The 144,179-nt window shown below is 37.1% G+C and overlaps 8 protein-coding genes and 1 long non-coding RNA gene across 10 annotated transcripts in view; 2 read left to right on the forward strand and 7 right to left on the reverse strand.

The window, feature by feature from the left end:
* Positions 1 to 12,684: 12,684 nt before the first annotated feature.
* Positions 12,685 to 15,114, reverse strand: LOC114535152. The gene is made up of 5 exons (XM_028556535.1): positions 15,044 to 15,114; positions 14,853 to 14,913; positions 14,569 to 14,695; positions 14,424 to 14,499; positions 12,685 to 12,811 (listed from the first exon to the last, which is right to left on the reverse strand). The coding sequence occupies exons 2-5, from the start codon at positions 14,895 to 14,897 to the stop codon at positions 12,685 to 12,687; spliced, it is 375 nt and encodes a 124-aa protein (XP_028412336.1). The 5' UTR covers positions 14,898 to 14,913; positions 15,044 to 15,114.
* Positions 15,115 to 16,135: 1,021 nt separating this feature from the next.
* LOC114535153 (NADH dehydrogenase [ubiquinone] 1 alpha subcomplex assembly factor 4-like) lies at positions 16,136 to 27,265 on the reverse strand. Its single transcript, XM_028556536.1, has 6 exons — positions 27,224 to 27,265; positions 18,105 to 18,173; positions 17,986 to 18,029; positions 17,309 to 17,457; positions 16,495 to 16,592; positions 16,136 to 16,413 (listed from the first exon to the last, which is right to left on the reverse strand). Exons 1-6 carry the CDS (start codon positions 27,263 to 27,265, stop codon positions 16,168 to 16,170), a joined length of 648 nt encoding a protein of 215 aa, XP_028412337.1. The 3' UTR covers positions 16,136 to 16,167.
* A 1,235-nt stretch (positions 27,266 to 28,500) lies between these two features.
* On the reverse strand, positions 28,501 to 29,239 carry LOC114535169. The gene is made up of 4 exons (XR_003688205.1): positions 29,133 to 29,239; positions 28,942 to 29,002; positions 28,658 to 28,784; positions 28,501 to 28,588 (listed from the first exon to the last, which is right to left on the reverse strand). It is a non-coding gene; the product is annotated as an uncharacterized LOC114535169 (long non-coding RNA).
* Positions 29,240 to 32,290: 3,051 nt separating this feature from the next.
* On the forward strand, positions 32,291 to 37,107 carry LOC114535150 (protein pitchfork-like). The gene is made up of 9 exons (XM_028556533.1): positions 32,291 to 32,414; positions 32,834 to 32,970; positions 33,343 to 33,441; positions 35,007 to 35,123; positions 35,723 to 35,745; positions 36,117 to 36,243; positions 36,457 to 36,569; positions 36,693 to 36,768; positions 36,983 to 37,107. The coding sequence occupies exons 1-9, from the start codon at positions 32,396 to 32,398 to the stop codon at positions 37,046 to 37,048; spliced, it is 777 nt and encodes a 258-aa protein (XP_028412334.1). The 5' UTR covers positions 32,291 to 32,395; the 3' UTR covers positions 37,049 to 37,107.
* A 260-nt stretch (positions 37,108 to 37,367) lies between these two features.
* On the reverse strand, positions 37,368 to 48,366 carry LOC114535149 (solute carrier family 13 member 5-like). Of its 2 annotated transcripts, XM_028556529.1 has the most exons (12): positions 48,143 to 48,365; positions 44,738 to 45,003; positions 44,074 to 44,329; positions 43,525 to 43,655; positions 43,230 to 43,349; positions 42,588 to 42,707; positions 41,980 to 42,084; positions 40,159 to 40,274; positions 39,872 to 39,978; positions 39,209 to 39,370; positions 38,555 to 38,692; positions 37,368 to 37,552 (listed from the first exon to the last, which is right to left on the reverse strand). In XM_028556529.1, exons 1-12 carry the CDS (start codon positions 48,245 to 48,247, stop codon positions 37,406 to 37,408), a joined length of 1,773 nt encoding a protein of 590 aa, XP_028412330.1. In that variant the 5' UTR covers positions 48,248 to 48,365; the 3' UTR covers positions 37,368 to 37,405. The 2 variants fall into 2 exon arrangements, with proteins under 2 accessions (XP_028412330.1, XP_028412333.1); XM_028556532.1 differs by lacking the exon at positions 39,209 to 39,370 and having other exon boundaries at positions 48,143 to 48,366.
* Positions 48,367 to 51,632: 3,266 nt separating this feature from the next.
* Positions 51,633 to 80,895, reverse strand: LOC114535139 (ADP-ribosylation factor-like protein 13B). Its single transcript, XM_028556517.1, has 13 exons — positions 80,701 to 80,895; positions 80,232 to 80,302; positions 79,518 to 79,651; positions 79,075 to 79,190; positions 69,248 to 69,353; positions 68,205 to 68,262; positions 67,654 to 67,733; positions 67,092 to 67,156; positions 53,616 to 53,697; positions 53,381 to 53,500; positions 53,021 to 53,294; positions 52,362 to 52,423; positions 51,633 to 52,233 (listed from the first exon to the last, which is right to left on the reverse strand). The coding sequence occupies exons 1-13, from the start codon at positions 80,751 to 80,753 to the stop codon at positions 52,165 to 52,167; spliced, it is 1,290 nt and encodes a 429-aa protein (XP_028412318.1). The 5' UTR covers positions 80,754 to 80,895; the 3' UTR covers positions 51,633 to 52,164.
* LOC114535136 lies at positions 54,060 to 56,433 on the reverse strand. The gene has a single exon (XM_028556515.1). The coding sequence runs from the start codon at positions 55,989 to 55,991 to the stop codon at positions 54,486 to 54,488; it is 1,506 nt and encodes a 501-aa protein (XP_028412316.1). The 5' UTR covers positions 55,992 to 56,433; the 3' UTR covers positions 54,060 to 54,485.
* Positions 56,532 to 59,506, reverse strand: LOC114535138 (muscarinic acetylcholine receptor M3-like). Its single transcript, XM_028556516.1, has one exon. It carries the CDS (start codon positions 59,175 to 59,177, stop codon positions 57,723 to 57,725), a length of 1,455 nt encoding a protein of 484 aa, XP_028412317.1. The 5' UTR covers positions 59,178 to 59,506; the 3' UTR covers positions 56,532 to 57,722.
* A 59,524-nt stretch (positions 80,896 to 140,419) lies between the features above and the next one.
* Positions 140,420 to 144,179, forward strand: part of LOC114535154 (fibulin-1-like) — a 14,740-nt gene continuing 10,980 nt past the window's right edge. Inside the window, exon 1 of the mRNA XM_028556537.1 lies at positions 140,420 to 140,450. The gene's annotated coding sequence lies outside the window, so the exon portion shown is untranslated. The remainder of the gene's footprint in view (positions 140,451 to 144,179) is intronic.

Here is a 144,179-nt window from a genome sequence, read left to right on the forward strand (position 1 = left end):
CTAAACTGTTCTTCCTAGAGGTCCAGTAAGGATCATCTCTTATTGATCCAGTGTTACTACAGGAGGAAACCTAAACTAAACTAACTTTATTTATACTGGATAGATCTACCAGTTCTAAACTGTTCTTCCTAGAGGTCCAGTAATCATCATCACCTATTGATCCAGTGTTACTACAGGAGGAAACCTAGAGTAAACTAACTTTATTTATACTGGATAGCTCTATCAGTTCTAAACTGTTCTTCCTAGAGGTCAGTAAGGTCATCTCTTATTGATCCAGTGTTACTACAGGAGAAACCTAAACTAAACTAACTTTATTTATACTGGATAGCTCTATCAGTTCTAAACTGTTCTTCCTAGAGGTCCAGTAATCATCATCTCTTATTGATCCAGTGTTACTACAGGAGGAAACCTAGAGTAAACTAACTTTATTTATACTGGATAGCTCTATCAGTTCTAAACTTTTCTTCCTAGAGGTCCAGTAAGGTCATCTCTTATTGATCCAGTGTTACTACAGCAGGAAACCTAAACTAAACAACTTTATTTATACTGGATAGCTCTATCAGTTCTAAACTGTTCTTCCTAGAGGTCCAGTAAGGATCTCTTATTGATCCAGTGTTACTACAGGAGGAAACCTAAACTAAACTAACTTTATTTATACTGGATAGCTCTATCAGTTCTAAACGTTCTTCCTAGAGGTCCAGTAAGATCATCTCTATTGATCCAGTGTTACTACAGGAGGAAACCTAAACAAAACAAACTTTATTTATACTGGATAGCTCTATCAGTTCTAAACTGTTCTTCCTAGAGGTTCAGTAAGGGTCATCTCTTATTGATCCAGTGTTACTACAGGAGAAACCTAAACTAAACTTTATTTATACTGGAACTCTATCAGTTCTAAACTGTTCTTCCTAGAGGTCCAGTAATCATCATCTCTTATTGATCCAGTGTTACTACAGGAGAAACCTAAATAAACTAACTTTATTTATACTGGATAGCTCTATCAGTTCTAAACTGTTCTTCCTAGAGGTCCAGTAGGGATCATCTCTTATTGATCCAGTGTTACTACAGGAGGAAACCTAAACTAAACTAATTTATTTATACATAGCTCTATCAGTTCTAAACTGTTCTTCCTAGAGGTCCAGTAATCATCATCTTTTTGATCCAGTGTTACTACAGGAGGAAACCTAAACTAAACTAACTTTATTTATACTGGATAGCTCTATCAGTTCTAAACGTTCTTCCTAGAGGTCCAGTAAGATAATCTCTTATTGATCCAGTGTTACTACAGGAGGAAACCTAAACAAACTAACTTTATTTATACAGATAGCTCTATCAGTTCTAAACTGTTCTTCTAGAGGTCCAGTAAGGATCATCTCTTATTGATCCAGTGTTACTACAGGAGGAAACCTAAACTAAACTAACTTTTTATACTGGACTGTAGATAGCTCTATCAGTTCTAAACTGTTCTTCCTAGAGGTCAGTAGGGTCATCTCTTATTGATCCAGTTTACTACAGGAGGAAACCTAAACTAAACTAACTTTATTTATACTGGTAACTCTCTCAGTTCTAAACTGTTCTTCCTAGAGGTCAGTAAGGTCATCTCTTATTGATCCAGTGTTACTACAGGAGAAATCTAAACTAAACTAATTTTATTTATACTGGTAACTCTATCAGTTCTAAACTGTTCTTCCTAGAGGTCAGTAAGTCATCTCTTATTGATCCAGTGTTACTACAGGAGAAATCTAAACTAAACTAATTTTATTTATACTGGATAGCTCTATCAGTTCTAAACTGTTCTTCCTAGAGGTTCAGTAAGGATCATCTCTTATTGATCCAGTGTTACTACTGGAGGAAACCTAAACTAAACTAATTTATTACTGGATAGCTCTATCAGTTCTAAACTGTTCTTCCTAGATCAGTAAGGATCATCTCTTATTGATCCAGTTTACACAGGAGGAAACCTAAACTAAACTAACTTTATTTATACTGGATAGTCTATCAGTTCTAAACTGCTCTTCCTAGAGGTTCAGTAAGGTCATCTTTATTGATCCAGTTTACTACAGGAGGAAACCTAAACTAAACTAACTTTATTTACTGATAGATCTATCAGTTCTAAACTGTTCTTCCTAGAGGTTCAGTAAGAGTCATCTCCTATTGATCCAGTGTTACTACAGGAGGAACCTAAACTAAACTAACTTTATTTATACTGGACAGCTCTATCGGTTCTAAACTGTTCTTCCTAGAGGTCCAGTAAGGATCATCTCTTATTGATCCAGTGTTACTACAGGAGGAAACCTAAACTAAACAACTTTATTTATACTGGATAGATCTATCAGTTCTTAACTGTTCTTCCTAGAGGTTCAGTAGGGTCATCTCTTATTGATCCAGTGTTACTACAGGAGGAAACCTAAACTAAACTAACTTTATTTATACTGGACAGCTCTATCAGTTCTAAACTGTTCTTCCTAGAGGTCCAGTAAGGACCATTTCTTATTGATCCAGTGTTACTACAGGAGGAAACCTAAACTAAACTAACTTTATTTATACTGGATACATCTATCAGTTCTAAACTGTTCTTCCTAGAGGTTCAGTAAGGTCATCTCTTATTGATCGAGTGTTACTACAGGAGGAAACCTAAACTAAACTAACTTTATTTATACTGGATAGCTCTATCAGTTCTAAACTGTTCTTCCTAGAGGTCCAGTAAGGATCATCTCTTATTGATCCAGTGTTACTACAGAGGAAACCTAAACTAAACTAACTTTATTTATACTGGATAGATCTATCAGTTCTAAACTGTTCTTCCTAGAGGTTCAGTAAGGTCATCTCTTATTGATCCAGTGTTACTACAGGAGGAAACCTAAACTAAACTAACTTTATTTATACTGGATAGCTCTATCAGTTCTAAACTGTTCTTCCTAGAGGTCCAGTAAGGATCATCTCTTATTGATCCAGTGTTTACAAGGGGAAACCTAAACTAAACCAACTTTATTTATACTGGATAGATCTATCAGTTCTAAACTGTTCTTCCTAGAGGTTAAGTAAGGGTCATCTCTTATTGATCCAGTGTTACTACAGGAGGAAACCTAAACTAAACTAACTTTGTTTATACTGGATAGCTCTATCAGTTCTAAACTGTTCTTCCTAGAGGTCCAGTAAGGATCATCTCTTATTGATCCAGTGTTACTACAGGAGGAAACCTAAACTAAACTAACTTTATTTATACTGGATTGCTCTATCAGTTCTAAACTGTTCTTCCTAGAGGTTCAGTAAGGTCATCTCTTATTGATCCAGTGTTACTACAGGAGGAAACCTAAACTAAACTAACTTTTTTATACTGGATAGCTCTATCAGTTTAAACTGTTCTTCCTAGAGGTCCAGTAAGGATCATCTCTTATTGATCCAGTGTTACTACAGGAGGAAACCTAAACTAAACTAACTTTATTATTACTGGATAGATCTATCAGTTCTAAACTTTCTTCCTAGAGGTCCAGTAAGGCATCTCTTATTGATCCAGTGTTACTACAGGAGGAAACCTAAACTAAACTAACTTTATTTATACTGGATAGCTCTATCAGTTCTAAACTGTTTTCCTAGAGGTTCAGTAAGAATCATCTCTTATTGATCCAGTGTTACTACAGGAGAAACCTAAACTAAACTAACTTTATTTTACTGGTAAGCTCTATCAGTTCTAAACTGTTCTTCCTAGAGGTCCAGTATCATCATCTCTTATTGATCCAGTGTTACTACAGGAGAAACCTAAAGTAAACTAACTTTATTTATACTGGATAGCTCTATCAGTTCAAACTGTTCTTCCTAGAGGTTCAGTAAGGGTCATCTCTTAATGATCCTGTGTTACTACAGGAGGAAACCTAAACTAAACTAATTTTATTTATACTGGAACTCTATCACTTCTAAACTGTTCTTCCTAGAGGTCCAGTATCATCATATCTTATTGATCCAGTGTTACTACAGGAGGAAACCAAGTAAACTAACTTTATTTATACTGGATAGCTCTATCAGTTCTAAACTTTCTTCCTAGAGGTCCAGTAAGGATCATCTTATTGATCCAGTGTTACTACAGCAGGAAACCTAAACGAAACCAACTTTATTTATACTGGATACATCTATCAGTTCTAAACTTTTCTTCCTAGAGGTTCAGTAGGGTCATCTCTTATTGATCCAGTGTTACTACAGGAGGAAACCTAAACTAAACTAACTTTATTTATACTGGACAGCTCTATCAGTTCTAAACTGTTCTTCCTAGAGGTCCAGTAAGGATCATCTCTTATTGATCCAGTGTTACTACAGGAGGAAACCTAAACTAAACTAACTTTATTTATACTGGATAGCTCTATCAGTTCTAAACTGTTCTTCCTAGAGGTTCAGTAAGGTCATCTCTTATTGATCCAGTGTTACTACAGGAGGAAACCTAAACTAAACTAACTTTTTTATACTGGATAGCTCTATCAGTTCTAAACTGTTCTTCCTAGAGGTCCAGTAAGGATCATCTCTTATTGATCCAGTGTTCTACAGGGGAAACCTAAACTAAACTAACTTTATTTATTCTGGATAGATCTATCAGTTCTAAACTTTTCTTCCTAGAGGTTAAGTAAGGGTCATCTCTTTATGATCCAGCGTTACTACAGGAGGAAACCTAAACTAAACTAACTTTATTTATACTGGATAGCTCTATCAGTTTTAAACTGTTCTTCCTAGAGGTTCAGTAAGGGTCATCTCTTATTGATCCAGTGTTACTACAGGAGAAAATCTAAACTAAACTAATTTTATTTATACTGGTAACTCTATAAGATCTAAACTGTTCTTCCTATAGGTCCTGTAATCATCATCTCTTATTGATCCAGTGTTACTGCAGGAGGAAACCTAAAGTAAACTAACTTTATTTATACTGGATAGCTCTATCAGTTCCAAACTGTTCTTCCTAGAGGTCCAGTAGGGATCATCTCTTATTGATCCAGTGTCACTGCAGGAGGAAACCTAAACTAAACTATTTTTATTTATACAGCATAGCTCTATCAGTTCTAAACTGTTCTTCATAGAGGTCCAGTAATCATCAACTTTTTTTGATCCAGTGTTACTACAGGAGGAAACCTAAACTAAACTAACTTTATTTATACTGGATAGATCTATCAGTTCTAAACCGTTCTTGCTAGAGGTCCAGTAAACATAATCTCTTATTGATCCAGTTTTACTACAGGAGGAAACCTAAACCAAACTAACTTTATTTATACAGCATAGCTCTATCAGTTCTAAACTGTTCTTCATAGAGGTCCAATAAGGATCCGCTCTTATTGATCCAGTGTTACTACAGGAGGAAACCTAAACTAAACTAACTTTCTTTATACTGGATACTGTAGATAGCTCTATCAGTTCTGAACTGTGTTTCCTAGAGGTTCAGTATGGGTCATCTTTTATTAATCCAATGTTACTACAGGAGAAAATCTAAACTAAACTAATTTTATTTATACTTGGTAACTCTCTCAGTTCTAAACTGTTCTTCCTAGAGGTTCAGTAAGGGTCATCTCTTATTGATCCAGTGTTACTACAGGAGAAAATCTAAACTAAACTAATTTTATTTATACTTGGTAACTCTATCAGTTCTAAACTGTTCTTCCTAGAGGTCCAATAATCGCCATCTCTTATTGATCCAGTGTTACTACAGGAGAAAATCTAAACTAAACTAATTTTATTTATACTGGATAGCTCGATCAGTTCTAAACTTTTGTTCCTAGAGGTTCAGTAAGGATCATCTTTTATTGATCCAGTGTTACTACTGGAGGAAACCTAAACTAGACTAAGTTTATTCATACTGGATAGCTCTATCAGTTCTAAACAGTTCCTCCTAAAGATCCAGTAAGGATCATCTCTTATTGATCCAGTCTTACCACAGGAGGAACCTAAACTAAACTAACTTTATTTATACTGGATAGGTCTATCAGTTCTAAACTGCTCTTCCTAGAGGTTCAGTAAGGGTCATCTGTTATTGATCCAGTATTACTACAGGAGGAAACCTAAACTAAACTAACTTTATTTGCACTGCATAGATCTATCAGTTCTAAACTGTTCTTCCTAGAGGTTCAGTAAGGGTCATCTCTTATTGATCCAGTGTTACTACAGGAGGAAACCTAAACTAAACTAACTTTATTTATACTGGACAGCTCTATCAGTTCTAAACTTTTCTTCCTAGAGGTGCAGTAAGGATCATCTCTTATTGATCCAGTGTTACTACAGGAGGAAACCTAAACTAAACCAACTTTATTTATACTGGATAGCTCTATCAGTTGTAAACTGTTCTTCCTAGAGGTTCAGTAAGGGTCATCTCTTATTGATCCAGGGTTACTACAGGAGGAAACCTAAAGTAAACTAATTTTATTTATACTGGATAGATCTATCAGTTCTAAACTGTTCTTCCTAGAGGTTTAGTAAGAGTCATCTCCTATTGATCCAGTGTTACTACAGGAGGAACCTAAACTAAACTAACTTTATTTATACTGGACAGCTCTATCGGTTCTAAACTGTTCTTCCTAGAGGTCCAGTAAGGATCATCTCTTATTGATCCAGTGTTACTACAGCAGGAAACATAAACGAAACCAACTTTATTTATACTGGATAGATCTATCAGTTCTTAACTGTTCTTCCTAAACCTAAACTAAACTAACTTTATTTATACTGGATAGCTCTATCAGTTGTAAACTCTTCTTCCTAGAGGTTCAGTAAGGGTCATCTCTTATTGATCCAGTGTTACTACAGGAGGAAACCTAAACTAAACTAACTTTTTTTATACTGGATAACTCTATCAGTTTTAAACTGTTCTTCTTAGAGGTCCAGTAAGGATCATCTCTTATTTATCCAGTGTTCTTACAAGGGGAAACCTAAACTAAACTAACTTTATTTATACTGGATAGATCTATCAGTTCTAAACTGTTCTTCCTAGAGGTTCAGTAAGGGTCATCTCTTTATGATCCAGTGTTACTACAGGAGAAAATCTAAACTAAACTAATTTTATTTATACTTGGTAACTCTATCAGTTCTAAACTGTTCTTCCTAGAGGTCCAATAATCATCTTATTGATCCAGTGTTACTACAGGAGGAAATCTAAACTAAACTAATTTTATTTATACTGGATAGCTCGATCAGTTCTAAACTTTTGTTCCTACAGGTTCAGTAAGGATCATCTTTTATTGATCCAGTGTTACTACTGGAGGAAACCTAAACTAGACTAAGTTTATTCATACTGGATAGCTCTATCAGTTCTAAACGTTCTCCTAGATCCAGTAAGGATCATCTCTTATTGATCCAGTGTCTACACAGGAGGAAACCTAAACTAAACTAACTTTATTTATACTGGATAGTCTATCAGTTCTAAACTCTTCCTAGAGGTTCAGTAAGGTCATCTGTTATTGATCCAGTTTACTACAGGAGGAAACCTAAACTAAACTAACTTTATTTACTGATAGATCTATCAGTTCTAAACTGTTCTTCCTAGAGGTTCAGTAAGGGTCATCTCTTATTGATCCAGTGTTACTACAGGAGGAAACCTAAACTAAACTAACTTTTATTACTATACTGTAGATAGCTCTATCAGTTCTGAACTGTTCTTCCTAGAGGTTCAGTAAGGGTCATCTTTATTGATCCATATTACTACAGGAGAAAATCTAAACTAAACTAATTTTATTTATACTTGGTAACTCTATCAGTTCTAAACTGTTCTTCCTAGATGGTCAGTAAGGGTCATCTCTTATTGATCCAGTGTTACTACAGGAGAAAATCTAAACTAAACTAATTTTATTTATACTTGGTAACTCTATCAGTTCTAAACTGTTCTTCCTAGAGGTCCAATAATCGCCATCTCTTATTGATCCAGTGTTACTACAGGAGAAAATCTAAACTAAACTAATTTTATTTATACTGGATAGCTCGATCAGTTCTAAACTTGTTCCTAGAGGTCAGTAAGGATCATCTTTATTGATCCAGTGTTACTACTGGAGAAACCTAAACTAACTAAGTTTTTATACTGGATAGCTCTATCAGTTCTAAACAGTTCCTCCTAGATCCAGTAAGGATCATCTCTTATTGATCCAGTCTTACACAGGAGGAAACCTAAACTAAACTAACTTTATTTATACTGATAGTCTATCAGTTCTAAACTGTTCTTCCTAGAGGTTCAGTAAGGGTCATCTGTTATTGATCCAGTGTTACTACAGGAGGAAACCTAAACTAAACTAACTTTATTTACTGCATAGATCTATCAGTTCTAAACTGTTCTTCCTAGAGGTTCAGTAAGGTCATCTCTTATTGATCCAGTGTTACTACAGGAGGAAACCTAAACTAAACTAACTTTATTTATACTGGATAGCTCTATCAGTTCTAAACTTTCTTCCTAGAGGTCAGTAAGGATCATCTCTTATTGATCCAGTGTTACTACAGGAGGAAACCTAAACTAAACAACTTTATTTATACTGGATAGATCAATCAGTTCTAAACTGTTCTTCCTAGAGGTTCAGTAAGGTCATCTCTTATTGATCCAGTGTTACTACAGGAGGAAACCTAAACTAAACTAATTTTATTTATACTGGATAGATCTATCAGTTCTAAACTGTTCTTCCTAGAGGTTAGTAAGAGTCATCTCTATTGATCCAGTGTTACTACAGAGGAAACCTAAACTAAACTAACTTTATTTATACTGGAAGCTCTATCAGTTCTAAACTGTTCTTCCTAGAGGTTCAGTAAGGATCATCTCTTATTGATCCAGTGTTACTACAGCAGGAAAATCTAAACTAAACTAATTTTATTTATACTGGTAGATCTATCAGTTCTAAACTGTTCTTCCTAGAGGTCCAGTAATCGCCATCTCTTATGATCCAGTGTTACTACAGGAGAAAATCTAACTAAACTAATTTTATTTTACTGGTAACTCTATCAGTTCTAAACTGTTTCTTCCTAGAGGTTCAGTAATCGCCATCTCTTATTGATCCAGTGTTACTACAGGAGAAAATCTAAACTAAACTAATTTTATTTATACTGGATAGCTCGATCAGTTCTAAACTTTTGTTCCTAGAGGTTCAGTAAGGATCATCTTCTTATTGATCCAGTGTTACACTGGAGGAAACCTAAACTAACTAAGTTTATTCATACTGGATAGCTCTATCAGTTCTAAACAGTTCCTCCTAAAGATCCAGTAAGGATCATCTCTTATTGATCCAGTCTTACCACAGGAGGAAACCTAAACTAAACTAACTTTATTTATACTGGATAGGTCTATCAGTTCTAAACTGCTCTTCCTAGAGGTTCAGTAAGGGTCATCTGTTATTGATCCAGTATTACTACACGAGGAAATCTAAACTAAACTAACTTTTTTTGCACTGCATAGATCTACCAGTTTAAACTGTTCTCCTAGAGGTCAGTAAGGGTCATCTCTTATTGATCCAGTTTTACTACAGGAGGAAACCTAAACTAAACTAACTTTATTTATACTGGACAGCTCTATCAGTTCTAAACTGTTCTTCCTAGAGGTGCAGTAAGGATCATCTCTTATTGATCCAGTGTTACTACAGGAGGAAACCTAAACTAAACCAACTTTATTTATACTGGACAGCTCAATCAGTTGTAAACTGTTCTTCCTAGAGGTTCAGTAAGGGTCATCTCTTATTGATCCAGGGTTACTACAGGAGGAAACCTAAAGTAAACTAATTTTATTTATACTGGATAGATCTATCAGTTCTAAACTGTTCCTCCTAGAGGTTTAGTAAGAGTCATCTCCTATTGATCCAGTGTTACTACAGGAGGAACCTAAACTAAACTAACTTTATTTATACTGGACAGCTCTATCGGTTCTAAACTGTTCTTCCTAGAGGTCCAGTAAGGATCATCTCTTATTGATCCAGTGTTACTACAGCAGGAAACATAAACGAAACCAACTTTATTTATACTGGATAGATCTATCAGTTCTTAACTGTTCTTCCTAGAGGTTCAGTAGGGTCATCTCTTATTGATCCAGTGTTACTACAGGAGGAAACCTAAACTAAACTAACTTTATTTATACTGGACAGCTCTATCAGTTCTAAACTGTTCTTCCTAGAGGTCCAGTAAGGATCATCTCTTATTGATCCAGTGTTACTACAGGAGGAAACCTAAACTAAACTAACTTTATTTATACTGGATAGATCTATCAGTTCTAAACTGTTCTTCCTAGAGGTTCAGTAAGGGTCATCTCTTATTGATCGAGTGTTACTACAGGAGGAAACCTAAACTAAATTAACTTTATTTATACTGGATAGCTCTATTAGTTCTAAACTGTTCTTCCTAGAGGTCCAGTAAGGATCATCTCTTATTGATCCAGTGTTACTACAGCAGGAAACCTAAACTAAACCAACTTTATTTATACTGGATAGATCTATCAGTTCTAAACTGTTCTTCCTAGAGGTTAAGTAAGGGTCATCTCTTTATGATCCAGTGTTACTACAGGAGGAAACCTAAACTAAACTAACTTTATTTATACTGGACAGCTCTATCAGTTCTAAACTGTTCTTCCTAGAGGTCCAGTAAGGATCATCTCTTATTGATCCAGTGTTACTACAGGAGGAAACCTAAACTAAACTAACTTTATTTATACTGGATAGCTCTATCAGTTGTAAACTCTTCTTCCTAGAGGTTCAGTAAGGGTCATCTCTTATTGATCCAGTGTTACTACAGGAGGAAACCTAAACTAAACTAACTTTGTTTATACTGGATAGCTCTATCAGTTTTAAACTGTTCTTCCTAGAGGTCCAGTAAAGATCATCTCTTATTTATCCAGTGTTCTTACAAGGGGAAACCTAAACTAAACTAACTTTATTTATTCTGGATAGATCTATCAGTTCTAAACTGTTCTTCCTAGAGGTTAAGTAAGGGTCATCTCTTTATGATCCAGTGTTACTACAGGAGGAAACCTAAACTAAACTAACTTTATTTATACTGGACAGCTCTATCAGTTCTAAACTGTTCTTCCTAGAGGTCCAGTAAGGATCATCTCTTATTGATCCAGTGTTACTACAGGAGGAAACCTAAACTAAACTAACTTTATTTAAACTGGATAGCTCTATCAGTTGTAAACTGTTCTTCCTAGAGGTTTAGTAAGGGTCATCTCTTATTGATCCAGTGTTACTACAGGAGGAAACCTAAACTAAACTAACTTTGTTTATACTGGATAGCTCTATCAGTTTTAAACTGTTCATCCTAGAGGTCCAGTAAGGATCATCTCTTATTTATCCAGTGTTCTTACAAGGGGAAACCTAAACTAAACTAACTTTATTTATTCTGGATAGATCTATCAGTTCTAAACCGTTCTTCCTAGAGGTCCAGTAAAGAGCATGTCTTATTGATCCAGTGTTACTACAGGAGGAAACCTAGAGTAAACTAACTTTATTTATACTGGATAGCTCTAAAAGTTCCAAACTGTTCTTCCTAGAGGTTCAGTAAGGGTCATCTCTTATTGATCCAGTGTTACTACAGGAGAAAATCTAAACGAAACTAATTTTATTTTTACTTGGTAACTCTATCAGTTCTAAACTGTTCTTCCTAGAGGTCCAGTAATCATCATCTCTTATTGATCCAGTGTTACTACAGGAGTAAACCTAAAGTAAACTAACTTTATTTATACTGGATAGCTCTATCAGTTCCAAACTGTTCTTCCTAGAGGTCCAGTAGGGATCACCTCTTATTGATCCAGTATCACTGCAGGAGGAAACCTAAACTAAACTATTTTTATTTATACAGCATAGCTCTATCAGTTTTAAAATGTTCTTCATAGAGGTCCAGTAATCATCATCTCTTATTGACCCAGTGTTACTACAGGAGGAAACCTAAACTAAACTAACTTTATTTATACTGGATATCCCTATCAATCATAGTCTGCTCATGTACACACCTGTACAAAATTCATTATCACAAAGCAAACTGCAAGAGAAAATAAAAACATTGCAGAGGAAATGAGTGTGAGCATGCTCAATTCTTAGCCACACTACAAAACCAGTTCTCACTACTCAACGATATACCATTATCTTTGAATAACCCTTCTCCTATTGAGAACTTAGTTTTCAATAATTATAGAATTCTACACATAACTAAATCGAATAACTATCATATTCTCGCCTTTCTTGAAGCACTCTTAATCAAACACAACAAACCTTTCTTTAACACTGGACTTAAAGCCAGCAAAGAACTACAACTGTTCACTTAATCTCTCTATTTTATTTGTCGGGTCTTTCTTTCCTTAAATTAATCTAACATATTGTTGTAAATATAGCATACATATTTAGTTTTATTCACAACCTTATCATGTTTCGCTCTGTTTGGTTTACCGGCCTTCCGCCTACATGCTGGATTGACACGTGCGCTCTCTCTCTGTGTATCTTCTGTCAAATCCCTTTTTTCTGATTCGTCTAAGTTTAAGAAATTAGATACTGACCCGACACTAACTAGGCTTCATTCTTTACAAAGCTACCTACTTAAACTTAATAAGCGTGGTGAAATCACTGATGAACAACTCGATACTCTCAAACCCATCACAGCACATTTTGGCAAAGCGCATGCTTTGACACTACCAACACTCTTCACTATAACGTTGGCAAATTCTTACCGTCTCTACTAAATCCTCTCACTTTAAACTCTTATTCTCTCTCTGATTCATTTGATGCGGTGAATGCTATTAACAACATCCCTAAACATTTGTTTCAAGATGGCTATCAACTTGTTTCTTTTGATGTTGTCTTTGTTTACTAATGTTCCTCTTTCCCGCACAGTCAACATCATTCTAGATCGAATTTACAAAGATAAATTGTTAGTAACCACTATGCAAAAACGCACTTTAAAAAAACTCATTTTGGATTGTTGCAACAAAACAGCCTTCTCCTTTGATGACCAAATTTATGTTCAAAAAGACGGCGTTTCTATGGGCTCATCACTAGGACCTGTCTTAGCTAATATCATACTTACGGAGTTTGAGAGATTAATAGTTTCTGAATTAATTGCTGATAACACTATAAAATTTTACAAACGTTATGTTGATGATACGCTTGTCTTAATTAAGCCTTCCGATATTTCCGGTGTTTTAACAAAGTTTAATAGTTTCGATCCTAACCTCAATTTCACAGTTGACACTTTTCCCGATGTTATCGCACATTTTTTAGAAATAAAAATCACGGTCGATGGTACTGACGTTTATCGTAAAGACACTCACACTGGTCAGTACTCGCATTTTTCTAGTTTCGAGCCATTCTACCGCAAAACAGCTTGGGTGAAATCCCTTTACCACCGTGCTTTTAAAATTTGTAGTTCGGAAAAGCTTTTCAATAGTCAAATTAAAATAATCAAATCTTTCATATCTTGGAATGGTTATCCTAATAATGTTATATACTCTACGCTAAATAAACTCAAAACTAAGTATTTTCCAAATTCCACTCCAGTTGTCAATACGGTTATTCATGAAGCGGATGATAATCTATTGCCCAAAATCTGGATCCGTATACCTTATCTCGGAAATCGGGGCGATTTTCTGCTTAAATCCTGTCTCAATAAAATACAAAGATTTCTTTCCAAACCGGTGAAATTCGTCACTATTTACGACACTAAAAGGTTGTCTTATTTTGTTTCTAACAAAGACAAACTTCCTTCTTTATCTCGTAGCAATTTAGTATACGAAGTCGCTTGCCCTGGCTGCTGGAAAACCTATATCGGCACGTTTAAAAGAGCATTCTACTAGGCTCTCCTCTAGTGCAGTAGGCCAACATTTCTCTGAGTGTGAGCATGCTCAATTCTTAGCCACACTACAAAACCAGTTCTCACTACTCAACGATATACCATTATCTTTGAATAACCCTTTTCCTATTGAGAACTTAGTTTTCAATAACTATAGAATTCTATAACTAAATCGAATAACTATCATATTCTCGCTTTTCTTGAAGCACTCTTAATCAAACACAACAAACCTTTCCTTAACACTGGACTTAAAGCCAGCAAAGAACTACAACTGTTCACTTAATCTCTCTATTTTATTTGTCGGGTCTTTCGTTCCTTATATATAAATTAATCTATCAAACATATTGTTGTAAATATAGCATACATATTTAGTTTTATTCACAACCTTATCATGTTTCGCTCTGCTTGGTTTACCGGCCTTCCGCCTACATGCTGGATTGACACGTGCGCTCTCTCTCTGTGTTGTATATATATGCGTTGTAAAGTATTGTATTTCATTCTGTCTGAAGATGACTTTGTAATAAAGTCGAAAATTTACAGTCTCAATCTGTGTCTTGTTTGAATTATATTTTGATTCTCAAGATGTCTTGTTTGTTCGGAATTTGCTTTTTACTTTACTTTTTAAAATTGTCGGCTGGTCATGGTTTTTTAAGACAAAAATTACTCACCGAAATTCTTCTGTAATGCATATTTGAAAGGTTAGTGACCACCAAGACACTGATGTAGGCCCATTTTTTTTGTCCCCTGGGAAAAAAATTGTTGAAGTTCTGACCGTTGGTAACACAAAAAATAAGAAACAAGCTGACCCTATACCTTTCTCGTCCATAACTGGTTCATATTTTTTGTCCACTTTCACATTGAGCCCAGCATAACACATGGCCACGCAACTTATTATTGCCACAATGACGCAAAGTATTTGAAAATCGACAAAATTATTTTGCTATATAAAGGTTTGAAAACCAGTCAGTGTTGAATTTTGTGAACAACGTAAAAATCAAGGTTAACTGATTAGCTTGCAATGCACCCAGATATGACCTACTTCAGTATTTTACTCTGTCTAATGTCAGATGATTTTACTGAGGTAAAAAGCTACTCACACTATCTGACACATAATCGGCAACAAATACGGCAGAAGATCCCATGATTGAAGCTATCTGACTATAACATAAAAAGGAAAAGAAACAGGCTTAAAAAACACTTAAAAATATTTTTAAAACTATTTGAATCCAAAAAAAGTGTGTGACTTGAAAGTAAGGGACAAAATCCAGGCAAATTTCGATGAAATTACCTGTATTTCAGCAGTTGGGCTCTGTCATTTGCTGATGTAGAAATTTCAGTAAATAGCGCGCAATGGGCCAGCAAAACTAGAGAATAAATTATACAAAAGAAAAATTAGGATGTAGTTTAATGGTCAACTATAAAACCTTAGCTCAGGCCCTGAGGCGTAGCCAGCCTGATGCATATTAATGCATATTAGGGCATCTGTGTAACAAAGTTATGAATACTAATTAAGATTGGTTGTATCAAAGTTAATATATTAATTAGCAATTCATGAGACCTTTACGGAGAATTACAGATGTATACATGTGACCAAAATACTGCGCAATGATTGCAAGTTAGACTTATTAATTATTCATGAATTTCACCAATATATCTATATATATATATATATATATATATATATATATATATATATATATATATATATATATATATATATATATATATATATATATATATATATATCTATATCTATATCTATATATATATATATATATATATATATATATATATATATATATATATATATATATATATATATATATATATATTTATTTAATCTTAAAACAGTATTAGCTGCTACTTAAAGTTTCATGCTTCTTGCAATCATCAGGCAACTGTTCATAGTTCAGTTCAGTTTTGGTGACGCACTCACTAACGGTTTTTTAACTGAGTAGCGTCATCAAACTTAACTGTGAACAGTTGCCTGATGATTGCAAGAAGCATGAAACTTTAAGTAGCAGCTAATACTGTTTTAAGATTAAATAAATAAATATCGCTCTACAAAAATTGTGTTGAGCACTCTTCAATCTACAACAGATAAAAAGCATTTGTTATATATATATATATATATATATATATATATATATTCAGTTTAGGTTTCCACCTGTAGTAAATAACACTGGATCAATAAGAGATTATCCTTACTGGACCTCTAGGAAGAAAAGTTACAGAACTATCCAGTAGAAATAGAGTTAATTTAGTTTAATTTAGTTTAGGTTTCCACCTAGCTGCAGTAACACAGGATCAATAAGAGATGATCCTGACTCAACCTCTAGGAGGAACAGTTTAGAACTGATAGGATATATACTACTTTACACCAGTATACAAGCATTCTTAAAAAGCTAATATTCAATGTGTAATCTCTTCCAAAGGCTCAGGAATTTTTGGGGCAACATGAATATTAAAATCATTGTAGTGTTTCAACAAGTTTTCAACTGAATTCGTGGACAGTTTAAAATGTGATGCAATTTTCTCTGCTGTCCATTCATCTGGGGTTTTCATTCGCTCTTGAAGCAACAATGTCAATTCCTCAGTGCTAAGCCTTGTTGTAGCTGCTGTTGGTGACAAGGATTCCTCTGCAGGCTGAGGGTTGTTCTTCGAAAATTATGATGGGAAAAGTGAGTACATTTTTACAATCATAGCCAAAGCAGAAATAAACAAGTTAAACATGCTAACCTTGTCGGGAACGTCAACAGAGTCCACTCGGATTTGTTTCAAGAGCTGTAGATATTCTTCACTTCTCTTGTTATGTAAATCAAATTTGGCTTGGTTTTCTAAATTTTATAGATAGATAGTTTTCACACATTAACTGACAGTTCTCTTCTACTGATGAGTAAAATCATCTGGCATTAGACATAGTAAAATACAAAAGTAGGTCACATCTGTGTGTATAGAAAGCTAATGGGTTAACATATAAGAGACACTGACAGATCTCATTAATTGACAGAACTCTTCTACTGATGAGTAAAATCATCTGACATTAGACAGAGTAAAATACTAAAGTAGGTCACATCTAGGTGCATTGCAAGCTAATTAATGGGTTAAAAAGAGACACTGACAGATAGTTTTGTTAACTCATTAACTGACAATACTCTTCCACTGATGAGTAAAATCATTTGACATTAGACAGAATAAAAAACTAAAGTAGGCCACATCTGAGTGCATTGGAAGCTAATGGGTTGACAAGAGACACTGACAGATAGTTTTGTTAACTCATTAACTGAACAATAATCTTCCACTGATGAATAAAATCATCTGGCATTAGACAGAATAAAAAACTAAAGTAGGCCACATCTGGGTGCATTGCAAGCTAATGGGTTAACAAGAGACACTGACAGATAGTTTTTTTAACTCATTAACTGACAGTACCTACTCTTCCACTAATGCACATGTAAAATCATTGAACATGATAAAAGGTTTATTCATTATACAATGACAAAATGGGGCATCAGGGCATATTTAACTTTTAATGAAGTCTAACAATCCTTACCTTGTTTTGCACTATCAAGCAGGTCTTTTGTTGTTTCATGTCTTGGTGCCAGCGAAGGTTGGCCATCCAAAACTTTATCAATCTGCCTTGCATCTCCACAGGGCCACGCAGACTTTGTCTCAGTGCTGACCTCGCTCCACCCATCAATGCTGGATAGTGAAATGAAAATCAAATATTAGTTAAAAACTAAATAGATTAAATTCACATAGTCCACTGTCTTATTTATTTATATAAGAACATATTTTGTCAGGATAGCTGCTTCAGTTATTCAATTGCTATCAATGCAAGTCCTGATATCAATTCACTAAGGCAAAAGAGCTGAAATAAAACGTTAAACATAGTGACTTAGTACAGCAATATGTAACAAAGTATTGTCCAGACTTCATGTGTGTTATAAGCCTAATATTTGAACAAATTGAATAAAGATTTAGTCTCATTTAGACAAGTTATAAATTAGACCATCAGCTACTACAATTAAATCCTTACGCTTCGTTAAAATTGAAGGCGACCAGTCGAAAATATGCTGGTAACTTTTTAGATTCGTGTAAGCCTTGCATTTAGGAATTGTTTAGCACGATTCATGCATCAATCTTGCATATTTATTTTATTCTCGATCACAAAGTCCGCTTAAAATGAATATTTAGGATATATTCCAGATAGTTGAGTGTAATACTTACCTTAATCTTTGTAAAGAGATGATCTCTACTTGCAAAGGTCCTTTCTGCAATGTTTGAAAATCGAAAAACTTCACCGACTTTGCTTTTAAATCTCTGGAAGATTCGCTCATATTGCTTACACGCGAAATCCACGAAACCCGTGGGAATATCTTCGGGCGTTCGCAAATCGACTTCGTAACTCGCCGTACCTTCGTTGTTATAGCAACAAAACGTCAACAAAAACAATCACGGTTGTCACAATTTATACATAAAGAAGAAAGTTATAATGTAAAATTATTAAAAATGAACTGTTGGTTTTTGCCGTGAAGTATGATTTTGTCGTGAGTTACTGTGAAACCTAAACTAAACTAACTTTATTTATACTGGACAGCTCTATCAGTTCTAAACTGTTCTTCCTAGAGGTCCAGTAAAGATCATCTCTTATTGATCCAGTGTTACTACAGGAGGAAACCTAAACTAAACTAACTTTATTTATACTGGATAGCTCTATCAGTTGTAAACCGTTCTTCCTAGAGGTCCAGTAAAGATCGTCTCGTATTGATCCAGTGTTACTACAGGAGGAAACCTAAACAAAACAAACTTTATTTATACTGGATAGCTCTATCAGTTCTAAACTGTTCTTCCTAGAGGTTCAGTAAGGGTCATCTCTTATTGATCCAGTGTTACTACAGGAGAAAATCTAAACTAAACTAATTTTATTTATACTTGGTAACTCTATCAGATCTAAACTGTTCTTCCTATAGGTCCTGTAATCATCATCTCTTATTGATCCAGTGTTACTGCAGGAGGAAACCTAAAGTAAACTAACTTTATTTATACTGGATAGCTCTATCAGTTCCAAACTGTTCTTCCTAGAGGTCCAGTAGGGATCATCTCTTATTGATCCAGTGTCACTGCAGGAGGAAACCTAAACTAAACTATTTTTATTTATACAGCATAGCTCTATCAGTTCTAAACTGTTCTTCATAGAGGTCCAGTAATCATCAACTCTTTTTGATCCAGTGTTACTACAGGAGGAAACCTAAACTAAACTAACTTTATTTATACTGGATAGATCTATCAGTTCTAAACCGTTCTTGCTAGAGGTCCGGTAAAGATAATCTCTTATTGATCCAGTTTTACTACAGGAGGAAACCTAAACCAAACTAACTTTATTTATACAGCATAGCTCTATCAGTTCTAAACTGTTCTTCATAGAGGTCTAATAAGGATCCGCTCTTATTGATCCAGTGTTACTACAGGAGGAAACCTAAACTAAACTAACTTTCTTTATACTGGATACTGTAGATAGCTCTATCAGTTCTAAACCGTTCTTGCTAGAGGTCCGGTAAAGATAATCTTTTATTGATCCAGTGTTACTACAGGAGAAAATCTAAACTAAACTAATTTTATTTACACTGGATAGCTCGATCAGTTCTAAACTTTTGTTCCTAGAGGTTCAGTAAGGATCATCTTTTATTGATCCAGTGTTACTACTGGAGGAAACCTAAACTAAAAGCTAAGTTTATTCATACTGGATAGCTCTATCAGTTCTAAACAGTTCCTCCTAAAGATCCAGTAAGGATCATCTCTTATTGATCCACTCTTACCACAGGAGGAACCTAAACTAAACTAACTTTATTTATACTGGATAGGTCTATCAGTTCTAAACTGCTCTTCCTAGAGGTTCAGTAAGGGTCATCTGTTATTGATTCAGTATTACTACAGGAGGAAACCTAAACTAAACTAACTTTATTTGCACTGCATAGATCTATCAGTTCTAAACTGTTCTTCCTAGAGGTTCAGTAAGGGTCATCTCTTATTGATCCAGTGTTACTACAGGAGAAAACCTAAACTAAACTAACTTTATTTATACTGGACAGCTCTATCAGTTCTAAACTGTTCTTCCTAGAGGTGCAGTAAGGATCATCTCTTATTGATCCAGTGTTACTACAGCAGGAAACCTAAACTAAACCAACTTTATTTATACTGGATAGCTCTATCAGTTGTAAACTGTTCTTCCTAGAGGTTCAGTAAGGGTCATCTCTTATTGATCCAGGGTTACTACAGGAGGAAACCTAAAGTAAACTAATTTTATTTATACTGGATAGATCTATCAGTTCTAAACTGTTCTTCCTAGAGGTTTAGTAAGAGTCATCTCCTATTGATCCAGTGTTACTACAGGAGGAACCTAAACTAAACTAACTTTATTTATACTGGACAGCTCTATCAGTTCTAAACTGTTCTTCCTAGAGGTCCAGTAAGGATCATCTCTTATTGATCCAGTGTTACTACAGGAGGAAACCTAAACTAAACTAACTTTATTTACTGGATAGCTCTATCAGTTGTAAACTGTTCTTCCTAGAGGTTCAGTAAGGGTCATCTCTTATTGATCCTGTGTTACTACAGAAGAAAATCTAAACTAAACTAATTTTATTTATACTTGGTAACTCTATCAGTTCTAAACTGTTCTTCCTAGAGGTCCAGTAATCATCATCTCTTATTGATCCAGTGTTACTATACAGGAGGAAACCTAAGAAACTAATTTTATTTATACTGGATAGCTCTATCAGTTCTAAACTTTTCTTCCTAGAGGTCCAGTAAGGATCATCTCTTATTGATCCAGTGTTAATAAAGCAGGAAACCTAAACGAAACCAACTTTATTTATACTGGATAGATCTTTCAGTTCTAAACTGTTCTCCTAGAGGTTCAGTAAGGATCATCTCTTATTGATCCAGTGTTACTACAGGAGGAAACCTAAACTAAACTAACTTTATTTATACTGGACAGCTCTATCAGTTCTAAACTGTTCTTCCTAGAGGTCCAGTAAGGATCATCTCTTATTGATCCAGTGTTACTACAGGAGGAAACCTAAACTAAACTAACTTTATTTATACTGGATAGCTCTATCAGTTGTAAACTGTTCTTCCTAGAGGTTCAGTAAGGGTCATCTCTTATTGATCCAGTGTTACTACAGGAGGAAACCTAAACTAAACTAACTTTGTTTATACTGGATAGCTCTATCAGTTTTAAACTGTTCTTCCTAGAGGTCCAGTAAAGATCATCTCTTATTGTTCCAGTGTTACTACAGGAGGAAACCTAAACTAGACTAAGTTTATTCATACTGGATAGCTCTATCAGTTCTAAACAGTTCCTCCTAAAGATCCAGTAAGGATCATCTCTTATTGATCCACTCTTACCACAGGAGGAACCTAAACTAAACTAACTTTATTTATACTGGATAGGTCTATCAGTTCTAAACTGTTCTTCCTAGAGGTGCAGTAAGGATCATCTCTTATTGATCCAGTGTTACTACAGCAGGAAACCTAAACTAAACCAACTTTATTTATACTGGATAGCTCTATAAGTTGTAAACTGTTCTTCCTAGAGGTTCAGTAAGGGTCATCTCTTATTGATCCAGGGTTACTACAGGAGGAAACCTAAAGTAAACTAATTTTATTTATACTGGAGATCTATCAGTTCTAAACTGTTCTTCCTAGAGGTTAGTAAGAGTCATCTCCTATTGATCCAGTGTTACTACAGGAGGAACCTAAACTAAACTAACTTTATTTATACTGGACAGCTCTATCAGTTCTAAACTGTTCTGCCTAGAGGTCCAGTAAGGATCATCTCTTATTGATCCAGTGTTACTACAGGAGGAAACCTAAACTAAACTAACTTTATTTATACTGGATAGATCTACCAGTTCTAAACTCTTCTTCCTAGAGGTCCAGTAATCATCATCTCCTATTGATCCAGTGTTACTACAGGAAGAAACCTAGTATAAACTAACTTTATTTATACTGGTAGCTCTAAAAGTTCCAAACTGTTCTTCCTAGAGGTTCAGTAAGGGTCATCTCTTACTGATCCTGTGTTACTACACGAGAAAATCTAAACTAAACTAATTTTATTTATACTTGGTAACTCTATCAGTTCTAAACTGTTCTTCCTAGAGGTCCAGTAATCATCATCTCTTATTGATCCAGTGTTACTACAGAGGAAACCTAGAGTAAACTAACTTTATTTATACTGGATAGCTCTATCAGTTCTAAACTTTTCTTCCTAGAGGTCCAGTAAGGATCATCTCGTATTGATCCAGTGTTACTACAGCAGGAAACCTAAACGAAACCAACTTTATTTATACTGGATAGATCTATCAGTTCTAAACTGTTCTTCCTAGAGGTTCAATAGGGTCATCTCTTATTGATCCAGTGTTACTACAGGAGGAAACCTAAACTAAACTAACTTTATTTATACTGGATAGCTCTATCAGTTGTAAACCGTTCTTCCTAGAGGTCCAGTAAAGATCGTCTCGTATTGATCCAGTGTTACTACAGGAGGAAACCTAAACAAAACAAACTTTATTTATACTGGATAGCTCTATCAGTTCTAAACTGTTCTTCCTAGAGGTTCAGTAAGGGTCATCTCTTATTGATCCAGTGTTACTACAGGAGAAAATCTAAACTAAACTAATTTTATTTATACTTAGTAACTCTATCAGATCTAAACTGTTCTTCCTATAGGTCCTGTAATCATCATCTCTTATTGATCCAGTGTTACTGCAGGAGGAAACGTAAAGTAACTACTTTATTTATACTGGATAGTTCTATCAGTTCCAAACTGTTCTTCTAGAGGTCCAGTAGGGATCATCTCTTTTTGATCCAGTGTTACTACAGGAGGAAACCTAAACTTAAACTAACTTTATTTATACAGATATCTATCAGTTCTAAACTGTTCTTCATAGAGGTCCAGTAAAATAATCTTTTTGATCCAGTTTACTACAGGAGGAAACCTAAACTAACTAAACTTTATTTATACTGGCATATCTATCAGTTCTAAACTGTTCTTCATAGAGGTCCAGTAAAGATAATCTCTTATTGATCCAGTTTTACTACAGGAGGAAACCTAAACCAAACTAACTTTATTTATACAGCATAGCTCTATCAGTTCTAAACTGTTCTTCATAGAGGTCCAATAAGGATCCGCTCTTATTGATCCAGTCTTACTACAGGAGGAAACCTAAACTAAACTAACTTTCTTTATACTGGACACTGTAGATAGCTCTATCAGTTCTGAACTGTGTTTCCTAGAGGTTCAGTATGGGTCATCTTTTATTAATCCAATGTTACTACAGGAGAAAATCTAAACTAAACTAATTTTATTTATACTTGGTAACTCTCTCAGTTCTAAACTGTTCTTCCTAGAGGTTCAGTAAGGGTCATCTCTTATTGATCCAGTGTTACTACAGGAGAAAATCTAAACTAAACTAAATTTATTTATACTTTGTAACTCTATCAGTTCTAAACTGTTCTTCCTAGATGTCCAATAATCGCCATCTCTTATTGATCCAGTGTTACTACAGGAGAAAATCTAAACTAAGCTAATTTTATTTACACTGGATAGCTCGATCAGTTCTAAACTTTTGTTCCTAGAGGTTCAGTAAGGATCATCTTTTATTGATCCAGTGTTACTACTGGAGGAAACCTAAACTAGACTAAGTTTATTCATACTGGATAGCTCTATCAGTTCTAAACAGTTCCTCCTAAAGATCCAGTAAGGATCATCTCTTTTTGATCCAGTCTTACCACAGGAGGAACCTAAACTAAACTAACTTTATTTATACTGGATAGGTCTATCAGTTCTAAACTGCTCTTCCTAGAGGTTCAGTAAGGGTCATCTGTTATTGATCCAGTATTACTACAGGAGGAAACCTAAACTAAACTAACTTTATTTGCACTGCATAGATCTATCAGTTCTAAACTGTTCTTCCTAGAGGTTCAGTAAGGGTCATCTCTTATTGATCCAGTGTTACTACAGGAGGAAACCTAAACTAAACTAACTTTATTTATACTGGACAGCTCTATCAGTTCTAAACTGTTCTTCCTAGAGGTGCAGTAAGGATCATCTCTTATTGATCCAGTGTTACTACAGCAGGAAACCTAAACTAAACCAACTTTATTTATACTGGATAGCTCTATCAGTTGTAAACTGTTCTTCCTAGAGGTTCAGTAAAGGTCATCTCTTATTGATCCAGGGTTACTACAGCAGGAAACCTAAAGTAAACTAATTTTATTTATACTGGATAGATCTATCAGTTCTAAACTGTTCTTCCTAGAGGTTTAGTAAGAGTCATCTCCTATTGATCCAGTGTTACTACAGGAAGAACCTAAACTAAACTAACTTTATTTATACTGGACAGCTCTATCGGTTCTAAACTGTTCTTCCTAGAGGTCCAGTAAGGATCATCTCTTATTGATCCAGTGTTACTACAGCAGGAAACATAAACGAAACCAACTTTATTTATACTGGATAGATCTATCAGTTCTTAACTGTTCTTCCTAGAGGTTCAGTAGGGTCATCTCTTATTGATCCAGTGTTACTACAGGAGGAAACCTAAACTAAACTAACTTTATTTATACTGGACAGCTCTATCAGTTCTAAACTGTTCTTCCTAGAGGTTAAGTAAGGATCATCTCTTATTGATCCAGTGTTACTACAGGAGGAAACCTAAACTAAACTAACTTTATTTATACTGGATAGATCTATCAGTTCTAAACTGTTCTTCCTAGAGGTTCAGTAAGGGTCATCTCTTATTGATCGAGTGTTACTACAGGAGGAAACCTAAACTAAACTAACTTTATTTATACTGGATAGCTCTATCAGTTCTAAACTGTTCTTCCTAGAGGTCCAGTAAGGATCATCTCTTATTGATCCAGTGTTACTACAGCAGGAAACCTAAACTAAACCAACTTTATTTATACTGGATAGATCTATCAGTTCTAAACTGTTCTTCCTAGAGGTTAGTAAGGGTCATCTCTTATGATCCAGTGTTACTACAGGAGGAAACCTAAACTAAACTAACTTTATTTATACTGGCTCTATCAGTTCTAAACTGTTTTCCTAGAGGTCCAGTAAGGATCATCTCTTATTGATCCAGTGTTACTACAGGAGGAAACCTAAACTAAACTAACTTTATTTATTCTGGATAGATCTATCAGTTCTAAACTGTTCTTCCTAGAGGTTAAGTAAGGGTCATCTCTTTATGATCCAGTGTTACTACAGGAGGAAACCTAAACTAAACTAACTTTATTTATACTGGACAGCTCTATCAGTTCTAAACTGTTCTTCCTAGAGGTCCAGTAAGGATCATCTCTTATTGATCCAGTGTTACTACAGGAGGAAACCTAAACTAAACTAACTTTATTTATACTGGATAGCTCTATCAGTTGTAAACTGTTCTTCCTAGAGGTTCAGTAAGGGTCATCTCTTATTGATCCAGTGTTACTACAGGAGGAAACCTAAACTAAACTAACTTTGTTTATACTGGATAGCTCTATCAGTTTTAAACTGTTCTTCCTAGAGGTCCAGTAAGGATCATCTCTTATTTATCCAGTGTTCTTACAAGGGGAAACCTAAACTAAACTAACTTTATTTATTCTGGATAGATCTATCAGTTCTAAACCGTTCTTCCTAGAGGTCCAGTAAGAGCATGTCTTATTGATCCAGTGTTACTACAGGAGGAAACCTAGAGTAAACTAACTTTATTTATACTGGATAGCTCTAAAAGTTCCAAACTGTTCTTCCTAGAGGTTACAGTAAGGGTCATCTCTTATTGATCCAGTGTTACTACAGGAGAAAATCTACACTAAACTAATTTATTTTACTTGGTAACTCTATCAGTTCTAAACTGTTCTTCCTAGAGGTCCAGTAATCATCATCTCTTATTGATCCAGTGTTACTACAGGAGTAAACCTAAAGTAAACTAACTTTATTTATACTGGATAGCTCTATCAGTTCCAAACTGTTCTTCCTAGAGGTCCAGTAGGATCACCTCTTATTGATCCAGTATCACTGCAGGAGGAAACCTAAACTAAACTATTTTTATTTATACAGCATAGCTCTATCAGTTTTAAAATGTTCTTCATAGAGGTCCAGTAATCATCATCTCTTATTGACCCAGTGTTACTACAGGAGGAAACCTAAACTAAACTAACTTTATTTATACTGGATATCCCTATCAATCATAGTCTGCTCATGTACACACCTGTACAAAATTCATTATCACAAAGCAAACTGCAAGAGAAAATAAAAACATTGCAGAGGAAATGAGTGTGAGCATGCTCAATTCTTAGCCACACTACAAAACCAGTTCTCACGACTCAACGATATACCATTATCTTTGAATAACCCTTCTCCTATTGAGAACTTAGTTTTCAATAACTATAGAATTCTACACATAACTAAATCGAATAACTATCATATTCTCGCCTTTCTTGAAGCACTCTTAATCAAACACAACAAACCTTTCTTTAACACTGGACTTAAAGCCAGCAAAGAACTACAACTGTTCACTTAATCTCTCTATTTTATTTGTCGGGTCTTTCTTTCCTTAAATTAATCTAACATATTGTTGTAAATATAGCATACATATTTAGTTTTATTCACAACCTTATCATGTTTCGCTCTGCTTGGTTTACCGGCCTTCCGCCTACATGCTGGATTGACACGTGCGCTCTCTCTCTCTGTGTATCTTCTGTCAAATCCCTTTTTTCTGATTCGTCTAAGTTTAAGAAATTAGATACTGACCCGACACTAACTAGGCTTCATTCTTTACAAAGCTACCTACTTAAACTTAATAAGCGTGGTGAAATCACTGATGAACAACTCGATACTCTCAAACCCATCACAACACATTTTGGCAAAGCGCATGCTTTGACACTACCAACACTCTTCACTATAACGTTGGCAAATTCTTACCGTCTCTACTAAATCCTCTCACTTTAAACTCTTATTCTCTCTCTGATTCATTTGATGCGGTGAATGCTATTAACAACATCCCTAAACATTTGTTTCAAGATGGCTATCAACTTGTTTCTTTTCATGTTGTCTTTGTTTACTAATGTTCCTCTTTCCCGCACAGTCAACATCATTCTAGATCGAATTTACAAAGATAAATTGTTAGTAACCACTATGCAAAAACGCACTTTAAAAAAACTCATTTTGGATTGTTGCAACAAAACAGCCTTCTCCTTTGATGACCAAATTTATGTTCAAAAAGACGGCGTTTCTATGGGCTCATCACTAGGACCTGTCTTAGCTAATATCATACTTACGGAGTTTGAGAGATTAATAGTTTCTGAATTAATTGCTGATAACACTATAAAATTTTACAAACGTTATGTTGATGATACGCTTGTCTTAATTAAGCCTTCCGATATTTCCGGTGTTTTAACAAAGTTTAATAGTTTCGATCCTAACCTCAATTTCACAGTTGACACTTTTCCCGATGGTATCGCACATTTTTTAGATATAAAAATCACGGTCGATGGTACTGACGTTTATCGTAAAGACACTCACACTGGTCAGTACTCGCATTTTTCTAGTTTCGAGCCATTCTACCGCAAAACAGCTTGGGTGAAATCCCTTTACCACCGTGCTTTTAAAATTTGTAGTTCGGAAAAGCTTTTCAATAGTCAAATTAAAATAATCAAATCTTTCATGTCTTGGAATGGTTATCCTAATAATGTTATATACTCTACGCTAAATAAACTCAAAACTAAGTATTTTCTAAATTCCACTCCAGTTGTCAATACGGTTATTCATGAAGCGGATGATAATCTATTGCCCAAAATCTGGATCCGTATACCTTATCTCGGAAATCGGGGCGATTTTCTGCTTAAATCCTGTCTCAATAAAATACAAAGATTTCTTTCCAAACCGGTGAAATTCGTCACTATTTACGACACTAAAAGGTTGTCTTATTTTGTTTCTAACAAAGACAAACTTCCTTCTTTATCTCGTAGCAATTTAGTATACGAAGTCGCTTGCCCTGGCTGCTGGAAAACCTATATCGGCACGTTTAAAAGAGCATTCTACTAGGCTCTCCTCTAGTGCAGTAGGCCAACATTTCTCTGAGTGTGAGCATGCTCAATTCTTAGCCACACTACAAAACCAGTTCTCACTACTCAACGATATACCATTATCTTTGAATAACCCTTTTCCTATTGAGAACTTAGTTTTCAATAACTATAGAATTCTACACATAACTAAATCGAATAACTATCATATTCTCGCTTTTCTTGAAGCACTCTTAATCAAACACAACAAACCTTTCCTTAACACTGGACTTAAAGCCAGCAAAGAACTACAACTGTTCACTTAATCTCTCTATTTTATTTGTCGGGTCTTTCGTTCCTTATATATAAATTAATCTATCAAACATATTGTTGTAAATATAGCATACATATTTAGTTTTATTCACAACCTTATCATGTTTCGCTCTGCTTGGTTTACCGGCCTTCCGCCTACATGCTGGATTGACACGTGCGCTCTCTCTCTGTGTTGTATATATATGCGTTGTAAAGTATTGTATTTCATTCTGTCTGAAGATGACTTTATAATAAAGTCGAAAATTTACAGTCTCAATCTGTGTCTTGTTTGAATTATATTTTGATTCTCAAGATGTCTTGTTTGTTCGGAATTTGCTTTTTACTTTACTTTTTAAAATTGTCGGCTGGTCATGGTTTTTTAAGACAAAAATTACTCACCGAAATTCTTCTGTAATGCATATTTGAAAGGTTAGTGACCACCAAGACACTGATGTAGGCCCATTTTTTTTGTCCCCTGGGAAAAAAATTGTTGAAGTTCTGACCGTTGGTAACACAAAAAATAAGAAACAAGCTGACCCTATACCTTTCTCGTCCATAACTGGTTCATATTTTTTGTCCACTTTCACATTGAGCCCAGCATAACACATGGCCACGCAACTTATTATTGCCACAATGACGCAAAGTATTTGAAAATCGACAAAATTATTTTGCTATATAAAGGTTTGAAAACCAGTCAGTGTTGAATTTTGTGAACAACGTAAAAATCAAGGTTAACTGATTAGCTTGCAATGCACCCAGATATGACCTACTTCAGTATTTTACTCTGTCTAATGTCAGATGATTTTACTGAGGTAAAAAGCTACTCACACTATCTGACACATAATCGGCAACAAATACGGCAGAAGATCCCATGATTGAAGCTATCTGACTATAACATAAAAAGGAAAAGAAACAGGCTTAAAAAACACTTAAAAATATTTTTAAAACTATTTGAATCCAAAAAAAGTGTGTGACTTGAAAGTAAGGGACAAAATCCAGGCAAATTTCGATGAAATTACCTGTATTTCAGCAGTTGGGCTCTGTCATTTGCTGATGTAGAAATTTCAGTAAATAGCGCGCAATGGGCCAGCAAAACTAGAGAATAAATTATACAAAAGAAAAATTAGGATATAGTTTAATGGTCAACTATAAAACCTTAGCTCAGGCCCTGAGGCGTAGCCAGCCTGATGCATATTAATGCATATTAGGGCATCTGTGTAACAAAGTTATGAATACTAATTAAGATTGGTTGTATCAAAGTTAATATATTAATTAGCAATTCATGAGACCTTTACGGAGAATTACAGATGTATACATGTGACCAAAATACTGCGCAATGATTGCAAGTTAGACTTATTAATTATTCATGAATTTCACCAATATATCTATATATATATATATTATATATAATATATATATATATATATATATATAATATAATATAATATATATATATATATATATATATCTATATCTATATCTATATATATATATAATATATATATATATATAATATATATATATATATAATATATATTTATTTAATCTTAAAACAGTATTAGCTGCTACTTAAAGTTTCATGCTTCTTGCAATCATCAGGCAACTGTTCATAGTTCAGTTCAGTTTGGTGACGCTACTCACTAACGGTTTTTTAACTGAGTAGCGTCATCAAACTGAACTGTGAACAGTTGCCTGATGATTGCAAGAAGCATGAAACTTTAAGTAGCAGCTAATACTGTTTTAAGATTAAATAAATAAATATCGCTCTACAAAAATTGTGTTGAGCACTCTTCAATCTACAACAGATAAAAAGCATTTGTTATATATATATATATATATATATATATATATATATATATATATATATATATATATATATATATATATTCAGTTTAGGTTTCCACCTGTAGTAAATAACACTGGATCAATAAGAGATTATCCTTACTGGACCTCTAGGAAGAAAAGTTACAGAACTATCCAGTAGAAATAGAGTTAATTTAGTTTAATTTAGTTTAGGTTTCCACCTAGCTGCAGTAACACAGGATCAATAAGAGATGATCCTGACTCAACCTCTAGGAGGAACAGTTTAGAACTGATAGGATACATACTACTTTACACCAGTATACAAGCATTCTTAAAAAGCTAATATTCAATGTGTAATCTCTTCCAAAGGCTCAGGAATTTTTGGGGCAACATGAATATTAAAATCATTGTAGTGTTTCAACAAGTTTTCAACTGAATTCGTGGACAGTTTAAAATGTGATGCAATTTTCTCTGCTGTCCATTCATCTGGGGTTTCATTCGCTCTTGAAGCAACAATGTCAATTCCTCAGTGCTAAGCCTTGTTGTAGCTGCTGTTGGTGACAAGGATTCCTCTGCAGGCTGAGGGTTGTTCTTCGAAAATTATGATGGGAAAAGTGAGTACATTTTTACAATCATAGCCAAAGCAGAAATAAACAAGTTAAACATGCTAACCTTGTCGGGAACGTCAACAGAGTCCACTCGGATTTGTTTCAAGAGCTGTAGATATTCTTTCACTTCTCTTGTTATGTAAATCAAATTTGGCTTGGTTTTCTAAATTTTATAGATAGATAGTTTTCACACATTAACTGACAGTTCTCTTCTACTGATGAGTAAAATCATCTGGCATTAGACATAGTAAAATACAAAAGTAGGTCACATCTGTGTGTATAGAAAGCTAATGGGTTAACATATAAGAGACACTGACAGATCTCATTAATTGACAGAACTCTTCCACTGATGAGTAAAATCATCTGACATTAGACAGAGTAAAATACTAAAGTAGGTCACATCTAGGTGCATTGCAAGCTAATTAATGGGTTAAAAAGAGACACTGACAGATAGTTTTGTTAACTCATTAACTGACAATACTCTTCCACTGATGAGTAAAATCATTTGACATTAGACAGAATAAAAAACTAAAGTAGGCCACATCTGAGTGCATTGGAAGCTAATGGGTTGACAAGAGACACTGACAGATAGTTTTGTTAACTCATTAACTGACAATAATCTTCCACTGATGAATAAAATCATCTGGCATTAGACAGAATAAAAAACTAAAGTAGGCCACATCTGGGTGCATTGCAAGCTAATGGGTTAACAAGAGACACTGACAGATAGTTTTTTTAACTCATTAACTGACAGTACCTACTCTTCCACTAATGCACATGTAAAATCATTGAACATGATAAAAGGTTTATTCATTATACAATGACAAAATGGGGCATCAGGGCATATTTAACTTTTAATGAAGTCTAACAATCCTTACCTTGTTTTGCACTATCAAGCAGGTCTTTTGTTGTTTCATGTCTTGGTGCCAGCGAAGGTTGGCCATCCAAAACTTTATCAATCTGCCTTGCATCTGCACAGGGCCACGCAGACTTTGTCTCAGTGCTGACCTCGCTCCACCCATCAATGCTGGATAGTGAAATGAAAATCAAATATTAGTTAAAAACTAAATAGATTAAATTCACATAGTCCACTGTCTTATTTATTTATATAAGAACATATTTTGTCAGGATAGCTGCTTCAGTTATTCAATTGCTATCAATGCAGGTCCTGATATCAATTCACTAAGGCAAAAGAGCTGAAATAAAACGTTAAACATAGTGACTTAGTACAGCAATATGTAACAAAGTATTGTCCAGACTTCATGTGTGTTATAAGCCTAATATTTGAACAAATTGAATAAAGATTTAGTCTCATTTTAATAGACAAGTTATAAATTAGACCATCAGCTACTACAATTAAGGCGACCAGTCGAAAATATGCTGGTAACTTTTTAGATTCGTGTAAGCCTTGCATTTAGGAATTGTTTAGCACGATTCATGCATCAATCTTGCATATTTATTTTATTCTCGATCACAAAGTCCGCTTAAAATGAATATTTAGGATATATTCCAGATAGTTGAGTGTAATATTTACCTTAATCTTTGTAAAGAGATGATCTCTACTTGCAAAGGTCCTTTCTGCAATGTTTGAAAATCGAAAAAGTTCACCGACTTTGCTTTTAAATCTCTGGAAGATTCGCTCATATTGCTTACACGCGAAATCCACGAAACCCGCGGGAATATCTTCGGGCGTTCGCAAATCGACTTCGTAACTCGCCGTACCTTCGTTGTTATAGCAACAAAACGTCAACAAAAACAATCGCGGTTGTCACAATTTATACATAAAGAAGAAAGTTATAATGTAAAATTATTAAAAATGAACTGTTGGTTTTTGCCGTGAAGTATGATTTTGTCGTGAGTTACTGTGAGCAATGACCCGTGCTGTGGAAGGTAGGAACAATCTCTAATAAGACTAATATAAAGTAATGCTATGGTTGAAACAATATATCGGTCTTGAACTTTCTACGAAACCAGAACATTTTGGAACTGAATCAACTGATAGAGCTATCGAGTATAAATAAAGTTAGTTTAGTTTAGATTTCCTCCTGTAGTAACACTGGATCAATAAGAGATGATCCTTACTGGACCTCTAGGAAGAACAGTTTAGAATTGATGGAGCTATCCAGTATAAATAAAGTTAGTTTAATTTAGGTTTCCTCCTGTAGTAACACTGGATCAATAAGAGATGATCCTTACTTGATCTCTAGGAAGAACAGTTTAGAACTGATAGAGCTATCCAGTAGAATCCTGACATTCTAATAGTTGTTGTATAATGTTGACTTTTATCAATACTCTTAATTTCTTTAAAGGAAAATCCTCAATAGCATTTGGCACAACGCTAGATCGTGAGCTTCTACCACTAAAAGTCCCACCAACAAGATTTGGTAATCAGCTGCGAATACCCAGGACACCGAACCTTGGACCAGGTCGTTACAACAATGATGAGGTAAGTATTATAAATCAGACTTTGCATAAAGCTCGTTAGGACTTCATTAATAAAACAGTTTGGTACCACCATAGATATCCCTATTTTCATATGCATCCAAGTCTTCAGTGAATGAAAGACAATTCACATATATGCTCATGAGAAACTAATGTCCACACATTTGTGAATTTTGCAGAATATATTATATATATATATTTGTAGGATTTATAATTAATCCAGTACTCTGAGTAATTGTGGATGGGGCAATTATGCCTCACTTCCTATACCCCAGGGCCCACACCCCATAGGTGTGACCATGAACTGATCATCAACTATACAGGTCTATAGTACATCTCACATATTACCATTTCTTTTTGCAATGTTGCTTCATAGGTTAGCACCTTAACATATGAATTAGAACACCGTCCGGGATGTAAGAAAGGCTATTCACTTGGTGCAAGGACAGCCGAAAGATTTCAGAAACCATTACATGTAAGTAAATAGATTTCATATGCCCCAAAACCAATATTTTAACGACTGGCATTGACTGAAGGCAATTATTTTTGAAATTTCACATGACAAAGGCTGAAATTTCATCTATAATAATCGATAAATGCTTGTAAATAGAAGCAATTATGGTTCTTTAAACATTTTTAATGCAGAATATGCAATTTTGAGAGCACAAATTTAACAGAAGTGCGATCTAACTGCCCAGATTAAAATTTGTACACTGAAAAGTCAAGTTAACCTCGATTATCTAATGCCTTCCCGCATCAGAACCATTACTTTGACACCAGAGTTCATAGAAACTCTACTATTTTTGTTTTAAAGGCCAGCTTACACAAATAACTTAACCATGCAATAACCACCGGCCGGTAACCATGCTTTAGGGGCAAGCAATAATCTCAAAAATCTTTATTAATACATGCTTGTTTGAACTAGAAAAAATTCAATCAGAGCGAACGAAACTTGCAGTATATAAATAAATGACTCGTGGTAATAATAATTATAAATACATCGTGCTAAAAATTTCGCGTTTGCCCAAAAAATACAAGTTCTAAAACACTGAAAATACGCGCATAGCTTTGACGGAACTTTGACCGGCAAAACTGAACAAAAATTAAGGAGATTTAAGGGGGAAAAGCGGGCAAAACCAATCCTCATTTAAGGCAGCGATCAGCAATAGTTATTTTGAAGACTGTTTATATGACTATGGACTAGCATTGTCAAATTCAATATCGGCAAATATAGAGGCATTTATAGAAATATCTTTACTTGAAATTACCTGTAATTGCATTCTACAGCCTCCTATGATATTCTTCTATAGTTTCGTCAAAATCTTGTTCCGGTAGATTCGAATTTTAAGACAACTATTTCGACAAGTTATATTCCAAATTTCCAACCATCACTTCTTGTGATTCTCGAATTCGCCTCGAGGCTCCATCACCACATCAGCATAACCTCGCTCTCTTATTGGTTGCTTTGGGAACAAAATCCATCCTGATTTGCTCAAATTTGTAGTCGATTTCCCGCAAAAGAAAGCTTCGTTGTTTTAATGTTTTTGACCAACACGCACAATGAAAGCATTTCGCCGAATGCTAAGCTTTGAAAGATTTTCAAAAAAAAACAGTTCAGAAAGTATTGATATAATTTTGAACCGTTTGAATATACAAACGCTACCATTTCACATTTGTATTCATTGAAATAATACACAATTATATGGCAAAATCTTGCATGATTTTAATAAGATCTTGACGGCAAGATCTTATGACAAGATCTTGCAGGGATCTTATGACAAATCATTCTATTTTCATAGCCGTAGATAAAGGCTTTATTGTGGCTTGCATATATTTCAATTGTCGTATCCTCGAGTGATTTCTTTTGAAAGCGATTGTTTTCACAGCATGTAAACACGAATGTATGAAAGTTAAAGCATTTATATAACAATGATGATATTTTGGAAACTTTTCTCCCGAATTTTAAAGCGAAAAGAAATGTTTCTTTGTTATTACAATGTCCATTTTCCGTTGTGTAATATTGGCATATTTTATTTGTAGCTTGATACACCAGGACCTCAAACCCATCAAGAAATCAACGGCAAACCACGAGAATTTAAACACGCCTTTCGGCCATTCCAAACAGGCGCTTCACGGCTTCCACCAGTTAGCGCAAATGTAAGTATGAAAAGGATATTATACGAGGCCAGTTAGCCGAGATTAAAACAACTTAATATCTCGTGAAATATACATTATTTCTGTTTCAAATTTATGTCAAAGCTACAGCTCTTACAAATAAACATAATCACAAAATTTCGACTAGTTTCAAAAAGAACAAAAGTGATACATTCGATTAAATACTGCGAGAAGTATATTGTTAATTATGACTTCTAAGCGCTGATTGGCTAATGTATGAAACCACGAGATCACGTGGTATATTCAACAGGGAAACCTCTTTACTATACTGGGGCCGATTGTTCAAAAGGCGTTTAGCTTAACGGTGGATAGGTTGAAAATCGGAAACAAATTCAATTCAACTCATGTATTTATTGAACAAATACATATTTAATACTTAATAAATTATGTGGGTTCAGTCATTTAAAAGAACTACGAGAGTATTTTTAAACGTCGGCTTATCCACCGTTTAAGCTAAACGCCTTTCGAACAAACTACGTAAGGGACTTTCCTACATTCCCCAAAGGACCAAAACAAGCCCTTGAGGCATTTTAATTTTTTTCAATTATTGAGTTATACTTTTTCTTTTTTTCTCAATTTAGTCACGGGAACCTGTTTTGCCAGGGTAAGTTTTTTGGTTGAAAAATGTCTCAGCGATAAACCAAATTAAACTGTTAATTGATGGTTGGTTAAATATATTTAATTAATTAATAAAAGGAATAATACACACTTTAAATTCAAGCCAGGAACAGTTGATGGAAAAATGAGTCAAACTTTCCCATCACTCGTTTTTCCATTAACTTTTCCTGGCTTGAATTTGAAGTGTGTATAATTCCACTCGAAATTAAGATTTAAGACCCTTTAAACTCTAGAATTTACCTACATCGGGTGAAGTGCCAAAAATCATAATTAATTAACAAATGCCCTATAGTGTGTCGATATGACAAGGAAATTTACGATTCCTTAAAAGGGAAAAAATTTGTAAATTCCATTCAGACCTGGCACGTACGAACACAAAGTGCCTCGAAACAGAAAAGTGAAATATCTTGGGTCGTTCGGAGGACCTCAGACCTTGGTGACGTCAATACGAATGAAATGTACTGGAAATGGGGAGAAAGATAAGGTAGAGGCATGGGAAATATAGTTTTTGAATTGTATATCCAGTTTAGTATTTGGTTTCCTCATGTAGTAACACTAGATCAATACGAGATGATCCTTACTGGATCTCTAGGAAGAACAGTTTAGAACTGAAAGATAGTCATAGAATAAACAGAGGAATATAGTTGATAATTAAAGATCAAACCCAAAAATTACAGAATCTTATTTTTCTATCTAGTGTTGTTCTTGCAACGAAGAACCGAAAGGCGATTACTACGAATACAAAAATAAAGCTTTATGTCGACCTTGCTACGATAAAAACGCGATCACAGAATCTAAATTTAGCAAAAGGTATTGCCTAAGATATATTGTTGAAGAGTCCTATACTGAGCAATGAGATTTATCATTTGCGCGATTACAATAGCTTTATCGTATAGAAATTGATTATATTCCAACTTTATTTATGATTTTCAGTGTCCTAAGTCATTTCACCAAAGTTCGTGATTGCAGTAGTATTCATAACCACGAAGGAACAAATGCGAAACTTCGAGTAAGTCTATCTTAACGTAAGTCACATTTGGGTGCATTGCAAGTTAATGGGTTAACAAGAGACACTGACAGATAGCCTTGTTAACTTATTAACTGACAGTGCTCTTCCACTGATAAGTAAAATTCGCTGGCATTAGACAGAGTAAAACATTAAAGATTGTTTGCGCATATCGGCGCAAATTCACATCTAAAGTCTCAATTCTTCTATTTTCTAGTTAATGACGGAAAAAGACCTCAAAAAACTTCGCAATAAAGAAGCATATTTCAGCTTGTATTTTTGAGATAATATTTGAGATAATATTATCAACAACCATGTGTACAATACACGATAATATTTATGACAACATGAAGTTTATCTTAAGGCTAATGATCTATATGAACAGACAATGACAATAGCATGCAATAGTAATACTGCCATTTTGTATACAAATATTAGCGATACATTCGCAATGAATAGGGAAACGATGATTAATTTCAGATGGTGGACGGTTTTCTAGTTGCAAAAAGTATGCATTTCTACATTGCGATTGGAATAAAACAATGGACAAATTTGATACGACTAAAGACCTACGTGACAATAAATTAAAAATAATCCACCTTCTCCACGCTCTTACCGTACTCTGTGTGTGATTTTCCATTTAAACCCAACATTTTGTTGAATTGTTGTCAACAGCTTCGGCCCATGCTGGAAACTCTGAGAGGTCAAACCAAGCGGCTCCAACGCTGTGTGTCCAAGCCAGCATTACTGTTATGGCAATGATATTCATTGCAAGACCAGTTTTGGCCTTTGGGAAACACAAAATATTATTGTAAACTGGTGTTGTGTGCTATTAATCTTATAGCAAACTAATCGCCATATCTGTTTACATTCTTTAGCAAACCCAATCAGAATGCTTACATTTTTAATACTTCATGTAAAATGGTAAAAAATATACCTTTTTACCGGAAGTAGTCTAAATTTATGCATTCTGATCGGGTTACTCAAAATTTAAACAAACTTGCTGGTTGGTCTAAAACGAAATTACCCCCTTCCAGGGCCGTAACTAGAACGATAATTGGGGGGGTGTTTATTCACATATTCAGTTCTGCCCGACAGATTTCCACTGTGAGCTATTGCACTTACAACAGAAATCCGTCGGGCAGAACTGATTATATGAATAAACACCCCCCCTGCAATTATCGTTCTAGTTACGGCCCTGCCCCCTTCTTCCTTAGAAAGATATCAAAACGCGTAGTAGCCAATAATCTACCGCGGTTTGTGTCTGAACTACCTCAAAAAGATATCTCAAACGTGGTGGTCCAGTGTAGGTAGTATTCTACAATAAGCTGTCGTGGTTTGTGTCTTAACTACCTGAGAAAGATGTCTGAAACGTGGTGGTTCACTGTAGGTTGTATTCTACAATAAGCTGTCGTGGTTTGTGTCTGAATTACATGAGAAAGATATATCAAACGTGGTGGTCCAGTGTAGGTAGTATTCTACAATAAGCTGTCGTGCATGGTTTGTGTCTTAACTACCTGAGACAGATGTCTGAAACGCGGTGGTTCAGTGTAGGTAGTATTCTACAATAAGCTGTCGTGGTTTGTGTCTGAACTGCATGGAAAAGATATCTCAAACGTAGCGATCCAATGTAGGTAGTATTCTACAATAACCTGTTGTAATTTGTGCCGGAAGTACCTGAAAAAGATATCTCAAACGTGGTTTCCCACTGTCGTGGTTTGTGTCCTAACTACCTGAGACAGATGTCTGAAACGCGGTTGTTCAGTGAACAATAGTTAACGGCTCTTACCATGTCAAAAACTTTAAGATAGCCAGACGAAAATATGATTGCGTTGGGTGGTGTTGCCACTGGCAACATGTAAGCGAACGAACACGAGAGGGTAGCAGGGACCATCAGGTACCAAGGATGGATCTTGATATTCACTGCCTGATAAAGATAACAAGAACAGACTTTGAAAAAAGGTCGAAGTTACAGCACGAGTTAAGGTCTGTTAACACGATCCAATTTTGTTGGATCCAATTCAGTTCTGACCTATGGAATGGCAAGTGCCCCCCCCCCTCCCTGCCCATGTTCAGTACGCCAATATGGTTAACCAGCGTCGTTATCCATATCAAAGTTTTTGACATCATAACCAAAGCATGGTTATATTGTTTAATGTTTGCATATGAGAACCAAACATGCTTGCAACTTTACATAGGAATAGAATTAGACCATTTAACCAGCGGGTTATCCATGTCAAAATATTTGACATCATAACCAAAGCATAGTTATATTGTCTAATGTTTGTATATGACCACGAAACATACTTGCACGTTTACATAGGACCAGAATTAGGCCATTGAACTTATAAAACGAGACAACAGACTATAAAACGTCCATCAGAAGTCAATTGGATCCAACAAAATTGGATGATGTTAACAGACATTTAGACAGGAAACGTACCACAGAGCCGACAATAGGAAGAAAGATCGAAGCAGTGGCAACGTTAGAGGTGACTTCAGTAAATGCACACAGCACTAGCGATATGATCAAGACGATGTAGAATTGTGGGATTGATTCCAATGACGCCATCTGTTCACCAAGCCACTCCGATAGACAAGATACCTTAGATGAAGTAAAGTGTTAGTGCAGGAGGGAGGAAAGTTATTGCTGTTTCAGAAATCGTCTCTGATTGATACCACAGGCGGAGATCTAAACTAAACCGACTTTATGGATACTGGATAGCTCTATCAGTTCTAAACTGTTCTTCCTAGAGGTCCAGTAAGGATCATGTCTTATTGATCAATTGTTACTACAGGAGGAAACCTACAGTAAACTAAAGTAACTTTATTTATACTGGATAACTTTATCAGTTCTAAACTGTCCTTCCTAGAGGTCCAGTAAGGATCATCTCTTATTGATCCAGTGTTACTACAGGAGGAAACCTAAACTAAACTAACTTTATTTACACTGGATAGCTCTATCAGTTCTAAACTGTTATTCCTAGTGGTTCAATATAAAGGATCATCTCTAATTTGTCCAGTGTTACTACATGAAGAAACGTTAACATTATTTATACTGGATAGCTTCATCGGTTCTAAACTAATAATAAAATCAAAATAGCACCTTTGCTGCTTTGGCCATGGCAAAGCCTGCACCCAGAAGCAATACAATGTTCCATGGAAACTTTTTAGTGACCACTTTCCATTCGAGTAACGTGGGAAATGGTTTATCTGAAGCGATCAATAGAACACTTTTTAAATTTCCAATGAAGGATAAATAATTGATTTCATTAGGGAACATTTTCAGAAATGGAACTGCATGTTCTTTTAATATATTCTCTGACGTTAGGTTTCTCTAAAATTCCAGCAATTCAGGAAACGATATTTCTTACTATACAGGGGAATACAAACCTTTGGTGGAAGCAGTTTCGTCGTCTTCTTCATCATCAAAAAGCTTTGGTCTTTTGGCGGGAAAGTTGAACAGGGAAAAAGCTACCGCCATACTGGCTGTGGCGTCACGCACGTATCTACAAAACATAGAAAGATTTTACATGATAGAATTTACATCAGAGGTTTATCGACTTTCTTTGCTTGAATAAACGAGAGCAAGAGTTGCATGAGAGTTGACAAGCGAGAGTTTACATGAGAGTTTCATCAACTATCATTGCTTGATCAAACGAGAACAAGAGTTGCATGAGAGTTGACAAGCGGGAGTTTACATGAGAGTTTCATCAACTATCATTGCTTGATCAAACGAGAACAAGAGTTGCGTGAGAGTTGACAAGCGAGAGTTTACATGAGAGTTTCATCAACTATCATGACTTGATCAAATGAGAACAAGAGTTGCACGAGAGCTGACAAGCGAGAGTTTACATGAGAGTTTCATCAACTATCATTGCTTCATCACACAAGAACAAGAGTTGCACGAGAGCTGACAAGCGAGAGTTTTATGAAGTATTATTGCTTGACCAAACGAGAACAAGACAGTCAACAAATAGCTCGATATTTTAGGGACTTTTTATTAATCCGTTCAGTATTTTTCCCAATGAGGAACATACGCAACAATTCACCTAATTCAGCTGTTGTTTGGACTGATCAAAATTGTTCGTTATCGTAACCAAGTTAGGTACAGCTTTGAGGTTTGCCCACCTGCCATGAGGCTATTTTGTTGTTGAAAGAGTGATTTATCATTGTGCTATGTAAGTTACACGCACGGACGAAGGTCGGGTTCTCTTTTGCTCTAGCAAACGAATCGATATATTTGTGGAGAAAGAGGCAAATGGCATGAATGAAAGAGGCATATAGATGGAGAAAGAGGCAAAAGCTGACCAAAATATCAATTAAGGATATTTTCAGGCGAGATTTATAGTAATCATGTTGGAATCACAGGTAGGCCTAACAGGTTGGTATGTCAAATTAAAAGTTCAGTAACCTTGCTTCATCAATCGGGGTTCACCACTGATGAGTAAAATCATCTGGCATTAGACAGTAAAATACTAAAGTAGGCCACATCTGGGTGCATTGCAAGCTAATGGGTAAACAAGAGACACTGACTGATAGTTTTGTTAACTGATTAACTGACAGTACTCTTCTGACTGATGAGTAAAATCATCTGACATTAGACATAGCAAAATAATCAAGTAAGCCACATCTGGGTGCATTACAAGTTAATGGGTTAACAAGAGACAATGACAGATAGTTTGGTAACTCATTAAATGACAGTACTCTTCCACTGATGAGTAAAATCATCTGGCATTAGACAGAGTAAAATACTGGCTAGAGTAGGTCACATCTGAGTGCATTGCAAGCTAATGGGTTAACAAGAGACACTAGCAGACAGTTTGGTAACTCATTAACTGACAGTACTCTTCAACTGATGAGTAAAATCATCAGCATGGCATTAGACAAAGTAAAATACTAAAGTAGGCCACATTTGTGTGCATTCCTGGCTAATGGGTTAACAAGAGACACTGAGAGATAGTTTAAAGTTAACTTATTAACTGACAGTACTCTTCCACTGATGAGTAAAATCATCTGGCATTAGACAGAGTAAAATACTAAAATATAGGCCACATCTGGGTGCATTGCGGGCTAATGGTTTAACAAGAGACAGTGACAGATAGTTTTGTTAACTCATTAACTGATAATACTCTTCCACTAATGAGTAAAATCATCTGGCATTAGACAGAGTCGACTTAATAGAAAAAATTTACCAAAAAGCATTTTTCTTACCCATCTTTAAACAATATACTCCATCCAGAAACAAACTTCGGATCTCGTATTGCCCAGAGTAACGCAAGAATGACGAAATGAGCCAAAACACCTTTCTCTGCAAATCTATAGAATATTGAACATTTTTCACACACCACCGTAGAAATTGGTATTAAATGAAGTTTCAAGGCGAAAATCTAATCACTGGTTCGCAGTTGTACATTAATTTCTGTATCGCTATCAAAGAGAAAACCATTGAATAACCATACGAATTCTGCAATCTTTTGACAGCTCATCATATAAATCTGACTGCTGTGAAATGGCCTTTTTGTTTGAGGCTTAAAGTATACACAAGGTTATTAATTCAGACGATTCGTTTTTGCCGTGTGCAAGCTTCAAATCTTTTGTGCAAGACATATTTTGTTGAGTATTTATAAAGCTTTTTTCTCACCAAGTTTGAAGCCTACGTATTGAGAATTGCAGCTGTCTTTAAACTCTATTATAATCATCGATAAACAAATTACAAGATGCTCAAATATTATTTTAACTGGTGAGTTATTCCTAGGGTCGTTTCAGAAGGTAAAGTTTCTTATATCCAGTTTATTCATAGATCAGTGATTAAAACTTACGTCATTGGTCCCAGGGCATCGTACTCGCGCTGAATGACTCTTTTAACGGAAGATTGTTCTTCATTTGAATGATATGACGAACTAGTTCTTGATCGAAACGAGTTAACAATAGTTCTGAAACTTTAAATTTAAAACTTGATCAAAACATAACTTTATCTATGAAGATTTCACTCTTAACTAAAGATTTATACGTTTCAACTCGACAAAACTTGTCCAGCTCAACTATTTTATCGAAAATTTATTGAAATGTCTAGAAAAATTTATTCAAACAGGAAAATATGAGGCGAGGTATGGATTTGCATTCCGAATTATATTGGTAGAATTGGGTTAATCTAGTTATTCTTTGACTTATATAGACCTTTTTATAATGACGTCAAGCGCGGAAAGTCTGATGTTACACGAAGTTTGATTAGCTCGTTATAGTTTTGCGAAGCCAATCAAACTTCGTGTTACATCATGCTTTTCACATTAGTTGGTATAATAAGAAAAGTTTATGAAATTCATTATAGCCGAGGCTTCAGGCTGATTTTCTTCTTTTAATAGATGCGAGCGAGCGAACGGTAATGACATAGAAAATGTCATTAATGACATACCTAATATGTGTATTCATAACTTAAATTCATAACTTTCAGAAAGTCTTACTTAAATCCAAGGAACATCCATTGCAACCAAAGCCAACTGATTAACAGCAAGATAACTGCTTCGGGGAAAGCAAATATGAACCAATCTCCAAAACCAATTCCTCCACTTTCATCAAATAACCTAAAGAAAAAAAATTAAAACGACGTAAGCCCAGTGAACTGAAATAAGACGGGAACGCTAGACCTGCGAAAAATTTGAAGCCAAGATGGCGGAATATGAAGCCGTTTTGGTGAAATATATTTCACCAAATTCTTTAACGTTTGTTAGAGTGAATGGAACAGCTACATTTACATACTCTTCTGTCTGTCCAACAAAGACAAGATTAGTACCAGTCCCCGTAAGCGTTGCTGTTCCACCGACGTTAGCGGCATATGCTATCGACAGCATTGTTGCCTTGCAAAGATCTCTGAAGGCCTGGTCCTCCGGCTAAAACATAATGAAAACAAGATACCTAGCTTATTGATCCAGGGTTACTACAAGAAGAAGCCGAAACTAAACTAACTTTATTTACACTGGATAGCTCTATCAGTTCTAAACTGTTCTTCCTAGACGTCCAGTAAGGAACATCTTTTATTGATCCAGTGTTACTACAGGAGGAAACTTAAACTAAACTAACTTCATTTATGCTGGATAGCTCTACCAGTTCTTAACTGTTCTTCCTTGAGGTCCAGTAAGGATCATCTCTTATTGATCCAGTCTTACTAAAGGAGGAAACCTAAACTAAACTAACTTTATTTATACTGGATGGCTCTATCAGTTCTAAACTGCAGTAAAATACATCTCTTATACAAACTGTAATCGTTTGTCAAAACTGTAAACAAATAAATTTCAAGTTTCAACTTACCGCGCTGGACAATTTAACAGTGCTAATGCTCCTCGTGGTAGAAGGTTTTTCATCCATCACAGCCATCTCAACATGCTCAGAGTTTGCAATAACTTCTCCTTTTCCATCCGTCTCAGACTTAGCAACGTCAATTTTCTTGATTTCCCTGATTTCTCCTAACACAGCCTGGGCAATGGGCACCATCATTGCAGTTGTGGCGGTATTACTGACCCACATCGAAAGGAAAGCAGTCGGACACATAAAACCCAGTAGCAACCTGCAGGGAAGAATCTAGTTCAGTTCAGCTTAGTTTAGGCTTCTTCTTGTAGTAACACTAGATCAATCAGAGATGATCCTTACTGGACCTCTAGGAAGAACAGCTCAGAACTGATAGAGCTATCCAGTATAAATAAAGTTAGTTTAGTTTAGGTTTCCTCCTGTAGTAACACTGGATCAATAAGAAATGATCCTTACTGGACCTTTAGGAAGAAAAGTTTAGAACTGATACAGCTTTCCCGGGTAAATAAAGTTAGTTTAGCTTAGGTTTCCTCCTGTTGTACCACTGGATCAGTAGGAGATTATCATTAATGGACTTCTAAGAAGAACAGTTCAAAACGAATGGGGGTATCCGATATTAACAGGTCAGTTAGTTTAGGTGTCCTTTTGTAGTAACAGTGGATCAAACCTTCTTGGTTGAGTTCCAATTAACAGAAGTATTTTCAAAGCGATTCTCTTGTGCAAGTTCCATTGTTCTACGGCAACGGCTAGCATCATACCCCCCACGAACAGGACGTTGGTGTCGCTGAAATAAGGCGTGCTGATCTCCTTCGCTTTGACTACACCAAGTATGGGGAATAGTAGCAATGGCAACAATGACGTGACAGCCAAGGAACATGATTCAGTTGTCCAGTAGATTGCCATGATCATGATTGCGTAGGCGCAACTTGCCCGCTGAAATGGAAAATGAAAATTTAGAATCGAGTCATACTGGTTCTCTGGGGGGAAGAATTTAGAACTGATAGAGCTATCCAGTATACATAAAGTTAGTTTAGTTGAGGTTTCCTCCTATAGCAACATTGGATCAATAAGAGATCATCCTTACTGGGCGTGTAAGAAGAACAGTTTAGAGCTATTAGAGCTAACTACTATAAACTAGAGCAAGTTCACTTTAGATCGCTTAAAACTATAATTAGCCGGTGTTTGGTATAGTTGTCGTTTGTAATTGTTTTAGGCCTAGTAATAATGCGAACTTTTTAATTATAACTAAGTGTTATACAAGCAATGTAATTTGGAAATTTTAAGTCAAGTCCGTTTGTAAATAGGTCTTTGCTTACATTTTAAAACTGCATGTACTCTTAAAATTTGAAAATTTCTGAAAAATCAGGGTATCAAATGAGCTCATATTGTTATGCGCAAAAGCAATGCGCAGAACAAACTCAAGTATCGTAAACGTTGTTTAATTAACTAAAATAATCTTCGGTTAACAATTTTAATCAAGTGTTTTAGTTTCTTATGTGCTTCTGAACCACTGTTCGTTTTAAAACTTTAGAAAATATGATTTCTATCGCTCCAGAAAATATTTATGAAAAAGATCTTGCCCACAAACGATTAGAAAATATGAATGTAAAGATTTTCTTTAACCCAGGCTTAAGGTAACCGGCTTTGAACAACCGACCACTGGTTTAATGTTTCGCATCAGTTAAAGTCCAATTTGCAGGAATATTATCAAATAATAAACCAGGAAATATAAATAAGGAATGGCTCGCTGGGTTTTAGCCCCATCAATAATTTTTCCGTAATTAGTCTTTAATTTTGAATATTTTTTAGTTCGCCCAAACCCACAAGCAATATTTTTAGCAATTTGTATTTTTTGCTTACAAGCATATGCAGCGTGTCTTATCTTGAATACTGTCGTATCTTTACTTCTTCAACGTATATTTTAATAACCAAACAAATGAGTATTCTAATTTCCAACGATATCTGTCCTAATAAATCCGCCATGTGGTTGTTTCAACCCATGTACAAATGGGTTGAAACAGTACATATTTGGCCAAAATAAAAAAAAGCATAGAAGCAAAAAAGTCTCTACTATTTCCCAATAATTCTTAAATTGGGGAGCATTTGCGGCCTTTTCAGAGGTCTGTATTTAAAAATTTTCCCGGGGGGGGGGCGTACCTCGTTCTCCACCCCCTGGTTAGCTCGCGGGTTTTCGCTCGTCCGAGCCCCAGCAATACAAAAATGCTTCGAGGGTTACGTTAACATTAGACAAACAGTTATATTTTGTTGGCCGACAGGAATGCATTGAGAAACAATACTTCAAAATATAATAGGGGCTTAAGCATATGGGACGGCAACATGACGATGACGTGGTTGGAATACTCCTTTAAACGTTGTTGTATATTATCAACTGTAACAATTTAATGAGATATAAGACACATCATATAAACATTGTGTTTACGTTTAGGGACAATTCTATAGAGCCTAATTCGAGGTAGCGCTCGCTGGGTCCTTAAATGCAGACGTTCTACACAGGACGTAATAAACGACGTTTTGCCGTTGTAAGCAGAACGTAAATCACGTTTAAAACTCTCATAGGTGTCTAATAATTCATTTCTTTTCAATGAAGCAGTCCCTAATATCAGTATGTTGTCACGGTTAAATATACCGTGGATAGATTTTCAGCAATTTCCCACTCAAAGCGTCATTCAAAGATTAATATCTCCGCAACCTATCTCATTACTCACCAAGCGGTAAATCTGGACTATTCAGTTTCTGGAACTCTGACCGACAAATCTCTACAGCTATTGTTCTGCCTCGCTAAACATATAGGCATATGTCAGAAGGTCAACTCAGGCCTGCTCTGCTCTGCTGTGATGCAAAACGTTTTTCGACCCAATATTTGCGATTTACGATAAAAAATACTTGCTTTATACCGCTGACGGTGATATTGCAAGCAGAATACTGCAAACCACATCTAAGCGAAAAAAATATATTCCTCATACAAGGCTGTTTAGCTGTTCGTTTGCCCAAAAAATATTTATATAGATCATATTACATAGGAACGCGTCTCAGTCTTCGAAATGCCACACAATTAACACACCATTTCGACTTTAATGTAATTTAAATGCTCGGAACATGTTTTGATGACGATAACGAAACATTAGCTAAATTTTTCTTGTTTTTAAAATGCTTCGTCTAAGAGATATTTGGCGAGCTCAAATATTGCTATTTAAACAACGACATTCTCCCGTTGTGTCGATCGCTACTAGATCAGTTTATATACACACAACGATTACACATAACATAATTTGGGACTTCCAACCATGCTTTCGAAAATTAATATATTAGTGTTCCATTGGCCGTTTTCACACTAGAGACGCATAATGCGTTTTCAATATTTTTTGACTTGTTATTCTTCTTCAGTATAAAGACGGACAACAGACACATTATCCGTCCAGAAGAACTATCGTTAGTTATGCGTCTCAAAGACGAAAAACTGAACATTAATCGTCTCGACGTACTACGCCTCTGGGGCCGGTTGTATCAAGCTCGTTTAGCTTATAAACGGTGGATAAGTCAAAATTACATAACACTGAATATGTAGTTGTAAACAGTGTCTTTGTATTATGGTTAAAACCATTCAGTTTTGCTTGTTGAATAAAACGATAGATTTGCTTGCTATTTTGAGCTTATCACCGTTTAAGCTAACCCTGTTGTCTGTCTTTGTACTGAAGACGAATAACCGCCAGTCAAAAAATATTGAAGACGCTTAGCCTTAAGCCTGGTTTCACGACCGGGAGCGCTATTTCTCGGCGAAATGCGAAATATTTCGCTTGCTCCCTTTGAATTGTGAGCAATCAAGCAGAATTAATTGATACAAGTGGTCACAATTCAACAGAAACAGGCGAAAGTTTTCGCATTTTACCGAGCAATAGCGCCCGTTGATAAGGCCGTGGTGTCCATAACGCATTATGCGTCTCTAGCGTGAAAACGGCCAATCTAGCAATTAAACCGCGGGTTTCAGGTGTGTTGCGTGTCTGATTGCTGCTAATCTTCTTTGGTTAAAAAAACCTCGTTAATTTCACAATACCTTGTCTTGCAAAGCCAACGGTATAGGGGACAATAGGATGGGCGTTAGCAACAATATGATATATTTCCGCCATTTTTTTAAGGCTTTTAACCATCTCGAAGCCATGTCTCAAAACCTTTCCGTTGCAAAGCGAAGGAACTATGTTGACTGTTGTGATTCTATGATAATCTGCAGCAACGATTGTGCAAACGTAAAGTAATAATATGACACTATATGCAATTTAATACCGCTATTTGTAATCAAACGCGCTGGGAGTCAAATCTTTATCATTGTTTATTATCAATCAATGTTACTTTGACCTCTAGTTAAGGTTACTTTTACCCACACTTAACGTTAGGTTGAGCTATTGTCATGCAACGCAACCATTCACGGGTTATTAGCGAGTTTACCATTCACGACGCACGCAGTTCAACGACGCGCTTGCAAAACAAAGTAACTCCACACGGAGACAATAGGTATGCATATATAATTTGTGGTCCCACGACAGCGTTGTCATTCTTACGACGCGTTCAAATGAGATATTTTCACGGCTTCTCGATGACATCAAAGCAGCGACAACCAGCGAAACTGTTTTAAAGCTGATATGAAATTGCAATATCAGCTAGATATCGAAGGTTCTTAGCACAATTGAAACGTTTGTATGATTATTTCAATGTCCTAAGAAAAATATTCGACTAGCGACGTCGAGCTGACCGCTCGTAGATCGTAAACTTCCTAATCAACGTAAGATGCTGTATATTCTTACATTTATAAGATTCACTGCACACTTTCGCCACGGTAGGCTTTTTATTAGCCAAAAATAAAATGCGCTAAATGATTAGCCAGTTCTAATGAGTTGACAGTTGAAATATTTTAAAAACTGTCACTCAAATCATCGCTGCATATTCAATCAAAACGTAAAGTTGAGTTGGGCAGAACGTAACCTTGAGTAGGGGTGAACAACGATAAAAATTCGGCGCGCGGCGCGTTTAATTGCAAATATAGCAGTATGTCATCTTGAACTGGTTTTGTTGATTTAGTTTAGTTTTGACCTTCATAGTGTCGAGATTCTTTTATTTAATAAAAGGTGGTTTACGTATACAGTCGCTTCTGTGCATCGATTTTTCTTATAACAACGAGTAGTTTATAGTTGTTTCAAAATTGCTCAAATTTTGCACGTTTTGTAAATCTCTGAGCATAAACCCTCTCTCATATTCATTTAAAAGTAGAGCGAACTAAAAGCATGTCAAATATTCTGAAGGTTCTTTCAGCAACTTTCATGGAATTGATTTGAATTTTTAAAGGGGATCGACGTACGGTCATTCAGTGTAAACAAACGTTTTGGTTACATTTTAAACCGCAGTGTTTCCAAAAATATCCCCTTTGTTATGACTGTTATTTTAAGGTCTGTTTACACAAAGTTGAATTTATTGGTACGGTACGGCTAAAATTGGTACCCGTGCACATTGTTATTCTTTCCCAGGCTACCAACACAAAAGCCGAGCATCAGACTAGTCCCTAATCCTCTTTACCGCGCCTTGCATTCCTGTGACGGCCAAGCCTTCATCCGTCTAAATGCGAATTTAAGACGAGTCTAGTCCTGACGGGATTCCCGTCCAACTTACCCTAGACGCGAAGCTAGACTGGTGAATGCGGTCACATACGGGGTCACGTCCGAATTTACCAGTCTAACTTCGCGTCTAAACAGAGACGTTATTAGACGAGTTTCCCGTCTCTAGTATGAATTCGGCTATTTATTAACGAATAATTTATGGTCCTGAGCCTGCATGACAGAGCTGTCAGTGAGGATCGTTTGCAGAGGAATTTCTCGGAATAAAGCATTAGGTATATAATCGTTTTATAAAATAACAACAAGGTAGTCAGGTAGTGTTTCAAGTTTGATTTCAATAACGAAATTATAAAAGCTAAATTCTCATAAGTTGCAACCCTAAATTCTCCAGAGTTTTGTCGTGAGAGAAGCGAACGAAGCTATACATGTTGTAAACAGTCGGGTCAAAACAACTATGAAACACTACAACGCAGGGGCCGCGGTTGTTCGAAAGGTGGATAACTCGCTATCCAACCGATAAGTTTTATCCAGCGTGTGATTTGCGTTGCACGAAGCTCAGTTAACTTTATCCAGTGGATAAAAATCGCTATCTCCTGGATAAATTTATCCAAGGTCTGGATGTAGTTTAAATCCACTATCCAGTGGATAAATTCAAAGATACAAGATAACAATGTGAACAATTACGATAAAAAAGGACAAAAACTGTGTTTCAACAAACTAATTTACATGATTGTACTCACTATTAAAAATGTTTTCGAAGTGTAATCCAGCCAATCTTTATATATTTGTCGCAGCAGCGTTTCACGTTCCCTACATATTCCGTTCCGAGCGGCGGTCACAGGTTTGTCAGTAGCTATGCTAACTGTTATGTGTTACCCTGTTTAAATAAAGTCCATCAATCAATCAATCAGTCAATATACAAAGAAGGATTCAACCTATTCCAAGGAAACTTGCTAATATCTAAGTAATTTCATTCATGCAATAGACAAGTATAGACAACAAGGCTACGAATTTTGTTCTATGCTTAGATTAGCCAGGAATTAGCCAATCAAAACATTAAAATAGTGTTCCTAAATTTGCTATGGAACCGAAAGGCAAAGCGTCGCAAGGTCATGAAATAAAATTGCAATGTGTTTTATAAAATCTCTACTGATTATGTGAAGTGCAAAGTTCGAGCAAATCATTTGTTCAAGTCTTTTCCATTCAGTAACTACTCGAGAATTGGTGATGATTATGAATTCAATGTTATAAATGCTTAGCAATAGCTGACGTTGTAGTACGAAATTTCAGGATAATCCTGTTTTCTCCTGGTAAGTTTTAACTTATCTATTGGATAGCAATCCACTCCACCATCCAAGCTTCGTGCAAAACGTTTTTACCCAATGGATGACTATCAACTGGATAGAAGATTCATCCGTTGAGTATGTTATCCATTTTTCGAATAACTGGCCCCAGATTTGCAAGGTCGTGATCGTCTTCAAATTACGAATGTTGACTCAAGTTCGCATACACTGCTTATTAAACAATTTTTACAGTCGTGCCAATTGAAGTGTTCCGAAAAATGTTGACCAGTTCAAAAGTTAAGTTTGAAAAGTTCCTTAAAAAGTTCCTTAACTTCCTGTTTTCATTGACCAATCAAATTTTATATTTTATTCTTGAGCAATTTGATTGGTCAATTAAACAGGAAGTTAGGAACTTTTTAAGGAACTTTTCAAATTGTTGAGGAATTGTTCAGATGTGTTCCTTCTATACATCTTAGCATTCGTAACTAACTACTCGTTCACATCCATAAAAAGAAGAAAATCGCATATAAAATCGCAGCAAAAATTGCAAATGTGAAGATATGTGTTTTAAAACAAGACACAACATTCAAGGTGATACTTTGACTCTATTTCAAAGTTATAATAAAGCCTGAAGTTCCCAATGTTCACAGCATTTATCAGAATATTTCTTTTCTAAAATTGTCGCTTGGTTCTGCAATGTCATTTTATTTACTAAAAGTGCATGCTTTTAAATTGAATAAATAAAATACCATTTGACTGTCATGTGAATATAAATCACATCAAAATATTATTTATTTATTGCGTATTTCATAAAACAGAGTTAAGGCTGCCTACATGACGCAATTTAAATACAATATATTCACATATTGTATATAACCCAATTACATGCAAATATATATTATATACACTTTCATATCTACAAATAATTAGATAAAGAATTGCCCTAATAAATATCATTGATTCTAACTATAAAATTCCTATGTGAAATTGCTCTGATTTTCCACAGCTCTAAAATTTCACTAAATTCGACGAAAAAGCTCGCGTTGCTATGGAAACTTGCCATAATGACGTCACCAAAGCCGTCTCAAAAGACAAACTGATTTTGCCATCGCGGGGACATTAAGTGTTGAGAAAGGATTATTTTGATAATTTAGGATGACGACGTCATCGTGATATTGACAACGATGACGTCATGTCATGACGTCGCAATCTTCTTCATTCGGTCGTGGTCGAAACGAGCGACTATGACCATTAAAGAACTATAAGCAAGAGAAGGTATATTATAAATGGTGGAGCAAACCACAATATCCTAAAATTCCTGTTTTGGCAAGGCCTTCACTATACACCACTTCACATTCATAAAACAGTTTAATATTATATCAATTACCTGTTCCAATTGATTATTTTCATAAAAAACTGGACTTGTCGTAGGCGATGGCGAACAAAGATCTATAACAAAATTAACTCAATCTTTAGACAAACATGGAAGATTATCCATCATTGATTTGGTGTTACTACAGAAGGAAACCTAAACTAAACTAACTATATTGATAATGGATAGCTCTATCAGTTCTAAACTGTTGTTCCAAGAGGTCCAGAAAGGATAATCTCTTATTGATTCAGTATTACTACAGGAGGACACCTACACTAAACTAACTTTATTTATACTGGATAGCTCTATCAGTTGTAAACTGTTCTTCCTAGAGGTGCAGTAAGGATAATCTCTTGTTGATCCAGTGTTACTACAGGAGGAAACCTAAACTAAACTAACTTTATTTATACTGGATAGCTCTACGAGTTCCAGACTGTTCTTCCTAGAGGTCCAGTAAGGATATCTCTTATAGATCCAGTGTTTCTACAGGAGGAAACCTAAACTAAACTAACTTTTTATATTGGATATCTCCATCAGTTCTAAACTGTTCTTCCTAGAGGTCCAGTAAGGATCATCTCTTATTGATCCAATGTTACTACATGAGGATGATCCCAAAGGATCTACACTTTTTGATTCAGTTTTAAAGCCTACAATCAAAGAATTTTCAAACTCACTGTTGTGTAGCGGAGCCCTGATTGGCTCTAATTTCCTGCCATTGCCAGGGAAACCGTTTAATGGGGTCGATGAACCTCTCCAAGCAATCGGTTTCAAAACGATTCCAGCGTCGCTATTCTCTCCATCGTCACTCGGAACAGTTTGATTACGTTTCGCTTTCTTCTTCTTTTTTCGTTTCTTCTTAGTTACTGCTTGGTTTTCACTCTCGTTTAGTTGATGAATATTTTCTGACAGAGGTTCTTCGATTTTATCTTCGGTATTCCGTTGATTAACCTGATTACAAGAGATATTATTAGTTTAGAACTGATAGAGCTATCCAATATAAATAAAGTTAGTTTAGTTAAAGCACAACTCCCCACGTTTTGTGACTCAGGTTGTTCCACATTTTCGTCAACATTTTCCACATTCTCTTCCTCAAATTCTAATTTTTTTGTTCTGTTTCCCTTCGTTTTCGAGAGATCCTTTACCCTTGGTAACACCTTAACAACAAATTGTTTTCAAAAGTGTTACTTTTTTGGTAACCGACGAGTGTTTGAAATCGTATTTCAAGAAAAAAGCTTCAATTTTCTGAATTATTGTAAAAATTGAACTTACATTTCCAAAAACAACGCCTTCGTCATCAGAATCGACAGTCTCTTTATTTTTAGCGGCTTCCTTTTTTCGTTCGGCGCGTTCTCTGAAATATGAAATGAAAGCGTGAAATAGCCGAAGGACAACAGAATACATAGGCAGGGTAGTTAAGGACATAGATATAGAAGAAAGGATGGGAAAATGATGTAAAATCGGTATGATGTAGGGACATGTGTACACAATTTGAGTGTGTGAGAATTGATATTTGGATACAACTAAATGTGTAGAGATGGATATTTGGATACAACTAAAGGTGTGGAGATGGATATTTGGATACAACTAAAGTGTGGAGATGGAGATTTCAATACAACTAAAGTGTAGAGATGGATATTTGAAGACAACTAAAGGTGTGGAGATGGATATTTGAATACAACTAAAGTGGGAGATGGATATTTGAAGACAATAGAAGGTATGGAGATGGATTAAGAGAAGCAACTGAAAATGCAGCAATGATCTGAAAACCGACAAAAAAATTAAAACGGCAAAGGAAACATTTAGACTGAAAATTAATCCGGCTTTAGCTAAATCTTAGAGTTTATTTCATATTTCAAATATCACACTACAATTGATATTGATAAAGCTAACCTAATCATTACTAACCAAATTAGTGTGTCTAAGTTAGTCGAACTAACAAAACAATCTGGCAATGTTGTTTAATTCTTTCTTCACAAAGTCATTGCTTCTCACACAGACAGAGCAAAATCAGCGAGTTCACAAAACGCAACAAAAAGTATAAATGAGCCTTTAAAAAACTTGACCTTACGTCTTAACCGCACTAGACCATTGAAAAAATGCAAGTGGTTTTAACATTTTCAATGTGATCATTAAATATGACTAGGACTTGCATCCAAGCAATATCTTAAACGTTTTTCTATACCGCCCCAAGCGCCAACAATAGATAAAGGGATTGACTGCAAAATTGAGGCAATATATAAAACCTATGACGACGCTCAAAAATCCGTTTCCATTGTTACTGTCACGTGCAGCCTCATGCCAAATCTGTAAGAACAAGGTTCCAGGGGCAACCGTGATCACGGCCACAAACGCTATGATGATTATGGTGTTTAGAAACTTTTGTTCATTTCCATTGTTGATGGTTTGGAAACGTTTACGCTTTTCGACGGATAGATTTTGTGGTGAAGGGTTTTGCGTGCTGCTAGTCGAGGCTCCTGGCTCATCATTTCGACTTCGGGCACGAGTAATCTGATTCCGAACACGTTCGTCTTGAGTTTGGGAACGTTTATCTGGACTTTCAGCACGTTCGTCGTGGTTTTGAACACGTTCACGAAAGCACTGGACACGTTCGTCATAAACTTGAATACGTTCAGAAAGACTCTCTGCACGTTGAACATTTCCAGCACGCTCATAATGACCTTCGGCACGTTCATCACGATTTGGAGCACGCTCAGTATGAGTTCCAGCACGTTTATTTAGTTCCAATTCAGATCGTTCTTTCTTTTCCTCAACAAATACATCCAGACTACACGCACGGTCAGTTGCGCTCCGAAAACGCTCAAGCGAATCACGAGCACGATAACTATCATTCACAGCACGGTAATTTTGACTTTGAAACGGACCACAAATTGCATCACGAACTAAGGTCTTATTCGCAATGTGTTCATTTTCGGAATACGAAGATAGGGTTCGTCTTGAATCAGCAATAGTAATAACTTTTAAAGTATCGGTCGAAATACAACTTTGGTTGGAGGTAAGGTTTCTTTGCTGAGAAGGAAGTGCAGATCTTTTTTCTAACATGGATTTCGCTTGCTTTCTCAACAGGTAATATGTCTTCCCGTACAAGAGCGCGGTCAGGATGATCAAGGATAAAGCGACGCCTGGTTTTGCCAACAAATCGTTATCGTTTGGTGCGAAAATTCTCTTCAACGAATGGATTGAACTGAGAACCCACACCATACCAATCCACACAACCATTCTGTTGCCGCTCATGAAGAAACGGTGTTTAAAAGGATGACAGACAATGAAATATCGGTCGAGCGCTATCGAAAATATGGTCCCCGTTGAGGTATATAGCAATAAAAACTGAAAAACGAGACAAGCTTCTATGGTGGAGCTCGGGTTCACAGTTGGTATTAGCGCAAAGTTGTACATCAGATCAGATAACGCCAAATTTCCGATGAGATATGTCGCTGAATTTCTGAAGCATTTTAAAGGATCTTTGACAAGGGCTACCAACAGCATCGCATTTGATAGAATCCCAATCACACAGACAAAATACATCGGCAAATACTGTATTTCGAAAAAGTTCGAGATTGACATTTTGTATGCAGTGAGATTGACTTGATGAAATGAGTCCTCGATATTATTATGAATTGAAGTCATGTCGAGGATTCCTGTTTATTAAAAGAGCGGTTTTAACTATTGCGAGCGTTACTTAAAGCAACTTTTAATAATAATAAAAATTTTGATCATTGAGGTATTAACAATCACTAACACGGGATTAAATTGAAAAAAAATTGCTAAAAACCACAAGTTTTGCTCCAGAATGTCGTCTGTCAAATGAGTTACGTTATATTTTCCGCAAAGTTAACGGGTTGACTTCAAAATTTTATGTAATATTTTAATATTTTGCACTAGATCACTTGAACAACTATTTATTTGAAAAAAACATTAATAAACCGCATTCCAATTTCAATAATGCATTTGATAAATGTATTTTTTATGATCGGAACTTGTTTATGAAAATACTTATTGATTAACATAAAGGCCCGTTTACACTTGTAATTTTAGGTGCGATTTTCTTCTTTTGGTAGATGTGAACGAGTGACTAGTTACGAATGCTCTGATGTATAAAAGCTCTTATTTAAACATCAGTAACTAATTCACCCGTTCACATCTATCAAAACAAGAAAATCGCATAAAATCGCAGCAAAAATCGCAAGTGTAAAAGGGGTCTTAAACGATACGAAATTCATAGTGGATTTTATACTTCACATGGAAGACACGGGAAGAATTTGTTATATTAACCTGGGACGGTTGTATAAAACTTTCATACTAGATTTTGAGTAGGTAAATCATAGTTACCTCTAAAATACACGATTCTGATTTGCTAATTCTGTCACTAACTATAGTTAAAGGTGAACTACCGTTTTATACAACCGGCCGCTAAAATTTAACTCGAATTTTTGGGTAGAGGTGCTAAAGAAATGATCTTCAAGAAAATATATTTTTACAGACAGGAAAGTGATATTTATTCACAAATCCCAGCTGGCGAGATTGCTAGCGAAATGCTTATATCATGGTGCGGATTTTGAACATATCAAAAGTTTAAGGTATTTTTAAAAACTTTGCAATACATTTTGTCATTGAAAAATCTTGTCTTCATAGATTTACTAGCCTTTATACATGACATCAAATCGGGAATTGCAAATCAGATTTCTTTTTTTTAAGTTGCAGGAAACTCCTGATTTGACGTCATGTTCGGTAAATTTAAAGCCTAATAAATCCATTAAGACAAAATTTTTCGATACCAAAATGTATTGATATATTCAAAATTCGCAACCATGGTATAGGCACTTTAATTGTCACAGCGAGGTCAATTACATCGATGCTTCGATTTTCTGTTCATATCTGCAGTTTCAGATAAACATGGATGTAAATAGAGTACCTAAAATAGCTTAGACTGCGATTTTAGGAATCATTAACTGTTGTTACGAAGTTCAACAAGAAAAAAACGACTATATGTCCCACAGCAATGGGTTGAAATAACTTCTGCACTCCCTCGAATCTCAGAACACCTATCAGAAGGACAGCTCCATTGTTTTTGCGTACGTGTGATTCGTCATGATTCGTCACTCAGCAAGTACCGTAAATAGAGGCAATCACCCCCCTGCCAATATATGAATATTGGGCCATTTTAAACATTGACAGGGGGGTGTGATTACGGTACTTGCTGAGTGACAAATCATGACTAGTCATGACAAATCACATTTACGCAAAAAACAACGGAGTTGTCTTTCTGATGGGTATTCTGCGCACTGAGCTAAATGTCGCCTGAACCTAACTGGACCATAAGCTTAACACACACCCTCAATACGAACATTCAATATATAACTAGGATTTACATTTGAGCAATATCTTAAACGTTCTCCTATATCGCTCCAAGCGCCAACAATATATGAAAGGATTGAGCGCAAAATTAAAGCAAAATAACGTCTCTACGACGGCCTTTACAATTCCAGGCCCATTCCTATTGTCGTGTGCATATTTATGCCAAAATTGATAGAATATCGAGCCAGGTACGACAGTGATGACGGCTAGAAATGTAATTATGATTATCGTGTTTAGAAACTTTTGTTCTTTAGCATTGTTGATGGTTTGGGAATATTGGCGCCTTTTGGTGGGGAGATTTTGTGATGAGGAGTTCTGTGTGATGCCAGTAATGTCTCTGGTAAGATTATCACAATTATCGTTCTCATTTCGAGCACGATTAATCTGATTTTGAACACGTTCGTCTTGAGTTTGGACACGTTCATCGTGAGCACGTTCATCTTGGTTTTGATCACGTTCTTTGTGAATTACATCACGTTTATCACGATTAACCAGATTCCGAATACGTTCGCCTCGAGTTTGCACACGTACCTCGTGAGCACGTTCATCTTGGTTTTGATCACATTCACTGTGATCTTCAGCACGTTCATAATGGCTTTTCGCACTTTGATCACAACTATGAGCACGTTTAGAATTACTTTCATCACGTTTATTTTGATCTTCAGAAATATCGTATTTTTTCACAGCAAATTCACCCGCACTGTGGGCACGTTCGTTTTCGCTTTGAGCACGCCCATGCAGATTACCAGCACGATAAATTTCATTCCCAGCACGCGAATTCTTAAATTCACCGTAGCCTGCACTGGCAAACGAATGCGAATTTTCACTTGAGCTTTCATTTTTAAACTGCCCAGCCTGGTTGATACAATTCTCTGCATCTTTTGAAATACTCTTATTGGTTTCAAAATCACTTTGTCGCGGAAAGAATGTCGACTTTTTACCTAGAATGGCCCTTGCTTGCGTCTTTAGTGTATAATACGTCTTGCCGTACAATATGGCGGACAGTAAGATAAAAGTAAAAGTGATTATTGGTTGAGCTAAGAAATCGCTCTCGCTTCGTACAACAATTCTCTTTAACGGATGCACTGAACTCAGGAGCCAAACTATTCCGATCCAGAAAGCCATCTTGCGACCGTTCATGACGGAACGATGTTTAAATGGAAGGCAGACCATGTGATATCTATCGATTGCAATCGAAAATATTGTCCCCATTGACGAATATAAAGATAAAAATTGTAAGACGACAAAAAATTCGAAGGCTTTTCTTGGAGTAATCACACAGTTGTAGATCAAATCTGATAGCGCAAGGTTTCCTATAAGATATGTTGCTGAATTTCTGAAGCATTTCAAGGGATCTTTCACGAGGGCAACCAACAACATTGTATTCGAAAGAATCCCGATAAAACTGACAAAATAGGTTGGCAAGAAATGGAGCGCAAATTCATCCGAGACTGACATGTTGTTGTATGTAAGATTGCTTTAAATATATGAAATTGAAACCTCTATATTAGTAGAAATGAAAGTAATATCGGAATTCTTCTCGCTTTTTTAATTAAAAAGACCGCGAATTTAATCATTATAGCTCGGTTACTTTAGACAAAATCAATAATAGTAATATTCTGATCCTTCAAGGGATACAATAAACAAACTATCCATGCACGTATGATTAAAATGAAAAGGAAGAAATAATGCCAAAAACACCACAAGCTATATCTTTCTTGGCAAATGACCTAAGTATAGTATTTCTCGCAATATATTTCAAGGATTTTGTTTAATGTTGTATAGGTAATACTGTAATAACCGATATATTACTTTTTCAACTGTTCCTCGCTTGAATTTAAGTTGTGTATGTCTTTCACTCGAAATTAAGACGCTTTAAAATTTATTATTAATAAAACTCAATCTCTAAAACAATAAATCTTTTCAGCTTTTATGCAAATTGACACATTTCAAGTCACATGGTCTAAAATGGTCAAGTTTTATTGGCTATTCTATGCTCACGACATCTGAAATGGGTTAATTTGCATGCAAGCTGAAAATGCCTATTCATCTGCATTTAAACTAAATTATGAATTAACAAGACGTATTCCAATTTCAATATTATAAGCTATGTCTAAAAATATATATATTATTACAATGATAGAACTCATGTCTATTAAAACACTTATATTGATTAATTATTAATATGTAGTAGATACTAAATATTAGAGTCACGTTGATTTTTTACATTGCAAAGAATAACTCATTCATGGTGAGAATACATTTCTTCCTAAATATACCAGATAATGAAGCCATGCATATTCATCAACTTAATGTCTCGAGATCTTTGTTATTTTTATAGCGTAAAATTAACACCACCAGTGTTAACGACATTAATTAAATAGTTTAGACTACGATTATCAATCATTGTGACAGAAATATGTTCTAGCCATATGGCCAAAAGTGAAATTTTTAAAAAGCGATTGATTTACTATATTTTACAGCGTCCGACACCGCGGAAGTTCGTAAGCCTTAGATGCAATTCTTAATACGTCGGCTTTAAACTTCGTGAGAAAAAAATTTATAAATACTCAATATAAATATGTCTGGCACGAAAGATTTGAAGCTTGTACACGGCAAAAACGAATCGTTTGAATTAATAACCTTGTGTATACTTTAAGCCTCAAAATGGCCATTTCACAGCTGTCAGATGTGTTTGATGAGCTGTCAAAATATTGCAGAATGCGTATTCAGAAGAAAAACTAAACTTTTTAACGTTATTTAATAGTTTTCTCTTTGATAGCGCAATTTTTTAACCCATTTTCGCTACTAACTTCGTAATTTTCATTAGTAATCGAGATCGTCTACTTTGTAGTTTCTAAAAACAATTTAAAAACATTCAAAGCTTCTAAGTTTTACATCCAAACACCAGTTTAAACGATTTTCTATATCGCTCCAAACGCCAAAAATAGAGGACGGGATTGGCAGCAAAATTGACGGAGAATATCGTCACGACGAGGATCTTTGGAAATGAACTATTTAATTGTGGACAACACTGAAATACAATCGTTGCCGGGACCACAGTAATCACGGCTACAAACGCGATGATAATTATGGTGTTTAAAAACTTCTGTTCCTTAAAATTGTTCATGTTTTGGGGAGATTTGCGTTGTTTTGTGATTGATTTTGTTGTCATGCTCGTCGTAGCTCTGGTAGAAATATCACAATTATCGTTTTTACTTCCAGCACGATTAATATTATTCTCAACACGTTCCTCTTGAATTTGGAAACGTTTATCTTGAGTCTCAGCACGTTCATTATGGTTTTCACCACGTTCATTTAGGCATTTGACGGGTTCATCTTGACCTCGAGCACGTTTAGAACGACTTTTGTCACGTTCAATCCCGTTTTGAGCACGCTCATGTGAATCGCAAGCACGATAATCTTCATTTTCGGCACGGTTATTCGTGCTCTGAAATTGGCCAAAATCTCGACTGCAAACAGTGTCATTCGGATTTTTGACTTGTTCAGTTATGGTAAACGAATTTTCTTTTCTATTTAAACATGAATTTTCACTAAAGCCAGCGATGGTGGTGCAATTCTCGCCGTCAGTCGACATACTTCTGTTGGATACAACCTCAATCCGCTCTGGAGAAAAGGCAGATCTTTTTCCTAACATAGACTTCGCTTGTTTCTTCAAAGTATAATAGGTTTTTCCATAAAATACAGCCGTCAGTATGATTAATACCAAACCAACGAAGGGTTTTATCCTTCCGTCCATTTTGTTCAATTCAAAATTCACCTTCACTGGATGCACAGAACTTAGAACCCACACCATGCCAATCCATACAACCATTTTGTAACTACTCATAAAGAAACGGTGTTTAAAAGGGTGACAGACCATGAAATATCGATCGAGCGCAATGGAAAATATAGATCCCATTGATAAATAAAATGAAAAATATTGTAACAGCAAAAATTTTTCATCAGAGGTAACTTTATACACATATGGGATCAAGGCACAATTGTACATCAGATCAGATAACGCCAAGTTTCCGATGAGATATGTCGCTGAATTTCTGAAGCATTTCAAGGGATCTTTGACAAGGACTATCAACAGCATAGCATTCGCAAGAGCCCCGAAGGAACAAACGACGAATATTGGCAGGTATCTTATATCAGTTTCCTCTGAGAGAGCCGGCATATTGCACGCGCGATAGAGCCACTTCGATGAAATTAAACCAGATATGACAATATTTTGGATATATATCATTATTATTTCAAATCGTGCAGCTTTTTCTAGTTCATAAACACAGTTTAATAATTGAGCGGTGTTTTTTTATCAATAAGCCCGAGTTTCATGCAATTTCCTGAATGCATTATATAAATATGTATTGAACTGAAATTTTTCTATTAAAACACTTAGTGATGAATCGGAAATGAAGCGTGATATATTCGACTCATATTGAATCTGACTCTGTCAGAATAAAAACGAATATAGCTTGAAATATATATGTATATGGGTCAATAATAATAATATGATTTAATAATTCAACACTTATATAGCCCTATTTACAATGACAGATCAACAGCGCTTAACACGTTATGTTAAATAAGAAATCTTACAACTAGTATATGCAAGATAAATTACAAATGTAAGATAAGAACAGAGTAGGTCTATACATTACTTCTATGTTCACTTCACTTCACTTCACTTTAGTGTTAATGTGTATTTTAAGGCGGTAATGACGAGTATAGGTGAGCTAGGGTAATCAATTACGATTTTGTGGCGCTTTACTCGATGTAGGTAAATTCTAAAGGTTTTTAAAGGTTTTAATTTCGAGTGGAATCATACACAACATTAAAACAACTCATTCTGTTAGTCCAGACAGTAAAAATTTCAAAGACTGCATGAAGATTTTCAATAGGCCTTGAACGAATGAATAAACTTTCTGCTTCGCAAAACGCCACAAACGAAACTCCTAATTTTCACAGCGAAACACAAGCAATATCGTTTTGCGATAGTTTTTCAGTCGTATGAAATAGATGAGAGGGTTTATGGCGAAATTTAGACACAACAATGTCATCAATGAACCGTAAACATAGTTCAACCCATTTTTCGAAATCTGATCGGTAACAACCTGACCGTAGATGGCAACTGGAGTGAGACACCCAACGGCAATAACTGTAATGAGAATCACAGTTCGCATAAACCTTTCTTCACTCGCTACACGAAGCCTATGACCATACCTCGCTTCGTTGGTGCCTTGGAGTGTTTTAACTTGCCGTTTCAAGGCCAAACAAGCCAGAAAATACATGATTACAATCATCACGATGATTCCAGTTAAAATCCCGTATTTATACGCAATATATTCCTCGTTTGGTCTCGTTGCAATAACGAAATACAAAGGGATCGCCACGCTTAAGAGCCAAATCGCTATAATCCAAACGGCAGCTTTCTTCCCGGTCATCAAAAAACGGTGCTTAAATAGGTGAGCGACCATCCTGTAACGATCCAAGGATAAGGAAAGGATTGTCAAAATCGACCCGTAGAAAAACGTGTAAGACATTAGACGCAAGAGCGGTTTCAGCGAAGAGAATGTTCCAAAAGTCACCTGCAGTAAAACCACCAAATCGCAAACCGCTAGATTTCCAACGAGATATGTCGACGAGTTCCGAAAGCATTTCAAAGGATCTTTTATGAGACAAACGAGAAGCAGAACTTGGGATATCGCTCCAGTTAAACACACGATATATACAGGCAGAAAGGCAGGGTTGTACCCGGCGAGAATGCTATCGACTGGCATCGAGATATTCAGAAGAAAAATATCAGAATTTTCAAAAGAAAGACATAATTATGTGAGCACAACCCGGTTGTTATTCGCCTTAACGACCGCTTTCCAAGTGCTTTGTTTATTTAAGAAAACTTTAATATCAGTAATGAATTATTAAAATATGACTCGCACTTGCAACTTGCAATGCAATACTAGTTTTAAGAGATGTAAATTAGTACAGAGTTTTCAAAATGTAAGTGAAAGAAACGTACATGGAGTGTAATAAACATAAAAGTTTCGTAGTTGCCAAATTTACATCTCTTAAAAGTAGAATTGCATTGTAAGTTGCAAGAAGCATTGCACCGTGTAACAGGACCTTTAGTATTTGCGAATTTCATTTTCGCAGTAATTTTGTTTTGATTCTAATATATTTGAACCTTTCTAAATACCGTTTTAAAGACGTTGGCAGGTAAACAGCGAGACGTTAGCAATGAAAATGTATTTTATAAATGCTTTCTAGAAAACGATGGCTATTTTGAAAAGATATTTAGAGTTATTTTATCGCATGTATGTTATAAAAGTCGAGCTTTCATATTTTATTTAATTTTGCTATCGGCCGCGTCAACTTGTATACTGGTTAAAAATTAAAAGAAAAATATATTTAAGAAGTCTATTTTATTTTGAAAACGTCATTCTTTAAGTCAATATTTGAAATATATTGAAAGTCAATTATTGGACACTATTAATCTGGGGCCGGTTGTATGAAAGCCGGATAACGCTAACACCGGATAGTGGTTTTTTCAATCGCTTCAAAATCACCTGTTGTTAGGTATAACTTTGATTAAATCTTAGTAGTCCAAGTCGAGAATCCTCTTTAATAATATTTAGTTCCAAAGCTGAGATTTTATAGCTTTTCAAGCATTTTTAGAACGGTTGAAAAAATCACTATCCGATGGATAGCGCTATCCGGCTTTCATACAACCGGCCCCAGAGGTCGGTTGTATGAAGCCCGTTTAGCTTAAAGGGTGGATAAGTCAAAATTATATAACACTCTTACATCTCTCTTGAATGAGTCAACTTGAATATTATGCACAGAATATGTAGTGGTAGACAGTATTTTTGCATTAAGGTAAAAAACATTTCGTTTGATTGTTGAATACAACAATAGACTTGCTTTCTATTTTGAACTTATCCACCGTTTAAGGTGGCTCGATACAATTTTTCGAAATTTTTAGATGCACTTTTTAAACAGGGATATTAAGCAACTAATATTTCACTAAGGCTAAAAGTTAATACACATTGCAGGAGACATATCTAGAGCGAAAATATTCTCAGAACCTTTGCCTGGCAACCGTTACCATGGCAACAGAGACGTTGCAAAATGGCCGCCAAACAGGGTTTAATCGTGTTTATATCACAAACGAGTTCGGTGACCCCCAATTTTTTTTTCATTGAACGTTTACGCCATAAATGCTTTATCTATAAAAAAGTTTTGAAAAAATTCTAACATGGGGAATTTTTTCTATTTACAAAAACGTTATTTTTGCTTATTAAAAAATTCCCCCATGTTAGAATTTTTTTAAAACTTTTTCATAGATAAATAATTTATAGCATAAACGTTTAATGAAAAAAAAATTGGGGGTCACCGAACTCGTTTGTGATATAAACACGATAAAACTTTGTTTGGCGGCCATTTTGAAACGTCTCTGTTTCCATGGTAACGGGTGCCCGGCAAAGGTTCTGAGAATTTTTCCGCTCTATATATGTTTCCTGCAAAGTATATTAACCTTCAGCCTTATAGTGAAATATTTAGGTGCTTAATATCCCTGTTTAAAATGAGCCCCCAAAAAATTCGAGAAACTGTATCGAGCCACCTTAAGCTAAACGGCCTTGATACAACCGGCCCTAGAACGCGAACATACATGACAATGATAAATTATCAACCTCGCGAGGAAACGTCGTTTTTCATCAGTGGAAGAGTAATGTCAGTTAAAGAGTTGACAAAACTATCCATCAGTCTCTTGTTAACCCATTAGCTTGCAATGCACTCCCATTTGGCACTTTACTCTGTATAATACTGTTATAAAATTCTTTAATTGATACGCGAGGTAGGAGATCTTTACAATGGTTTTAACTAAAGTTCGCTAATGTTCTCTTCTTTAAATTTTGATCTTGATCGTCGTTTAAATTGTTCTTGTCTTCTTCGTCAGTTCTGTCGTTGAGTTTTCTAGCGTTTCATAACTTAATCTTTACTCCGCTAGTCCACTGAAGGTTGGGGTGTTGTGCACGCCCTTTTATAATGAGGGTTCAGTGACTCTTGCATACGTCATCAACCATAGTGGGCTGATCCTTATCCAGCCAATCAGCGTTGTACATGTAATCAGTGGGTTGGTCTTAGAAGCTCGCTCCAGCTCTCATATTTTGTTTATTTAAGGCGTTGACGCAGTGGTCGAGTTGGTCTTTCGCTCAATCGATCAATACTAAAACTTGTTCACAACTTAAAATATTTATCATCAACATGCATTAAAACTATCAAACATTGTTTCTGTGAAACTTATTTTATAACTTAACTACATTTACTACAACTTTTAATCGACTTAAGTTTCTTGTGACGTAACTCTTAAAATGCTCGACCGCGCATTATAAAAAACACATTTGATTGACATAAGAGCTTCGCAGCTGCCTCGAGCATGCATATTTTCAATTATGACAGTTAAACTTGGCAACGACATACGACTGTTGATCCAGATGCACACGTTTTGACAGGATGATTGATATTTTCACCTTACTACTTAATTCAATCCCACGAAATGTCATGCATGAAAGGAAATGTGATTAATAGTTGCGAATGGGCCGAATTTATATTTACTCAGGCGTCTTGTGGCAAAACTTAATCACTAATCCCTGTCATGCTCTTGCTACTTCTATTTTTATAGCTATTTTTATATGCGTATCTCAATCACTATGAAGCCTTGCGTAACAATACAAGATGAGTTTACTCATCAGGGGCCTGGGGCTATAAATTTATAAAAGACTTGTTAACTTTTAGCTGCAGATAAGAACAGAATTGGCCAAACAGAGTCGGTAATTTCTGAGTTAACTAGGATTTAACTATGTAGTTAAAGAGTTTTATACAACCGGCCCCAGTTGTATAAAAGACTAGTTAACTTTTAACTGTAGTTGAAGGACAGAATTGGCCAAACAGAGTTTTATTTCTGAGTTCACTATAGGATTCAATTATGCAAAATGTAGTTAAAGAGTTTTATACAATCGACCCCAGTGGAAGAGTGCTGCCAGGTAGCGAGTTAACAAAACTATGTGTGATTGTTGTCTTGCTGCAGTATTCTACTCTTTATTTTTCGTCCTTAAGGCCCGTTTTCACTTGCATTTTTAGGTGGGATTTTGTGTGCGATTTCCTACTAATTTTGGTAGATGTGAACGAGTGACTAGTTACAAAAGAGCTCTTACGTGAACATCCGTTACTAATTCACTTGTTCACATCTGTCAAAAGGAGAAAACCGCAGCAAATATCGCAGGTTAAACATTGCCAGAGTTCACTGATCTTAAACCAGTTTGTTTACAATGCATATATCCGTCAGATGACAAACTTTTCACTAACCTTTCTTCCCGATTTTTTCTAACCCTTTCCAAGCGCTCAGCCTTCGTCTTCTTCTCAGCCTCTTTCTAAATTAAAAACAAGCAACGTTCTATGTAAAACGCATTCTTTCCGAGTGAGAAACAAACTGTTGCGAGAAAACGCTGACACAAAATCGATCACAAATGCACCTAAATAGTTACTGACTGATCTCAAATGCAAACACTGATTATGCAAACACTGATTTGTAACTGGCAATGGACAGGGTGAAACTGAACTAAAAATCCAAACTGGATGGATCAAATCAAAGATGGCGGATACTGATTACTGAAGCCTTTCTTGTAGGTACCATCCAGGCCTCCACGCGGAAATTTGGCATAGGTAAAATGGCGGCAATTATAATTTTACCTTTGAAATTTCCGCGCAAGTGGCCTGGATCATACCGACAAGAAAGATTTCATGTTCCACCATCTTGGCTTCACTCTGAAGGAAAGTCAGAGAGTGAGCGTTCTAGTCTTATTTCAGTTTACTTGAAAAACCTGACACACACAAAATCAGTTGCGATGGCAACTTCAGACCAACATACCTGAATCTCAACATCTTTCTCAACTCGCTCCTTCAAAGATGCAAAATCCTCATTCATAGTTTGTAACAACCATCTTAAACCTTAAAATTAGATATTAAACCTTTCAAACATAACAGTTACATGTATGTACATGTGTATCAAAATCCAACCACGGGTATAAAATAACCAAGCCTAGGTCAGCCTCGTACCCAGGCGCATTAATACTAAAATCATGGTAAAATATATAACGTTTCATTCAGTTATTATATAGAGGTAAGCGGAAAGAAGGCAAGCGCGCGGTGGTGCTTGGGCCTGGCTATACCTATTCAAATGAATAGGATATAATTATGTTGAATGCCTTAATATAGCAAATGAACTCTGTATCTGAGCTGGAGCAATATAATCCCTGGGGCCCGTTGTATCAAGCCCGTTTACCTTAAACGGCGAATAAGTCCCCCATCCTGCATTATTACACCATAAAGGCACGCGACTCGTTTTTTAATTCTTAAATATATTTCACATTCATATATTATGGTCTGCAGCATTTTGTTCTACAAATTCTAAAAAGAAACCTTTCTTCAGCTGACTGTCAATTTTTCGACCCTCATTGAGTAAAGCTGTGCACTGGAACTGAAAAAATATTTCAGTTAATTCATTTTACAATTGGGATTTGGATATTAAGACAGGAGACAGTTTCATAGAGTTATATTTCAGCATAAATCAATATCAATAATCCGGCTTACTGTACCTCTAGGAAAAACAGTTTAGAACAGATAGAGCTATCCAGTATAAATAAAGTTAGTTTAGTTTAGGTTTCCTCACTGTAGTAACACTGGGTCAATGAGAGATGATCCTTACTGGACCTCTAGGAAGAACAGTTTCGATCTGATAGATCTATCCAGTATAAATAAAGTTAATAGTTTAGTTTAAGTTTCCTCCCGTAGTAAAATTGGATCAATAAAAAATGATCCTTACTGGACCTCTAGGAAGAACAGTTTAGAACTGATAGAGCCATCCAGCATAAATAAAGTTAGTTTAATTAAAGTTTCCTCTTGTAGTAACACTGGATCAATAAGAGATGATCCTTACTGGACCTCTAAGAAGAACAGTTTAGAACTAGCTGATAGAGCTATCCAGTATAAATAAGGTTTCCTTAGTTTAGGTTTCCTTCTGTAATTAACACTGGGTCAATAATAGATCATCCTTACTGGACCTCCAGGAAGAACAGTTTAGTTTACTTTATGTTTCTTTCATCAATAAGACATATTATTATATGACTAGAATAGTTCATTGGTACATCAACTAAAATCAAGCATTCTGATTGGTTCCTGATCGTTCGGTAACCAACAGTACGGACCGGCAAGGTTCAGCGGAGATTTTTTAGTTGGGAATTTCAATCGTTTTTAGTCATATAATAAATAGTTTATTGACTGAGCTTGTTCGGTCTGAACAGGAGGATACTGGTCTTGTTCTTTTTTTGCTTGTATAGACCTCGCCTAAAGGCTCGATCCATACAAACAAAAAAAGAACTCGACCAGTATCCTCCTGTACGGACCTCTCGCTCAGTCAATAACATATATTGAACATGCAGTAGAATTTAGTTATTTTTACTTACAACTTTATAATGACTTTCGCATTTCTTTGCCAACTGCTCTAACTCAAATTCCATATCAATATCTTGTTCAGACATTGCTCCATCAATGTCTTGTTTATTCGGAAACCTGTATATTAAAACATAAAGGTACAATGTTTATATATATTATACTAACTCAGTATCGGATCAGGAATAGATTTACTGAGGGCCATGAGGCAGGCCCTCTGCCAGAGGCATATCCCTTTATCAGCTAGGCTGATGGATGAACCTGCCAGGGTGTAAATTTAGGTATCGGGTAATTATTAGGGAATTATGAAAGGCAATTAACTAGTATAAAATTATAATTACATCAGTTGTTCCATTCTCATCACATGTCTATTGTATTTTGCACAGATAAACCAATAGTAATCTTATAAATAACATATTTTTCAAGTCAAGGTTGATGAACTTTACAGCAAGATGAATGCCATTGGTAATTTTTGCTAAAATACAATAAACATGTGACGAGAAAGGAACCATTTTTGGCATAAACCTGGACAATAACATAGTTAATTGTGACGTTATTGCTGTAGCTCAGCCAATCCGGGACAGCCTGGGTCGAGCATGCGGGAGAGGGAGCTTGTAGGGCGAGCATACTAAAATGGTTGCCGAGCTTTTGTTTGTAAAACCTTTTCTTTTGTTTATATACGCAGTTTAAACAATAAAACGTTACATGGTGTCAGGAGTAAACCGAATTTTAGAATGTCGGGTCCCGAGGAGGCCAATCATGATGAGATTGCTGAACAAAACATTGCAACAACACAGCCACAAGTACAAAGTTGTCAGATGTTTATGTCCAATGTGCCACTTCCGCACAATCTGAGCGTGAAAGGAAACCTTGCAAAGAATTGGAAACAGTGGAAACAGGTATGGAAAGCGTACGAAACTGTCACTGATTTAGCCAAGAGAGACAGTTCTTATAGAGTAGCAACATTTATAACATGTATTGGATCCGAAGCACTCCAAATACATATGGGATTGCCGTTTGCAAGCGACGAGGAGAAAAATGATATCACTACAGTGATGAAGCTTTGGGACGATTATTGTCTCGGTAAGACCAATGTCATTTATGAGAGATATAAATTCAACAACCGAGCCCAAGAGCAGAATGAAACTATTGATGAATATGTAACAAGTCTACGCTCCTTAGTAGAGACATGCGAATTTCAAAGTTTAAAAGACGATTTAATTCGCGACAGAATTGTCTGCGGAATTCGTGATAATGGCGTGCGGCGGAAGTTGCTGCAAGAATCTAAGCTAACTCTGGAGAGATACGTTGATGTGTGTCGAGCAGCAGAAGCGACGAAAAATCAACTCAAGGATATAGCTAACGTCCAAGGGGCAGAATCACCAAATGATAGCGTCTACAAAACCGATACTCAAAATCAACATAAAGCAAACAAATGGGATTCCAGGAAAACTAGAGATGGGAAAGGCTGCAAGTATTGTGGTAAACAGCACGAGAATATCAAAGAGAAATGCCCTGCATTCGGTAAAATCTGTTCCAGGTGTGGCAAGCAGAATCATTTTGCTGCCAAATGTAGAAGCAAGCCACTTGTTGACCACAGAAACGTGAATAATCTTAGTGACAGCTCAGAAGAGGAATTGTTTACTGTTTCTGCTGGTGACAACACCAAAAGTGGAAATGCCAACTTTGACAAGAAGATTTATGCAACCATGGAGATCAGCGGGAAGCCAGTTAAAATGCAAGTTGACTCTGGTGCTACTTGCAATATCCTCCCAAAACACCTTTTACCACCAAACACAGAGATCCAAAAGAAAACTAAAGAGCTCATCATGTACTCCAAGATCAAAATGACAACCTTGGGAACAGCAAAAGTAAGTTTTCGCAATCTTAAGAACAGTAAGAAGTATCGAGCAGAATTTGTGATCATTGAGGGAAATTATACACCAATCATAGGAGCCAAGGCTGCTCAGCAAATGAACTTGATTGTTGTTCAAAAACAGAATATTTTACATGTAAGCACAGAAGATGTTGCCAAATTGCCTACTGAACATAATCTGACTAAGCAAGAAATACTAAGCGAGTATTCTGATGTTTTCAATGGCCTGGGAAAGATGGATGGCAAATTGCATTTTTTAGTTGATGAATCGGCCAAACCTGTTGTCATGGCCCTGTAGTGTCTAGCCATTCGAACAAGACACAGATGCACACGGATTCAAACACTGAGCAGTTGTATTATAAAATGCCTCTTATTTATATACATCCAAGATTGCATATCTAATTATACCTATACCTGCATATCTAATTATACCTAATTAACATCACAATCCCTTCTTTTCTCAATATTCTAATTGTCCATATTTACGTAATAAAACTAATAAATAATATACTGTTTTTTTTTTCCAACGGTTTTTTCCAAAAGTTTATCTACATACCTACATGTAACTTTTTAATATGCTTAAGTACCTAAATTGAATTATCGCACTGACTTCATGCATTACTTATCTAATTTATACAACCAATATCATAACTAATATCGAACTATCCAGAACTATAACTAACATATGAACATACGTAATCCTTAAACCGTTCAGGTGCACGACATACCCTCTGAGGTCTATTAGGTCTATTAGAAATATTTACACTACTTTCCTTACTGTTCTCTTGAGACCTTCTCTCTGCTTCTTCCTCAGCTTCCTGTTCCTGTACATTTTCTTGATTTTGCACATCCTCTTCTACGTCAGATGATTCCACTTCAAATTTCTTCACATGAGTTACATTCCTTCTATACTGAACTCCTGTTGAAGATTTAACTACTACTTCGTTTCCACTTTTATCCACAACTTCTAATGGTGTTCCACAAAATGTGGGTGACAATTTGTCTTTCTTCTTTCCTTTTACAAGGACTTTATCGCCTGCTTGTATGCCACATTTTTGAGCTCTCCTACGCATATCCGCATAATCTGCACCTTTCTGTTTCAACTCACTGTCTCGATCCTGCACTTCAACCAACTCTGGTCTCGCGCTTTCTTCACGCAACTCTGGTAGTTTAGTTCGGACTTCTCGCCCAAATAACAACTTTGCAGGACTAACACCAGTCGTAGAGTGTGGCGTACTTCGATAGGCTAGCAAAAATTTATACAATTCTCTTTGCCAATCTTTCTTTTCGATTTGGGCAATTTTCAGAGCTTTAATTAAGGATCTATTTTGTCTTTCAATTTCACCGTTCGCTTGCGGCCAAAGCGGAGTTGACGTTAAATGGAAAATGTCATTCTCTTTTAAAAACGCCCCAAACTCCTCCGAAATGAATTGTGGTCCATTGTCTGTTCTCAGGGACTCGGGATTACCATGAACTGCGAAAAACTTTTCCAGTTCAAGAACGATCAGTTGTGACGTCACTGACTTCATAATGGCTACTTCCACAAATCTACTAAAATAATCGACGAGCACCAACAAATAATGTCCCGAGGGCAACGGTCCCAAAAGATCTACCGCTAACATTTGCCAGGGTCTCTCAGGTAACTTAGTTCTCTTCAATGGTTCTGGGAAACACGGACTACTTACGAGTTGGCATCCAGGACACGTCTTACATTTACGCTCCATTTCCCCATCAATACCAGGCCACCACACCTTTGAACGCAATCGCTGTTTCGACTTTACGATACCTTGGTGTCCTTCATGAGCCAGGTCAAGAACTCGCTTTCGTAACTTACGAGGAACTACGATTCTGACACCTCGTAACACTAGGTTTCCAACTACGCACAACTCTGTCCGTACCGCTTTATACGCTGGCGGGCTGGAATTCCACTCCTCGTTTTGAATACATTGTCTGATTTGCGTTAACTCCTCGTCATCCCTAGATTCCTTCTCCATTTCCTTGATAGGCACTGCTATTGGAACAGCGTACAATGCAACGTTACGAACATACTCTTCAGCAACATTCCGCGACGTTTCCTTCGTATTCTGGACTAACCGAGATAATGAATCAGCGATATTTTGTGGGCCGGGGACATACTTCACTGTAAACTCATATGGTTGAAGTCTCAATACCCATCGTTCTATTCTAGCTGACGGTCGTGAATGATTCGAATAGATCACCTCGAGCGGCTTATGATCAGTCAAAACCTCAAACGAAATCCCATAAAGATATAAATGAAAACGTTCACACGCCCAAACAATGGCTAACGCTTCCTTTTCCGTCTGTGAATACCTACGCTCTACGTCTGATAGACTTCTACTTGCATAGGCGATGACTCGATACTTCCCTTTTTGTTCCTGAATGAGAACAGCTCCGAGCCCAACTGGACTTGCATCTGTTATGACCTGTGTAACAGCATTCTTATCGAAATAAGCCAATGTCTCAGCATTTCCTAGTTTTTCTTTTACTTGCTGAAACGCTCTCTTCTGCTCTTCGCCCCACAAAAAGGTTATATTCTTTCTTGTCACTCTTCTTAATGGCTCAGCTGTTGTCGCAAGCTCAGGAATAAACCGAGAACAGAAGGTCACCAATCCCAAGAAACTTCTCACTTCTGATGCAGATGTTGGTTCCCTTGTTTCAAGAACTGCCTTTACTTTATCTTCTGTAGGAGCAATTCCTTTCTCCGAAAGAACATGACCCATAAATACAATCCGGGAAATTCGAAACTGACACTTTTCTGGATTCAGGGTAAGTCCCTTCTCTCGTAGGCATTCCAAAACTTTACTTAATCTCTCGTCATGCTCTGCCAAGCTCCGACCGTGGACAATAATGTCATCGGAAATATTGTGTACCCCCTTGCATCCTTGAAGCACCTGCTGGATGATATGCTGGTATAACTCCGGTGCTGACGTGATCCCGAACATCAACCTTTTATAACGATAAAGGCCCGTATGTGTAGCAAAAGTAGTTATCTCTCGAGAATCCTCATCAAGTTCAACCTGATGGTAACCCCATCTTAAATCCAACTTGCTAAACACGGCACTCTCGTTCATATCTTGAAGAATTTCATCCACTGTGGGAATTGGATGTCTCTCTCTAACCACGGCTTCGTTGGCTTTCCTCATATCAACACATAACCTAACATCACCATTAGGCTTGGGCACTACGCATACTGGACTCACCCATGGTGTCGGACCATTCACCCTTTCAATCACATCTAACTCGAGAAGTTCATTGACTTTCGCCTCCACTTTGGATCTCAGACTGAAAGGAATTCGTCTCGGACTTTGCGCCACAGGTCTGACATCAGGGTTTATATGAATTTTAGCTTGATAATTCTTTAATTTTCCCCAACCTTGAAAACATTCTGGAAACTGGTCTGCCACTAAAGATAGCACAACATTAGCTTGTGGTCCAAGTCTCAAAATACCCAGTTGTACCGCCGTCTCTCGCCCAAGAAGAGTTTGCCCTGTACCAGCGATGACAATAAATTCAGCTTCGGCTTGTCCACCATTACATTGAACTTTAGACTTGAACACGCCACGCAGAGTATCAAGTGGCACTGTTGACCCATATGGAATAGGACTTTCCTTTCTCGACTCACATTTAATGCCTTGCTTTTTCAAGTCTTCCCATGTCCGTTTATCAACAACATTACAGGACGCACCCGAATCAATCATTATGTTTCTTATATTTGCCCCACCAACAACCAGGTCAAAAAAAACACTTCCATTCACCTTACGTTTATCTTTTGTCCCCACTGCAAAAGCATATTCATCATCATCGTTGATCTGATCATTAATTTTACTTTTCACCTCCGTCAAAATTTGTTTGACACCAGGATGCTTGCTCTGCTGCCCATTTCCTCGGTTGGACTGTGTCCTACAAACAACAGCAAAATGTCCTATTTTGTTGCACTTCTTACAGGCTTTACCCACAGCTGGGCAGTTTTTATCTCGAGCAAAATGTCCATTTCTACCACATCGGTAACACTTTTGACCTTGCTTACTATTTTTAATATTCTCGCCCTTTTTCCCTTTCCATCCTCTGCGCTCCCATAGTGTTAACTTCCCTACGCCGATCACTCTCCATTCGTCTAGCTTGCATTTCACTTGCTTCCATCGACCTTGCAACTGTCTGTATATCATCTAATGTTAAAGTCTTGCCCATTTCTAACAACTTCCTTCTAAGTTTAGTTGATCTACATTTGTCAATGACCTGATCCGAATATGTTCTTTCTTGTACTCTCCAAATTCACAATTATCACTTTGGCGGGTCAATCGAATAACAATTGATCGACTGTCTCAGATTCCCTTGGAACATTTGTCGAAATTCATGTCGCTCAAACGGCACATTGATCTGAGGTGTAAAATGAGAGTCTAGAGTTTTCATAGCTTTTCCATACTCATCTGTTTCGTCTTTACTCCCACTAGCCGGTTCTTCTAAAGTTGAATATACTTCTTGAACATCCATTCCTGCTGAATGGAGTAACAAAGCTTTCTTTTGCCTCGGATCAGTAATTCCTTTGCCATCAATATAGAACTGAAATGCTGTTTTCCACCGCCGCCATCTTGGTCCTACACTCGTCATATCGCCAGTACAATCAAACGGCATCACTCCACTTACTCCTAGGCTTTTCGCCATAATAATCAAATATATTTATACTTCAGGCTTTAAACAAAATCCTCGTCGCCAAATGTAGTGTCTAGCCATTCGAACAAGACACAGATGCACACGGATTCAAACACTGAGCAGTTGTATTATAAAATGCCTCTTATTTATATACATCCAAGATTGCATATCTAATTATACCTATACCTGCATATCTAATTATACCTAATTAACATCACAGGCCCCACGGAGAGTGCCCATTGCAGTAAAAGAAAAGCTGAAAGCAGAGTTGGATCGACTCGAAATGATGGGAGTGCTTACAAAGCAAGAAGCACCAACCAAGTGGGTATCTAGTTTAGTTGTCACTGAGAAGGCTAATGGTCAAGTCAGAGTCTGTATCGACCCCCAGCACCTTAACAAGGTACTGAAACGAGCGCACTACCCCCTGCCGGTAATTGAAGAAGTTCTTCCAGAGTTAGCCAATGCTCGAGTTTTCAGTAAAGTTGACCTGAAAACGAAGGACGGTTTTCTACAAATTGAACTTGATGATGAGTCAAGTGAGCTGACAACCTTTCAAACACCCTGGGGCCGTTATCGCTGGCTTCGACTGCCCTTCGGAGTTGCCCCAGCCCCTGAAAACTTTCAGCAAAAGCTTGATCAGAACTTAGAGGGACTGAAAGGTGTGTATAAGATCGCAGATGATATTCTCATCATTGGCCAGGGACCCAACTCAGAGAAAGATCATGATGCAAATCTGAGAAATCTGTTGGAAAGATGCCGTGAGAGAGAAATCAAGTTAAATCCTGCAAAGTTTGAGTTCAAGTGCACCAGTGTACCCTTCATCGGACATACACTAACCCAAGAGGGATTAAAGCCTGACCCGTCTAAGATTGTTGCAATCACTAAAATGGAAAAGCCACAAAATGTCGAAGCAGTTAGGCGACTCATTGGGATGGTGATGTATTTATCGAAGTTCTTGGATGGACTTTCCTCTGTTTGCGAACCACTGCGAAGATTAACACAAAAGCATGGCCAACTTGAGAATGGAAAGATGAACAGGATGCTGCATTCGAAAAGATCAAAGAGCTAGTTTCTACTAACTACACATAGTACTGAAATATTAACCCAAGTGAGCCAGTCCAAGGCGAGGGAGATGCCTCCTCCACTGCACTGGGTTTCGTCCTTACACAAAGCAGCCAACCAGTAACATTCGCCAGCCGAGCACTCACCCAAGCAGAGACCAGATACTCTCAAATTGAAAAGGAACTTCTGGCTTTAGTCTTTGGTCTCGAGCATAATCATCAGTATGTATATGGAAGAAAAATTACCTTATGGACGACCACAAACCACTCGTGGCAATATCGAGGAAATCCTTAGCGACAGCCCCCAACGCCTGCAAAGGCTTCTACTCCGCCTGCAACAATACGACACAGCTATTTACTACAAGCCAGGGAAGGAGATGTATGTGCCAGATACATTGTCCAGAGCCCATCTGAATCCTGTGAGAGATCTAAGACAGAAGATGAAACCGAGCATGTCCATGTAGCAAATTTCTTACCAATGTCAAAATCACAGTTCGAGGAATTACAGAAAGAAGCAGAAATCGATACCTCAATGAAGAAATTAATGGAAACCATCAGGAAGGGTTGGCCAGACCAGAAAAGCCAAGTACCGAGCGACCTTCATCCATATTATAGCATAAGAGATGAATTGTCGGTCCATGAGGGAGTGGTGTTCAAAGGCCAAAGAGTCGTCATTCCGCTGCGCTTACGACAAAAGATCAAGGAGAAGATCCATGCGGCGCATATTGGCATCCAGGGCTGTTTAAGGCGAGCCCGAGAGGTGGTCTATTGGCCAGGCATGAACAAGGACGTAACAAGTTTCATATCCCACTGTGATATTTGTGCAACCTCGCAGAGCGCCCAACCCAAAGAACCACTGATGGCCCATCCAGTACCCAGTCGACCGTGGGAAAAGATTGGTACGGACATTTTCACATACAACAACAAAGATTTTTTATGTACCGTAGACTACTATTCTGATTATTTCGAAGTAGATCAACTGAGCAGCAAGAATGGAGAAGTCATCATCAAGAAATTAAAGAAACATTTTGCAACTCATGGTATACCTGATGTACTACAGAGTGACAATGGCCCTCCCTTTTCCTCCAACGATTTTTCTTCCTTTACAGCTGAATATGAAATCAAGCACACTACCAGTTCCCCCAAGCATCCACAAAGTAACGGTAAAGTGGAAAACGCAGTTAAAGTCGCAAAGAATTTGCTAAAGAAGACCCAACAATCCGACGGCGACTACCAACTGGCATTACTCATCTGGAGAAACACCCCAACAGAAGGACTGAACAGTTCGCCCGCGCAAAGAATATTTGGCCGTCGCACTAGAACACTTCTGCCTACGGCTAGCAAACTCCTAAAGCCTAAGATTATGTCTACCGTTAAGAGTAAGCGGACAAGACAACAACGCCACAGAGAAGTATTACAATCGGAATGCAACCAAACTACCAGCTCTGAAGCGGGGGTGATATTGTGCGAGTATTACTAAACCCCGAAACCAAGCCAATTCGATGGCATAAAGCGAAAGTTCTTGAACAAGTTAGCGAGCGGTCCTACAGAATCATAACTGAAGATGGTAGATTATTTCGGAGAAACAGAGTACACTTGCGCCCAAGCACAGGTAATTTAATCAGCAAAGGGACCAACGGAGTGATGATGAGTATGAACCAAGTCCTGAGATACAAACACCAATACCACCAGTAGAAAACCCAACCGAGCACTCAACCACCCCACCCATCGAACCGGAGCCAGAACCACCGAACTTAAGACGGTCACAGCGAACTGTTAGATTGCCAAGCCAGTATAAAGACTTTATTATGGGTTCTTGAACAAGTTGTCTGGACTGTCTAGCACTTAGGGAAGTTAACGTTAAATCGCTTAAGTAACTAAAGTATATATATATAGATATTTAGTTGACATTAACTTTTATAGAGGAAAGAGGATGTGACGTTATTGCTGTAGCTCAGCCAATCCGGGACAGCCTGGGTCGAGCATGCGGGAGAGGGAGCTTGTAGGGCGAGCATACTAAAATGGTTGCCGAGCTTTTGTTTGTAAAACCTCTTCTTTTGTTTATATACGCAGTTTAAACAATAAAACGTTACATTAATGAGTTGTATTGTGCTTTCATTTAGTCTCTAAACCATGTATTATCTATAAACTGTGAACAAACCAACTATCATACCCACGTAAGGTAAAAAGGTAAAGAATTACGTCATTCAAAATGGATCACTTCTATACTCACACAACAAAAGGTTTCCCAGAGAGTCTTGAGTCAGACAATGCTTCACGTAAAACTGTTCTGGAATCTGCTATTCTCTCACGGTCACTTGTGTCAACAACATAAACAACGCCAAATATCTGAAAAAGAACACAATGTCATTTATATTCTTGTATGTTTGTTTGTGACAGTCAATAAGTAATTTAGCTTGTAGGTACACCACTTAAGTATTTAATAATGCAAAGATTTCTGTCTGTTAACCTTGCACTGATGAAGGCCCAAGTTAACGGACCAAAAGCTTTGGAGTATTAATTAGTACTTATGTGATGTACCTCCAAGCTAAATTACTTACAATGTCATATATTCAGCATCTGTTTTAAATCAAATTGAAATGACCTAGAATTCGAGAGGAAAGAATACCAATTAAAACACTAAGAACCTCTGTGCTTGTATATGTGTATATGTACCTCCGCATAATAATCTTTCCATATTCCTCGGATACGAGGTCCACCACCAACATCATAAGCTGTCACTTTAAAATTCAATAACTTGAACTCCGCACTGGAAAACCCGATTGTTGGAACTGTCAACTCTGTGGGTTCTAAAAGCTATAATGAATATATTTTGTTAACAACCATCCCAAATTATAGACACAGTAGTAAGCTAATGGTTTAAAAGAGACACTGACAGATAATTTTGTTAACTCATTAACTGACAGCTAGTATACTCTCCCAATGATGAGTAAAATCATCTGGTATTAGACAGTCGAGTAAAATACTAAAGTAGGCCACATCTGGGTGCATTGCTAACTAATGGGTTAAGAAGAAACACTAAAAGATAGTTTTGTTAATGCATTAACTGACAGTACTCTTCCACTGATGAGTAAAATCATCTGGCATTAGACAGAGTAAAATACTAAAGTTAGCCACATCTGGGTGCAATTTGCTAGCTAATGGATTAACAAGAGACACTGACAGATAGTTTTGTTAACTCATTAACTGACAGTACTCTTTCACTGATGAGTAAAATCATCTGACATTAGACAGAGTAAATACTAATATAGGTATCAATATCTGCTTATCTCTTAAAATATGTCAAACTTTTCATCACAGTATGATTCAAACTCTCATCAGAAAGAAGATATTACTTTGATAAAAAGGCTTTAAATTATATCTTAATACCTCCTTTCAAATCATTGATAATAGTTGATTTGCCAGCGTTATCAATTCCTAACATAAGAAGTTTGACATCTCTACAAAACAAAAATTTTAAAAAATAACTGTCACAAAGAAATACCAACTAAAACTATATAGACCGTTGGTAAAGAAGGTAAATCGTATTCAATCGGCTTTGATCAGCGAAAGAAACACATTTTAATTCTCTAAACAAAGCAAAACGAAGCAGTTTTGTATCAAAATTTGTCGCAAATCTATGCACAATTAAAATTCGATTGTTTCATGAAATTATTTTCTATGCTTTTCAGACGAGTGTAACCGCTCTGAATTACTCCGCAATCTACTGTACTATAAAGCCGTTTTCACGCACAGCAAAATGAGTGAATAAGACCGTAAAATATCCGAAATTTTTGCTTAAACAAATCTTTAACAAACTATGCTCAAATAGAATGTAAATATAAAACAATATACAAACCTCGAATCCCGCTTGGATATGCGAGAAAAACATTTCGAAATATAATCGAACATACTACGGTGTCTAGCACGGGATAAAGTAGCCTTTCTTTAGTAAAATCATCACTAATTTAACGCACTCTTGCTCGATAAACCAGGGTCAAAACACAAGATATTTGCTTTAGTTTTCGACATTGTGCTTGGAGCATTCAATGTTTCCCCCACCGACCACCGGGTTCTTTTTGAATTTTGATTAGCTGCCATGGCAACCATTGAACTTGGGAAAGGACTGGAGTAAGGGACAGTGGGTCACTCTGCTATATAGAAATGGGTGGAGGGGGTCATTTGTATATCATTTTATTCATTTCTACACGACGTACCCCAAAACTATTGAAATTAGCAATAAAAATGCAATAGTCAGAGTTTGAATTTAAATTTTGAGAAGGAGAGTTTGAAATTTCGAAACAGAAATAGGAATTACGTAATGATTCTGTACCCATGTTTTGAAATTCATTCCCACAGTGTTCTGGGAATCCAACCCAGAGGCCCAACACGCGTTTTCATCACTATCAACAAACACGTTTTAGTTTGGCCCCAAACATGGACACTGTTTTTTGACCCCGACCGAAAGGGAGGAAAGCCAGAGAAATATGATGATCCTCACTGGACCTCTAGGAAGAACAGTTTTAATAAGAGATTACCCTTACAGGACCTCCAGAAAGAACAGTTTAGAACTGATAGAGCTATCCAATATAAATAAACTCAGTTTAGTTTAGTTTAGGTTTCCTCCTGTAGTGACGTTGGATCAAAAAGAGATGTTCCTCACTGGACCTCTAGGAAGAACACTTTAGAGCTGATAGAGCTATCCTGTATCCAGTATAAGTAAAGTTAGTTTACTTTAGTTTAGTTTTCTTTCTGTATATAGTAACACTGGATGAATCAGAGCTGATCCTTACTGGATCTCTAGGAAGAACAATTTAGAACTGATAGAGCTATCCAGTAGAAATAAAGTTGGTTTAGTTTAGGTTTCCTCCTGTAGTAACACTGGATCAATAAGAGATGATCCTTACTGGACCTCTAGGAAGAACAGTTTAGAACTGATAGAACTAACCCATAGATAGATATATAGATAACCCATATATAGATAGAGCCAACTTTTTGTTAACTCATTGACTGACAGTACTCTTCCACTAATGAGTAAAATAATCTCGATTTGGAGTAATATTCTAAAGCAGGACAAATCTGGGTGCATTGAAAGCAAATCAGTTAATGAATAACCAAACTATCCGTCAGTGTTTCTAGTTAACCCACTAGCTTGGAAGTGACCCAGTGACCCAGATGTGTCCAAGTTCAGTATTTTACTGCCAGTTAATCAGTTAACAAAACTATCTGTCAGTGTCTCTTCTTAACCAATTAGCTTGCAATGCACCCAGATGTGTCCCACTTTAGTATTTTACTGTAATACCAAATGATTTTACTCAACAGTAGAGGAGTACTGTCAGTTAATGGATTAACAAGAGACACTGACAGATAGTTTTGTTAACTCATTAACTGTAACATTCAATTGATGAGTAAAGTCATGTGATGCAACAGTAAAATACTAAGGTAGGTAACATCTGGGTGCATTCATTGTAAGCTAGGTTAAAAAGAGGCACTGACAGATACTTGCATTAACTCACAGTACTCTTCCACTGATGAGTAAAATCATCTGACATTAGACAGAGTAAAATACTAATATACTGGTATCAATATCTGCCAATATTTTAAAACATGTCAAACTTTTCATCACAGCATGATTCAAACTCTCATCAGTAAGAAGATCATATTAAATTCGTAAAAAGGCTCTAAATAATTTAATACCTCCTTTCAAATCATTGATAATAGTTGATTTACCAGCGTTATCAATTCCTAACATATGAAGTTTCACATCTCCACACAAAAATGACACAATAACAGTTTTGTATCAAAATTTGTCGCAAATCTGTACACAATTGAAATTCGATTCTTTCAAAATGATTTTCCGACTTCTGTGCTTTTAAGTCGATAGTAACCGCTCTGAATTACTCAGCAATCTACTGTACCATGAAGCTGTTGTAAATATAACACAATATACAAACCTCGAATCTCGCTTGGATATGCGAGAAAAACATTTCGAAATGTAATTGAACATTTTTCGGTGTCTAGCACAGGATAAAGTAGTCTTTCTTTAGTAAAATCATCGTCGATTTAACGCACTCTTGCTCGATAAACCAGGGTCAAAACACAAGAGATTTGCTTTAGACATTGTGTTTGGAGCATTGAATGTTTCCCCCACCAGCCACCGGGTTCTTTTTGAATTTGATTAGCTGCCATGGCAACCACTGAGCTTGAGAAAGAACTGGAGTAAGGGACGGCGGGTCACTCTGCAATATAGAAATGGGTGGAGGAGGTCATTTGTATATCATTTTATTCATTTCTACACGACGTACCCCAAAACTATTGAAATCAGCCATAACAGTAATAGGTAATATAGAAATAGGTAATTACGTAATGATTCTGAACCCATCTTTTGAAATTCATTCCCACAGTGTTCTGGGAATCCAACCCAGAAGCCCAACACGCGTTTTCATTACTATCAACAAACACGTTTTAGTTTGACCCCAAACATGGACACTGTTTTTTGATGCCAAAAAAAGAGAGGGAAACCAGATAAGTACCATGATCCTTACTGTACCTCTAGGAACAACAGTTTAGAAATGATAGAGCTATCCAATATAAATAAAGTTTGTTTAGTTAAGGTTTCCTGCTGTAGTAACAATGGATCAATAAGAGATGATCCTTACTGGACCTCTAGGAAGAACAGTTTAGAACTGATAGAGCTATCCAATATAAATAAAGTAAGTTTAGTTGAAGTTTCCACCTGTAGTAACACTGGATCAATAAGAGATGATCCTTACTGGACTTCTAGGAAGAACAGTTTAGAGCTGATAGAGCTATCCAATAAAAATAAAGTTAGTCTAGTTTAGGTTTCCTCTTTTAGTACAATATAACACCAAATATAAGAGACACTGACAGATAGCTTTGTTAAATGTTAACTCATAAACTGAGAGTATTTTTCTACTAATGAGTAAAATAATCTAGCATTACAGTAAAATGCTAAAGTAGGACACATCTGGGTGCATTGCAAGCTAATGAGGAAACAAGAGACAGTGACAGATAGTTTTGTTAACTTATTAAAGGGACAGTACTCTATCCACTGATGAGTAAAATCATATGGTATTGGGAAAAATACTAAAGCCCAGGGCACATGCACTGGAGCAAACTGAGTTGAGCCTCACTTATGACTGTTAGCAGTTAGCTGCGTTGTTTCTTCAAGTGTGTGGTGTCGTATTCTGCGTTTTCTTGCACGCCTGCTATGGACGTCGGATATTCAAAAAGTGGAATAATTTTGTGCACAAGTGAACATTTCCTCACAGTGTGCGCGAATCCTGAGCTATCAGCTCAGCAGTTGAAGCGAATGATACTCGCGTAAAATGAATTAAGAGTGGGTTCAAACACATTTAAAGTTAAGAAATATTACATTCATTGCTCTTTAGCAGTCAAGAAATCATTTAACACTGAACGGCACCGAAAAAATGAGTACATGCATGGGTCGCCCAGGACACCTTACATCAGGAATAATCCGGCGAAAATCCGCTAATTTGTTTTCAAGTACTAATATTGATTAATTTTGCACCCACTTGGGTTGTGAAAATAATTTAAAATATGAAAAGAACAAGTGCAGGCATTTGCTCCAACTGCTGAGCCGATAGCTCAGGACGCGAGCACACTGTCAGGAAATCTTCACTCATACACAAAATTATTCAACATGTTGAATATCCGACGCGAATACCACGCCTGCCAGAAAACGCAGAACACAACATCGCACACTTTAGGATTTCAACATCTCAGCTAACAGTCACCAGTGACGCTCAGCTCAGATGAGTAAAATCATCCGGTATTAGAGTAATTTATTACTAAAGTAGGTCACATCTGGCTTCATTGCAAGCTAATTGGTTAACAATTCCAAGACACTGACAGATAGTTTTGTTAACTCATTAATTGACAGTACCCTTCCAATAATCAATAAAATCATCTTGATTTGAAGTGATATTCTAAAGTAGGCCACATCTGGTTGCATTGAAAGCTGATGGGTTAATAGTCACCAAACTATTTGTCAGTATCTCTTGTTAACCCATTAGTTTGCAATGCACCCAGATGTGACCTACTTTAGTATTTTACTCTAATGCCAGATGATTTTACTCATCAGTGGAAGAGTACTGTCAGTTAATGAGTTAACAAAACTATCTGTCCATGTCTGTTGTTAACCCATTAGTTTGCAATGCACCCAGATTTGACCTACTTTAGTATTTTACTCTGTCTAATGTCAGATGATTTTACTCATCATTGGAAGAGTACTGTCAGTTAATAAGTTAACAAAACTATCTGTCAGTGTCTCTTGTTACAAGATTAGCTTGCAATGCATCAAGATGTGACCTACTTTGGAATATCACTGCAAATCGAGATTATTTTCCTCGTTAGTGGTAGAGCACTGTCAGTTAACGAGTTAACAAAACTATCTGTCCTGAAGTGTGTCTTGTTAACCCATTAACTTGCAATATGCACCCAGATGTGTCCTACTTTAGTATTTCACTGTAATACCAGATGATTTCACTCACCAATTGAAGAGTATTGTCACTTATCGAGTTAACAAAACTATCTGTTAGTGTCTCCTGTTAACCCATTAGCTTGCAGTACAATTAAATATGAGAGTACACTTCCACTAATGAGTAAAATCATCTCCATTTGAAGAAATATTCTAAAGTAGGCCACATTTGGTTGCATTGAAAGCTAATGGGATAATGAGTTACCAAACTATTTGTCAGTGTCTTTTGTTAAGCCATTAGTTTGTAATGCACCCAGATGTGACCGAATTTGGTATTTTACTCTAGTGCCAGATGATTTTACTCAACAGTGGAAAAGTACTGTCAGTTAATGAGTTAACAAAACTATATGTCCAAGTCTGCTGTTAATTAAGAAGAGACACTGACAGATAGTTTTGTTAATTCTTTTACTGACAAAACTCTTCAATTGATCAGTAAAATCATCTGGTATTAAGGTAAAATATTGAAGTAGGTCACATCTGAGTGCATTATATGCTAATGGGCTAACAAGAGACACTGACAAATAGTTTTGTTAACTCATTAACTGACAGTACTCTTCCACTGAAAAGTAAAATAATCTTGATTTGGAGTAATATTCTAAAGTAGGAAACATCTGGGTGCATTGAAAGCAAATCGGTTAATGAGTCACCAAACTATCTGTCAGTGTCTCTTACCCATTAGCTTCTAATGCATCCAGATGTGACCGACTTTAATATTTTACTGTGTACCAGATGATTTTACCCATCAGTGGAAGAGTACAGCCAGTTAATGAATTAACAAAACTATTTGCAGTGTCTCTTCTTAACCAATTAGCTTGCAATGCACCCAGATGTGTCCCACTTTAGTAAATGTATTATAGACAGAGTAAAATACTAAAGTAGGTCACATCTGAGTGCATTGCAAGCTAATGGGTTAACAAGAGACACTGACAGATAGTTTTGTTAACTCATTAACTGGCAGTACTCTTCCACTGATGAGTAAAATTATCTGGCATTAGACAGAGTAAAATACTAATATAGGTATCAATATATCTGCCTATATTTTAAAACTTGTAAAACTTTTCATCACAGTATGATTCAAACTCTCATCAGTAAGAAGATATTATTTTCATAAAAAGGCTCTAAAAAAAATCTTAATACCTCCTTTCAAATCATTGATAATAGTTGATTTGCCAGCTTTATCACTTCCTAACATATGAGGTTTGAAATCTCCAAAAACAAAATGTAAAAAAATCACTGTAGCAAAATATACCACTTAAAACTAGATAGATAGTTGGTAAAGTAGGTAAATCGTATTCAATCGGCTTTGATCGCTAAAAGACAAACATTTTAATTCTCCAAACTAAATAAAACGAAGCAGTTTTGTATCAAAATTTGTCGCAAATCTATACACAATTGAAATTCGATTCTTTCAAAATGATTTTCTGTGCTTTTAAGTCGAGTGTAACCACTCTGAATTACTCAGCAATCCACTGTGCCATGAAACTGTTTTCACCCACAGCAAAATGAGTGAATAAGACCGGAAAGATGTCCATGATTTTGGCTTAAATCAGGGGCGAAGCCTTGATAAATAATTCCTGAAATACAATGTAAATATAACACAATAATAATACAAACCTCGAATCCCGCTTGGATATGCGAGAAAAACATTTCCAAATGTAATGGAACATACTTCGGTGTCAAGCACGGTATAAAGTAGTCTTTCTTTAGTAAAATCATCGTCGATTTAACGCACTCTTGCTCGATAAACCAGGGTCAAAACACAAGAGATTTGTTTTCGTTTCGACATTGTGCTTGGAGCATAATATTTGAATCATTGAATGTTTCCCACTGAGCTATATAATAATTCCTCAGTTGTAATATAGCTCAGTGATTTTTCACCCACCGGCCACCGGTTCCTTTTGAATTTTGATTAGCTGCCATGGCAACTTTGGGAAAGAAACTGGAGTATTAAAGGGACGGGAGGTCACTAACTCACACTCAGCTATATACCGAAAGCTTTGCGCAGTATTGAATAGTTACGTGGTGTTCCTACAAGCTAAATTACTTCTATAGAAATCGTGGAAGGGTCATTTGTATATCATTTTATTTATCTCTACAGGGTGTTCCCCAAAACCACAAAACTATTGAAATCAGTCATAACAATACAATAGTCACAGTTTGAATTTGTGTTTTGAGAACGAGAATTTGAAACTTCCAAACAGAAATAGGTAATTACATAATGATTCTGTACCCATGTTTTGAAATCATTCCCACAGTGTTCTGGGAATTCAACCCAGAAGCCCAACACGAGTTTGCATCACTATCAACAAACACGTTTTAGTTTGGCCCCAAACATGGACACTGTTTTTTTATGCCAAAAGAAAGAGCGGGAAACCAGAGAAATATGATGATCCTTACTGGACCTCTAGGAACTGATAGAGCTATGCAGTATAAATAAAGTTCGTTTAGTTTAGGTTTCCTCCTGTAGTAACATTGGATCAATAAGAGATGAACCTTACTGGACCTCTAGGAAGAAAAGTTTAGAACTGAGAGAACTATCCAGTATTAATAAAGTTAGTTTAGTTTAGGTTTCCTACTGGATCAATAAAAGATGATCCTCACTGGACCTCTAGGAAGAACAGTTTAGAACTGATAGAGCTATCCAGTATAAATAAAGTTAGTTTAGTTTAGGTTTCCTCCTGTAGTAACACTGGATTAATAAGAGATGAACCTCACTGGACATCTAGGAAGAACAATTTAGAACTGATAGAACTATCCAGTAGAAATAAAGTTAGTTTAGTTTAGGTTTACTCCTGTAGTAACAATGGATCAATAAGAGATGATCCTTACTGGACCTCTAGGAAGAACAGTTTAGAACTGATAGAGCTATCCAATATAAATAAAGTTAATTTAGTTTAGGTTTCCTCTTGTAGTGCTACACTGCAATAAGAGATGAACTTTACTGGACCTCCAGAAAGAACAGTTTAGAGCTGATAGAGCTATCCAATAAAAATAAAGTTACTTTAGCTTAATTAATACACCAAATATAAGAGACACTGACAGATAGCTTTGTTAACTCATTTACTGGGAGTACTTTTCCACTAATGAGTAAAATACTTACAGTAAAATACTACAGTAGGCCACATCTATATGCATGTGTATTGCAAGCTAATGAGTTAACAAGAGACACTGACAGATAGTTTTGCTAACTTAATAATTGACAGTACTCTTCCACTGATGAGTATAAAATCATCTGGTGTTGGGTAAAATACTAAAGCCCAGCGCACACTGGAGGAAACTGAGATGAATTTCACTCATGACTGTTAACAGTTAGCTGCGCTGTGGCCTCAAGTGTGTGGTGTCGTATTCTGCGTTTTCTTACACGCCTGCTATGGGCGTCGGATATTCAAAAAGTAGAATAATTTTGTGCACAAGTGAACATTTCCTCACAGTGTGCACACGTCTTGAGCTATCGGCTCCGCAGTTGGAGCGAATGATACTCGCGTAAAATGAATTAAGAGTGGGTTCAAAACAGGGCGCTTATATAGTATATGTACTTAAAGTTAAGAAAAATTACATTCAAATACTTTTTAGCAGTCAACAAATCATTTAAGATTTAAAGGCACCGAAAAAATGAGAACATGGGTCACTCGGGACACTTTACCTCGTATAGACAGGGATAATTGTGCTAAAAAATCCGCTAATTTGTTTCCCAGTTATGATTCGGCAACTATTGAGTTATTTTGCACCCACTTGGGTTGTGAAAATAATTTAAAATATGAAAAGAACACGTGCACGCATTCGCTCTAACTGCTGAGCCGATAGCTCAGGACGCGAGCACACTGTCAGGAAATTTTCACTCATGCACAAAATTATTCAACATGTTGAATATCCGACGCGGATACCACGCCTGCCAGAAAACGCAGAACACGACATCGCACACTTTAGGATTTCAACATCTCAGCTAACAGTCACGAGTGACGCTTAGCTCAGATGAGTAAAATCATCTGGTATTAGAGTAATTTAATACTAAAGTAGGTCACATCTGGCTGCATTGCAACCTAATGGGTTAACAAGAGACTCTGACAGATAGTTTTGTTAACATATTAACTGACAGTATCCTTCCATTAATGAGTAAAATCATCTCGATTTGGAGTAATATTCTAAAGTAGGCCACATCTGGTTGCAATTTGAAAGCTGATGGAATAACGAGTTACCAAACTATCTGTCAGTGTCTCTTGTTAACCCATTATTTTGCAATGCACCCAGATTTGACCTACTATAGTATTTTACTATAATACCAGATGATTTTACTCATCAGTGGAAGAGCACTGTCAGTTAAACTATCTGTCAGTGTCTCTTGTTAACCCATTAGCTTGCAGTACAATTAAATACCACCTAAAACTAGATAGATCGTTGGTAAAGAAGGTAAATCGTTTTCAATCGGGTTTGATCGGCGAAAGAAAAACATTTTAATTCTCTAAACAGAACAAAACTCTTTTTTCATAAAATCATTTTCTGTGCTTTTAAGTCGAGTGTAACCGCACTGAATTACGGAGCAATTTACTGCACCATGAAGCTGTTTTCACGCACAGCAAAATGAGTAAATAAGACCGGAAAGATGTCCGAGATTTTGGTTTAAATCAGGAACGAAGCTTTGACAAATGATACAAATACAATGTAAATATAACACAATATACAAACAAACCTTGAATCCCGCTTGGATATGCGAGAAAAACATTTCGAAATGTAATTGAACATACTTCGGTGTCTAGCACGGGATAAAGTAGCCTTTCTTTAGTAAAATCATCGTCGATTTAACGAACTCTTGCTCGATAAACCAGGGTCAAAACACAAGAGATTTGTTTTCGTTTCGACATTGTGCTTGGAGGCTTGGAGCATTGAATCACTGAGCTATATTAATAATATAACATTTATAGTACGCGTGTGCTGATTGGTGGAGAAGCGTGTTTCTATTTAACAATTAGACAACGAGTCCGAGTTGTCTATGATAGTTGTGTATGAGCGAATAGTCAACGAAGGCGAAATAACGTGGAAAAACACGCCCTACGGGCTCGTTTTCCCATTGATTATTTCTCGTTCTCCCAAACTCCCACGCGTGTTTCTATAACTGTATAGAAACACGGAAAATGTTTTCTATTTCTTAAATAATATAGCTCAGTGAGTGAATGTTTCCCGCAGACCCCTACCGACCACCAGGTTCTTTTGAATTTTGATTAGCTGCCATGGCAACCACTGAGCTTCGGGAAAGAACTGGAGTAAGGGACGGCAGGTCAAAATGCTATATAGTCTATTATAATATAAGTACGATATAACGAGCACTTTGGTTGGCTACCGCGCGTGCATTGTGAGGCCATAATGCACGCTTCTGGCTTTTGAAGTTTTTGTTGCTAAGCAACATCTTAAATAACATGTAAGGAGAATTTCATTATTGATCAAATAAATAAATTTTGTTGTTGCTCTAAAATTTCTTCTTATATTATAAAAGAATTAAAAAAGCTCGTCGCGTGCCTTTATGGTGTAATAATGCACTCGAGGAAATGTTGGAAGAATACTCGAGAAGCTTATAAAACACTCGGCTACACCTCGTGTTTTACAAGCTTCTCTCGTATTCTCCCAACATTCCCCCATCGTGCATTATTACACCATAAAGGCACGCGACTCGTTTTTTAATTCTTAAATAAAATATAGATATGGGTGGAGGGGGTCATTTGTATATCATTTTATTCATTTCTACACGATGTACCCCAAAACTATTGAAATCAGCCACAACAATGCAATAGTCAGAGTTTGAATTTGAGTTTTGAGAACGAGAGTTTCAATTTCCAAACAGAAATAGGTAATTACGTAATGATTCTGTACCATTGAACTCTAAAAAAATTTAGCTGTAGTTTGTTGTTAAATAAATATTGTTAGAATGTTTTTTCGTAAGTTTCAGAGGGATTAAATTGATAAACAATGAAATTAAATAAGTGAATTCACACAAACACTTTTGAATTGTCCCGGCTTCACTCCTCGTTCAACGTTTTTCACAAAGGTCACGAAAGGGCAATTTAATTGCGAGTTTCATACAGATAAATTTAGTATTTTAGTATAGTATTTCACGGATGCTTTTTTCGTAAGAATACTGTGCAAAACGCACTTTATGTTCTCTAAAAGATGTTTTTAGTGCTTCCACGTTGAAGTATTATTTTTGAAGTTTCAAAAAACCGCGTGTTTAGTTGCGTGAAAAGACGGGCATCACCCCAAAATTTGGCTTCAAATCTCCGGCCAGAGGTAGCCTTCCAGTTTTTTTGAGTTCACTGTTCTGTACCCATGTTTTGAAATTCATTTGAAATCCAACCCAGAAGCCCAACATGCGTTTTCATCACTATCAAGAAACATATTTTGGTTTGGCCCCAAACATGGAACTGTTTTTTGACGGCAAACGAAAGGGTCAGGTTTCCTTCTGTAGTAAGTTAGTAATACTGGATCAATAAGTTTCCTGCTGTAGTAACAAAAAATTAACTGATAGTACTCTTCCATGCACTTGTAGAATTCACGCGTATAACAATATTCTAAACTCTTTATTCAACACACATATATTGTTTACACTCTACAAAAATGTCGATGTTCGATTAACCTTATCAATCCTTTTAACACTAAGTTCATCGTATCTAGGCTGGCAGAGACCGCTGGCTAGATTGTTAATTTTTCTCACTACAAGGCTCCCCCCCAGTGCAGTAACGTATTGGTACGGTTACCGTACGACCAGAACGTGTCATGTACGACGGTGGTGTAGGTATGACCATAGGTAAGGGTGCGTCAACTGGGTTGGGAGGTTCAGGTGTTGTAGGATGTGAGATTGGCAGGGTGACCTTCTGTTTTTCCAGAAATGCGGGTTTTAGTCTGTCGATGGAAACAGTGTTTGGGGACCCATTCTTGTTGATGGTAAAGAACTTGTCATATCGGTGAAGGACTAGGAATGGACCGTCGTAGGGTTGTTGCAGGGGGCTTTTGATTCGCATCGTTGACGGACAAAAACATGTGTGGCTTGACGTAATTCACGAGGTACGTAGGATGGACGCAAGCCATGGTTTTTCGGTGGGAGAGGGCGTTGTGCGTTCATCGTCGCTCGTAGTCGACCAAGGAACGAGGTGTGGTCGACTGTATCGTTGTGGGGGGTGAAAAATTCCCCGGGCAGATGAAGGGTGGTTCCGTAGACCAACTCAGCTGGACTGCATTGAAGGTCTTCTTTGAGAGTGGTTCGAATTCCTAGCAGAACAACAGGCAATTCGTCCCACCAATTGGAACTAGTGAGACGAGCTTTAAGGGATGTCTTGAGCTGGCGATGGAAGCGCTCAACAATACCATTAGATTGTGGATGGTACGCTGTAGTACGCTTTCGCTTAATTCCACGAAGGAGCATGAGAAATCTCCACAGATTTGATTCGAACTGCTGGCCGCGATCAGACATAATGCTTCTAGGCAGGCCGAAGCGTGATATCCAACCATGTAATAGGGCCCGTGCACAACTGTCCGCCGTCATGTCAACCACTGGAATAGCCTCAGTCCACCGGGTGAAGCGATCAATGCATGTGAAGAGGTAGCGAAATATGCGTGATAATGGAAGTGGGCCAACAATGTCGACGTGAATCTCGTCGAAACGATGGTCGGGAAGATCAAACTGCTGGAGTGGCGCAGAGGTATGACGATGGATTTTAGATTTCTGGCAAGCCTGGCAGGAGCGCGTCCACCGTCGAACATCACGATTGAGACCGTTCCACACGAAACGAGCACTAATAAGCTTACAGGTGGATCTGGCACCTGGATGGGAAAGGTTGTGTATCAAGTTGAAGGTCTCCCGTTGAAAAGGTTCGGGAACGACTGGTCGTACACGTCCTTGAGAGGTGTCGCAGAGAAGCGTAAGGTTGTCGTCTCCTCACGTCGACTAACTTTAAAGTGGTCGTACCCGCTTTCAACGCCTGATTCTCCTGATCAACAACTTGAGCGTTTGCCATTGCCCGAAAATCAATTTCGGTATAGGAAGTTGCATTAATTTCGACTGGAGAAAATGCGTCGGCAACTGCATTATTCTTACCGTTGACATGTCGCAAGTCAGTGGTGAATTCCGAGATAAAGGCCAACTGCCTGGTTTGACGTGGAGAGTGTTGATTTGAACCACTTGAGATTGCAAAAGTCAATGGTTTATGATCGGTGTAGACATGAAACACACGACCTTCAACAAACCAACGAAAGTGACGGATAGCTAAGTAAACCCCAAGCAATTTTCGGTCAAACGTACTATAACGTGTTTCTGCCGGCTGTAATTTACGAGAAAAGAAGGCGATGGGGCGCCACTCATGGTCAATAAATTGCTCAAGGACAGCGCCGACAGCTTGATCTGAGGCATCCGACGTAATGCTAGTTGGTACATCGCATTGTGGGTGAACCAAGAGTGTAGCATTAGCTAGAGCAGATTTACAGAATTGAAATGCTTCTTCGCATTCCGGAGACCAAGTGAATTCGGTGGAAGATAATAGTTCATGCAAAGGCTGTAGTTTTCCAGCACAATGAGGTATGAAGCGATGATAGAAATTGACAATGCCGAGGAACTCGCGTAACTTCTTCTTATCAGCTGGACGGGGAAATTCTGTAACAGCTTGTACGCGCGACGACAGGGGAGAAATCCCGTGAGCACTGACCTGATGACCTAAGAATGATAGCTGTGGACGTCCTAGTTCACATTTCGTTGGATTGATGATCAAGCCATATTCTCCAGTCGCTGAAAAAGTGACGCAGGTGCTCGCGATGTTGAACAGGCGTTGTGCTGAAAACGAGAATGTCGTCAATGTGTACGAACACGAAGTCTAGATCACGACAGACCTCATCCATGAATCTTTAGAAAGTCTGGGCTGCGTTGCGAAGTCCGTACGGCATGCGTTTAAACTCAAAGAGACCGAATGGTGTGATTACTGCTGTTTTTGGAACGTCCTCTGGTGCGATTGGAATCTGATGGTATGCCCGGACCAGATCAAGCTTGGAGAAGATTTTACAACCAGCAAGGTGAGCAGAGAAATCCTGAACATGTGGCACCGGGTAACGATCTGGTTTAGTTGCTGCGTTGAGAGCGCGGTAGTCGCCGCAAGGGCGCCAGTCACCATTCGACTTTGGGACCATGTGAAGTGGAGATGCCCAGTTACTCGACGACTTACAAACGGTATTTGACGCTAGCATCTGGTCAAACTCTGTTTTTGCTGCTGCAAATTTTTCGGGAGAGAGACGCCTGGCTTTTGCAAATGTTGGTGGTCCGGTGGTGATAATATGATGCTGAACCTTGTGCTTAACAGCTGGATCCGAGATGCAGGGTTCAGCAAAAATGTTATCAAAATCATTGGTGGGGGTGGTCAATGGCTTCAATGCAATGCGGTTAAGGGAGAGTGAGCGAAATGGTGAAGTCTGGGCAGGAACAGTGACTGACGTTGCTGCATCAACGAGGCAAGAATTGGCAACGTCAACCAGGACGCGATAATGTCGCAAGATATCTGCGCCTAAGATCGGTTGATTCACATCGGCAATAAGGAAAGTCCATTTTAGTTGTCGGTGAAGACCAAGGTCCAGGCGAAGTTCTCGTGTCCCATAGGTGTGGATTGTAGAATTGTTCGCCGCTGTGAGAGAAACACCTTCTCTGCGGTGTTGCTTGTCCTGTCGAGTAGCGGGGAAAACGATGACCTCGGCTCCGGTATCAACGAGGAACTGTGTCTTCGAATGTTTGTCCATCACATACAACAGGCGGCTATAAGAAGCCCCGGACACGTGCGCCTCTACTGGTGACCGGGGTTGTCGTTTCCCGATGCGGTATAGGTGCAGGGCTGACGACACTTTGAGGCCTGGGCGCCAAATCGAGTGTGATACCAACATAGGCATTCCTTGGACGGCTTGGGGTAGCAGGAGGTCTGTGCATTCCCTTGTCGAGAAGCTTGAGTACTTTATTGAGATCGGACCGGATGGACGAGACTTCTGCTGACTCGGGTGTTGCGATCTGGGTAATTGATGATCGTACGTCAGTTAACTCCATCATTCCGTCAGCCTTCAAGGCTAAATCGGCCAACGATTTGTCGGGGTGGGATAATAGGCCAATTTGAACATTGGAAGGCAGGCGCTGTAGAAAAAGCTCACGTAAAAGCTCGTTGTCGGAAGTACCGTGTAATTGTTGTAGACGTCGAAGAAGCTGCGAGGGTTTTCGGTCCCCTAGCTCTTCAGCGTGCAAGAGTTGTTGGATCCTTCTAACACTAAGTTCATCGTATCTAGGCTGGCAGAGACCGCTGGCTAGATTGTTAATTTTTCTCGCTACACACTGATGAGTAAAATCATTTGGCATTAGACACCAGAGTAAAATACTAAAGTAGGCCACACCAATATGTGGGTGCATTGCAAGCTAATGGGTTAACAAGAGACACTGACAGATAGTTAACTTATTAATTGACGTTAACTTATTAACTGACAGTACTCTTCCATTGATGAGTAAAACCATCTGACATTAGACAGAGTCAAATACTAAAGTAGATCACATCTGGTTGCATTACAAGCTAATGGGTTAACAAGATCGAGACACTGACAGGCAGTTTTGTTAACTTATTGACAGACAGTTCTCATCTACCGATGAGTAAAACCATCTGGCATTAGGGTAAAATACTAAAATAGGCATGTCTGGCATGAATAACTGGCTACATTTAAAAATGACAAACTTTTCATTACTGAATGATTGGAACCCTCATCATAAACAGGCTCTAAATAAATACAACCTACCTCCTCCGCAGGCCCTTTTCGGGCAAATATTGCGGGCGGTGATATTTCGCGGGTAGAAATTTAGAAACGTAAGCGAGAGTATTACTGATTATGTATAAATCAGTATTATTCAGTATTACTGATTTCCCGAAATCACCCGAAATGCTCCCTAGAGCCTGCTTGGGAGGTAGCAATACAACCCTGTTCGCGGGCCAGGCTATCACGGGTAATATAAACTCATTGTGTCAGTTTCCGTCGTAAAAAATACCTCGTAAGCTCCCGAAATATCCTGAGATTTCCTAAAAATTCCTGATATTTCCTGCCCATAGTTCCCAGTCCTCCTGTAATAATCAAATATCTTGCCTCTGGGATTATATGAAATCTTGTGCGTCAATGTTTAAGGCGCAAAATGCGACTAGAAATCAAATTAAACAGCTGAAGAAAACTTCAAAATAAGTACGATTTGACGAAAACTAGATTTGTGACACATGTTTTTTTGGTCAGGTTTACCGAAATATTGGCTATTAAACTGTAATTAAAAATCCCGAAAGAAAATCCCGAGATTTGCACTTCAAAAAAAAAATCCAAAAAGAATCCCAACTGCTAAAAAAATCCCGAGATCTCGGGATAAAATCCCGAACTTGGCAACCGGCGCTTGGCGCTGTATAAACTTTTCCTAAAGGCTGTTTTCCACTTACGCGTTTTTCATACGCACGTACACGCACGTAAAAGTCTAAATCCTTGTACATGTTACTTTAACGTAGTGAATAAATCGAAGGAACTTAGCTTTCTGCATATTTTAGTATGTATCAGTTGACCTAGATGTTAAATAATAAAAATTTAAAAGCATTTAAAATATTCCGTACGTGTACGTGCGTATAAAAAACGCGTGAGTGGAAAGCAGCCTTAACACTGCGGTTGCGGTCGACCGATAGTGGACCGCGAGGAAAAAATACGATTGCTGTTGCCGTTAGCTTCCGAAGGGAATGTTATGAACTGCTGAGAACGACAACACAATAATCATGTCGAAAACGTTTTAAGAAATGTGTGTCAGACCGAGGTTTGACCTAGTTTAACCGCGGTTTTTGTTAGGTTATTTCTGGGCAGTACTCCATATCGTTTCCAGATCATTTTTGGTATTATTACTGCATTCTTACTGGTAATCGTTGTTACTCCAAATAAATTGAAGTAAATTTTGGGCACATTGCATAATAATTAAAAGTTCCCCCTGCACGCCTATGAGCAGCTACCAGTCGGGTCTAGGGTTAATAACCTGAATCTAAGCTGATTTGCTGATAATTTATGTCGAGAAAGAGACACTAATCGTATTGTGTGAATACGCCTTTACAAGTGCATGTATGAGATGAATTTCATTGCGACAGCTGCAAATTTTAAAATATTTTTATTTCTTTGCTATATTGTTAATAAAATCGCAATTTTCCAACATTATAGTAATTATCGTGTAACTAAATGAAATAACTTCATTTTTTTCACGTGGTTTTTATATTACTTTAGTTTTTAACTACAAAAACAGCACACGTATTTATATTCGCGTATGCTGGCAGTTAACACGTTTAATTTCTTCCTTTGTACATAGTTTAAGTGCGTTCCCAAAGCAATGTCATAAAAACCGGTAAAATCAATAAGAATATTTTCAAACGCCCTTTATCTGAAGGACGTGTCTATGTAGGTAAAATATATGTAGCCGCACGTATATAGTTCACTCAGAAATACAGCTGCTTTGCTACATCTTGTATAGCAGATATCGGTTTTGAAGAAAACATTATTATATATTGCCTCTGAAAGAACAACCAAGCCAGCTAAGGTAGGAATTCTTTTTCTATCATAGAATTATAGCTTGTTCAGTTTCATTCTGGTCAAAAACTTTTCCTTTTGTTCTATATATGCATGATATATTTTACTGCTGTTGCTCGTTGCATTTATTAGTTTAGTGAAATTATATATGAATTGTTTTATAAATGGATTGTATTCTATGGAATGAAAAATAAAATTAAAGTTATATGGAGCTTCATGGGCTTATTTATATTCATTTAATACATTTCATTCATGCAGTTTTATTTATCGAAGCATGAATTCATTATATTGTATAACGCATTCATGTATACCTTGGGTAAAGTATAATTGTTTGAAGCGACTGCTGTTGTTTTGTTTCGTTTCGTACGTTTCATTTCTCCACGCTATCTTCACGGTATGTTAAAGCCTGATTGTTGTCCCAAGCTAGCGGCGTAGCGCTCTCGGTTTCGATTAGAACCGCACTGAATCACATTTCAATTTACAGCCAATTCCCGTCTAATTTCTTCAAATTAAAAGCAAATTCATTTGTTCAATTCCAATTTGGTAACTTATCCGACTTTATTATATGTATATAAACGCAAAATTTTTACCAATTATAGCCTTGGAAACCTATTAATAATTATTAGGAAAATTTTACATGTTTACGAGTATTGCATTGTAAGTCATTAGATATTTTGTTAAAAACACCTGCAAGGTTGAATAAACCAAAATGTATAATGAAACTATAATCGTTTTATAGCTCGACTCTAACGATATCATACTTAATGTTAGATAATTATTGCAATATATCGTCCGTTCAAAAATATGAAGAAATGCGAGAGGTGTAGCTTTCCTTTGCTTGTTGATAAAACCACTATTTACTAGTCGTATTGTGTGTATAGACCTTTACAAAGGACGTAGTCAGGCCTCAAAAGGGTCTTGTAGGGCTTGTGCAAGTGCGTGCATTCTACAATCAATTTTTGGTGGGAGATCCACAGGTTTCACGCTGCCCCCTTGCCTCGTTTTGTCTTCACAATGCGATGACTGGAAATAACTCAGGATGAGATAAAACCAGGGAAACCCGGTGACTGCAATGTGACTAAAAACCTTCAATGCGACAGGTGCATGCAAATGATTGAAAAAATTATTCTTCGCTATACAACTCAAAAAGCAAAATTTTCCCTTTTTTGTTTTGTTACAAAAGTATCTGATTTCTAAACTATAGCCTCGGAGTTAAGTTGCTTTAATCATGAAAACAATAAACGCAGTTGTATTCGTATGTGCTGGCGGTTAAAACGCTTGAGTTTTCCTTTGTACACAGTTTAAGTGTGTTACCAAAGCAATGTCATAAAAACGTGTTTAATATATTATTTCTGCGCCCTCGCTCTTAAGAACGTGTCTGAGTGGGGTTAAGAGAATATATAGTTGCCGGTATATCATTACCTAAAAAATACACCTGTTCCATACAACTTCGCCTGTATCTAGAGCAATTATCGCTTTTGAGCAGGAAATAATTGTATTCCGTCTCGGAAGGAAACTAAACACTGACCTTGTAGCAGAATATGTAGAATATATCTGGCTTGTTCAGGTTCATTTGAACGAAAACGCTTTGAAGCGACAAGGACTGAATTACTTTCTGTCCCATTTGTCATAAATTGTGCTTTTTACTCCGCGATAAATCTTATCATTGATATGCATTGCAATTGTTATAGTCATTTAACATGTGAAGTATTTTTGAATCTGAATATATTGTTTTGAGGATACTTTAAAAAACATAAAAGGTCAAGTATTGCAGTTTCATCGACTTAATTGTTTACAATAAATTCTTATATACAAACATGCGGGTATATTTCTCGAAGCACAATTTATAATTGATATCCATATCGCGCGTTGCCCGTTGTGCATACAGATTTGCGCTTGGCATGAAATGCGTTCAAGTTTGTTTGCGATTCTGCTTGATCGCACACAGTGGTAAAAGATTACGAGCCCTCCGTTTGCGAGAAATAGAATTGTTGTGATCCAACTACTGGTGGGTTTCTTGAACACGCAATCTCTACGACATGCATGTTTAAAGACTGACTGTTGCGAGATCGCTCTAATTCTTACGTAATTCCTATAAAGACACTCTCGGTTGATTCTGCAGAATCACAACGCACAAGCATATTTCGTTTAGTTTCTACATTAAAAGGAGGAAAGTCATATGTTAAAGTCGAGTTCGTGAAGTTATTCTTATAGCATGCACTTGAAATTTACATCAATCTATAGAAAACTCTGACAAATGTTGCTAAAGTTTCTGGTTTACAAGCTTCGCGCAATGTATTATTATATTCTGTTAAAAACACAAGAATGAATATTCCGAAATATACAATCGTTTTATAACTCGAGAATAATGACATCAGAGTTAATGTTAGATTATTATTAATGAAATCGCTCGGTGAAGTGAGATTTATTTGTAAGTGTGCGAGTTAACTAGAAATAACGTTCAATGATAATGAGATAAAACGAAGGAGATCCGGTAACTTGAAAAAAATCCAAAGTATTGTGACAGGTGTAATTTTTTTCTTCAGCTCGTTAAAAAGATCGGTATCTTACTCTGCTTCTTTCTTTAGTAAAAGTGAATGATTTATAAATGATAATAGACTCGTAAATATGTTGCTGAAAACTATATTATATGCTTTTTCATTCGTATATTGGCGATTAAAACGTTTGAATTTTTCTTCGTAAACAGTTTAAGTGTGTTACGAAGCAATTATGACGTAAAATAAACATTCGAGCTCTCCTACTCTTAAGAACGTGTCAAAGTAGGTTGTGGCTGAAAAATAAAACCCGATCCGGCTGTGAGGGAAATTTAGGGTTTTTTGTCACAAAATTCTGGGTTGTTTTGGTTCATTAAAACGAAAAACATGAATCAAATTAAGAATTAAACACACATCCCGGGTGCAAAAAATTTGCGCGTTTTAGTCAACGATATGTTTTATCAACGATGAAAGTCATAATCATTGAAGTATGACAATATGAATTTTTATTATATGGCAAGCGTCACTTCCGGTGAAATGGAGCTAAGCGATTGCCTGAGAACAATTTTCAGCGGTCCATTACTTTCCCATTACTTTATCGTAATGGACCGTTACTTTACCGTAATGGCCGGCGACCATGCATTACGAGATGAAAAACACAGAAATTCTGAATGAAAAAGGCACAAAGAAATGCTCAAGAGAAAATTTAATTGCTTTTGAAATTAAAAAGACGTCTCCAGACAGTTTAAGTAAAATGTTTTATCAAATGCTTACCAGGCTACTAATGCGAATTCATGCATTTATTGTTTTTTTCAAGTGCAAATACATGCCTTATGCCATATAATAAACTTTTTATTAGCCTTGCTTGCTGGGTCTTTACCGAGAAATATCGGACCTCAATCTTTTTGTACTCTTCGAGCTCGGTCTATTCAAAAGACCTCGGTCCGATATTTCTCGGTAAAGACCTCGTGCTCGGTCAATAAAAAGTTATTATTTCATAAATGAACGGAGATACATATAAACGAGAGATATACGGAGCTTCATCTGATTAATTGCATTTTTTATTGTGGCGTTAACGGCACATTAAAGCAGCGTAGCTTTTTGAAAGGGGAGTTACATTAGTTCGAATTTAGTTCGAATTCTACTCGTTTGCATCGTCAGAATCAACGCTCTATAGTGTTTCAACAGTAATAGTATCCCGCTAGCATTGTATGCGACGCGTTGTAAACCATCTGGTTCAAATCTCATCACGGCGCGGCGATAAACGCGTCCTCAGCCAATAAACATTGTCTATCGCGAACCTTCAATTCGCAATGGAACAATCTATAGCAATCGACGACCTAAACAAGGCTCGTAGCAGCGCAAAGGCCAACGTAACGCGCAAAGTGAATCGGATTTCGGAGTCGATGCTTTCAAGCGACAATGTTGACGCGTTGTCAAGGAAATGTCAACAGAATTACAACATGCTACAAGCGAATTTAAGGCTGCTCACGAGACATACAACAAACAATTGACGAATGAAGACGATTTGGATTACTCTGCCAGCTATTTTCATACCAAGTGCGCGTCATAGAAACACAAATGCAATCGTGGCTCAAACAACAATGCATTGACGAAATCGTACATCCGGAAGACTCAGCTTGCAACGTGGCATCGTATACCTCCTCGCGCGCTAAGTCTGAGACCAGCTCGACAAGAAACTCAGCAAGCGCGAAAGCAAGAGCGACAGCCAAGATAGCAGCGCTTTAAGCTAAAGCTGCGTCTATCCAAGAAAGGCAAGAGCTCGAACTCGAAGAACTTAAACTAAGTCAAAGAACTTAGGACTGAGTTAGCGGTCGCCGAAGCTGAACAAAGAGCCTACGAAGAAAGCGAAATCGAGGAAATACGCAGTCGTAATGGCAAAAGTGTTTTACATAGCTCGCCACCGGTCCAGCGCAAGTTAAACCTCGCCGATCAAGGACGCGAAAATGCTCCAAAGGTTTCTTCAAGTCCCGAAGCAAAGCCCGCTGCCGTAGACATGTCTGGACGTCACACACTCAACCCTGGAGCCCCCGAATGGCGCGCTGTTACGCCGCAGGGCTGCAAACGCTCGTACGTCAAAGACCTTTCTCAATTGGATAAGTTCCGCGAGGAATCGTTTCAAGCGCTAATGACGACGCAAGAACTTCAAGATGGGGTGCTACAGCAGCTAGTCGAACAGCAACAAGAAAGCGTAATGGCGCTTACCTTACCACGACCCAGTTTGCAGACGTTTAACGGCGATCCCTTAGGTTACTGCGACTTTTTTCGTGCGTTTGAACATCTGGTAAAGTGCAAGGCAAACGACCCCAGCGCAAGACTCTACTTTTTAGTGCAGCACACTTCCGGAAGCGTGCAGGAATTGATGCGAAGTTTTCTGCCCATGCAGCCAGAGGAGGGATATAGAGAAGCGCGACGCTTGCTTAAGGAGCGATACGGTCAGAAATACAAGATCGCCGCCGCGCACGTACAGAAACTCATCGACGGGACCCCCATCAGAACAAAGGACGGCGAGGAGCTGCAGAGATTCTCCATCCAGCTGGTGAGTTGCACCAACACATTGAAGGAAATTGGTTACATAGGAAACTGGACAATCCAGAAAACCTAAAAAAATCGTCAATCGCCTGCCGTAGAAGAAGGAGACGTGACCGTCAAGGACCTCACAGATTTCGTGACGATGAAGGCTAGAGCAGCCAGCCATCCTGTGTTCGGTGAACTTGAAAGAGCGTCAGACAAAATCACCAGCCCAGGAAATCAACGACCACGCCGTAATGCCAACGGTTTCGCGACGCAAGGGGGTAAGCAAACCTCGACCTAAGCCAGAGAAAAGGGGTGCCCATTATGTAAGATGGCCCACTGGCTGTCACACTGCAAAAGGTTCCCGAAGCAATCGTTAGCCGAAAGAAGACAAGTAGTCAGAAACAGCAAACAGTGCCTCAACTGTCTACTGCCAGGACATTTTGTTAATGCGTGTCCCAAACCCAGTTATTGCAAGGTGCTAGAATGTGAAACAAAGCACTCAACGTTTCTGCATCCGAGGTCCGAGAGGACGCCCAAACGCGATGCTGATGCAACACCCCCTCTAAACGTAGAAACCAGTCAAGAGACCGTAGCCGACGGAAACAGTACGCCGGCAGACGAGAACCCTACACAAGCATATCGTTTGTACGTTCGAATGTCGACCAAACCCAACGCGCCAAGGTAAGATTCTGCGACAGCGCTGGCCATCGTTCCTGTGCGCGTCAAGGCATCTGGCCATGGTGCATCTAAGACGGTGGAAACGAATGCGTTCTTGAATTCAGGCTCGAATACATCATTCTGCACCGAAGCCCTGCTCGACCAACTCGACCTTCAAGGCCGCAAGACGAGTCTGTCGCTGACGACGATACAAGGTAAAAACTCGCTCGTGCAGTGCTCCCAGGTGAGTCTTGAAGTGTCTTCACTGGATTCAGCAGCACAGCCCGTTAATATGCCATTGGTGTATTCACGACCATCTCTACCGATCTCCCGCGACGCCATCAGTAACCAGGGAGATGTAAACTGCTGGCCACATCTTGAAGGATTATCCTTGCCAAGGATCGACACCGAAATCGGCCTGCTTATCGGAAGCGACGTCCCCGAAGCAATATTAGCTGAAATTCTCTGAAATTCCTGTGGTGGCCGGACGGCGACCTGGATCAACCAGTGCAGGAGTACGAAATGAACGTACACCTATTTCGAGGTGCCTCATCGCCCAGCTGCGCAAAACTTTGCCCTGCGGAGAACCGCCCAAGATAACAAGGCCGAATTCGACCCAGAAACAACCGAAAATGTCGAAAGAAACTTCTACGTTGATGACTGCTTGAAGTCCATTCCAACAGATCTGGAAGCGGTGAGATTGGCAAACCAACTGCGGGGATTGTTGCAAAGGGGAAGATTCAGATTAACGAAGTGGACGTCCAACTCTAAAGCCGTGCTGGAGTCACTACCAGAATCAGAAAGATCGGAGCAAGTCAAGGACATGAACTTGGACAAATCTCCTATTCAGCGAGCCCTGGGTGTTCGTTGGAACGTATCATCAGATAAATTCGGTTTCAGTATTGTAGTGAAAGACCGCCCGCAACCAGACGAGGCATTTTGTCCGTGGTCAGTTCCGTTTTCGATCCGCTGGGATTTGTCGCTTCGTTTATTCCTAAGGCGAAACAAATCCTGCAGGACTTATGCCGCTTGAAGCTCCGTTGGGACAACCCAATCCTGGACGAATACCTGGCTCGTTGGCTATCGTGGTTGAAGGAACTGGCGAAGCTCGAGGATATGCAAATAGATCGGTGTCTCAAGCCTACCAATGACAGTTCGTTCCAACTGCATCATTTCTCTGATGCGTCGCAAGACGGCTAAGGAGCCGCCACCTACATACGTGTAGAAGATGAGGCCGGCAATATCAAGTGTTCGTTTGTAATGAGGAAGTCCCGTTTAGCACCAATCAAACAAGTCACGATACGTTTTTCTGGACCGACAACAGGTGTGTCCTACGCTACCTACAGAACAAGGATAAACGATTTCAGACCTTCGTTTCCAATAGAATTTCTACGATACTTGATGCATCTTCTACTTCCCAGTGGCATTACGTCAACACCCTTGCCAATCCAGCCGACGTCGCATCTCGTGGCGTGCCCGCAACATTACTCCAGCGATGGATACACGGGCCGGATTTCCTGAGCAAGCCAAGGGCCGCTTGGCCACAGCCACCCAGTGATCTGAGCTTGGTCATTGGAGACAACGACCCCGAAGTCAAGCGACAATCCGCCACGTACACGAACAAAGTTTCAAATCTGCATCCCTTTGCAAAGTTAGTCAAGTATTTCTCTTCTTGGAGTGGGCTGAAGAAAATCCTAGCGCTGGTTTTGCGCTACCAGGCGATCCTGAAACGTCGCGTCATCCAGAAGAAGTTAAATCCTGCTTAAGGCCTGGTTCACACTAGCTCCTAAGAATCGGGGATTTCCTTTGTCTGAGGTCACTAGTGCGCAAAATGCTTTGTCTATCGGAAGGCAATACAATGGATCCCCGATTCTTAGGAGCTAGTGTGAATCAGGCTTAAGCGATCGGGTTTTCAAGGTCCATCACGCCTATTTCTGTGTCCGAAATGGTCAACGCTGAGAAGGAAATAATTTGACATGTACAGCAAGAATGTTTTAGCGAAGAACGAGAATGCCTAGAAAGAATAAACGAAAGTAGCGATAAAGATCGCAAGAACGTAACGGTTAAGAAATTGAGCTGCGTGTTCCAGCTGGATCCAGTATTAAAGGATGGGTTGATACGTGTCGGCGGAAGACTGCGGAGAGCACCAATAAATGACAACGCTAAACACCCTATCATCCTCCCGAAGACCACCATGTTATTGGACTCCTTGTATACCATTACCACCACATCGCAGGTCATTCCGGCGTCGAGCACACGCTTTCCCTCATTAGAGAAGGTATTGGATCGTAGACGGAAGATCAGCCGTGAAGATGGTCATCGGCAAGTGCTTCAGCTGTAGGAAACGTCAGTCAACAGTATGTAATCAAAAGATGGCCGACCTGCCAAAAGACCGGGTAACGCCCTCGCTGCCGCCGTTTACGTATACAGGCGTCGACTGCTTCGGACCGCTCGAGGTAAAACATGCGAGAAGTCGTGTCAAGCGGTACGGCGTGCTCTTCACTTGTATGACAACACGAGCGATCCATCTAGAAGTGGCCCACACGTTGGACACCGACTCTTTCATCTACGCTCTCCGACGATTCGTGGCAAGACGAGGTCAACCTATGGAGATCCGCTCGGACAACGGAGAAAACTTCGTCAAGGGTGAACAAGTGCTAAGAGAAGCCATTGACGAATGGAATCAAGAACAGATCCACGACTTCCTGCTTCAATGAAATGTCAAGTGGACCTTCAATGCACCCGCTGGATCTCACTTTGGTGGAGTGTGGGAGAGGTGCATAAGAACCGTAAGGAAGGTCATGAAGGCGCTGATGACGGAACAGGTGCTGCATGACGAAAGCCTCAACACGTTGTTCTGCGAGGTAGAGTCCGTGGTGAACAACAGACCGATCACTAAGCTGTCAGATGATCTACGGGACGAAGAACCACTCACCTCAAACCACCTGCTTCTATTACGTCACCAGCCCGCCCTTCCTCCCGGCGTTTTTCTGGAAAGGAGGACAATCAGAGCCGAAGAAGATGGCGTCAAGTCCAATATTTGTGCAACCTGTTCTGGAGACGTTGGGTAAGGGAGTATCTCCCCTTACTGCAGAAAAGAAAAAAGTGGAACGTTTCGAAGAGAAACGTGGCAGTCAACGACATCGTCATGGTGCTAGACGACAGCAAACCAAGAGGAGTATGGCCCTTAGCTCGGATGTTGGAAGTGTACTGCAACGAGCGTGACGGACTGGTACGATCCGTGAAACTGAAGACAAGCAGCAACGAGTTGGTGAGGCCTGTAAACAAGATCGTCCTCCTAGAAGAAGCTGCCTGATGTTGGTATGAGATCATGATAAACATTGTCATTAGAACTAACGCTTTATTCATTTACTTATTCAGTTATTGACATTATTTCGTGTTTCAAACCATTTAAAAAAGGTATTGTAAAGGCTCGTAGTACCGCCTTTAAAGGGCCAGTATGTTGGTTTGAAACCCTAACTTTGTTATTGTTATCGTATGTCGTTAATTTCCGTTTCGTTACTTCCTGCGACTACACGCGCAGTTGCACCCAGTTTAATGTTTCATTTTGTATATCACTGTCAACTAGAGTAAGGTCACTCTATTCTACAATTGGTTATTTACGTTTATGTTTGAACTCTATCGACGGTATTCAACAGCAGTTTGGTGTGTGCGCCAATTAAAGTAAGGGGCTGTTTACATGAGCCCGGTTACCCGAGATTCAACGAAGCGTGAGAGGCCTTTGAGGTATTGAAAGAACTCTTTATGACACCAAACAAGTACATGCTATTGTTGTGGTGATTACACGACTGCCAGGATCATGTTATCTCCTCGTTTCAATACCTCAAAATCATCTCACGCTTCGTTGCATTTTGGGTAACTGGGCTCATGTAAACAGCCCCTAAGACTCTTCTTTGTGTTATTATAGTTTGTAAACATAGCTACGCTAGTTGATTTATTCTATATTTAGTGCATGCCTGCTATAGTATTTAATTCGTCCAGATTGCATGACTTAGTGCGGTTTAATTATTTCATTTTTAGTTCGAACGTTACCCACTATATTTCTATTCCGCGATCACTCTATCCAATATTCCGTTACCGGATCGATCAGCCACCATACCTTCAACCGCACAGTATTATAAGCTTTATCATTAAAGATACATTTTATAACCATTATCCGCACACGTGTTACTCTATCATCGTGGTTAGTGAATTTAGTGGAGTTCAATTGTGCCGTTAACGGCACACCAAAGTAGCGTAGCTCTTAGAAGAATTTTGGAGTTACAAAGTATACATTAACGTGGTTTGATAGGAAACGTTTGACAAAATTCGATTATAAGTTGCTATATATATGTATCTCAGCCAGACAACGAATAGAAATCGTCGGCGCTTTCACAAGTTTATATATCGCCAGGTTTGTTAAAATTTCTGCGTGTTTTTGCGAAAGATCGATAGGCTATAATCATTATTTTGACCAATTCCAAAATTACATTTCTCACGTTTGGAACGCTAAGAATCTCTTCAAGAGAGAATGTAGAAGAGGTACCACAATGCAACGCGCAAAGCAAAATCGTGATTTTCCCTCCTTGGGCCAGTTGTGTAAAATTAGCCAATCAGTCTGAATCAGAGTCATGTATTTCTGAGTTATTTTGGATTTAAGTATGCAAAGTGTAATTTAGATATAGTTTTATACAACCGACCCCTGATGTACAGATTAGGAGTGCTCAGTGCTGCCTAGCTTGCTTGCTCGCTGCACCAGCAAATAGAAAGCATCGTTTCAAGGATACTTTAAAAAGCATAAAAAATCAAGATATGGAGCTTCATGGACTTAATCGATCGTGTATAAGTTACGTATGCATCACTATGCACGCAGCTACATTTCTCGAAGCCTAATTTATGCATAGTGATGCATACGTAACTTACACGCGTTCAAATCCTGGTGCTTTGCAAAAAAGTGTCGAGGTTTGATTGTGTTTCTGCATGCTGCAAAGCTGTTAAAGATCACGAGCGCTTATATAGTATCCAACATTTCGTCTGAATTGTTTCCGATGAGGCGTTTTAAAAAAACAAAATACTTGTGATGTTATTCAAGCGCATGCATTTACTCTTAGGAAAGCGGCTAAGTAAAGGTTTAATTGCACGCACATCTCCAAAATACACTTGGTATTTAAAAGCCGGTAAAGCTCGTACACTCTGATTTGCTGATAATTTATGTGGAGAAAGAGACACTAATCGTATTGTGTGAATACACCTTTACAAGTGCATGTATGAGATGAATTTCATTGCGACAGCTGCAAATTTTAAAATATTTTTATTTCTTTGCTATATATTGTTAATAAAATCGCAATTTTCGAACATTATAGTAATTATCGTGTAACTAAATTAAATAATTTCATTTTTTCACGCGGTTTTTATATTACTTTAGTTTTTAACTACAAAAACAGCACACATATTTATATTCTCGTATGCTGGCGGTTAAAACGTTTAATTTCTTCTTTTGTACATATTTTTAAGTGCGTTCCCAAAGCAATGTCATAAAAACCGGTAAATTTAATAAGAATATTTTCAAACGCTCTTCATCTGAAGGACGTGTCTATGTAGGTATAATATATGTAGCCGCACGTATATAGTTCACTCAGAAATACAGCTGTTTTGCTACATCTTGTATAGCAGATATCGGTTTTGAAGAAGACATTATTATATATTCTGCCTCTGAAAGAACAACTAAGGTAGGAATTCTTTTTCTATCATAGAATTACAGCTTTTTCAGTTTCATCCTGGTCAAAAACTGTTCCTTTTGTTCTATATATGCATGATATATTTTACTGATGTTGCCCATTGTATTTGTTAGTTTAGTGAAATTATATATGAATTGTTTTATAAATGGATTGTATTCTATGGAATGAAAAATAGAATTAAAGTTATATGGAGCTTCATGGGCTTATTTATATTCATTTAGTACATTCATTCATGCAGTTTTATTTATCGAAGCATGAATTTATATATTTGCATGTATAACGCATTCATGTATACCTTGGGTAAAGTGTAATTGTTTTGAAGCGACTGCTGTTGTTTTGTTTTGTTTCGTACGTTTTGTTTTCCACGCTTTCTTCATGATATGTTAAAGCCTGATTCTTGCTCGAAGCTAGCGGCGTAGCGCTCTCGGTTTAGATTAGAACCACACTGAATCACATTTCAATTTACAGCCAATTCCCGTCCAATAATCTTCAAATTAAAAGCAAATTCATTTGTTCAATTCCAATTTGGTAACTTATCCGACTTTATCATATGTATATAAACTCAAAATTTTTACCAATTATAGCCTTGGAAACCTATTAATAATTATTAGGAAAATTTTACATGTTTACGAGTATTGCATTGTAAGTCATTAGATATTTTGTTAAAAACACCTGCAAGGTTGAATAAACTAAAATGTATAATGAAACTGTCACCGTATTATAGCTCGACTCTAATGATATCATACTTTGTGTTAGATAATTATTGCAATATATCGTCCGTTCAAAAATATGAAGAATTGCGAGAGGTGTTAGGTAGCTTTCCTTTGCTGGTTGATAAAACCACTATTTACTACTCGTTTTGTGTGTATAGACCTTTACAAAGGACGTAGTTAGGCCTCAAAAGGGTATTCTAGGGCTTGTGCAAGTGCATGTATTCCACAATCATTTTTTGTTGGGAGCCGCAGTTTTCACGCTGCCCCCTTGCATCGTTTTGTCTTAACAATGCGATGACTGGAAATAACTCAGGATGAGATAAAACCAGGGAAACCCGGTGACTGCAATGTCACTAAAAACCTTCATTGCGACAGGTGCATGCAAATTAATGAAAAAAAATTCTCTTTCGATATACAGCTAAAAAAGCGTAATTTTTCCATTTTTTTAGTTTTCTTACAAAAGTATCTGATTTTTAAACTATAAGTATAGACTCGGAGTTAAGTTGCTTTAATCATGAAAACTATAAACGCAATTTTATTCGTATGCTGGCGGTTAAAACGTTTGAGTTTTCCTTTGTACACAGTTTAAGTGTGTTACCAAAGCAATGTCATTAAAACGTGTTTAATATATATTATTTCTGCGCCCTCGCTCTTAAGAACGTGTCTAAGTGGGGTTAAGAGAATATATAGTTGCCGGTATATCATTAACTAAAAAATACACCTGTTCTATACAACTTGGCCTGTATCTAGAGCCGATATCACTTTTGAGCAGGAAATAATTCTATTCCGGCTCGGAAGGAAACTAAACACTGACCCTGTAGCAGAATATGTAGAATATATCTGGCTTGTTTAGGTTCATTGGAACGAAAACGCTTTAAAGCAACAAGGACTGAATTAATTTCTTTCCCATTTGTCATAAATTGTGCTTTTTACTCCGCGATAAATTTATCATTGATATGCATTGCAATTGCAATTGTTATAGTCATTGAATATGTGAAGTATTTTTGAATCTGAATATATTGTTTTGAGGATACTTTAAAAAATATAAAAGGTCATGTATTGCAGTTTCATCGACTTAATTGTTTATAATATATTCTTATATACAAACATGCGGGTATATTTCTCGAAGCACAATTTATAATTGATATCCATATCGCGCGTTGCCCGTTGTGCATATAGAATTGCGCTTGGCATGAAATGTGTTGAAGTTTCAATTGTGATTCTGCTTGATCGCACACAGCGGTAAAAGTTTACGAGCCTAGCTCCGTTTGCAGGAAATAAAATTGTTGTGATCCAACTACTGGTAGTTTCTTGAACACGCAATCTCTACGACATGCATGTTTAAAGACTGTCGATTGTTGCGAGATCGCTCTAATGCTTACGTAATTCCTATAAAGGCACTCTCGGTTGATTCTGCAGAAGCACGACGCACAAGCATATATATTTCGTTTAGTTTCTACATTAAAAGGAGGAAAGTCATATGTTAAAGTCGAGTTCGTGAAGTTATTCTTATAGTATGCACTTGAAATTTACATCAATCCATAGAAAACTCTGACAAATTTTGGAAAAGTTGCTGGTTTAAGAGGTTCGCGCAATGTGTAATTATATTCTGTTAAAAACACAAGAATGAATATTCCGAAATATACAATCGTTTTATAACTCGAGTATAATGACATCAAAGTTAATGTTAGATTATTATTAATGAAATCTCTCGGTGAAGGGAGATTTTGTAAGTGTGCGAGTTAACTAGAAATAAAGTTCAATGATAATGAGATAAAACGAGTGAGACCCGGTAACTTGAAAAAAATCCAAAGTATTGTGACAGGTGTAATTTTTTTCTTCAGCTCGTTAACAAGATCGCTATCTTACCCCACTTCGTTCTTTAGTAAAAGTAAATGATTTATACATGATAATAGACTCGTAAATATGTTGCTGAAAACTATATTATATGCTTTTTTATTCGTATATTACCGATTAAAACGTTTGAATTTTTCTTCGTAAACAGTTTAAGTGTGTTACCAAGCAATTCTGACGTAAAATAAACATTCGAGCGCTCCTACTCTTAAGAACGTGTCAAAGTAGGTTGTGGCTGAAAAATAAAACCCAATTCGGCTGTGAGGGAAATTTAGGGTTTTTTGTCACAAAATTCTGGGTTGTTTTGGTTCTTTAGAACGAAAAACATGAATCAAATCAAGAACTTAATACACATCCCGGTTGCAAAAAATTTGCGCGTTTTAGTCAACGATATGTTTTATCAACGATGAAAGTCATAATCATTGAAGTATGACAATATAAATTTTTATTATATGGCAAGCGTCACTTCCGGTGAAATGGAGCTAAGTGATTGGCTGAGAACAATTTTCAGCGGTCCATTACTTTCCCATTACTTTCTGTAATTTTCAGCTTTGCATTACTTTTTCCCATTACTTTCCCGTAATGGACCGTTGCTTTACCGTAATGGCGGGCGACCATGCATTACCAGATGAAAAAGATAGAAATTCTGAATGAAAAAGGCACAAATGAATGCTCGATTTTTTTAATTAACATAAACACGCACTCACAAAAAACGGGGGGGAAGAGGCTGTTGATTCAATGCATGAATTATTTTTAACTAGGTTACCCGTTGGCAGAAATGCTGCCTGAAAACATGATGTCAGTGTTCGTGTTGTGAATCTCGTCCCCTCCCCCCCGTGTTTGCTAGTTTGGTCGCAATTAACTTATGACGTAGTTTGTTCACTGATCTATGAACACTTTGGAGTAAAATTTAACTATTGTATTGTCTATTTCCAATCGATTTTAGATTTAGATATTGCTGATTATATGTATGTATAATGTAATTATGGAAAGGGGGTATTGATTTGCAATATTGATTTGAAACTTTGCAATTCGACTACTCCATGTTACCATGTGACAATTTATTGTGTCGTGACACGAAATATGCTTTTCGTAAGAGTACGTTTGAATTAAGCATCATTGCTTCGTTCTGACGAACATTTCGATACTAGGTATACATTAACCTGGTTTGATAGGATACGTTTGACCAAATTCGATTATAAGTTGCTATTGTTAAGTAAGTTTTTATTTGTATAAGCGCGAGGTAGGAGATCTTTACAACGTTTTTCTAAAATTTACTAACGTTCTCTTCTTTCTCGTTCTTCTCTTCTCTTCTGATTCTTCGTCCTTTCGGACCTCGTTGTTTTCTGTTCTCGTCTTGTTGTCTGTTCTGTCAGGTTGAGCTTCTCCAACGTTTCATATACTTTTTTACTCCGCTAGTCCACTCCTTTTAGACCACTGCCGTGTTTAGCCCACTGAATGTTCTGTCAGGTTGAGCTTGTCCAACGTTTCATATGGTTTTTACTCCGCTAGTCCACTGCTTTTTGTCCACTTCTCGTGTTTAGCCCACTGAATGTTCTGTTGCTGTGCGCCTCCTTTTAAAATAAAATTTGAGGGGATCTTGAAGACGCCATGTGCAAGGTGATGTGATTCACACAATCCAATCAGCGTTGTAGGTTGTAAGTGTGGGTTGGCGTTAGAAGCTTGTTCCAGCTCTCATACTTTGTTTACTTAAGGCCGGTGACGCACTAGTCAAGTTGGTCTTTTACTTAATCGATCACTGTTAAAACTTGTTCACAACTTAAAATATTTATCATCAACTTAAAGTACAATTATCAACTTATTACTCTGTGAACCGTATCCCAACTTATAATATAAATTATTTTACTAATAATTTCATCGCTCTTCGATTAACTCGAATGCCAACAGTAATTCCCAACCATCGGATGGAGATATCGATTCTACACAATCAAACAACGATAACAACGTCATTTGTGATGAACTAAACTCCCACTTGAAACTCTCCTGGTCAGGAGATTTCGAATCTCTCAAACGATTTGTAGATTTGAATATTGATCTTAACGGTACTTGGAAATCACCGGGAGACGAGCGAAAATCCTACAGCAATGGCCAAACGACAATAATGTGGTGGAGAAAACAGAAGAAGCTCCAACTCAGTGGCAGAGAAGCCAATAGAATCAAAAAGCAGTTTTGTAACATTCTAATGGGCGAAGCAACGCTTGGCCTTGGCCTACCACGCTTGAACGACGAGAGCGGAGCAAGTAGCGAGCCACCCAAAAAACTTTCTGATCAGTGTTCATGTACTCAAATCACAACTGATCTCGACGGTATTAGACTCGATATCGAGATATTACAATCAAAAACCGATGCCCTACAATCTTTAGCAAACGTACAAGAAGGTCGTTCATTCCTTGGCCACAACATTAACAAATTTGAATTGCAAATGCAAGAATTCTCAAAGGAAACAGGAAAAATAAAACAGATGGAAAGAGACCTAATTGAAATCAAACGTATGGTCAATAAAGGAACAGGCGAACGACAGCTAAATCTGGATAAAGATCAAATTCCTAACATCATATTACTCGAAGATACGATACCCTCAACTTGCAAGCCTAACGAGGCCGAGGAAAATCCGGCAATTACCGCCCCCACAAATCCAAATGTCAAACAGGCTAATGATAACGACCATATGCACAAAGAACCCACCCCTTTCATATAAAAACAAAGGCAATACTCGAGCGATTAAAGATCAAAAGATGCAAATCAGGTCATATAGACAACAACAAAGCAAAGAATACACCCACTACCATCCGAACGAACAGCTACGTTCATATAAAGCGAAACACAGAGATATACATAAGAACACATATCCAAAAGAAACCAAAGTATCCAGTAACTACACTCAAACCAATCGGCCCCACATTTCTACAAAAAACCCAAAATCCCAAAAGTCCTCCTTTGGCTCGAGAAGACAGGACAACCGGCGGACTTTCCCACCAAAAGCCAACACTAGTAACAGCGCTAACCGCCGGAAATCTGATCGCAGAAACAGGCCTCCTTTTCACCGGAGATTGACAAACCATACACCGGACAAATATCGGACACGTGTAAACAGCCCACCACCATATCAGGTAAAACACCTAAGGAAGTTACCATCGTACCAATCACATTGCCTAAACAAACCACTTACCTACCAGTCATTGGGCCAGAACCAATTCCCGCCTTTCCATGTACACCACCCACAGCAGTCAACTCTGAGCCAACGTCCCCAATCACCCATTTACAAACAATACTTCCGCCAAGCCTACCAACCCATCAATCGTACTGTAGACCAGAATGGAACATGGGTCTAGATAACGATGCATGCCACGTCGATCCCTTACGAAATCCTGATAAAGTCTATCCGATACCTGTGAGGATTACGAATCACAATGTTAAATTAATCAACAAACGAAATACCAAGCAAAACAAGCTTTTACGAAATCCCAATATGATCGACATTCCTACCACTGAAGGCAGGTCTTGGAATGAACACTCGACCCTGAAAGACCCTAGTATAGAACGGGACACTCCGCAAAATTATAACATTTCAAAGTCCCCCCATTTCCGTCTAGTACACTTAAATATAAGGTCTCTACGAAACACCTCCCATTGGATCCAATTCACCGAATTTGTTTCAAAGACAAGGATTGAGGCAATAACATTATCAGAGACTTGGTTAAACACAACCATACCAAATGCCGAGATCAACTTGGAGGGCTATAAAATTTACCGCCAAGACCGCCTCCACAAAAGAGGAGGAGGGGTAGCTGCGTACATTCGGAGTGATATTAAGGTCACCGTACTGAAGGAAATATCATCAGTTTCCACCGATTACTTCCAGCAGCTTTGGCTCAAACTTCAGACTAAAAAGTTAAGATCTATCCTGCTCTGTGTATCATATAGACCACCAGACTGCCCGCCGTCCTGCCTAGAAAACAACCTAAAAGCAAGTTATATGCAAGCCGCCATGCAGGACAAACCCATATTTATTTTGGGAGACCTCAATTGCAACACCATGAAGGTCACCGCTGAGACCACAGCATTGGAAAACTTCATGTACGAGATGAACTTAAAGCAATTGATCACTTCACCAACCAGGATCACAAACACTTGTGAATCACTAATCGACGTAATCATAACTTCATCACCCAACCTTGTCCATCAAAGTGGTGTTATGGACACACTCATAAGCGACCACCTACCAGTATACACCGCGTTAAACATGAAACTTCCTAAGCCATCAGTACAGAGCATCCTGACGCGAAGCTATAAAAGCTATGATAGTTCAAAGTTCATTACCCATCTTGGTACAAGATCACAAGAACTCATTTCTATCTTTTTCGATTCCAATGTCAATTCAAAACTCAGAAAACTTAATGATGTCCTCTCTACTACTTTGGCTGTCCATGCTCCAATTAAAGAGGTCAAGATTCGACGTCGATCCTGTCCATTTGTTACTGCTGACATCAAAAAACAAATGATCTACAGAGACCAGCTACATCGTCGATACAAACAGACACGAGAAATGGAGGACTGGAAGAACTTTAAAACAGTCCAAAAATCAATCAAATCCACCTTAAAAGTCGCAGAGAAAGACTACGTCCGCACTGAAGTTAATACACATAAAGACAAACCTGGGTCACTTTGGAAAGTAATTCATAGCCGCATTCCGTCTAGAGACAAAACAACCCCAATATACAGCAAAAACCAGGAAGAGGTTGCCAACGATTTTAACAGTTTTTTCCAGTCAGTAGGGATAACAGCCGCCGAAACAGCTACGCAACTGGCCTTAGATAATAACATCAATATATCTTCCATGTCTGCCTGTGAAATCAAGAACCTACAATGTCCGATCGAAGAGTCATTCCACTTCATACCTGTTACCTGTGCGGAAATTGAACGCATACTAACATCTATGCCATCAAATAAATCACCAGGTCCCGACAAAATCAGTATGAGAACTATTAAAGACTGCCTCCAAGTAATCTTAGGCCCCCTGACGGATATCATCAACAGTTCATTTACAACTAATACGTTTCCAGAAGCCTGGAAAATAGCAGAAATCATACCAATATTAAAAGAAGGGGATCACGAAATAGCCTCCAACAACCGTCCCCTCTCAATGCTCAATGTAATCTCGAAGGTATGTGAGAAAGCGGCCTTAAATCAATTCACGAGTTTTTTAAACCGGACCGGCCACCTTACGGCACACCAGAGTGGAAACAGAAAGTACCATTCAACGGAAACCCTCAATATATTAGTAAACGATTTTTTCCTGAACGCAATGGATAACAAAGAGCTATCTGCCCTTATTCTGCTAGATCTGTCCAAAGCCTTCGATAGCATCGACCACACAATATTGCTTCAAAAACTAAGCAATATTGGAGTATCTCGTAAGGCTCTAAATTGGTTTAGAAGCTACCTTTCAGACAGAAAGCAATACGTACGCATTGGCTCTTCAGTATCAGAAACTCTTTCAATCACTCATGGCGTCCCACAAGGGGCAATATTGTCACCTCTGTTATTTTGCATCTATATAAACGACCTTCCAACAGCACCAAAAACAGCTAAGTTAGAATCATTTGTGGATGATTCGAAAATATTCATGTCCTTTCCAATCACGAATATAATCGATGCAAAAAGTAACATAGAAGAGGATCTTAAGAGGATTGCAACATGGTGTTTCACAAATAAGCTGTTAATTAACCCTGAAAAGACAAAATTAATGCTAATAGGCACTCGACAGTTAATCGGAAACCTTACTGAAGGACTGGTTATCTCGTTCCTAGGAAAAGAGATTACACCTTCCTCTTACGCCAAAGACCTAGGGCTATTCATGGACAGTTATTTAAGTTATGATCATCATATACGACACGTCATATCATCTTCAATGGCAAAACTGTACCAAATAAATAGAGTAAAGGACAGCTTCGATAGCGAAACCCTCCACACGATTGTCAATGCCCTAGTGATGAGCAGATTGTATTACTGCTCTACGGTGTGGTCGAATACATCGGCAACAAACATAAAAAAACTCGAAAAAGTACAAAATTTTGCTTGTAGGATTATAACAAATACAAGGAAATACGACCACATAACACCAGCACTACAGGCGATTGGTTGGCTCCCAGTCAAGGAACATTTACAGTACAGAGATACACTAATGGCTTATAAATGCATGAACGAACTTGCACCGCCGTACTTATGTGACCAGTTTTTAAAACGAAATGCAGTTCACAACAAGAACACCCGGAATAAAGACGACCTTGACATTCCCCCATGCAAAACAACATCAGGTCAAAGAAGTTTTTGCTATAGAGCAACAAAAATCTGGAACATTTTAGATAAAGATTTTAAAAAACTACCTTTTAAAACATTTAAGAAGCATTTAAAGAAAAATATGTTAACAAATAACGTTAACGGAAACCTATCTTAGTTAAAGTATTAAAATCTTAGTATAACTATACAATTAGGATTTCTCTTAATTGTAAACATATTTTATAAACATAGCATAGTCAATAACGTAATTGTAGATAGAAATATACCTATTTTTAGCCTTGTTAGTACATACTGAAAAGCCCTATTGGGAGTATGTTTTATGTATAATAATAATAATAATAATAATAAATTAAGCTTTTAGTGACGTAAGGCTTCAAGTGCTTAACCGAGCAAAATATAACAAAGACATGATTGACATAAACTAGTATCCGCCTAGAACTTATGTTCTTGAGTCGTGACACTTGTACTTTGTACGACACACTATTGTTTCGGAGGAAATCCCATGGGCTGTGACCTTATGACAGGAAAAGTAATTTTGTGATTCCGAAGGGTCATAGTAATATTTACTTTACACTTCATCTTATGTGACATGTTCCCCAAGTAATTTCCTCATCTATATTTGACCTTCTATTTCTTAACAATGCTAAATTACATTATACTTACGCATTTCGTAACAATCCTCCTCACCTATATAGAATAAGCTGTCCTCAGCTTCGAGTGAAGATAAGAACTTTAGTTAACTAAGTATCATACATATGTGTATGTATATGTCTACAAATTCCAAACTATTTTAATTTTTTAAGCTCGGCGTGGCTATCACGGGCATATTACCAAATGCCTAATAACTGAGACCATACATATAGTACGTGTTGTTAATCTACGACAACACTACATAATTGATTATACAAGATACCATGATCTACATATAATTTTATACTTATGCCTATGTGTACCTCAGGGGTAATCTACAATTATATATTCAACACGTGAGAATATAGCGATTTAAACCAAAATCAGTGTGAAAACAAGGTGTAGAAATGGCCTGTTTTCCTGAATGTATGTACCAGGGACTTAAACGAATTTTTAAATTTTGTAGATGCAATCAGAAAGTGTACCCAAAATTATTCAAATTTCATAAAATATCTTATCATTGCAACAGCGAAAATTGTACTCAGATTCTTGGTTGATCAACTCACATAACAGGAAATTATTATAAAGCTCTTCCGACAAAACATCTCTCCATAATAATAACCTAAACCTATTTATATACGTCTTAATAATTCTTCAAAATATTTCAACTCATGCAAACAAATTTTATACGTACACTTCTTAATATTACTGAAACTCATTTTATATTTTTAAACGTCATGCACAGCAAACCAAACTCCAAAATGTAGGTTTTCATCGACAATATATAAATACCGAGTCTACATAGAGAAAACAAGAATGTGCCTAATATTTAAGCTTTTGGCTTGAAAAAGAATTATAATCCATTACAACAAGTTTGGGAGACCCTTGACTGTCCCGGGGGAAGAGAAAAATATATTATCAACGAATGACGCATAACTAAAAGCGTCAGAATTAAATTTACACACTGACCCAATTAAAAACATGCATGCGCTATCCTACGGCAACATGTTTAATCAGCATGCTGAGTGTACCTAAGGAATTTTAGTTGAACACCTATACTCTCGTGTTTAATATTATCAAACTACAACAGACAAATAATAACATATGTCTGTAACATGACAATGACAAAAACGTATATTATACAAATCTTAAAATGTGTCCAGTTTCATGTCCATAATACAAGCGTTCTGACCATCAGGAAGGATCCGGAAATCTCTGAGACTTTTGTACGTCTCAATAATCGTATTTCAAAGACCACGGAGGCTTCCACTGGTACCTCTTTGGCTGGACATTTGACGTAGCCATCACATTAGGATATAGGGAGTACATGTTGCCAAACTCCTCTTTGACTGCAGACTGAGGGCAAAACGACTGTATTTTCAATTCTAGTTCATGGGAAGCGTAGAGGTTGTGGACAGCAGTCTTGAAGAGACATCCAAAACGTGAAACAAAGTCTAGCGTTGCCATAAGTAGAAGTATGGATGAATACAGAGCGTGCGTTTCTTTCGAACCAGTCATCAGGTCGCTTCAGCACCCGTTTCTAAGCAATGTTTGTGATATTGATTGTTCTGACTTCTTCTGAGTATATAGTTGACTGATTGAGTTTCCGAAACGTTTTGTAAGGCCGACCCTGCACCAAATGTTAAGTAGTTTTTTATTCTTTTTTTTTATACGCGGGGTAGGAGATCTTTTACAAGCTTTAACTAAAGTTAACTAATGTTCTCTTCTTTCTCGTTCTTCTCTTCTCTTCTGACTCTTCGTCCTTTCTGACCTGGTTGTTTTCTGTTCTCGTCTTGGCTGTCTGTTCTGTCAGGTTGAGCTTCTCCAACGTTTCATATACTTTTTTACTCCGCTAGTCCACTCCTTTTAGTCCACTCTCGTGTTTAGCCCATTGAATGTTCTATTGCTGTGCGCCTCCTTTTATAATAAAATTTGAGGGGATCTTGAAGACGCCCTGTGCAAGGTGGTGTGATTCAAACAATCCAATCAGCGTTATAGGTTGTAAGTGTGGGTTGGCGTTAGAAGCTCGGTCCAGCTCTCATACTTTGTTTACTTAAGGCCGGTGACGCACTAGTCAAGTTGGTCTTTTACTTAATCGATCACTGTTAAAACTTGTTCACAACTTAAAATATTTATCACTAACTTGAAGTACAATTATCAACTTATTACTCTGTGAACCGTTTCTCAACTTATAAACTATTTTACTAATAATTTCATCAAATTAAGCTTTTAGTGACGTAAGGCTTCAAGTGCTTAACCGAGCAACAAAGAAATGATTGACACAAGCTATAGTATCCGCCTAGAACTTATGTTCTTGAGTCGTGACACTTGTACGACACTTGTACTTTGTACGACATATTTTTTCGGAGGAAATCCCATGGGCTGTCACCTCATGACAGGAAAAGTAATTTTGTGATTCCGAAGGGTCATAATAATATTTACTTTACACTTCATTTTACGTGACATGTTCCCCAAGTAATTTCCTCATATATATTGACCTTCTATTTCATAACAATACTAAATACATTATATATGCGCATTTCGTAACAATAGCACGGCAATTTTTCTGAATATGTCATCTATGATAGAAAAAATCGCGCGGTTCAGGACATATATTTCTTAAATGCTATATTCTGAGATGAAGAATATTCCTTTTGCAAATTCTCTGCAGTTTGTATTTCCAACATTTCGTCTAAATTTTCACGGATGAAGCGTGTTACAAAAGCAAAATACTTGTGATATTATTCAGGCGCATTTACTCTTAGGAAAGCGGCTAAGTATAGGCTTAATGTCAAGTAACATGCACCACGCACAACTCTGACGGCAGCTGGGGTAGAGGAAACTGACTTTTGAATTTGTTTGCAATGTTCTATAAGAATACCCAGGATCTGTGAAACCTAAAACAATGTCGTTTCACTTATAGAAACGAGGCAATTTTTGTGAATATATGTCACGCCTGGTAAAGAAATCGCGCGGTTCAGGACATATATTTCTTAATGCTCTATGTTTTGAGATGAAGAATATTCCTATCCCAAATTCTCTGCAGTTTGGATTTCAAACATTACTTCTGAGTTTATTTCGCATGAGGCGTTTTACATGGAAGAACAAAATACTTGTGATATTATTCAAGCGCATTTACTCTTAGGAAAGCGGCTAAGTATAGACTTAATGAGAAGTAACTCCACGCACATCCCTCACGCATTGCAGCTGGGGTAGAGGAAATTGTTTCTTTATATAACTTGTTTGTAATGTTCTATGAGGATACCCATGATCTGTGAAACCCAAAACACTGTCGTTTGATTTAAATACCAAGCAAATTTTAATATGTCACCCCTGCTAAAAAAATCGCATTGTTCATGACATATTTTTCTTAATGCACTATATTTTGAGATGAAGAATATTTTTATTGGGGTTTTCCGCAGTTTGGATTTTCAAAATTTCGTCTAAATTTTATCGGATGAGGCATTTTACAAAAACAAAATATTTTTGATATTATTCAAGCGCATTTATTCTTAAGAAAGTGGTTGAGTATAGGCTTAATGACAAGTAACTATACTCTAACTCAGAATGCACCTGGTATTCAAAGGCCGGTAAAGCTAATAAAACTCGTATACGTACACTTGCTTGATAAATTTAGATTCAAAGTGCGTGTGTAAACTGTATCATTGTCAATAGAATCGGTTTAAGTATCGTCACAAGTTCTGTTCACATTCAATACAGACATTCGAAGACCTGTCGTAACTATCTTCAGAATTTGAGCGTTGATGAGAGAGTTTAGAGGGCAAATAACAATAACGACACTGTTTATATCGCATTGCGGTACAACAGCAATGGTAGAACCTGACTATAATAGCAATTTCCTAGCATAATAGCAAAATGTAAAAAAACAAAGACAAACAAAACTTAGTTCATCGTTAGTGCTATACGATATTGCGTTGAAACAGTCTGTTTTGCTTTCGATATTTACTCCCCAGGAAACACGCTGTTTTAACCGGCTGTGATATCGATTTATGTGCTACTTGTGTTCCACCCATCCCCACACGGGAGAAGTGTAGCAAAAGTACCACGTGATCAGCATGAACCAGGTTTTTGCCGAAGCGTGGGTTGTGTAGCGTAGGTAGAAAAGCCTGTCTTGCGACGTTCGTCCCACGGTATGTTTTGATTCTTGTACCTAATCCTCATAATTGCACTCTCGGCTGACAGGTTTAAAATAATTTTTCGACTTATAACGGTCTCGTTTTATTTGTAAATGAAAAGGAAAAAGTCATATGTTCAAGTCGAGTTCGTGAATTTATTTTGTGAGACACATGGAATTTCTGCTTTATCGATTGCAAACTCTGCTTGAAAAATTGTTGAGAAAATTCCATGAATATACCAGCATTGTATTGTATGTATGTTTTTAGTTAAAAACAGAAGATTGTATAATCCAAAATATAAGACACAGGAATCGTTTTATATAGCTTGATTACAATCACAAGTTGATGATTATTGCAATGTATCTTCAGTGAACCAATTAACTATGAACTTTCTTTGAAGCTAGGTTTATTGTTACTGAATAAGATGACTAGAAATAACCTAACAGATAAATCGAGGCAGCTCTGGTGGTAACTTCAAAATTAAATATATGTTATTTACTAGATTGGAGGTCCATAGGGAAATATTTCCCAGAATATTTTATGAATGAATTAAGACGCCAGATATGGAAGGGACTAGACTGAGTTCCGAAATATCAACTACTTGAACCGTCTTTACCTTGTAGCTCAGTTGGAAGAGCATTGGACTAGCAAAAACCAACGGTCGCGGGTTCGATTCCCACCGTGCATGGTCAAGATAATTTTTCAGCTTACCCGGTTGGTGAATCAGAGAAGCAACATCACATATACATTTAATATGCACACCTGAGTCTTTGCACTATCACATTTCGGATATTAAAAAACAAACTCGGAATGGACAAGACATCTTGAGATCAATAATATGTGATTGAAAAAAGACAAGTAATTTAGCTTGTAGGTACACCACGTAAGTATTTAATACTGCATATATAATATTGCATTATTAGATACTTACGTGGTGTACCTACAAGCTAAATTATTTATCGACTGTCACCATGCAAACATACAAGAAAATTATAAAAAAGAGAGTTAGACACGGGTCAGTGAGACTCGGAGACTGTAAATTTTCGAATTTATTTCAGACAAAAGGAAGATAACAGTGAAATAAAGTAAAAAATTTACAGTCTCAACCTGTGTCTTTTTGAATCCTATAATTGACACTCAATATGTCTACTCTATTCGGAACTTGTTTTTTAATATCCGAATTGCGTTTATATATATATATATATATATATATATATATATATATATATATATATATATATATATTTATATATATATATATATATACATATATAGTCTTGAGGTTGTTTGGACTTGTGTTGTATTTTTTGTTCTTCTCTATGGCGCAAAATTGAAAGTACTGTAAAGGTGCACTATAAATATTCGTAAAAATTATGTGTTATGATAATTATTCGCGTGTGTTTGTGTTTTCGTTTTCTGCTAGACTCGGTCCTTTTTCGGTCGAGTCGCGCCAATTTGTCGCGGTTAGCGAAGTGGGCCAATTAGACTATCTCGCCGAAATCGTTGTCTTCGGGTAATTTTTAAAGAACAATGTTGTTTAAAGGACCAGTAAATTACGAAAGAAACCATGCAAACTCACCTATTAAATATTTTGCCTTGACATGTGTGACTTACTCAGAGAAATCACACAGCACAATTGACTGTCCCGGTCAGGGTTTAATAAGATTTTAAAAGGAAGAATCTGTCGACCACTGGGCGTCGTATGTATAATGGTGCTTGTTAAATTGCCGCTTTCATTAATTTTGTCAACAATAAAATTTCATATTCAATATATTTCTTTACAGATAATCTGTCTACTTTACCGGAAAATAAACAGAAATGACTAACATGGCTTCCGTTTCAACCAAAATGTTGTTTGTTTTAACGATCTTGATCTACTTTGGTGGAAATCTGATCAATTGCAATGAAGATATTCCCATTTGTAACGAGCAATTAAAAAAACTGAAAGAAGACGTGAAAGACTGGGAAAAGAAATGTGTGAAACAAAGACCGCGAAACTTGGATGATGCAATTGAACGATATTTTACTGAAAATTCTAATTCCGCTGGTTGCGCAGCAGAAAAAGAATATCTCCAGGAGAGAATGCGTATGCACTCAAAGATGTGCTTCTATGACGGTAAGCTAAACGTTTTTGGTATTATAGATGTAAATTTCTTTTGCGTATTATTCTAAAAACATTAACACCCGATCAGTCAATCAGTTTTTAACTGCCAACGATTCAGTTGTGTTCAAATTTAACTGGTACCACTTGTAAAAACACGTACTATATTTTTCATTTTGTACTTATTTAACTTTTCAAATAATTTCCTTTTGTATTTCATGCAATCTGCAGGTGTGTAGTTAGTACGAAAACCGTATTTGCTTTGTGTATGATTAACAGCGTTGAATATATTCGTTTCCACCAATTCCTATTTTCTTTATTGACAAATTAACTAATAGATAATATTTAAGTTGTTTGTTCAGTTATAGATATACAGTATGACGTCATTAGGTATAGGAGAACGCGGGGGGAGTGTTTCTACTTATGACAAATGACGTGATACAATGTATCTGCATAACTGAACATAAAAGGGTTAAACGTTATCTAATAATATATAAAAACGTTTCTATTGTTTTATATTTTCTTGAAATACTCAGTGATCCCCGTCATTTTTTTAAAATATTCTTGTAATTTTGGGTGCGGAAATGAAGTGATTGTCAACTTTTCAATGTTCATCAAAAAAATTTTGCGACTTTTTTGTTTTTATTATCTAAAGCAAATAAATAGCATATATAAGAAAAATAGCTTCATTAAGGCCCGATGTCCGTACTTACGTCGTTTAACTACAAGCTAATTTATTTATAATATGTTAGGTTATCCATTTGTTTTATATAATAATATTGAAAAACTTCCTAACATTTTGCACATATCACACGTACATGATATATGGGTTAAAAGAAATGGCATTTCGAGTCAAAGACATACTAAAATGTATCAAGGCTGACAAAATAACGAGCGATATCTGATCAAATTCATTCAAACGCATGTCTGCACATGTCCTCTTATAGAGCATGGCTTTCAACTAAAAAATTGCTGATAATTTAAATTCTGTGTGTTTGTTAGACATGGCTACCCCATTAATAAAACAAACGTTGTAGTCTAATGCCGTTTAAATGTTTACGCATTCCAGACTTTGCGTTTTAATGTATAGGGTACTTTTTGCAACTTCTTTCTTAATCGTCTCTTCTTTAAACTAACCCGAATCAGCTCATTTTCTGCGGGGAAAATTGTTTAGCCTACATAATTATATATGGTTCAAACTGCATAAATGTTCCTTGGGATTTCTAGAAACTCCAGACAGGTGGAAAGTGCAATAAATATGCATATGAATATTTTATAGCATATGCGCAATATAAATGTGAAATATTATTATTATTATTAAATGAATGTTATTTCCCTTTGCAAGAAAATCAGAATCTTTTGCTCGATCATAGAAATTTATAAAACAATAATCCATTCTCTTTTTTATGTTAAAAAATAAACATGAGCATCGTAATACAACGCACAGTTTCACTTACCAAGGCTGGGGGTTACACTGTTCGTCAATGACGCCCGGCTCGAGGATTAACATTTTGAAATTGTGTAGGGTGTAGGGCAATTGTAATGGTGTCAGGCAATTAAGTTCAATTTATAACACAGTTGGTGTAAATATTAGAGGTTTGTTGGCTCCTGGTATGAAGAATTAGTAGTACTGCATTAGTACAGTAAGTTCCACTAAAGGCTTATATCGAAAGTTCATATAATTGTTGTGGTTTCATGATATTTCCGAAGATCGTGAAATTTCAACTGTTTCGCTTCAACTCTGGTCTCACTTTTAGCTGGGCCAGGTATCAGCAATCAGTGTTTTTACAGCATCACCAAACAACAAACATGAAGAATAAATGTCCGATGTCTTATCGTTAATAGGTGGCCACGAGAGCATGCCCAAGGCGATTAAAAAGTAAATTTGTTCCAAAAGATAGGTTATTTAATTTTACAACCTCGAGAACGGGTTGAAAAAATCCTTAGAGAATATTTCGTATGCAAACGTACTGCATATGGTAAGATAATTTTTTTCTTACTCAATAAAGGTCTTACATTTATAAACAAAATGTGTTTGCGAAGCAAGGGTGGTTCCAGCTCTACCATTTTGGGCCGGAAGAAGGCAGGGGTATCCTATATAAATGCGTTTTCCATTATTTTGGGATTATAAGAGTTTGTCGCTTTTCTGAAAAAGTATGCGACATATAGGCCCAAATTAGATCGAAACTACCACATCTGCCGTCCTATATATACATGTCTCGTCAGATATGGAGCTAGGGATTAGAAAATCAATTTTGATCTGCACTGGCCTGGACATGTCCTGTTGAGTCGGTTCTCAAGTGAAGAACAACCGCTTTGAAACACAAGACCTGCTTTATTGCCAGGCCACAATATGTTAAGCCAAGGCGTCAGTCAGATGTCAGCAATTCGCAAACGGTTTAGTGTTGTCTTCGCATGCGTTCGACGATAGCAACCATTTAACACGCAAAGAATCTGATAGTTTCGACTTTCCTTTAAACATTCCGAAGATTTGCGTGTCGAATGTGTTTACCAATCGGCTAAAATATATCGCTATAATTATCACAGAAAAACGTTTAAAGAGTTTGTTGTGAAAACACTTGGATATTAAAATCAAAGTAGGTGAAAACCATGCAGGCACTTCGTCGGCATTTTTTTTTATCACCTCTTCTTGAGATTTAGAAAATATGCATAAACCCGTTTGATTTTTTGTGATTTTTAAAGTATTATAACTACATTTACATGTTTGGCATATGCTGCATGTTCCGTGAAAGTACGTAATGGTATGATTGATTTAAACTCAAAGTCCTTCATTTCAAAATAATGGCCATGGCGCATGATTGAAACGCAATTAAGATGAGACGGGTAGAACCGCATGATCATTGATAGATTACAATTTCCCATTGCCAGAAAATAAGAGTCAAGCTACAAACTATACAATGAGGGCCTCATTAACATAAGTCGCGGGGGATCGTGAAGCTGGGTAATGCGCCTATACTTACCCGTGCGGATGGTTAGGTGCAGACCTCGGGCACGACTATATTTGAATCGAGTGACTTGGATCCAGGTCTGTGTAACATGCGTATACCGAGCAAAGAGGCCCCGAACGTCTGCGGCTTATCACTCCGCGCCAAGTTCGGCGGAAGGTAAAAGAAAATAGAACAAGCAGACCAGAAATTTTTCAGAGGTTCACTCAGATGCTTTCTCACTTGGCAGTGCAACGTTGTAGGGCGATTGCTATAATGGCTAAGATTCAGGACGCGCATGCTGCTATGTCCTCGATAACTCGTTCTTAGGTTCACCCGCGCCGCTTCTGCCTCCCAATATGTTAAAATTGCATGGTCACAAGTAACCTAGTAAAAAACACAATTCAGTTGTATAAGCTGGGACGAACGACATTGCTTGAAGCGGGGTTGCTCATTCACTGACGTAGTGGATCTGGGTTTCTAAGTAGATGAATTAAGAACACATGCAATAGCGCATTTTAACAACAGTTTTCACATTTGTCCCAGAGCTATTAACTGCAAACATCTGGAACAAAATGCTAAATACAAAAAAATATATTTGCTTCATGCGAAAAATACCGCTATGAAATTTAAAAAATAAAAATTTATTATATAGCAAAAGCCACTAAAAGCAAGTTTATGTATATTGTGCATAAGGTGTTTCAGGAAGTTTTTTTTCGGGCATTAACATTGCTGATGCATGTCATTACCAAAATGACTTCGGACAATTTTTTGATAATTTAAAAAAATTGGCTTTGGTCTTTTGTCGTTTTGACAATTAAGAATCGGGATTTTTCCCTAATTTAGCCAATTTATGCTTTAGTTGTTACTTCAACTGCTTTCAAATATTAGCAAATAGTTTTTGTTTTAATAAATGGCCGTGCTTCCGGCTACTAACCTATATACATGGTACCCAGTAACTCAGCTTCAAAAATGGCGGCGAAGTTATCCAACCAATCTTCTTTCATATTTCGCTGGGAAATTTATTTTCTTCAGTGCAGTCCCCATTATTGATGGTGATGCAATTGCGAAAGTATATTTAATATGATAATTATTATTGCTCAATATTTGCTGTTCACGAACTGGTCAGGAAGTATGGACATAAATCTCAGCGAAAACACTCAAGCATTTGAACGCAATTGCCCAGGGTGTGCAAAAACATTGGGGCGAGCGCGCGGCCAGCGCGATTTCCCATACAAATTTATAATGAGTGAGGGAAATTTACATTTGCGCATTTTGCTCGATTTATCCAAAACAATTAAAAAATTGCTCAATTTTAAAGATTATTAGGATAAGTGGATCAAGGGCCGGTTTGAAATTTTGCGACTCTGTCGAGCTTTTTGCGAGCTGTTTGTACCCCGGATATACACAAACACCATCTATTAAACCAAGTTGCTCTGGGTGAAAAACTTATATATAGTAGACCAGACACACCCACACGATTTTTGTAAGTACAATAACAAACTAGGTTTAAACTCTAGAACGACGGAATTTTTTTCATTTAGTTCCAAATATTTTTGCCTCGGAGCTGAGCTAGATTCTAGAGTAAATAAAACTTGTCCAGTATTAAACGTTTCGCAGGCTCCAAATATAAAACTTCTACGATATATCTGAAATAACCAGTCGCTATTTTACTTAGACTGAACGGAATACAACACCTCCGAGCCAATTGTCTTTAAAGTCAACCATGAAAATTTTGTCAAGTTACCTTTATTACTTTTTCAGTTATCCTGCACGAGAGTAAGGGGAATGAGAATTTTAGATTGCTAAGAAAAGCGACAAAAAAAGTTTGCATACATTCATGAATTAGCAGAATGAATCATGATTAACAATACTTAAAACGATTTTTGTGACGATAAAGCGCTAAAATGGGAAACTGATTTAACCAGGAGAGGAAGATCTATCATATGGGAATAATTAATTTAACTTGATAGCTCGTGCATTGGACCAACACTGTTGAATTGCTCGTAGTCTCTTTCGCGTGATATTACTTGTTCTTCTCTGCTCAACGTAGATTTACGTACTGCATCGGCGAAGTTACATTTGTTGAAAAGCCTGTTTTAGATGTTTTATTCTTCAAACGATTTATTTAATAATTGGGAAATCTTTCTTTATTGCAAATGGGAGGCGGTGTGCCAACAGTACCACATAAAAAAGGAGATTTAATTCGGTACGGTAGTGTAGCAGCTTCAATAAGGTTGTTTAATAACCAGGGTAGCAAAGGTAGCGAACCAGTAAACTTCGAAGAAACGCCTGGTTTAATATTACTAATATTAAAATTATCATTTCACTCATTACCGTTGGCATTGAGGCGACCAAGGAGGGAGTTTTTAATATGATATGTAAATTTTCATTCAAGGGAGCAGAAATACTGCATGTTATTTTGAAGAATATGTTTGATATGCTATAGTGTGGTGTTACTGTTAGCTAATATATTGCATCAAAGATGTCTCCATAAATCAAAGATACAGACAGCCTTGTCGAATATAATATGAGCGAGATATTAATTTTGTGATCTTAGAAATGAAGTTTATGCACGTATGCAATCATGAGCAATACAATTTAAAATATATTTATATACGTAATATAAAACAAACATAAAATAGGATACGCACACAAAAGAGAAAATTAATATACACAAAATTTAGTAAACACGTAATAAAAACAAATTATATACACACAAGATATGATAACGCACAAAGTACAAAATACACACAAAATATATTACAACATTACAACACAAATAGAAATAGATCATTCAAATAGATCATTAAAATTGTATCCCACTGTTGAGGACACCGGTTGCGCAGATATTAATAATCAGTTAACAGCCACACATCTTCACATCAATATTTAATTATTTGTTTTGACTTCCAGACCATAGTTTCACTACCTCCTAAATAATTCCTGACTATAGTTTAGCTACCCCCTAAATAATTCCTGACCATAGTTTAACTACCCCTGAATAAATCCAGACCATAGTTTAACTACCCCTTGAATAATTCCAGACCATAGTTTAACTACCCCTTGAATAATTGCAGAGCATAGTTTAACTACCCCTGAATAATTCCAGACCATAGTTTAACTACCCCTGAATAATTCGAGACCATAGTTTAACTTCCCCTTGAATAATTCCAGATCATAATTTAACTACCCCTTGAATAATTCCAGACCTTAGTTTTACTAAGCCCCGAATAATACGAGACCGTAGTTTAACTTCCCCTTGAATAATTCCAGATCATAATTTAACTACCCCTTGAATAATTCCAGACCATAGTTTAACTAACCCTTGAATAATTCCAGACCATAGTTTAGCTACCCCTTGAATAATTCCAGACCATAGTTTAGCTACCCCTTGAATAATTCCAGACCATAGTTTAGCTACCCTTTGAATAATTCCAGACCATAGTTTAGCTACCCCTTGAATAATTCCAGACCATAGTTTAACTACCCTTGAATAATTCCAGACGATAGTTTAACTAACCCTTGAATAATTCCAGACCATAGTTTAGCTACCAATTCAATTAAAATTGACTTTAATATTAAACACAAAAATGGTATATTCGCTGCAAATTATGTACTGCAATAACTTCAGGGTCAAAGATATATTTAGAGCTGTGGTTGGTTTAGTCAGAACCAGAGTCTGTCTAAACAATTGCAAGCACATAGGATTGTAACCTTAAACTTATTTGGCTGTATATCCTCTTGATCCCTAGTAAATACACCCTAACCAGCTATGAAATGACATATGACACAACCTGAAGGAGATTTTAACAGTGTTGATTCACTGCACGAGCTATCAAGTTACATATTATCTCTCCCATATCATAGATCTTCGTATTTTGGTTAAAATGTTCCTATTTTAGTGCTTTATCGTCGCAAAAATCGAGTTAATAGATGGTGTTTGTGGAAATCCAGGGGTGCAAACAGCTCGCAAAAAAAACTCAACAGAGGCAAATTTTAACACTTACCGGTCTCTGATTCACAAATACTTCCAGCCACAAATCAACAAAAACCCATTTACCCTCAATAATCTTTGAAATTGAGCAATTTATTAATTGTTTTTGATAAATCGAGCAAAATGTGCAAATGTAAATTTCCCTTACTCATTATAGATTTGTATGGAAAACACGCTGGCCGCGCGCTCGCCCCAATGTTTTTGAGAAATAAATTTGGATCGAACTTTAAAATTTATCCAGCGAACAATCACAGAAATCACCACATTTCTGCATTAGTTTTTTCCGTTTATAACTATGCAAACCTGTACATTAATACGCAGTATTTGACCTCAGCTGTAATCTTTTTGCAGGACCTTATCCTGAGCAATATATGTTTTTGACGAACGACACTGCAATCTTGGCTGTCGATTTAACGACGCTGGATGCAAAAGTCGTCGTAGATGGAAAAGGAAATATATGGACGCTGGACATTGACATGAAAAATAAGAAAATATATTTTGCGGAATTGGATAAAGAGATTCTTCGGGCAAATTATGACGGGACTTCTGAAGAAATCGTTGTGAAGGATGCTAAGACACGGGCATTAACAATTGATTGGATAGGACGTCGTATATTCTGGAGTGATCTTTGGAATGATATCATTAACGTGGCGACTTTAGATGGTAAAGACAGCAGAACGCTGATTAAAACACGCAACCCTTTGGATATAGCAATTGACCCCATCGAAGGGTGAGTGTTTCATAAATTGAGAAGTAATCGCAACAAGAGCTAATTATTGAGTTCAATTTAAGAAAAATATTATCAGCATAAAGTCAGATTTGTAAGAAAGATTTTTGCGACGTAAGTAACTATATTTTTCGGATTTTGTTTTTTTTCGATTTGTTTTGATTTTTGAAAATGAATTCGTTCTTCTTGATTATTGTTCAATTTTCATGACTTGTCAGATGCTTTTTTACATTGCCAAACCTGCCTTAATGGTTAAAATAAATTCTTTATATCTGTTCTTCAGTGCATGCTATGTAGATGATAATTTTAATTTGCAGTTTGATTCAGCTCATAACTCTACCTATTGAAGTGCTATAAAAACATTGTAAAAATAGATGGGTCAAAATAACCCATTAGCAATTGTCCTTCAAAAAAAAATTGGTGAAAATGACCTTCAAGATTTCATGCAACCATAAAAAATCTTACAATACTAATCAAATATACATATACTGCATGCATGTATTAATATACACCATTATTTCATCCAAGAAAATATTCTCAATTAGATTGTTCAACTCCAATGGCTAGAAGTAAATATTCTACAACTAGAAACAATTCTCACTGTGTTAAGTCCACATTCTCTCTATATAGTCTGTATTAAATTTATAATATGCAGACAGCCAACAAGTCACTGTATTATTCAAAATGTTCATACTTATAACTTAGCAATAAATACCTTTTCTGTCATGCATCAACATCATTTAATTAATGTTAACCAATGTGGTTGATGCACATTTTTCAATCTTTCTGAAAATATCCTGCTACTTTGTTATCTCTGGGAAAAAATTATAGAAACTTTAAGAACTATAATTACAACTTTTTAACCCACAATGATACAGTATTTGAATTCTTAAATTCTTATATTTGGAAAAATTATCTTCTGGAAAAGAACTTTTTTTGCTTTACCCAATGTATACATGGCATGAACAAAAAATAATCACAAAATTAATGCATGTACTTACATTTACAGTATCCAGAACTAATGCCCCAGTTTGACAATACTTCAAGTTGTTTTTTTTTTGTATACCAAGCACATGTATGATGATCATCTCTTCCCATTCTAATGAAACATTATAATGATAATGATTTATTAAAATTATTTCCATGTATGTGGCTTTTCGCCTTCTAAAACTAACTATTTACTGTATAAGCAGTACAATGTATAAAAATGTTGGCTGGAGTATACTATAAAATCAACAAAGATTCACTTATTCAAGGCAGGCTTTAGCTTTTGCAGGCAAGTCAGTTTTAACTGCATTAACAAACATTGAGAATTGTTCAATTTTTCTAATGTCAATAGCAAGCCAATTAAAAGTCTTTGGAGCCATATCATGAAAGGTGCCACATTCCCTAATTGGAACATAAATTAGAGGAGCTGCAGCAGATCTTAAATTATAATCATTAACAACATAAAGTTGCAATTTACGATTCTCAGATATGATCACATTACGCAATGATTTATGAACAAGCTTGAGAAGATTTAACTCTCTTCTTTCATACACATGCAACCATCTTAATTTAAGAACTTCATTTGTATTTACATATTTACCAAGTACAAGAGCTTCACATGCATTCTGCAAACATTGTAGATGTTTGTTGATGATGTGACGTCAGTTGCTTCTCATTAATACAATTAGTTAGTAATCATATCAACATACCTAACAATTTTTCCAACTAGACCACTGGACATAAAACAGGAATATAGCAATAATTGATTAATATTTTCTCATTAGAAGGTTATTGATGTGTCTGCAAACATAATTGAAATGTATCGCCACTTGCAGAATATACTAGAAAGATAACACACCCTTTGTACCTCAGTGACTTACTTTTTCATATCATTTACAATCATTTGTCAGTTGTCAAGGATTCTTGAGTCTTGATTGCTAACTCTGCTTTTAACTAAAAACAGTAATTCATGTTGTAATATATTTCTCATAAGTAACAAATAATTCTTGACAACTTGATTGTGGGCCCAACAAGGTTTCGAGTACAGGATTTAAACATATGCATGGTATGCATTAGAATTCAAACATACCGTAAATGATCGATTAAGCGCCGCGGCGCTTATTGCAAATATCGATTTAAAGACACGGCGCTTATTTGACAGCGGCGCTTATTCGACAGCGGCGCTTATTTCAAAGTGCACAAATAGATTGTTTTCTGAAGGCCGATGGATCGAGTAAACTTTTGGTAGAGGTTACAGGAAAAAGAAAGCGCAAGGTTGGGCTGGTGATTCCCGCTAAGTTCACAGCAATACGGCGAATCGACGACATGCCCAAGTGTTAGACACGGAGGTAATTAGGAAGAAGGAAAATTTTAAACTATCAGAACTGTCATATGAGCCCGATTGTAAGAGATATTCGACAATGAAACTTTAAAGTTTCAATACTGGCAGTCGTTCTCAATAGTTTAAATGTTAGGATTAACGCGTCTAAATAAAGAATCGTTTATTTCTACATTTTTAAGCGTTTATTTATATCTTCCTAAATAGTCGCCGCGGCGCTTATTCAACTGCGGCGCTTATTAATTTTTTTTATTGAGGTGCGGCGCTTATTCGACAGCGGCGCTTATTCGAGTAGCGGCGCTTAATCGATCATTTACGGTATGCCTATGGTTGAATTGAAGTGCAGTAACATTTCAACAATCACCTAAGTGCTAAGGATTATACTCTTGTCAGATCATATGGGCCGTTGTGAGATTTAAATCATTTGATCGGAAGCGATAGAAGACAACAGACCAATCGTGTAATACCAAAGTGTGAGCAAGCCACTGGACTGAATATTGATGCGTTAAATTAAAAAAAACATGTCTGCTAGAAATTATTTAACTTAAACAGTCATCTTACCTGCATTTGTTTTATATAGTATGTATTGCTATGTACAGGCAGAAACAAGCCTGTATTATCAGTAAATAATCTTCTAGAGCAAAGTATATAATCTTCCGTGAACATATCTATATATAGAAAATCATTAATAGCATATGTGTAGCATGGACATACTTTCGAATTTATCGATCAAATCGTCCTGATTTTTTTACTTTAAGACAGCGACGAGGTCTTCATATAATGATTCTTGAGTAATATCCACGACAAATGATAATTCGAGTGTTTTATGAGGTAATAAATTGAAAATTAAACGAGATTTACCTTAAGTTGAAGTTTGATGATAATTCTACTAAACCGTATAGTTACGTACTTCCGGTTAACATGAGACTTTAACAATTGTGGACACAGCCTAGAAAAGTGCAAAACTCGGACATTCTATTGTAACACAGAATTTTGAATACATTATTATCAATAATAGGTTTGTTATAGAATTTCCGAAACACAGAGACCAATGAAAAACCCAGATGCTTTAGGACCACGTGGTTTCACCAAAGAAATTAGTAATTTTGTAGATTTGGGCTTCCTTAGCTTCAAAGTTCTACTCAAATAAGTCCTACTCAAATAAGTAAGATGTAAAGTGCATTCTAATGCTGCGTTAAATTCTCGTGAAAGTTAATCAGCAACAGTATTTTGTTTGCCTGGACTCGGAGTGAACGCGACCGATAACCAATTATTGCGAGCTATCATGGCCCATAGCCAAATATCTTTATTAACATTGTCACACTCTATAGATTTGAAATTTTTGCATCCTCCCGTTTTATTTGCGTTTTTAATATGCGACGTCTGTTGTATTATCTGATTGAATTCGGATATGCGTTTCACAGGTGCTATCAAGAAGTGATGTTAACACAAACTTTATCGCCAGAAGTTCTAAAACGTTAATATGAAATTCATTTCGTGTGCGGACCACAGCCCTTGTGTCCTAGTTTCGTTAACAATGGCTCCCGAACTTATATGTGAGGCATCAGTTGTCATAATCAAATGAGCCGGGATGCCATGATCAATAATCCTAGATGCAGTTGTAGGGAAGATACCCAGCACTTAATTTCATTAATACTGGCCTGTGATAGAAACCAAAATCCCCGTGTGAGTGTCATAATGCTAAGGTCTTATCACGCTCTAGTGCTATATAGTTTAACGCTACAAATCCAACTCCAGAAAATGTAGAGACAAGATCCAATAATAGAAGGTAACTGTCGAATTGTAACTTCGGGAAGCTTTGATAATTATACACAAAGAGCAGTAATTTTATAATTTTCTTCGCCGTGAGCAAAACAGTCAATGTAGTGGAGTTTAATAAAAATCCCCAAAATTCCAAAGTTTGCGTTGGTTGAAATACCGACTTAGAATGAACTGGTACAAAACCTAGTTGGACAAATAACTGAGCTGCATTAAAAGTAACACCTTTGAGCAACCGGAGAGAATCTTCAATGTAAATGGAGTCATGAATGTAACCGAGACAAGAGTGACCAAATTTTGATCACAGTGTGTTCAATAGTCGCATCGGTAAAGAAGTAAATTGATGAAGTTTCCCTCTGCAAGATAATTTAAGGTATTTTCTATCGGACGGTATTATGGGCACAGAATAGTAAGCGTGGCGTAAATCAATAGCGGTCATGAAACAGCCAGGTTTCATGAGTTTGAAAGCTATTTCCAAAGTGTCCATTTTGAACTTGCGTCAAGTGACAGCCTCATTAAGTCTTTTAAGGTTAAAAATCACTTGAAATTTTTCTGGCTCCTTTTTAGGCCGAATAAAAATTGGGGAAAAGCCCCACCACTCTCAGAAGGCGTTTCCTGAATTTTGTTTTCAGATAAAAAATCAATAACTTTTTTATCAATAGCTTGTTGTTCAAGAATCAAAAATTTGTATTCCCGATTAAAACTTGTTGCTGAGGTGTCGTAATCAAATTCAACTTTACAACTGCTTAGAAAAACTTAAGACAAATGCATCTGACGTAATTCCTTGCCATTGCCCAGCTACAAACGCTGGCTGTTCAGAAAACAATTCAGTTATTATAGCGAAAGTATTGACCTGTGGCGGAGCGAGTGGAATTAACTCTGATTCGGCTTGTTCTGGGTGGAACTGAACTTCGCGTCTGGTCTTCGCCGATACGAGTCTCTGTCGCCGAAAAAAGACTGAAGGATAGAAAGTCGTTGATTGTAATTCTTTCCACTGTTGCCTCTCATTGAGGTTGTATGACTTGATCATTTCGGTAGAAATGACGGGTAAGGGTGAAATCTCTATCGACGTCCCTTACGGGAACCAGAGAGTTTTGTTTCGAGTTTATTAGCCTTTGCGACTTCATCAATTTCTTTATCAGCATCATCCCCAAACAAGATTCAACTCTCTGTTGCCAGACAAAGCGAGAACAAGGGCATAACTTCTCGCGTTGTTTTATCGCAAGATTGAGTAATAACATAAATTGAGAAGATAAATAATATTTGGCACTTTTTCATGGAACTGCCCGCTGTTCGGGTGGCTTGTTTAAGTTGCTGCCAGACAAACTTGTTGACTTTTGCAGCGACGAGTGAATCGTAATTTTCAGGTCGCAGATACTTTTGAGCTCTTCCCGTTTAGCCTTGGGTAATCAATCTGACACAAGCTCGCTTATGAGTTTCGCCAATTTCTCGTCAATCGCTGGCCTTGTTTTTTCAGCAGCAAGGTCGTCAAACGAACTAGATGTGTCAGCGGTGTTCGGCTCATGCATTAAGATAATTCTGTATCATATCAGTGTCTTGGGGCTCGACCTGTTGTTGTTGACTAGTTTGTTCATCAGGGTGATTACACGCCTCAGTTCCGCCAACGTAATCTTCGAAGTGCTTTAACATATCATCTCGCATCTGTGACATCTTCTCATATACCATGTCAGCTACAGACTCTAGCAACTGGTCTTTTAAAGGGGATAATGTACTTGTTTGATCAGTCGGAGGCGGTTCTGTACATTGGTGTTCATTTCTGTCCATGAATGCCACTAAATTTTTTGCGAGAACTTAGACTAAATAATCAGTTACACATGATGTGCAGTGATCAGCAGAGGAAAACTATAACTTTTTTCCCCTAAATTCATTCAGTGGTGTAGCCAGCCTCACAATTTAGTTTGACATATAGGTTTACCGCGTTTTTTGTTAGGTTAATTTTCGACAATAATGTAAGTGCTGTTAATTTCTCACAATTCCGGCCATGTCATAGGACGTATGAAACGTCTTTGTTTTGGTAACGCTATCACAGCAAAAGAGCGCAATGCTCAAGTTCAAATAACAATAAGGATGAGGTACAAGGCAGTATTATCACCTCATGGGATTCTGACATAACCACAAGCGATGTCTATCAAAATCGCGTTTAAATTACTCTTTCATATCCCCTCTATAGGAATGAAAGAGTATGTCATAGTTTCCAGCCCAGATCTACGGCTCAACGCGGGTTAAATTTGGAAACTGGAAATTGGGAAAATATCATACCGGGCTAAAAACTCTGAGCCTGCGGTTTATCAACATGTAACAATGTTGTGCTTCCATTATTGTTTACACTTGTCGTGTAACAATATTGTTCAATGTTGATAACAACTCTGAACAATGTGGGCAGCACAACATTTTTCAATCCTGTTCACATCAATACTGCATAAACCTGATCGTTTTTAGGCGTGAAAAGGAAGCCCGTCAGCAGAGCATGAAAGCACTACTTCAAATAGCTCGAATGGAAAAGGGATTCCGCACAATATAAAGGAGTCGGCATGCGCAGTGTTTTCGTCTGCAGATATTCTCCGCTGATTGTTTAATTTTTATTTTAGTGGTTTGTAATAAGCGATCTCGCCTGTATGTAGAGCGATAAATCTGGCATGAAATACAAACTTCGACATAAAGAGAAACATTTCTTAGAACGATTAAGCTTTGCAGCACCTTGAACGCGGTATTCGCGGAAATCAATTGCAAGTCTATCGCCTGTATTCAAAGACTCCCGCACACTCATTGAGAATGATATAGAAATTTTGTTATTACTTCATGATCAATGAGAACATTTTTTTGGTCAATGGAAAAATCCAAGGTGAGGATTAAGCTGGATCGTATTCGACTGAAAAATGAAAATACCGGCATTAAAACGTTATTAGAAGATTGAGAACTCCGACTCAATGAGTTTGAGTGTTAGTGAACCTTTGGAATACGGGCGTATGTCTGTCAATAATTAAATTATTTGTTGTATTTGTTGCTGCTTTCATCACGCTGTTCCCTTAAATAGCAATATCCCAGATTATATATACGTCTGACTTTGAACCAGTTTTAATAATAATTTCAATTCTGTATTGTTGTTCACTGTAGATATTTATTTTGGACTGAGTATTATGGAGGAAAGGTGATGCGAAGACACTTGGCTACTAAAAAGGAAAAACAAATAATTATATGGTTTCAACAGAAATAAGGATTACTATCTGGCTCTGGATTACAACAGGAAGCGAGTGTACGCGTACGAGGGATGGGCAAAAGTTAATGTCATAATTGAAATGGATTACGATGGCCGTAACAGCAATCAGACAACTAATTATAGTTCAGCTGATCGATACCAACGGATGTCAGCGGACGGTGTTGGAGATTTTCTTTACTGGAAAGAAAGAAGTTCACCCATTTTCATAAAAATGAATGTCACCAGCAGAAATATATCTCGTTATATTCCGTTACCAAAAATCTTCGTCGTGAGAAAGTTTCTCGTCGTAGACAAAGATCGACAACCTGAAGGTAAGTTCGTACATTCTGGTAAATGTTCGTGTAAGGTTCACTTTTTGAATTCGCTTTTCGGTAAGGAAACTACAAAACAGAAATTAGAGTAAATCTTCCGTCGAAAAAATAATTTCCTCGCTCTCACAGACGCAGCATTTTGTAGTTTCATATATAGCTTTTATGAAATGAAAACCCCTCAATTTATTTTGGTTTTTGTTTATATACACGGATATACGACAATTTAGATTTTTATAATAAATCTGAGCCATAGCTCTTTCTCTAAGGCAAAGCATCTGACAATGCAGTTGTTATGATATAATCAAGATATGGCTTGCGATGTTGTTGTTTGCCCTGTTGAACATTACAGAAAATTATGCGGAATTGTTTAGGCACTGCGGATTAATTCAATCAGAACTGCCCCACAAAAAACTGTCTTCGTAACGTATTCAGTCAAACTTTATTTACTTCCTTCTTCTCAACAGAATGAGCAAGATATAAATGCAAAATACAAGAGGAAAAAACAATACGGCCACATATGCATGCAATAAAAACTCTCTTTCGCGCAATAGAAGCATAAAAAATCACAAAACGTTCGTCAAAAAATGCAGTGTTTTTAATGCAACAGCAGATACCACTCATGAACCTATATAAATATTATATGTTACATTCCTCGTTCTTAGGAAAAACGCGTAAGATTCTACATATGCTACTATTCCGCAATATATCTCACAAAAATATACAGTATCCAATACCAAAATATGCCTATCAATACAATAGAATGAAAAATACGATAATATACAAGAGAACTATACTAAACACAGGCTTTTTCAGAAAATGCGGAAATTTCATGAAAATATACGATGTTTTTATTTTCTGAATAGGGACATGCATCACAAAACTTCACGTCACTAACAACAACAGCTCTCATTAAAGCACAAAAGATTGTCCTATCAATATATTTATGTGGTGTAATATTCCTCGTTGTTCACAAAATAACATGTATGGGATATCAGCGAACTATCCAAAGCAAAGGCCTTTTCGATGAAGTTCGATTTATACAAGGGCTATTCCAGGCAGCAAGTATAATTTCGGTTATATGAGGGAACGAAGGAAGAAATATATGAGAACACAAGCGGTATGGCATACTAATCTGTGCTTCACATCACTTTTTAACCGAAGAATCCAAAAAAACATAGGTATTACCCCTCTGAACTGACCTGTCCCATGAACCTGCTGTGGCTTATATAACCCTGCATGAACAATGGAGGGGTAAAGGGATGGATCATATATTTCTCCTTTCGTTCCCTCATATAACCGAAGTTGTACTCGCAGGCTGGAACAGCCCTTGTAAACTCGAATTATATTTCGGGAACTGCGGTCGAAATATATGAGAATACAAGCGGTAGAGTTCAACACTACAACAGTAAATTGTATATAATTTAAACTTGCTTTATTTCTCTCCGTACAAAAAATATCAGTCTAAAGACTTTATTATGATCAATTTAACACAACACGACCAGAATTTGGTGTCGATACCATAGGTCTGTAATAGAACTGTCAAAAAGTGGACTCTTTATTGCAGTCAGCCATCTTCAGTATCTCATCTAAGGGAACAGATCCGTTGGCAGCTGCTAAAGTTGCTGCTCCCCTTACTGAATGCGCTTTGAAGATTTTTGTATCTATACCAGCCTGACCCAGCATTGAACGAATCCAGCGAGCAAGCGTTGCTGAACTGACTGGTTTATGAGGTTTAATAAATGAAAGGAACCGCTTATCGGGTTGGTCTTTTGAAGTTTCCCTAAACTCCGCCGTCGTTGAAATGTAATGTTTAAAACATGCCACTGTCATTACCTACGGTCATCTGGAAAACAAGTATAAAATGCCGAAACGGCCTCATCCGGTCAAGTCTTTGCGGTAAATAAAGTAAAAGCTAGAACCTCTGGAGAAAGCTTGCAGTGATTGAGGTCTAAATCAGAGAGGGATGAGACTCTTTTTGGAAAAGTCAAGGCAACGAGATGTGAAATACGCCTAGATGGAGACGTGGACACATCGGATGAATCGATGGGGCGGATGGATTTATCACGAGATGTTTGTTGTTTGGCAGGATATCGGCTGTTCGACGAGAAGGCTGATTAGTAAGGGCAACCAAGGCTGCATGGGGTTGCCAAATTGGCGCTATTGAGACGATCTCTGTTTGGTCCGACACAACGTTTTTGAGGACCATAGGGAGTAAGTTGAACGGTGGGAAGGCATATCCCGCAAGTCCTTTCCAGTTGATCGTGAAGCATCCCAATGTTGGGCCTCTGGGTCCGGTCTCCAACTGATGTAATTTTTCAGTTGACGTGTTAGTCGAGACGCAAAGTGGTCCGTTCGACAGTCTTTCAGGAACGGTCTCAAAATTTTAGGATCGACCATCCAGTCGCTGTTGTCCAGAAATTGTCTTGACTTGAGGTCTGATTGAATGTTGGTCTTTCCCGGAAAGTGATGGGCTATGAAAAAAAGGTCTCTCTGATTGCACCAATCCCAAAGTTGTAATGTCAGCTCCAGTAACTGTAACGATTGGATGCCGCCCTTGTTCTTTATGTAGGCAACGCCGGTAGAATTGTCCATGTTCATTGACACCGTCCTTGCACGACTGTTCTTCAAGAGGGGCTTCAGGCCAAGAAAAGCAGCCTTCTACTCGAGTATATTTATATATAACAACCTCTCGGTGACTGATCATTTCCCGTTTGTATGATTGGTGCTGCTGACTGCTCCCCATCCCTGTTCCAAGGCATCGGAAAAAATTGTTACATCCGGGGGTGGTATCATAATCGGGCTGCTATTGATGGTCGTCATATTTCGAAGCCACCACTGGACTTCCGCTCTTTGTTTTTGTCCGGAAGATACACTTTCACTTTGTTATTGTATTTTGAGCTGTGCAGGTTGCGGATAAGTAAAGCTTGAAGAAAACGAAAATGAAGAGGAGCTTTCCAAATTGCTGGGCGGTAAGATTCTAGCAAACCAAATAGTTGAGCTATGCTCCTTAATGTATGTTTCTCCGCTTTCAGCAATTGTTGACAAAGTACTAGCATTTTGTTTATCTTTTTCTCAGGTAGGGAGATGATCATTATGTTCGAGTTGATTATGAACCACTAGATATGGATTACTTGAGTCGGAGACAGGATGGATTCTTCTTGATTTTCTATGAGTCCCAGGGACCCCAATAACTGTAAATCGGTTTGTCTCCTCCTGTGTTGCCCCGATGATAAACATATCGTCGAGGAAAACTATTAGCAGAAAGCCTCGTTTCCTTGAATAATTCGCAATCGGTTTCATTAACCGAGTGAAGATCATTGGAGCTTTGTTGAGGCCAAAAGGGAGAGATTTGAATTGATAGATGTCAGATTGCTGTCAGACTTTGCTACTGTTTGAAGCCGCTTGCTAATTTTGCGGTCGTTTGAAATGAGACTGGGGAAGGACGAAAAAACCGACACGGCTTGTTTCAAGTTTTGTATTTTCCTGACAAGGGAAAACTTCTGCTTGAATGTTTAAAGTCTTGGTTATATAATCGGGGGGCCGTGGGTACCAGGTTTTTTGCCAAGCCCCACGATAATTCGGTTTCTCCACATGGAATGGTGGGAAAGTCAGGTCCAAAAAGCAACCTTTTGGTATTTGGTTTGCCAAATCCACTTTTGATTTATTAGTTGACGTTAATACCTTCTTGCGGCGCAGTATGGATAATTGCGTGTTAGCCGAAGCTACAAG

This window comes from Dendronephthya gigantea, unplaced genomic scaffold (genome assembly GCF_004324835.1).
Source record: "Dendronephthya gigantea isolate DGI-Jeju-01 unplaced genomic scaffold, DenGig_1.0 000111F, whole genome shotgun sequence".
In the NCBI taxonomy this organism is placed as follows: domain Eukaryota; kingdom Metazoa; phylum Cnidaria; class Anthozoa; order Malacalcyonacea; family Nephtheidae; genus Dendronephthya; species Dendronephthya gigantea.

Excerpts from the sequence above, each read along its gene's own strand:
- LOC114535139 (XM_028556517.1), bottom strand. The coding sequence starts at position 80,753 with ATGTTCGATTATATTTCGAAATGTTTTTCTCGCATATCCAAGCGGGAT. Across the intron at positions 53,698-67,091 it reads AGAAAAAATCGGGAAGAAAG|AGAACGCGCCGAACGAAAAA; the intron begins GTTAGTGAAAAG and ends TTCATATTTCAG. Across the intron at positions 53,501-53,615 it reads AAGGCGTTGTTTTTGGAAAT|GTGTTACCAAGGGTAAAGGA; the intron begins GTAAGTTCAATT and ends TTTGTTGTTAAG.
- LOC114535136 (XM_028556515.1), bottom strand. The coding sequence starts at position 55,991 with ATGACTTCAATTCATAATAATATCGAGGACTCATTTCATCAAGTCAAT.
- LOC114535150 (XM_028556533.1), top strand. Across the intron at positions 33,442-35,006 it reads GATTTCAGAAACCATTACAT|CTTGATACACCAGGACCTCA; the intron begins GTAAGTAAATAG and ends TTTTATTTGTAG. Across the intron at positions 35,746-36,116 it reads CGGGAACCTGTTTTGCCAGG|ACCTGGCACGTACGAACACA; the intron begins GTAAGTTTTTTG and ends AATTCCATTCAG.
- LOC114535152 (XM_028556535.1), bottom strand. The coding sequence starts at position 14,897 with ATGGGATCTTCTGCCGTATTTGTTGCCGATTATGTGTCAGATAGT. Across the intron at positions 14,696-14,852 it reads CCGATTATGTGTCAGATAGT|CAAAATAATTTTGTCGATTT; the intron begins GTGAGTAGCTTT and ends ACCTTTATATAG. Across the intron at positions 12,812-14,423 it reads TGCATTACAGAAGAATTTCG|AATGATGTTGACTGTGCGGG; the intron begins GTGAGTAATTTT and ends AATTCGATCTAG.
- LOC114535153 (XM_028556536.1), bottom strand. The coding sequence starts at position 27,265 with ATGTGCGATACCATCGGGAAAAGTGTCAACTGTGAAATTGAG. Across the intron at positions 18,174-27,223 it reads GTGTCAACTGTGAAATTGAG|GTACGGCGAGTTACGAAGTC; the intron begins GTTAGGATCGAA and ends ATAACAACGAAG. Across the intron at positions 16,593-17,308 it reads GCTTGATAGTGCAAAACAAG|AAAACCAAGCCAAATTTGAT; the intron begins GTAAGGATTGTT and ends TATAAAATTTAG.
- LOC114535149 (XM_028556529.1), bottom strand. The coding sequence starts at position 48,247 with ATGGCTTCGAGATGGTTAAAAGCCTTAAAAAAATGGCGGAAATATATC. Across the intron at positions 39,371-39,871 it reads CCATGGCCAAAGCAGCAAAG|GTATCTTGTCTATCGGAGTG; the intron begins GTGCTATTTTGA and ends ACTTCATCTAAG. Across the intron at positions 38,693-39,208 it reads TTCCTATTGTCGGCTCTGTG|GCAGTGAATATCAAGATCCA; the intron begins GTACGTTTCCTG and ends TATCTTTATCAG.
- LOC114535138 (XM_028556516.1), bottom strand. The coding sequence starts at position 59,177 with ATGTCAGTCTCGGATGAATTTGCGCTCCATTTCTTGCCAACCTATTTT.